Raw genomic sequence first — 112,677 nt, forward strand, 5'->3', positions numbered from 1 at the left:
TTCTTTCCTTCTCATTCTTCATAATTATATTCCTCCCTAACAAATAATGGTATTTAAATTTTACCTTATTTTATTTTATTATTTTCTCACCAAATTACAATTCATTTTCTCCCTAATTCATTTCTTCCCACCAAAAGCCCAGTAAATGTTCACCCGTTGGCGCCTAAATGGTTAATATGCTCTTGCTCTAACTATCAAACAAAAATATACTGAAAAACTTGTTTTAAAAGTTCAAACACCTTCGTGATGTGCTGTCTTTTTCCTAACTCTGTTAGGGTTTATTTATCGTGGATCAAAAGCACTGCATGTCTGCATCGTTGTTAATTAATTTGAAGATAAACAATGAATTTAGATTTTTATTGCGTTTGGTAAACCATAATTGTACGAGAAGAACAGTTTGCTGACCTTTTTAGTGTCCATGAAAACTCTGGACTATTCGACTGATCTGCTCTGGTTGAGTTCATAGGGTATGATTCTATACAAAGCTGTCGCTTACTAAGCTACCATTTCAGCGATTTGCTTACTATTATGATCAGTTTCACCAAGCAGACCTTCAAGCCCGCTATCGCAATCCCCAAACCCAATTCCGCGTCAGCTTTCTCTGGCCGGGTATTGAGTTTCAGGTCCGATTTCGGATCGGAGCCCCTGAAGATTCACACGGGAGGTAGAGATTTCTGTTACCGGCTGTTCCTGCTGGATCGGAGTGGTGGTGAAATGGAGCTGGTTAGGAAATTGAGCCGAGGGTGCTTCTCAGACCCGCCGAAGGATGATCAGGAGGTTGAATTAGAGCCGGTTGAAGGCGGCGAAGATGTTTTTGATGCTGCAGTTGCGGACTCCGAGGTCCAGCCCGAACACCTTGTGATCATGGTCAATGGACTTATTGGGAGGTGATTTTGTTGATTTAAGCTTTTCAGATATATGTATTTTGTCATAATGTTTCTATGCGTAGCAGCATATGTATTTGAATGTGGTCACTCTTGTGGGTAGTCTGCAAATGTATGAATTTTTCCTTTGGTACTCTGGCATAAAAATATGGAAATTATGTCTTTGCCTGAAGGTAATGGTGTTTCATCTAGTTAGGAAGAGGAAAAAGTATGCAAAATTTCTAAGCATGCAGCTAATCAAATGGATATGAGACCATAGAGATAGTTAGCAATATAATTGGGGAGTGGATCTGCTGCTAGAAAGCCTAGAATAGTAATTTATCATTTTAGCTTGTCAATATTATTGATCTTTTGCCATCAGGCTAGCACATATCAAGAATCAATTTGATATTCTCATATGCTTTTTGAGTGGGAAATTGATCAGAAGACTTATTTTTGCTTTTGTGTGTCTTTCTTCTTCTTCTTCTTATTCTTCTTTTTAAGGTTTTTTAATCTTTCTTCCTGCTTCTTTCTAGTGCTGATGATTGGAGATATACTGCCAAACAATTTGTAAGAAGGCTCCCTGATAGAGTTGTAGTTCATTGTAAGTAAGTTGACCTTTGCTCTTGACAAAACCAATTGTTATATGATATAATTTTATTTATTTAGAGTGGAGAGAGAATGATGTCATCACAAAATGGGTGGATTTTCTGGCTGAAAGAAGTAATGACTTGGAAGAAAGAATGGGACAGTTACAGAGGGAGACACTTGACCTTGAATTGTTAGGAGTGGATGTCTAGACGAGCCACACTTGAACCCATTAGGCATTGAGGATTGCCCTACACTGGTGGGAAAACTTCAAGAGCTCAAATATAAGTAGGATGCAATGGGTTCATTTGCAATTAAATGTTAACTACTATGATGGGTTGCATTTTTCACTTTTAATATACTTGTATTATCTTTTTTGTTTTTGGTCAAACAGTGAGCCCTAATGGCATGGTTTACTTAACTTTAGATCACTAAGTGAAAATTATGTAGCTGTAATTGAGCTGGAACCACACACTACTGGCTGTAGAAATGCTAAGACAAAATCCTTGAATTTGCAGACTAAATATAATTTTGTTGCTTTTTTGGTATTATTAGGTAGTGAATGCAATCATTCACGATTAACTTTTGACGGCGTTGATCGAATGGGTGAAAGATTGGCTGAAGAGGTATTTTGCTAATAACTTGTGGTCCTCATCTTTAAGTTACTCAATTATTTTATTTGAATTTCAATTTATTGGACAGTCTACTTTGCAATGCTTATTTGGGACATATATATACACCTCTGCCTCTTTGTAGTGCAGGTGGTGGAAGTGGTTAAACGCTGGCCTGGATTGCACAAAATCTCTTTTGTTGCTCACTCTTTGGGCGGACTTGTTGCACGATATGCTATTGGGAGGTTATATGGGTCTTCCACAAAAGTTGAAGTAAAAGATTTTAATGGTTTCTGTTCAAGTGTGGATACAGATGGCGGTGTGCGTGAGAAGTTTGATGATGAAAGGATTGCCGGATTAGAGCCCATTAATTTCATAACAGTTGCTACTCCACATTTGGGTTCCAGAGGACACAAACAGGTATAAATGTTAGTTTTTTGGGTTTTGTACATCTTTTTTTGGAAGTTCTTGCTGCATCTTGCTCAATAATTTTTTTTTCTCCTGCTTTAAGTGATTTGATTTGTCCTTAGATTTCTTATTGGGGAATGATAATCCCAGAGCAAATCTTTTAGTGCCAGAGAGCTAGGTGCAATCAGAGGAACATACAAAATTGATTGCTCCAGTAACATGAAATTACTCTAGCCGTATGCATAGTCATTTTGGTACTCTTCTGTCACATTCACAAGTGACTTTTTGAATACTCTAGGTGACCTTTCAAGTCACCTTTGTGATCCTTCAATTGGCACCCATCTCACCTATAAATATAGTCACTCCCATTTGTGTACCAAGTGTGCTTGAGTGAAGACTCTCTTGTGTGCAAGGTGCTTGAGAGCTTAGAGTGATATACACTGGTGTGAGATCCTGTGTTATAGTTTGGGAGTTCCCCCCTTTGAGTTGTACCTTTCCCACCCTAAAGAAATTGCCATCTTTCTCTCTTTAATATAATTTTCTCTTTTCTTGTTCTTATATTTTGTCAATATGTTACTGTTTTTGTGTGGTTACAAATAAACCTCTACCTGAACAATATTTGGGTCACGATCCTGTTGAATTCCTAACAATAGTTCATGTGTATGAATGTATGGTGGCTCAGGCATACGTGTGAGAGATAGAGAGAGAGAGTGTGTGTTTAGCTTGAAATACTGTAACTAAATCAGCAACTTATATCTCTGCTCCTTACACCTATTATGTAAGTTACTGAAGCCAGGTTGATGTGCCTTGCTGTCTTTAATATTTACCATACTTGTTCGTTTCTAAGCATAATTGATTGTTACTTTTGATGAAGAAAGCGTAAATTGCCATCTTTCTCCAACTGTGTTCTTTATGGATCTTCAGCTGCCTCTGCTCTGTGGTCTTCCTTTGTTGGAGAAAGGAGTATCTCAAACTGCACACTGGATTGTTGGGAGATCAGGGAAGCATCTCTTCCTCACTGATAATGATGATGGAAAGCCTCCTCTTCTTCTTAGGATGGCTTATGACTCAGATGATCTCAAGTTCATGTTAGTAATAATCTTTTCTTTCCACTTCTCATTTTGGGAATGAATCAGCTGATACAACTTCCTGTACTAAATTACATTACTGATTTACTAACTTTGTCATTATCTTTACATGTAGATCAGCTTTACGTTCTTTTAAACGGCGTGTGGCATATGCGAACGCGAACTATGACCGTATCCTTTTGCTTGATTCTAATTAATCATGGAGCTAACTTCAATATAATTACATAACATTTACATTTCATGGTATTAGCAAAATTTCTCCCTTTACCAATCTTTAAGATGTTGTTGGATGGAGTACATCTTCAATCCGCCGTCAAAATGAACTTCCAAAGGTTTGTATTGTCTCCCCCCCTCCCCTCTCTCCTAAAGCTCATTTAGTTAATATGTTTATCTCAATTGATTGTTCTTTTGAATTTTTTTCTTCCTCAGTCGAACTTTCTTGTCAATGATTTGAAGTACCCACATATTGTACATGTGGAGCAAGAAAGTGCTGAAGATGTCAAGCATAAAGCGTCTTCTATTCTTGGAACAGAAACAATTGACTTAGAAGGTTTTGTTAAATCATTTCATTTGCAACCGGAATCCCTAACCCTGTCTTTTCCCCAGTTTAGTTATCTAAAGGAATTAGTATACTGAAAAAAAAATTCATGTGCTCCATAAGTTAGATAAATATTAGCTTCCCTGATATAGGTTCCTATTGCTATATCTCTATCCTTCCTCCTTCCCCCCTCCTTTTTTCTCTTTTTTCCTGCTATAATAATAATAATTATTATTATTATTTTAAAGCTTAGTCCCCATGTCTCTTGTATACCGAGTATTTTTTATTTTTCAAAAAAGCAGTAGAAATCTCCAGCCCAACTGTCATTAAAGAAATCTTGTTTTGTTGAAAGAAGTGCTTCTTTGTGTTCTGATGAGAGTTTTTGTGCAGAGGAGATGATCAGAGGCCTGACTCAAGTACCATGGGAGCGTGTTGATGTTAGCTTTCATAAAAGCAAACAAAGATATGTTGCACATAATACCATACAGGTACTTATCAACCTATGTAAGGATGTGGTTCCTAAGAACCTAGGACTAAATTTACATCACAGATGACTAAGGGATTAAATCTAGAGCAGAAATCAGATATTTGGCATTTGATTAATTGCAACTTGTGTTCATTATTATGCTGCTATTTTCTGTTCATAAAAGCAAACAAAGATATGCTGCTTATATCATGTGCCCTCCTCCTCCTCTATAATATAGGTGAAGAGCTATTGGATGAATTCGGATGGTGCTGATGTGATTCAGCATCTTATTGATAATTTCCTTCTCTAGTTGTTGATGGGTTGGGTTACTCAGCACCTTTCAGAATCCTTTCCTGATGAGTAGACAGACAGACAGACATTAGGCATAATTGCCAAACTACTTGGTGTTGAAACTTAGTGATGGATGGATGGCGTTGTATACTTTTTTTATTTTTATTTTAGTACTGCAGTCTAACTTATATATAGTATATTTGTTCAACATGATAATGTCAACATCCTTGATTGAGATGGGACTCGAACCTGAGACTTTTCTTTTAAAATGGTAACGTGTCATCAGACCACAAGATACTTGGCATGGATGGCGTTGTATATGTGCTTGTTAAAAATGAATATGGTTGATGAACTTTCATATGTGGATTACCTCATATTTCGGAGGGGGTTGTACTTGTACTGGCCCATCATATTAGTACTTAGGAATTATAAAATCAGTATCTAATTGTCGTGTCATCATTATCATTATCTATATGTCTTAAAAAGTTGGTAAAGGGTCTGATATAAACGTGGATCAAAGACCTCCCCCGATTGATAAGCTACAAGACACTAGGGGTGTAACCGAATCGAATCGAGTCGTTTAATATTCAATTTGAATTTGACTATATATTTGTATTTGTATTCGTTTAATATTTGAATATTCGTATTTGTATTCGTTTAATATTCGAATATCAAATTTGATTCGTATTCGATTTGACCAGTTTATTTGAATATTTGGATTCCACTTGAATATTTGAATTCAAAATGCCTAACTTAATTTTTTACAAAATTTTTTAATAAATTAAGATAAAATATAATAACAATTTATATTTAAATAGCATAAAATATTCGAATATATTCGAACACTATTCGAATCTAATACACTCTAATTCGTATTCATATTCAAGAAATATTCGAATGGAAAAAAGTATTTGGATTCGTATTCGAAATATTCGAATTCGAATCAACATATTCGAATTTAAATATTTTTTATTTGATTTGTTTACATCCCTACAAGACACTAATGACGAAATCTCAAGCTTATGAATCAAACTCTTTCCATTAAAATAATAATTCATGATTATATGAATTCTACAACAATATTAATTTGTTACTTTTGTAATTGTTTTATTTAATATTAACATCTAGCAATCTTTTCAAAAAATTATCATAAACACTAAAATTTTTCAATAATTTCACTATAAACTTCTCATTTATTATTTATATCTAATATTTTATTTGAATATAATATTAATTTATAAATTAATAAATATATATTTTACAAACAGTAATGCTACTCATTTTTTTTAAAAAAAAATTCCACATAATTTTTCTTTGAGAAAAGTTTTCCTTTTACAAATTAAATAATAATTTACAAAAATAATATAGGGAAAATGACACTTTTTCCCCCTGAGTTATATACTTATAACACTTTTTTCCCCTCAATTATTTAGGTAAACACATTAGCCCCCTCAATTATTCTAAAAGTGGTGCTTTTTCCCCCCTGATATATTAAATTGACATTTCTATTCTTAAAGTAAACATTTTATTTATTTTACTTCTCAAACAAATTATTGCGTATACGTAGGGATGACCACGGTTCGATTTGAACTGAACCGGACACTAAAGCAATCGAATTAAAAGTATCCGGTTATGATTCAGATCTAAAACCCAATATTTAGATGTCAATTTATTAAAATTATGTATAAAAAATTTGAATCTTGAACCGTAAACCGGCGGTTCCGGATCCGATTCGCGATTTTGAACTGTCTTTATTTTAAAATTTTAGTTTTTATTTTAAAATAGTCAAAATTCAACAATAAATGTATTTTATTTTTTTCAGTTCGGAACATGAACAGTCCGCTCCGGTTCACATTTTAATAAACTCTAAATATCGGGTTTCGATTCAAAATTGTAATTGGAATATTTCGGTTTGGTTGCTATAGTGTTTGTTTGGTTTGAACCAAATTATGGTCATAATTTGTTGGAGAAAAAAAAATAAATGAATTATTTATTTTAAGGATAAATATGTCCATTTAACATTTCAGATGAAAAAATAGCCACTTCAATAATTCAGGAGGAAAAATACTATAAGTATATAACTCAGGGGGAAAAAGTGTCATTTTTCCAATAATATATTTATAAACTCTATAGCATTGTCGAGGTAAAAAAAAAATCGAAGATATTATAGGAAAATATGTTCGAAGGATATGATTTTATATTTAAGAGTTTTTTTATGGTGGTTGAAGTTAATAACAAAAGTAATAATTACAATTTTAGAAAGAAGTATTAATTATGATATCATCGATATTGCGTATTACTTGGGAATAATTAAGTTAAGATTAGTTTGAAATATAGTAGTGTACTAGAAAATCTGAAGTGCCACATCAGGTTTGAGTCACCTTATCACCTAGAGTCCTAGATGATTTCGAATTTCAGTCAACACTCAACACGTACGTACAACATAATCCGAAAGCGAAACCCAATTCCCAAACGTTTTACCTTTGTTTTCCAATCCTCCTATTATATATAGCTTCTGTTGAGATCGTTGTGGTGCTGAGCAGAGGTTGTGTTGAACTATTCTTCCTGAATAGCAGAGATACGTCTCTATCTGGAAGTGGACTGAATCTCTATCCGTAAGCGCCTCTCTCTGCATTCTGTTTATTATAATCGGATAAATTTGCGTTCTTTAGATGTAATAATAATCATTTGTGTCGGTATAATTTGTGTCGGTTTTATTTTTATTTGTGAATTTGTGAATTAAACTCAGACTGTTTTGCAAGTAGATCAGAGAAGAAGGGTATGGCTGCTGTTTTGTATGTGTGGTTATTTGGAGAAATCATGGGTTTTTTTTTAGTAGTTTCTGTTTTTGTTTTAATTAATTCAAATGCTCTACAAAGTAGAGTTGGAAGGAATTGAGGAATTGTACTGGGTAATAGTGATATTGAAAGTTTTGGTAGAATTAATAATCAATCATTGTTATTTTTTTGTTTTGTTGCAGCACTCTCGGTTGATGATAGACATGATGGCTGGGAAGGTCTTGTTTCTCCTTTTTTGCTTGAATGTGATCTCAAATATAGTGGTAAAGAATCTTCTGAGTCTTCAATTTCGTATCTATTGGAGCAAAACAAACAGACTTTTATGTTGAAAGCTTATTCATTCAATTATTGTTTTGATCCTTATTTTGGTTCTGCTATGTGTCTGTATAAGGAATTATGAATCTTAAGTGCTGGTTTTCTAGGTTGTTATTAGGGACTGAAGTGGTATCAGTGCATCACTAAGACATTCAGGTGTTGTTTATAGCCCTTTCATTAAGTTTATCTTTGATGCAGATGGCTGCTGGTCCACCAACATGCCCTGCAGATATTAATAGTGATTGTGCAAGTGGCTCAGGTGAATGGGAAGGTGAATTCTTCCCTGGAATTCCCAAGATTAAATATGAGGTGAAAAATATATAATATTTCTTGCCTTATTGTATCATGAAAAAAAAAGCTTTCTTTCCCCTTGTGAAAAATTTCAGGATTTCCACAAATGTCTATTTTGGCTGCTGCGAAATTGCAATTTTTATCGCTGATACTGTTACATGCTTCCTTAATTGTTTATATAGGGTCCTTCTAGTAAGAACCCACTGTCTTTTAAATGGTACAACGCTGAGGAGGAGATTCTTGGGAAAAAGATGAAGGTAGGTGATTGGAATTCCTTTTAACTTTTTGGTTCAATATTGTACTCTAATTGTACTCTAACTACATTTTTTCTTCTTATAAATAGGATTGGATGAGGTTTAGTGTTGCATTTTGGCATACATTCCGTGGCACAGGTTCTGATCCATTTGGTGCACCTACGAAATTATGGCCATGGGAAGATGGCACTAACTCCCTGGCGATGGCTAAGAGGAGGAGTAAGAAATGCCATTTAACTTAGTTTAGTTAGGTGAGCAACTCTAGTTGTTTAGTCTTTACTCATTGTCCTTGTGTTAATGGTTGGTTTCAGTGAGAGCAAACTTTGAGTTACTAGACAAGCTTGGAGTGTCTCTGTGGTGCTTTCACGACAGAGACATTGCTCCTGACGGCAAAACACTAGAGGTAAGCCCTGTAAATATCATTCTATTTGTCAAATTTCTTTTGTACTTTGTACTTTAAAGTTGTGTGCTTGAATAACTGGGTTAAGGTAATTGTTCCAATGTAAGGTGTGTATGTAATACTTTGTTCTTTTGTTTTTGATGCATCTTTGCTTGTATATATGTATTGCAGGAGGCCAATGCAAACTTGGACGAAGTGGTAGCACTTGCTAAAGAGCTTCAGGTAGTTAGGAACTCTCGAAAGAATTGTGTTTGAAGTGTTATGACTTTTTTTTTTTTTTTTTTTTTTTTTTTTTTTTGCTTGTTTGGTACACTGCATAATTGGTGCTAACCTTTCTTTTGAAATCCTCCAATGTTGAGGCTTATAAAATGACCCTCTTTTAAAAAAAATTCAATTTTGGCAAAACAAGCACTTATATGTAATCTCTTAAAATGGATCCTGTATATGCTTTTTTGCCTATTGCTATTAGTTCACTTATAATGTTTGTCTCGAAACATTTCAGGGTTCAAAGATCCGGCCTTTATGGGGTACAAGTCAGTTGTTTGTGCATCCACGATACATGCATGGTGGTGCAACTAGGTTTGTTGTGCCTTGTTTGAACTAGTGTGATTATCATATGTATTTTACAACCCTTTGCTCATTGTTTCTGGTTTGAGAATTTTCAGCTCTGAATTAGGAGTATATGTCTACGCTGCAGCACAAGTCAAGAAGGCTATGGAGGTTAGCACTCCAGCTCTTTTATATATATATACAAAATTTTATAAGTTGGATTTTTGTAATGTATATTATGCACTGTATTTATGCTACTTTATGTGAATTGCAGGTTACACATTACCTTGGTGGTGAGAATTATGTTTTCTGGGGTGGCCGAGAGGGTTATCAGAGTCTTTTGAACACAGACATGGAAAGGGAGCTGAACCATTTGGTAAGGCTACCAAATAAAACTTGAAGTTACAACCTAATGTTTTTCGTCTTTCAATAAATGCAGAACATATGCTAATGAGATTTGGCATGTCAAAATACTCAATACTCAATGATTTGCACATTATAAATAAACCATTTATCTAGGAGAAGTTGGTACAAAGTGTTTTATTGCTTGGGCATAAATGGCTTCGTAATGTGTTTTATCTATTGAAAATTTGTGGTTTTAACTCGTGACAGGCAAGATTCATGGAAGCTGCTGTTGCTTATAAGAAAAAGATTGGATTTAAAGGTATTTCCATGTCCTTAATTCTCCCCACTTAAATGAGTCATCTGCTCTCTCTCTCTCTCTATATATAAACCAATTGGGTTTCATTGAATGACCTTTTTTCCCAGGAACATTGTTCATTGAGCCTAAGCCTCAGGAACCTACCAAGCATCAGTATGACTGGGATGCTGCTACAACTGCTAATTTCTTGCGGAAAAATGGGCTTATAGGTTATTATTGCCTTTTATAAATTGAATGTTGTTATTGCCTTTTGAATTGGTGTTTATTCGGGTAGTTGAGTTACATGGCCTTCCTCTAATAGTGAAAGGGATTAAATATTGAATGCAGATGAGTTCAAATTGAATATTGAATGCAACCATGCCACTCTGTCTGGTCACAGGTTTGTGCCATTCTGTTCCTGACCATTTTTTAACGAGCTTATCAAAGTAGTCTGTGCTCGTATTCATACTTCCATTTGCATTGCAGTTGCCATCATGAAGTTGAGACAGCAAGGATTAATGGTTTGCTAGGAAATATTGATGCAAACAGCGGCGATCCCCAAACTGGTATATATAGGATCAGAACTAACTTTAAACTATGGTTTTACTTCTTACTGACTGTCATAAATTTATGCAATACTGCAGGCTGGGATACAGATCAGTTCCCAATGGATGTAGCAGAAGCAACTCTCGTTATGCTCTCTGTTATTAAAAATGTATGTATGTCTAAAGATGTGTTGTTTATATTGTTCTGGATTTCGTGGGGGAAGATAATGAATGTTGTTTTGCTGTGCTTCAACCTCAGGGTGGGCTCGCACCAGGAGGATTCAACTTTGATGCCAAATTGTTAGTTCCCTTTTGCTCTTCATAATTTAGTGTTTCAATCATCACTCGTGTAAAACCTTTTACTGAAACCAAACCAAACATATTATCATGTTAAAGCATTAGAAGGTGTGATTCATTGTAGTATGAGTGACCTATTGACGATGATGTTTTGTTGTAATATGATAGGCGGAGGGAGAGCACAGATGTTGAAGACATCTTTATCGCTCATATTGGTGGTATGGATACCCTGGCCCGTGGCCTCCGAAGCGCTGCAAAGCTGATCGAGGTCTGCTGATTTCCATTTAATTCCTTCCTTATTAGCAATGATCTCACTTACTCCTACCAATTGGATGGGTTTCTAAAATCTGCTATTATATGTATATTGGAAAACAGGATGGTTCTCTGAAGGAACTTGTTCGCAAGAGGTACCAAAGTTTTGACTCTGAGCTTGGTGCTGCCATTGAGGTATTGCATCTCCTCGACTTATTCATCTTTGTAGGAGAGCCTGCTGTTTTAACTTCTAATGCGCAATAAAACGTTACGGGTTTCCTTTGATTAATTTATTATAGGGTGGAAAGGCTGATTTTGAACTTCTGGAGAAGAAAGCTTTGGAATGGGGAGAACCCAAAGTCCCTTCTGCCAAACAGGTAAGGATGCCGGCGATAGATATATAAAGTTGTTGTCTTTTTTGCACAGTAAACTGAAGGGCTGTTGTTTTTGCGCATTACAGGAACTCGCTGAGATGATCCTGCAATCTGCACTGTAGAAGAGAAGAGAAGAGACCCATCGCCATGTTTAGCAATTAGTATTAGTATTAGCTTTCCTATTAGCCATAATGACAGACAAGACAGTGTTTTAGTGTCGCATTCGTAAATGGTTAATCAAATACTCTACTTTCTACTCTAATAAATTATACCCCTATATTATATTTTACGCCAAAATATATGTGCAGTATTGTGGAAGGAGCTGAGCCCCTCGTACTAATACTAATATTAATACAACACACTTTCATTTTAACTAAAAAGTATAAATTCGGGCAATGAGATTTGTGGAACGAACGAATCATGCCTGTGTAACATTATAGTATTACGATTCTATATTATTGATCATGAATTGATGAATAATAATATCATAAGATCCAATAATATCATAAAATTCATGGCCATCGCCAATAACTGTTTCTAATATCATAAAATTCATGGATCGCCAATAACTGTTTCTAATATCATAAAATTCATGGCCATCGCCAATAACTGTTTCTAGAAGGTGAAAATGAAAGAGTAAATAATGATTTCTAAAACATAAACGCTATATGTTAATAAAAAATTATTATGCGTGAATACAATAATTGAGTATGTTAATAAGAAATTATAATATGTAAATGAAATAATTGGGGGTTTTGTTCGCTTGCTTTATATTCAATATATTGGGTATGTTTTGTTTTAATTAAAAATAAAAAAAATTGTACTTTTTTATTTAGAATAATTGTCATTACAATTTTAATATAATTCAGAGATAAAATTACAACATCAATAATAATTTAAGATGAAAATTAAATATAACCCGTGCTTAGACAAATTTCACAAACTTAAGGACGAAAAATGTGTAGGGGCAAATGATAAATGTCAGACTGTAAAGGTTGCATGGTCGAGGAAGGTTAGGTTAGCAGGTAGCGAGCGGTGAAGTCAATTAATATGTTATGTCTGCAGCCACATGATAAAACTCAGACATCATTTACTCCATCCATTTTTTCTGACATTGTTTTATACTTTTGGCCCTATTTCTTACTTTGCATTTAATTTTCTTGTGTTTACAGTTAAAATTATTCATTATTAAACTTGGCAATGTTGCATTAAACTTTTACTTTCTGATAACGATTTCACTCTGCTTACTGTATCCGTATACACCAAAAAGTGTTTGTCAAACATCGTACACTCCACTAACCAACCGACAAAATCTTCACTTTTAACAACCTGTGACCTGTCCATACCCACACGTTAGTCGCTCAACAGTTGCTGTAAAGATTCAAAATTACAATCCTTTTTTTTTTTCTTTTTAAAATTATATTTCTTATAAATTCTACATCTCTATACTCATAAGAAGATAAATTGAGTATCTAAATTATACCCTAACTATTTTTTGAGCAAAATGTGCTCAAACGATCATATTCTTTGTGCACAAGAAGCTCAACCTCAATCTTAAATTAAACTAAAATTGTGGAGTCCATCTTTAGATTGTCTAAGGGGTTTAAACTTTAAACTCTGGTTCTAGGTTGAAAGTGTGTTTTTAATATTTTGTTTTAAGAAAATAGGGTTTACCTTAATTTTTGTTAGTTGGCCTTTATTCCAATCCATTTATGTTACTTTCTAGCTAGCCCTTCACCCTATATGTTCATGCTTTGAAAAGAGTGATTCAGGTGCAAGTTTGAGTTTTAGAGTCTTCAAAAATGATGGTGGCTAGTAGCACATGTTTTCTCATGATTTTACTGTCGTCTCTCATGTTCTCCACTGTTCTTTCACAAATCAATGGAGCATCCTCAAATTTTACGAGAAAGCAAACATTTATAGTTCTTGTTGACCCTCACTCCAAGCCCTATCCTTTTGTTTCTCATGAAAATTGGTATTCTTCCCTTATCTCCATATCCTCTGCACCTATCCATGTTTACAACAATCTGTTTCATGGGTTTTCTGCCCGGCTTACGTTGGAAAATGCCAAATATGTGGAAAACAGTGATGGAGTTTTGGGTGTGTTTCAAGATTCTGTTTTGCAGCTGCACACCACAAGATCACCATCTTTTCTTGGGCTTCATCACTTGGAATCTCTGTTTGTCAACTCCACGTCTTCTGATGTTGTGATTGGTTTGATCGATACCGGAATATGGCCGGAAAGCGAGAGCTTTTCCGACGAGGGATTCGGTGACATTCCGAGTCGTTGGAAGGGAGAGTGTGAAGAAGGCGTGGGATTCAACGCTTCAAATTGCAATAAGAAGTTGATAGGGGCCAGATACTTTGTGGGTGGCTATGAAGAAGGTGAATCATTTGCCGGTGAATACCGGTCGCCCAGAGATTCCGACGGTCACGGTACCCATGTTGCTTCCATTGCCGCCGGCGCTCCGGTGCCGGACGCCGGGTTTTTCGGGTTTGCCGGCGGGTTGGCGAGGGGAATGGCTCCGGGAGCCAGAATTTCGATTTATAAGGTTTGTTGGGCTTCCGGTTGTTTAATGTCCGACGTTGTTGCTGCATTTGATAAAGCCGTTTCCGACGGTGTTGATATTATTTCATACTCTCTAGGATTATCCCAACTGCCATTTTACCTTGATTTCTTAGCAATAGCAGCGTTCCGTGCGGTCCAACGAGGTGTACTCGTCGTGGCATCCGCCGGTAACGAAGGACCGTTAACCGGAAGCATCACGAACGCGCCGCCGTGGATTCTGACAGTCGGCGCCGGCACTCTTGACCGGAGATTCCCAGCTCTCGTTCATCTCGGAAATGGCCAAATATTGTCAGGCGAATCTGTCACCTTATCAACCCGATCCATATTGGGTCGTTATCCACTCCAACTCCATCTCTTACGTAACGTCACATCTTCTTCAAGTTTTGATTTCTCCCGCCAAGACATCGTCGGAAAAATCGTCCTCTGCATGCTCCATAAACATGTCCCACGGTTGTCCCTCGGCATGTTCCTTAAAAAGGCCGGAGCTTTAGCCATGTTAATCTCCCATGGTGAAATTGACCCGGAAGGCCTTATCTCGGAGCCCCATGAAATACCCACCATCACAATTGGTGTGGCAGAAGCCCAGATGGCAGCAGATTACATACTGGCCAATGAAAATCCGGTGGCCGCCATTTCTTCCGGTGGAACAGTTTCCAAGCATGCAAGATCTGCCCCTACAGTCGCCTCCTTCTCGTCAAGAGGACCCAATTCTATGGTCCCTGCAATTTTAAAGCCTGATATTATCGCCCCAGGGGTTAATATCTTAGCGGCTTGGACCGGCGCCGTAGGGCCATCCGGGATCGCGTCTGATGATCGGCGGTCGAGCTTCAATATTTTATCCGGCACGTCCATGGCGTGCCCTCATGTGGCCGGAATCGGGGCGTTGATTAAATCGGTGCACCCAAATTGGGGTCCGAGTGAAATCAAATCTGCCTTGATGGCTACCGCCTCAATTCAAGAATCATTTTATCACAAATCGATCCATTTTTCGCCAATTCAAGACGAGTCTACAAATAATACAAGTAACCCGTTTGTTATGGGAGTGGGACATATACATCCCAAACGTGCCATGGATCCACATTTGGTCTTCGACACTACACACCAAGACTATATACATTTTTTTTGCAAATTGAACTATACAAAAAAACAGATCAAAATCATAACGGGCAAATCAAATATATTTTGTTCAAATTCAGACAACGATGACTTGAATTATCCGGCCATCATCGTGGATGAAGAGGTAGCACGAGGCGGAGTTGCATTGGTACGGAGGTTGAAGAAGGTTTCTGAAGGAGTTGAAGAGTACGAGGGCAAAGTGGTTGGACCAAGAGGATATTATAGGATGAATGTGAGGCCTAAGAGGTTAAAATTTCATAGAATAGGGGAAAGATTGAAATTTACAGTAAATTTGAAGGGGCAAAGTAGGAATAGGAGGGATTTGTGGGTAGGGGCCATAATATGGAGGGAGAGAGTGCAAAGACATAAGGGGGTTAGGTGTCCCATAATTATCTACCCTACAAATGCATAGCATGTAATTAAATTTAATTAATTTGTTGAAAAATGCTAGCTTCTATTTAATTTCATTTTAATTAATGAGGACTAAACTATTCCAATCTTGCATGTTTTGAATTTTTCAAATAATATTTCATTATCTAGATTTTCCAATAAAATAAATGTGAAAGTCTAAAAATCAAGAAATCCTAACTTATAAATTTAAATCAAGAAATTTTGATCTAATAATCAGGTAACACCAAAATATACATACATACACAAATTTATACATAAGAAGATATAAACCATTCAATATAAATAAATCTAATATAAAAATATAACAAAAGAATTGAATATCATCCGAACTATATATATTAGTATGACAACAAAGAGTTTGTATATATGTTTTCCATAGTTGTCTCTCCACTAATAACTAAAAAAAAAAAAAAAAACTATTAGTAGTAGTTGGATCTATCATGGATGGAGGAGTACGTCTTGGTCTACCATCTAAGCTAAGCTAGGAACTGATTAGTATCGTATTCTTCTTCTTCATCATCATAATGAGCAGCAGTCTGAGCCTGAGCCTGTGTGGTGGTGGGTTGTGGCGCTTGCGAGTAGTTGTGGTGGTGATGATTATTAGTATTATTTCCATTGATGGTGGGGTGTGGTAGTGCTTCCATTAATTCCGAGTTGTGGTGCTGATAATAAGAATGATGATTTCCATTGAAGCTGGGGTGTAGTGCTTGAGCTTGCCAGTTGTGGTACTGATGATGATAAGGAAGACAATGAAGATTATTTGCTGCATTGATGCTGGGTTGAGCTGAGGTACTTGTGCAGCTTGAAAAGTAGTAGCTAGTAGTGTTTTCAATATGGCAATAATTCTCTATAAAATTATTATTATGATGATGAAACACATTATTATCCTCCTGCTGCTGCTTCTGATTATGATGGATAATATTGGTCGTCTGAGGAGGTGGAAGCAGTTGGTTCCACATTATATGTGAAGGAGAATGGTATGGAGGTGCAGTAGCAATAGCATCTGGAGGAGCTATGTGATGATGATAAGATGATGATAAGGCCGCCATTTCAAGGTGGTTTTGATGGCTAGTGTTAGAGCCGCCGCCGCACACATTCTCCGGGACATCATCATCATTTTCAACAACATCCTTATCCTTATCCTCGTCCTCCTCGAGCTTCTGTTTCCCCTTGCTGCTGGGATTATTATTCTTGCTGTTCAACTTATCATTCTTATTGTAAATCCTACACAGCACCCAGTCGTCCAACTATATAATGCACATCAAACAATTGTTAATTACCATTAAATTATAAATTAAAATAATTAAAGATGATGGGTTGAATTACTACATACTCTCATTTCATCCAGACTCCTATCACATTGTGGACCATTCTCCACTCTATACTCATGCATTATCCAAGGGGTTTTATCGCCATTGGGTGGCTTGCTCTCATAGAAAACCAAAGCCTTTCTACACCCAACTTTATTATTTGTCTCAGACTCTAATATATCCTTATCGGCGCCAGTAGCTTTCCAGTATCCGTTCCCCGCTGCCCGGTTCGGTCGCTGCCCATTCCTGTACTTGCGGTTTCTTGGAGTGAAGAAGTACCATTCTTTATTTACGCAAGAATCCTTAAACTTCGCCTCTGCCGCATGCATATATGTAATATAATTATATATATTACAATAAATATATACAAATTATTAAATTAAATGGTATATATATATATTATAAATATAAATTACTCACGACAAAGTGTTTCAGGATTGTATTCGTAAAGGTTGACATCATTGATCTTGTTACGAGGTAGGCGCAGATTATTGACCTTCTTGTAAAGGTATTCAAGAATGAGCTCCTGGTCGGTGGGGTTAAAGATATAACCAGGTGGCAGATGTCGGAAGAACACTTCATCGCTGATCTGTCCTAGAAAAAGTTCAATGTTGTCAATGGAGTATTGCTCAACATCGCCTGAAACGGAGCTTATGGGTTCAATAGCCATTACTAGCTATAGAGTTTTAGGCAGTGGATCGATCGGAAAAAGATAGATCACACAAACTACACGCTGCTGAAATTGTTTTGACCTCAACCCGATGATATATATAGTTAATATAAAGACTATGTAGCGACAAAACTCTAGTTCTTGTGTTTTACATGAGATAGAATTCGATAATTTCGAATCAAAGATTTTTGTTTCATTATCCATCTTTACTAGTTGAAAAATATTAATTAGAAATAAATATTTTATTTGAATTTAAAATATATATATATATATATATATATATATATATATATATATATATATATATATATATATATATATAGCTCTGAAATAGATAATTGAATTATGATTTATGTGTAAAGATTAAATAAACAAAAATTAAATTTGGGTTATACCCGATGCAAATTGACATAAGGTCAATCGGCACCTTATACATGTAATACCAAGTGGCTTGTGGTCCACTGGTATCGGATTGCTCCCCTATGTGGGAGGTTTAGGTTTTGAACCTTGTTATAGGCGTAGTTTGTATGGGTATCCCCTTTCCTTTGTAATAACCTTATACATGTAAAAAAAAAAAAAATTGATTGAATTATAATTTGTATGTGAAGATTATTAGTATTATTATTTTGCTAATGTAGTACATTATTAACAACAACAAAAAGTAAAAAAGTATATAAATTTTAAGGGACATTTGACACAATGAAAAGTGCATGCCCACAAAAAGTTTTAAACTTTTTATATTGTGTTGGATGCAAAAGACATTTAATTTATAATGATCATAACCCTTGACCAAAACAAAACATAAAGCAAAGGACAATGTATTTCATTATTTAGGCTAAATATACAAATATGGACAGAAATAAAAGGTATTATTTTAAAATAGCGTTTGGCTACACATAGGCGGCATAGCTATTTGTTAAATACTTAAATTAACAGTTGAATTGAAAATTAAACGATAATATTGACCAAACAAGAAAAATACAGGAGTCAATGGTCAGTGTATTATGGGTTGAATATCCATTACTAGTGTATTATGGCAAACTCTAGTTGTTGTATTTTACATGGGATATAATTCGATAATTTCGAATCAAAGATTTTAGTTTCATTATGGATCTATAGTAGTTGAAAAATATTAATTAGAGATAAATATTTTATTTGAATTTTTTTTAAAGTTAATATTATTTATATCTATTTTATATTATTAAATTTAAGTCTACAACTAATTATTTCATGTGTATTATATCAGTGGGCCTTTAGGGTTGGGGTTCAGCATTTTTTTTTGGAAGAATGTGTATTATATCTGTCAGTATATTATGCAAATGCGAATATAAATCTTTAAAAAAAAAAAAAAAAAAAAAAAACCCCTCATACAGAAGATAAATAATTGCAGACATGATCAATAATTAGAGATGATAGTTGATAGATAAATATAAATCAAACTAAATCACAGATAAGGAATAGCAAAGAGATTACAGGAAATAAAAATGAGATAAATCTAAGGTAATATTTGAGAGGACTAGTACCTAGTATAATATTACATAGTTATATTGATTGTAAAAAAGAAGTTTGAATTATAATTTTTGTATAATGATTAAATAAAAAAAATTGGTATATTAACAAAAAATAAATAAACTGCAAATATGGTAACATTTGACAATTGTACCAACTATTTCGTTATCAATTAAACATTTTATATATTTGTCAAGGACCTTGTGGTCTGGTAACAGTGTAACACTATTGGAAATTATGGAATTTTTGACTGTCGATCCTCGTTGTTGGATTTCATCGTATGTGTGCACCTCGTTATGGCCTAGTGTGCACTTTTTGTTCATGTGATATGTGTGTGCATTGTAAACTTGACGTGTTCGTGCTATAGTACATATCCGTGTGCATTTGTTTGTACTGGTGCATGATGTGTATGTGGGTACTTCAATATAATGTGAACGTGTGCACAAATAATGTAATTTTAGAGTGTGTTAAGTGGTGTCATTCTATAATGTACACGATGTTGTGCATGAATGCACACCGTCACATAGAGCACTTCACAACACCTCATTTTAATGTCTGTCTACTCCACGTGTTTGTCTCTCTAAATGATTAAAGCATCCAACATTAACAAAACAATTAAATTTTCTTATATTTAATAATAATAATAATAATAATAATAATAATAATTTATTACTTAAATGAAATTATTTAATAATTTAGAAACTCCTATTTTGTCGTTAACTTACCTATTTGGACGGGATTTTAGAATTTTTAATTTCTTGAATTGATTTGCCCCTTAATTAACATTTATAAGGATTTTGATTATATTGTTGATCATGCGCATCAATTTAAAGTGTTGACTTTTAATTATAGTAGTTGATCTCTTTTTTTTTTTCTTTTTTTCTTTTTTTATGACTAAGATTTGTCTATAATTTTTATAGTAGTTGAATTAAAAATTATGATAGGATAATTCTCAATTTGAAAGTAGAGTAAAAATGTCAAATGGGCTGGATTGTAATAGTCGAATAGGAACAAGCTTAAGTATTATTTCGAATGGGCCGGGGCTAGCTAGTATATATATATATATATATATATATATATCATTTCATAAATATTGAAACTATTACTTATAATCCTATCCTTATTACTCCATATATAACTTAAATTGGTAAGAGTCTTAAGATTGATAAGAATTTTAAATATAATTAAGAATAATTATAAATTCCGATCGGACAATTAATATATCATGAACACATTTGGAGTAATTGAGTAAATACCGGCAGAGGTCCTCCGACTTTGATGGCATTGTCACTTTTAGTCCTCAACTTTTAAATTAACCACTTTAGGTCCTCTTACTTTTTGTTTCTAGTCATCTATGGTCCTTTCGTTAAACTTGACCATCTAATGCCGTTTTCTAAAAGATAATTCAGTCCTTTCATAATTAATTTATTAATTATTATGTTTAATTTCCTCATCAAAATAGTCAAATAATGGTTTCTCCAGCTATGAACGTGTACAAAACCAGCTAATTAATCAAAATGGCGTACAAAAGCTGGTACGAAGGTTGTGCCAAAACGACGTCGGGATATCTCGGTATGACTCGGCAAACATAATAATTAATAAATTAATTATGAAAGGACTGAATTATCCTTGAAAAAACGGCATTAGATTGTCAAGTTTAACGGAAGGACCATAGATGGCTAGAAACAAAAAGTAAGAGGACTAAGAGTGGTTGATTTAAAAGTTGAGGACTAAAGGTGGCAGTGCCACCAAAGTCAGAGGACCTCCCCTAGTATTTACTCACACATTTGAATTGATCATGACATTCAATTAATTAAAAGGTAATTCAAATTAATATTCAATTCAATACAAACATTTACAGTATATATATTTAGCAATCATATAATATCTATAATTAATTGATAAATGAACACGAACTGTAAACTCAACGAACATAAAAAATTCAATCTAGTAGTATGCAAACTGATCTGAGGATAACCAAACATTAGGCCGTTTTCGATCGCTAATTAATTAATACTCTAATGAATACTACGTAAGATCGGAGCGCTAGTTGGTGCTAAGGTATTCCGGCAATATATCCGTCGTGATGTCCGTTAAGTTTATGCCTAGAGAAACGTAACGTACTAACGGAAGAAGCGCCGGCGAGGGAACAGTGTGCCGCCGTCCTGACGCTCTCTATCAACGCCTCGGTGCGACCCTCCTCCGACAGTATCTGCGACAGTTGCTCGGAACTGATGACCAGATTCACCTTCCACACTCCGCCGCTGTTGTATCTCGGAAAAACTTCGGCAGCTCCCACGTTATTGTTATTGTAATAATCGCACGGCTCCCTGTGATTGCGATATCCCCTGGGCCTGGTAGTAACGCCGTAAGTGCTATAATCATCGGGAAGCTCTAAACCTCTGCCCATCATTGTGTTACTCATCTCCTCCGTTTTCTCACCGTTATCACTCACGCCAAACCCTCTGGACATGCAGTTTCCCATTTTCACATTTAATTTGCTCGCTATAGCTTAAAGCTGATCGAGGCGGGCGTGATATGATGAACCGTACGTGATCGTCGGATATATATATTATTTGACTTTCCCCTTTCAAACAAAAATAATTTTGATTGATTGGTGGCTAATATATACGGAGTATATATTTACAATATTCGCATTCAATTTTTATCTATAGAATTTATATTAAATATGGTAGTGCCACCTCATAATATACCACAACTAGTCTCTGTGTACTCGTGATGTAACATTTTATGGGTGCATGAATGCACAAATTTTGACCTATTCTAAAGCACATTAACTTCTTTTTTTTTTTCTTTTTTTTTTTGGTCCGGGGGCGGGGGGGGGGGGGGGGGGGGGGGGGGTTGTAAAATCTTTACTTTTTGGAGGGACAAAAATAAGTATTCATTCTTTCCTTTCCTTCTACCAGGGTGAAGAATCAAAGAGAGCCTTAGCAATGAAGTTCTAAAAATACTTATAATGTATCAGTGTTCAAGGAATGTAACGTTATATATATTAAAAAACATAATAAGTAATTAGTTCAAGAAATGTTTCATTACATGCATGTTATTATCATGTCGATCTTTTTTTATTATAGTAAGATATATATATTTTTGAATGTTGATAGAGACCAACTAAATGACATAAGTTTGAGGCTTTATGATATGTATAAAAGAAAATAAATAATTGGTGCCTTGGTAATTTAATTAGTAGAATGTCTAAAAAAAAATGAATCATATGTAATTAGAGGATAATTGACTAAATATTAATATAAGGAAATTATGTATATTATAATATATCATTACCTTGTATAGTTAGAATAATTTTAGTAACTTAATTATTATATATGTGACAGTAATTTAATATAAATAAATCCATTGCATATGAATATCAGGAATCATTTTTGGAGTTTGCCGTGACTCGAATACGATTAAGAGTTAAAAATTTGCTAGAAAGGTTCCCTATCTAGGGTGGTAACACTCTATACATAAAATGTTGGAATTCTTTTTTTTAAAGTAAATTATTTGAAGCTTTAATGGTAAAGTTGTAAGATGGGGTATAGTGGTAGACCGAGTAGTGTAGGGTAGGAAAGAAAATAACAGGCACCGAAGGCCGTGCCGCAAGGGATAACAGCTAGCGAGTGGATCACTTTTGGGGAAAATGTAAGTACTTAGTCCAATGAGATAGACAAAAGTTAAAAAGGATGTGATAGCTATAATTGTCACGGCCGATTTACAATTTTACAAAGTCAAAAGTGGTATCATTTACTACATTAAATTGTCTTATTCAAACTTATCCCAAACTGCTTCCCCTCACTTGCAAAGTATACTGTGGATTACTGTTAAAAGTAAGGTTATTTTTAATGCATTATAAAACAACAATTCATTAAATAATGTATTTATAATATATTAAACATGAACATGTATTTTTAGTATAATAATTACACTCCCTACCCCTCAACGCAAATCCTTATTTCTGTGTCTTGAGTTATGAAATTTTGCACTTCATCATTTCGATTCAAGATCCATAATGCTATTGCAAGAACAAATAGAAAGGCTTGGAACAAAGCCCCCAACATGAAAGACCAATAAAAACTAGCCCATAATGTAATGTGGCCTGTTATTGAAATTGCCCTTCAACGCAAGAACAAATAAAAAGGCTTGGAACAAAGACCGCAACATGGAAGACCAATAAAAACTAGCCCATATTGTAATGTGGCCTGTTATTGAATTGAGGGCAAATTTGACTATGGACCATGGTCCATGTAGTAATGTGATAGATAAAGTAAATATCATTCTAATCACATTTTAGTTTCATTTGATATATTACTCTATTTTTTAATTTCATTTTCCATACTCACAGTTTTATTATAGCAATACCAAAGTATCATTTTAATTCTACGTACAATTTCATTTGACAATATACATTATTGTAGTTTCATTTTCCACACACTACTTTCTCAACCTACTGAAACACAAAGAGCCAATAACACCTCCGCTGAGGCTTAAACTCACAACCTTCCAAATGGAAGTCCAACCCGGATACCATTAGACCACATAGTCCTGGTTCCACACACTAGTTTAATTATAATAATGTTAAAATATTGTTTTAATTACATTCCACGTTCATTTGATAATATATGTTATTGTATCGTTCTGGATTTTATTAGTTTCATTTTTCACACACACTAGTTTGATTTTAAGAACATTAAAATATCATTTTAATTATACTACAGTTTCATTTGACAATATACGTTGTTGAATGCGCTCTATTTTTTTAGTTTCATTTTTCATACACACTAGTTTCATTTTAGTACCACTAAAGTATAATTTTAATTTCACTACAGTTTTATTTGACAAACATGGTCTACTGCACATAGCATTATGGACCATGGTCCACTGTATAACAACCGTGAATTGAGCTTACTTGGCGTGCCCATTTTTAAAGGGCAAAATTTTATATTGATTATTGTCTATACAGTTGTATGGACCATGAAAAAATGTACATTTTTAATATATTAGAAGTACTTTATTTGTGTACTTAATGTGCATTATTTGATAGTATACAAAAAAATATACTTTTTGAAAGGTTAAACTTAATTCATTGATTCAACGGACAAACAGTCAACAAGAATATATCTTAAGTAAAAAATGCACTTTTAGTATACAAATAATGTGCCTTAAATATATTAAAAATATATATTTTATTCATGGTCCATACAGTTGTGTTGATCATAGTCCATGAAATAATTATTGTTTTTAAAGCCTATCTAGTTCTGAAACTCAAATTATATCCTGAATCAATGTCCATTTTATATTGTAGATCCTGGTCCAAAACAATATTGTTTTGTTTAATTAATTAATGTACTCTTTTCTTTTTTTTGTTTATTTTCTTCCAATGGGTAAACATTCACCTTTACAATGTTAAACTATTAATATATTTTTTTGAAACAATATAATGTTAACTATTAATATATTATATCAAGTAATTCTAACATTGTTTTAAATTCATAGTGTGTAAACGGTAGCTAGGTAAATATACTTAAAGATAAAGATTCATAATTAAGTGTAAGATATGTAACTATGTGTTTGATATATAATCTTGATTATGATATATATATATATATAATTTGAAGATATATTTTATTATTTTGTTAAAAATTAGTGAGTTTTTATTATGGATTTAAAGTATTGATTTTATAAGTATGTGATTTCATATGCAAATTATATGGTATTGTCCCATTTACATTGTGAATTCCGATCCATGATACAATGATTGGTTCTCAAATGTGTCCTTCCGGCAAATTTCATGGATACATTAATATCCGGGGACACTTAATAACGTACAAAACCCGTGCATGCAAATCAGGACAAGAAATCTCACTGCGCTTGCTGTACAAATAAAGAGGACTACGTGTATGTTAGTTGCACATATATACCTGTACAAAGCGGACGGCGGCCTTGTCAGGGGCGCCATGTTTGATTGTTGGGAGGAAGAAATAATAATGAACAATTGTACAGCGGCAACGACAGGATAAGGTTAAATTTTCACCGCGAATATCGAGGATTTGGTTTAGAATGAATTTCTCATAAATAAAAATGTTGTATCTCAAAATTAGATTGAATCAATTTACTATTTTATAAATTTGGGGCGAGCTGAAAATTCATAAGTCCATGATATAGTTTAACGAAATGGAGAAACTTTATTAGTTTATGAAAAGAAATGAAAAATTGTATGTGTTTTAGAATAGTGTTACATAGTGCCTTGAGAGATACCCTAATCTATACTCATATATTTAATTAAGAAATATTTTTATTATTTTATCAAATATGTGAATTTTATGTAGGAGAATTATACTTTACAAATTGTCAAATTCAAGTGAAATGTAATATAATTATGTTATTTTTTGCTATTTATATTAATTTTTACGTTGCACAAACACTCGTTTCAATGTTTCTTACAATATTTGTCACAGTCAAACATTTATTATATAGCTACAACTATGTGTTCAACTTGAATTGTATTAGAAAACTTTATTGTAATATTTTATAATTAATTAATATACTTTTATCAAGTATTAGAAATTAGATATCTCATATCTGTCTTCTTTGACACATATATATGGTCATATGATATATTGATTATCACCTAGGCGGCTAGGCCTAAGGCCTAAGGCCTTCCTCATCGACCGACGACCCATAAATACATTTTAAATGTCAAATGTTATGGGGCGTCCTTGGCCCAAATTTAAAGCAGCTGGAGAGTGACTGTGATACTGCTATGCAGGAAGGTTGATCTGAGAGCATCCATCAATGATGCATGGAGAAGTTTTTACAGGTTTCAAAGCTGCTTGTGGATTAAAAAAAAAAAAAAAGAAAAAATAAGAGAGAGTGTTCAAAGTGCTCATGAAACTCTCTTGATTTTTGCCGGCATAATGAGATCCACCAAAAAACAAAGCAGCTCCTTTTTCTACACGTGAGACGTACAAGGAGCGCTCACTCGAGCGCATGCACACCGGTCACGTGTTTAGTGAGCGTGTTTTATGTTGCTGATTTTCATTATTTTTTTTCCCTTTCCATTCTCCCTCTCATGTTCTTTCTCCTAGTAGGCATCTAAAAGTTTGTGCTAAAAACTACACAGTTTAGGATGCTTCGAGAAAAATGAAAGTTCAAATCCCCAAATAGGGAAATGATTGAAATGATAATTATATAAGGTAGTGGCTACCCTAGTAGGCCTTTGGTAGTTATAATTGAGCGAGTACAATCATTTCATGTTTGAAGTGTTCATCTTAATTAATAACTTAATTAAAGAATCTGATTATTTTGCATTTTTACTAAAATATGATTCTAATTCTATATACACATTCAAAATGAATAATAAAATTAAATACAAGAATAATATTTCACTCATTTTAACATTAACATTTTTTTAATTATTCTTAAATTTTAAACATATGACCAATTGATGTGGCTATGTGCGCATTAATACCTTTTTCATATCATGAAATATGTTGTTAGAACCCCTGAGCAGAAGAAGTGGTGCAAATAATTTGCGACATGTCCGAAATTGGCAGCCCTGACGACCCCCAGGCCTCGGGATTTGTGCGCCATATATATTTCATAAAATTAAATATTTTCTTACAATTCCAACAACTCTACACTAATTTTTGCCCTACACCCAAACGTACCGTTCTAACCCTCATCTACCAAAACATCCACATGACCAAATGTTGAGGCGTGCGAAATAGACAATAACACAGGATCTCAATTTTTAAAGAGTTTAATATTTATATCGTTCATACTTATTTGAAATAAAAATTATATATTTTATAGGTATAAACTGTAATTTTTGCATTCAACTAGTATTATACTATTCATACCTATTTAAAATAAAATTATATATATTTACAGTGTTAGTTTTAAAGATTGCACTTATATTTTTAATAAGGTCTCATTTATTTATAAGTTCAGGGTCACAAAAATTAAATAACTAACCCTGGCTATCCATTATTGAATTGCAAAGCCCTACCGGATCCCACATTTTTTAGGCTATATCCTTCATCCAATAATAATAAAATAAAAATTTATTTCAAAATAATCTCAGCCATCGAAAACTCTTTTTTGTTTTTTAGCCCTTTTGTCCTTGCTGTTTAGTGTTTGCCCTTTATGTGTAATGTGCATTATTGTTGTGTTATTCTGAGGAAGCCATTGACACGTACGTACTACTTGACCATTAGGTTATAATGAAGTCAAAAATTAAAGACAACACATTCTATGTTTCCTTAAATACTAGTTGAATTAATTATAATATGATGTTACATCACATGCATATACTATATTATATTATTTTATATACAAACACCCACTCTCTCCTCCTCACTGCCAGCCAAGCTAACTCCCTTCTCCATCTCAAATCAAAAGTTGTCACCTTTTGAAACCTCCACCCTCCCCTTTATTCCAAAAATATTATTAATATATTTAAAGATTTTATTTTTATAATAATTCTTTTAAGCTATGAGTGTTTAGCATAAATATAAATGTGTATAGTAGTCCATTTTTTATTTACGGGAAACTATGTTTCCACCCCGGTATTTAAAGGTGGGTTCTAGACGTGAACATACACTATTTTGTCCTCCCAACTTGCAAAGGATCACAATGAGCTAAACTAAACTAGCATAGGCGCGTTGCTTATAGCTAGTCAACTCAAACCAAGAAGACCTATAAATGACTCTCATGCAAGAATCAAATTTAAACTTCATGGTTACCAAGTCAGATGTATCCGGTTAGACATTTGATTGAGACATAATATAATACAACCTTTTAATTTGGTATAGCGACATACCAATATTAAAGGTATATGTTGCTGGGAGTCCATTAAAAAGTAATATGTGCACATGTGTGAAGGGTATATGATGAGTACAAAAGTCCATCTATTAGTTTATATTTTTAGTAAAGATGAAAACACCTTTTTGTATTTTTTGACTTTATTGACACTTCAATTCCTACAAGTGTCAAACTCAAACTCGCATCATAATCATATTGGTTGGTGCGTTACCACATGCAACAATATATAAACATTATATTATATTATATTTAGGCCATCTTATTTATGTATGTATGAAAATGGTCATATATATGTATGTATTGATCTGCATGTATGTACAGATCGAGATATTTTACATTTATATTATATTGTTCAAAGCATAATCATTATTATATATGTACGTCTAACATGAAATTATTTGATTGGGAATATAATCCGATCCATCAATATAATCTCCCCGGCCTAGCCGGCCTCTATAAAAATCCATTCAACCTCTTCGCTTTAGAACCCCAAAGCTAGAACGCCATATATCCAGTTTAATTTGTTATAGAATTACAAGTATAATGGAGTTTTGGACGAGGTTGGCGTCTATTATGGGGGTGTGGGCTTTCTGCCAGAGCTTTCTGCAAATAGTTTTCCCGCCGGAGATCCGATGCGCCTCCGTCAAATTGCTCCATCGCCTCTGCAACTGTTTCTCATCCAACTGCTACTACGACATAACTGAGATTGACGGCGTGAACACCAACGAGCTGTACAACGCTGTCCAGCTCTACCTCAGCACCTCGGCCTCGCTGTCGGGGAATCGCCTCAGCCTCACCCGCGGCATAAACTCCACGGCCATCACCTTCGGCCTCTCCAACAACGACTCCCTGTCTGACACCTTCGCCGGCGTGAAGCTGGTGTGGGAGCACATCGTCACCCCGCGCCACGCCCAGAGCTTCACGTGGCGGCCGCTCCCGGAGGAGAAGCGCGGCTTCCTCCTCTGCGCCAGGAAGAAGGACAAAGCCACCGTGCTGGGGCCGTACCTGGAGCACATCATGGAAAAGGCCAACGAGATTCGGAGGCTCAGCCGTGACCGCCTCCTCTTCACCAACTCCCGCGGCGGCTCTCTCGACTCCAGGGGCCACCCCTGGGAGTCCGTCCCGTTTAAGCACCCCAGTACTTTTGATACGCTGGCCATGGACCCCGTGAAGAAGGAGGAGATAAAAGCGGACCTCAAAGATTTCGCCAACGGGGAAGCTTTTTACCAGCGGACGGGGAGAGCTTGGAAGAGGGGCTATCTTCTGTACGGCCCTCCGGGGACTGGGAAGTCCAGCATGATCGCCGCCATGGCTAATTTCTTGGGGTACGATATCTACGATATGGAGTTGACGGAAGTGCACACCAATTCTGAACTGAGGAAGCTGCTCATGAAAACTAGCTCCAAATCTATCATCGTCATCGAGGACATTGATTGCTCCGTCAACCTCACTAACAGGTGCGTTTGGTAATCATAAAGTTATAAAAGAAAGAAAAAAAAAGCTGGAACCCTTTTGACTTTTGTTGTTTTCTTAATTTTTTCAAGAAGTCATAGGTTAAAGTGGATATTGTTTCGTAACTTGACTTATATATCAGGGAGAGGATGAACGGCGGAGGCAGTACGAGGGAGTACAGTTCGGCGGCCACCCAGGGAGGCGAGGACGGCGGGAACAGGATAACGCTGTCGGGTTTACTCAACTTCACGGACGGATTATGGTCGTGCTGCGGAAGCGAGAGGATCTTCGTGTTCACGACCAACCATGTGGAGAAACTGGACCCCGCATTGCTAAGGAGCGGGAGAATGGACATGCACATCCATATGAGCTATTGCAACTTCCCAGCTCTCAAAATACTCCTCAAGAATTACCTAGGGCTCGAGGCTGCAGCAGAGCAGGAAGAGGAAGAGGGGGAGGCGCTCCGCCAGCTGGCGGAGGTGATAGACGCGGCGGAGATGACGCCGGCGGACGTAAGCGAGGTGTTGATCAGAAACCGGAGGAACAAGGAGAGGGCACTTTGGGAACTGGTGGAGATTTCAAGGATGAGGGCTGAGAGGAACACGGGGAAGAAAGGCGGAGAAAGGAACTCCGGCGGCGGCGAAGATGTGTTTGAAGAAGAAGATGAAGAGCAGGAGAAGAGGGCATTGGAGAGCCCAAAACGAAACGGTGAATTTCCAGAAGAAGAAGAAGAAAGCGTTGACGAAAAGTTGCATTCAAAGTAGTCCTTATTATTATTTTATTTTCGAATAACATTCAAACGTACTCTCATCTGCTACTTAATTTCAACTCTGATCCGATCCGATCTGATCCAATATCAAATGTCTGTTAATGGCTATTACTGTTGAGGAAGGGGTAGATAGCTAGTGGCAGTGGTAGGGGAATTGAACATGAATTGAAGAAGCTAAGGAAAGACAAGCTGAATGTTAATGATCATGTTTGAAAATTTTTTAAGGAGAAAACATATGACTATTATTAATTAATCAGAATTCTGAAATTAATTAAAAGTGGATAGGACTGAAAAGTGTGGCCAAGCGCATTATTTAATTTTGGGAAGTTAAAAAAAGAACAATTAGCGCGTCAGATCGATCAGACAAATTCGGATGGTGATCTTAATATATCACATATTGTATGTTTATATATTTTATAATTAAGATTAATAATATATAATTTGAGTCAGAAAACTAATATATCACCCAAACATTAATTCCTCACACCACTCCCCAAGTCATGTTGCATGATAATATTACGAATTTTGATTAATTGAGTTTGTTCGGTTCAAAATATTCATAGACAACTTAATCAATGTACAAATTGGATAACGTTCTACTTTAGGGAGAATCGATTGGGACTTCACTGCACGCTTCTAAAATGATGCTTGAGGGGTTAATGCGCGCACTTACTATGTGAGCATGTAATTAGCGTAGTCTTGTCACATTTTATATAAGTTGTTTTTTTCCAACGGTGTATTAAGAAAAGGTTGTGCACGGTAAAAAATTATTAACAGCTGCCATTTGTAAACTTATTCAAGAATGCAGTTAATGTGTATGCAATAAATCAATGATGTGATGGTGAGATGGTGTGAGTATCTTCCATCTTAACTTTGGGTCTCATATTTGTGCCCTAATAATGTAGTCATAGACTAATAAACATCTTAATATTGTGTAATTTGTGTGAACAACATTGTTCATAACAATAATATAATATCTTTAGAGACAAAAATGTTTTCTCAACCCCACTGTTTTTTTTTTTTTTTTCTCTTAAAACCCACTGTTTCATCCATATATTTGGGAATTGATCGAATGCACAAATATTCTTCAATATATGTAATTATTTGCAAGCATGCATGTGCTGTGTTGGATGTGTTAGTTGAAGCTAGCTTGTCCTCCTCCATTGGCCTCTTACACTCGGTTGCATATATTATGAACCAGCCTAAATTGCAAATATACACCACATATGTTTATATATAAACATTGTGCTTGGATCTATCTGTAATTTAATTTGGTCAACATTCATAGCGTCATTAGATCGATTTGACAAATGTTAAACTAAAACATAGTATGATAATACTTATGATGCATGAAAACTCCAAAAGGGTATATAGTGTTACTTGTTTTCAAAAGCATATCTATGTTGTTTAGTTGTATTAAAATGTTTAAATCGTTTTCAAATTAATCTAAAATTCATATAACTATATTTCCATCTCACCTCTTATGGCCGAGACCCTAGCATGTAAGGAAGCGTTATCATGGCTCAAACAACGTGGTGAACAATTGATTCAAATCTTTACGGACTGTCAGACGTTGCGAACCAACCTCGAGTCTTCTATCCAACCTCGATCTTATCTTGGCTATGCCCTTGATGAATGCAGACGCCTTATAGCTACTTTTAATTTCGTTTCAGTTATATTTATTCCTAGATCACAGAACGTTATGGCACACGACTTAGCATCAGATGCTTTTAATTATTCTACAGCTATGTACTGGGATGGGATCCCGCCTGACTCTATTTCAATTCATATATAAATGCAACCACATTGGTTTTTTCAAACAAAATATTTCCAGCTCAATTTTAAAATGAGTTAATACCCAAAATCGTCCTCGACTGTAGTGGTTTTTTTCAATTTCGTCCTAAACGACTTTTGGTAAACTAATATTGTCCCAGACTTTTGTCTTTCGATCAATTTAGTCCTCCATTTGTTATTTTGTCAAATTGGTGTTAAATAAATGGACAATTCAGTAATGTCAATATTGATCTCTCTTTACTGTCAACTTGTGAAGTGCGAAATTCCTCTTTCTTGTACGAATTACACCCAGAATTACTCCCGGACCTGCAAATCAAATTTTATATTCGCAGTTTTAGGAGTAATTCGAAAAATAGGATTTCGCAGTTCACATGTATATGAGTAAAGAGATGTCAATATTAAAATTACTAAATTGTCTATTTATTTAACACCAAATGGATAAAATAACAAATGAGGGACTAAATTGAGCAAAAACACAAAAGTCTGGGACTAAATTGAGTGAAACACAAAAGTCTGGGACGATATTAGGTCACCAAAGTCGTTTAGGACGAAATTGAGAAAAACCACTATAGTCGATTACGATTTTTGGTATTAACTCATTTTAAAATTAAAAATAACAATGAAAACCAAATGGAGCAAAATTTTAATATTAAAAAAATTAAATTAAAACCTAAACAATTTTCAAAAAAAAAAAATTAAAACCTAAACATATTCTTCACTTCTTCGCATAATAATAATAATAATAATAATAATAATAATAATAATAATAATAATAATAATAATAATATCTGCTCCACATGGTATTGTAATCCAATTATTATAAGATGCTATTGTGGGTGTCATGCACATGGAGTACTTCCTTCAATCCATGAATATAATTCAAGTTGGTAGTGAATTATATTGAATGTCTTCACTCTTCAATCACATGCCCATACTTTACGTTCCCAACTTAGGAGATCATAAGTTGCCTACACTATTTTTTTTTAACAATTATTTTGAAAACGACATTCTTCTTTCCACGTACTACTTTTAGCTTTCAATTTGCGGTCCGATTTGGATTATATTTTTGGAAAATCGATAAAGAAATTATATTATTGGATGACCACTCTAATTAAAGTACACAACAATTATTTTATCAAAAAAATTAATAATTCACAATGTTGTCTTAGTAACCACAAGAGTACAAATTCAAATTCTAACCAGAGCGGTCTTGATATGAGCTAGCAGTCTTCTATATGCAACCTAGACTAGTTTACTTTCTTGTGTCAACTATGATTATAAGGCGAGATTTAATTAGTGTCAGTGCATATCATTGAATAATGGTTGCGAGTTCTCCTCGTCACTCAATAATAATAATAATAATAAGCCCGCATGGGTAGCTCAACTGGTCATAGTGGTGAAACTTTGGAAGAATGACCAGGGATCGAGTCTCACAAGCGGCAATGTGGGAAGTAAGGGGGGCTCCTTGTGTGCACTGAACACCAGTCACACCAGTGAGCGGCAATGTGGGAAGTAAGGGGGGCTCCTTGTGTGCACTGAACACCAGTCACACCAGTGATTAATGTTCAGTTGAGTCACCATGATTTTTCAAATGCTCTATCGGACCGGAGTGTAGTGGGCCCTTAGGGTTGGGGTTCCAAAAAATTTATCACATAAAATTTGAATCTTAAAATCCTAATTATATAAATTACTCATATTTCTGACCACACAAATTAAAAGTGGTTGGACAGCTAGACTTTTTGGTCGAAAATAAGCTTTTCGACCACTTTTGAGAGCTGCAAAAACCCTTTTATGCTTTTATTAGAATTAAATGTTTATCATTACTTTAAAAGTTATAATTAGTAGTAAATGTGTAACTTTATTTCTTTATACTTATGTAATAATATAATAAGCGCTATGTTTTGATTGCAGTATATTGAACTTGGCCGGCCAATTAAGCTTACGCCCAACATATTTTGATTTTGACCACTGGTCCAAGTAGCCAAACTTTTTTGACCACTTTCTAATGACTTTTTTGATAGTTAGAAAGTTTGGTGGTGTAGAAGTTGGCATGAACCCTAATGTTTTGACCATCAACACGATGATTGAAAAAGTTTTTTTTTTTTTTAGAACAATTCAAAAAGTTTTTAAAAGCTTTAATTTTTTTGATCTTTTTTTGTGTGATTAAAAAGTGATGTTTTTCCAACAAGATACGTAGAATCTTCTAATATCAAACATAATTATTTGAAACTTTGAATTGTATATATATATTTTTTGTAAAAAAAAAAAAAAAAACTAATAATGAAATAGTATAATGCAATTGATTTGAGTAGAGGAATGGAATTATGTCTTAACACAGTAGAGATCGATTATAAAAAGATTTTGATGGAAAAGTAAGGTAGGGGGTCCAAGTGGAATGAACCCCAACTTAATTTTTTTTTCCCAAATTTCAAATGCAATATGATTTTTGAGCAAGGGAAAGAGCCAATACCTGTCATCAACCTCACCACATGCATACTGCTACTGTACCACTGTCCCATAACACTTCTTGTCCCATTACTTCTTTGCCTCATGTTTTAGGGAAATCTTTTTTAATAAATGATCGATACACCTAAAATATAATAATTCCATTTTACTTTTATGCTATCACTTTTAAATGATATAAAGACTTGAGTTTTGAACAGTATAAGTGAATCATTTTTAATTAAAAATTGTCGTGACAAATTTTGATTAATTAATTATTTAATTGAATCGAGCAAAAAATACACCTAGCTAGCTTTAGCTTAATTAGCATGCGACCCTAATTTAAATTTATCATGCTTCCAGTTGAATTTAAAATCTTATAATTATCAAATTAATCACTCCATCGACCTAGCTAAGTGTGCCCTACCTTTATCATTTTCCTTTAGATCCATAGTTGGTGTCTCTTATCGTATATGCACGGCATGGATGTAATTGATGTGATTGAGAATATGATGGATGGGACACGATATGATTCATTCTTGCTACGTATCATATTTAGTGAGACTAAAACCGGAGAAGTCATTTCTTTCATTGTGTGCATTGGATCATTCCTCAAAAATTAACATAGCCCAACATGTTCCATGCAATTCTAGTACATGTACAAAACTAGTCTATGTCAGTCCACGTCCTCTTTCCCCCTCCCTAGTCGCCTCATGTCTCTCATTTATTGTCTCTGTGTCTATAATAATTTTTTTAAAAAAAAATTATATGTAATGAAATATATGTCACCAGACTAGCTCAACTCAATAAATAAGAAGAGAAAAGTTCATCACCCCTCAAAACTAGACACTAATTAGATGGGGTATAGCGCAATCAAATATTAGGTCATGTTCTGATCACAAATATTATGCATTATGTTCACGATGGCACTTAAAGTTCATCTATTGTAATATATATTTACAGTAATATAAATATCACCCTTATTTAAGAAGAAAGGAAGATAATAACTAAATGTAACTCTCTAAGCAACCCGAGAGAACTACATCTTAGTGCAAATATAAAAAATATTTTTAGTTGGAAGTGACAATAAGACAATAATGCTTAAATTTAACACCTGCAACTAGTCACGTCTGACTTTATTCTCCCGTACACGTACATTTTGCTAACTCGTCTTGACCATCCACCTAATGTGCTATTAAGTCTATTTGGAGGTTGATTCCTCGACATTATCAATAATTATATTAATCATGTTAATATGATTTCACTTAATCTGTACTCTAGTAGTCTAGTATGAACATATATAGGTGTTTATATGGAAGAACTTTTCATTTCATTATGTAGCCAAAAAAAAAAAAAAAAAATAGACTAATGTTGTGAGTGATTAACATGTATTATTATGTTATTAATTGAAGTAATAGTCTACTAGAAATTATAAGGCCAGATGGCTATGAAATTTGAAACTAATCACGTACAATATAATTATAATTTGATTTGAAGGGTTAAGAGACAAATAATTGATTACAATTGTACAATTATATATATATATATATATATATATATATATATATATATATATATATATATATATATATAAGATTAAATAGTATGTTAAATCTTATCTTTTCTATAATTAATTTAAATGGGTGGCCAAGATAAAGCATGATTCTCGATCATACTGAAAGACAATGAGGATTTTTTTTTTTTTTTTTTTTTTTAAGTTGAAAGACAACGAGTTTGATTATATTCTTTCTAACATTTTTTAAGTCAAGTGTGTTATATTTAGTCTTTTTAGATTTACAAACTGATAGTTTCTTTACAGATAAAAAAAATGAAAGAAAGCTTCTCATATGAGCACCATACATTTCAAAAGTTAACAAAATATAACCAATGGAAGCTATTCCAATTCCAATGGTGTAAAAACAAAGAATATTTTAATCTCCTTGTCTGATTTGAATTGAATGAACTTCAATTTCTAGGTTTGAATGTTATCACGAATATATATATTAGATAATATTCCAAAAAAAAAAAAGTTTAAAATATTAGTCACTTGTGGTTATTTTTTTTATCAGAATTTTCAAACTTTATTATATATTTTTCTTAATTAGTTTTGCATCGAACTAACTCCAATTGCAAGATAGCTTGTTCATGAATAACCATATCAGTCAAAATTAAGAATCATTTACTTTTGAATCACGACAGAATAAATCTTTTAAAATTGAAAATTAATATTTGGAAGAATATTTTTGAATGGTGATAATTAATGTAGGAATTTTAATTTAATTAATGACATATCAGTATATGTTTGAAATAATAAATATATAATGTAATATATTACATAATTATTAAGTGTTACGGGATTATTACAACAAATAATCTTGCATGTCTTCACATTAGTAACTCTATAATTAAGGATATATAGAAATTATTATCGTCTTCGACAGGAATCCCCACCCCAATGCATGTGGACGGCGACAAGGTTGGGGAAATGAAGATGGAAAATTAAATATATTTTTCGTCTCGTTACCATCTCTATTTATAATGATATTTAAACTCATAACGGGAAAGCAAAGCTATCCTCAATATAGAAATAGACAGAGCATCAAACATGCGAATCGTATTTGGATTCGTTGTCAAACACGAAAAAAATCTGGTTTGACGCTAAAAAGGATGAGAACGATGTATAGCCAGCTTGACCCTTCGAATCAGATTAGAATCTCCCAATGGCTAAGATATGTATTTGTGATTTGCATGCAATTAAAAGTGGCCACTCAATAAGTGGATCTTGACCCATCTAATCCCATCACATATACATTTCATGCTGTCACAATCTGAAATAATTCCCTTTTCGCACGTACTACTCATCTTTTTTCAATTGTCAAATTCACGAACACAAACTCCAAAATGCATTGGGCAAAACAACACACCTAAGTTGATTTTAAAATTATAAAATTTTAAAGGAATCCTCTTCAAATTGGTTCTTTGTGTTTTAGTAGGTTGAGAAAGTATATGAACAGACACTACAATGTAATAGAGCCAGTAACTTTCAAAAAAAAAAAAAAAAAAGGTTCAAATTGGCCACTGAACGTAACCTGAAAATGCAATTAGGCCACTGAACGAAAAAAAAGATGCAATTAGACCACTGAACACCCAAAAACGTGCAATTAGGCCACTGAACACTCTAAATGTATGCAATTTCACCGGATAGCAGGTTACCATCAATTTTAGCAGGTTACCTGCTTACGTGGCGGCTGAGTTGGCATTTTTAATAATTTTTTAATAATTTTTAATAACTTTTAATAATAATTTTTTTATAAAAAAATTGAAAAAAATAAATAAATAAATTTTAAAAAAATAAAATTTGTTTTAAATAATTTTCAAAAAAAAAACTTTATTATTAAAATTTATAAAAAATTATTTAAAAATTATTAAAAATGCCAACTCAGCTGCCACGTAAGCATGTAACTTGCTAAAATTGATGGTAACCTGCTATCAGGTGAAATTGCATACATTTAGAGTGTTCAGTGGCCTAATTACACTTTTTTTTTTTCGTTCAGTGGCTTAATTGCATTTTCAGGTTACGTTCAGTGGCCAATTTGAACCTTATTCCAATTTTAAATTTGACTTCTGATTGAAACCGACTATTGACCTTCGTTGTTTAAACATGTTGATCAACTTTGGCCAACCTATTTGAGATTTACTCGGTGTACATTCTCACGTAGTGACTGTGATTTTTCTTGTTACACAAAAAATTCAGTATTCTATCATTTGGTGTGAATTTGAAACATGATTACCCCGACTATTAATACTAGAACAAGCGAAGTTATGAAAACACGTGTGATTTATAAATAATAATAAATTGTTTATATCAACATCATATTTAAAGTCATACTCTTTAATTATAATTGAAATCTTATTCTTCGTCTGCAAGTTGTATTAGTTAGCTACAAAATTAATGATTTACAATTGATTATAGTGAGACATTATATTTAGTTTGGTGCATGCTTACAAGGATGGGAAGTTTGAAAACTTGTTCCAATCATAAGCTTTTTCATAGGTTACATGCATTCATCTCTAGTTTTTCTTTTTTTTTTTTCTTTTTTAATATATTTTGTGACGAGAGTGTGTATCAGGTAAATAATTTACGAAATCACACCAGAAATATAAAGTGCACTAAAAAAACTTATAAAAAAGACTCAACTAAAATGATGTTAACAAAAATAAAACTCATAATAATTTTTATGTAGAAAAATCATATTTCACCACTTTATTATTTATTTCGAGCCACATGCAACCATCCTACCTACAAGATTTGATCAACATTTAGCAGTACACGTGTCCGGACTATAATGGTGATGTGATCAACTTTCTTGTCAAACACTTTCCCTATGAATATACCATAAATGAATGATAGCCCTTTAATCTAAATAAAGTTTTCCTACTTTATTTTATTACCAAATTTCAAGAATATTGGGTTATGGTATCTTATATTACTTAATATTATTGCATGTGGTAATTTATTTTCTAGTATCACAAACATTATTTACGTCGAATACACAAAACTCAAAACAAATTCAAATTGCAATAGAGCTAGACATCTATTTTGATGATGTATGTTAAGAATATCTCAGTTCTTACGTCAAGAAAATAGAGAGTGAATAATAGCTAGGTTTAATTTTTTTGGATCAAAGAGAAGGCTATGCCCGGTGCCTTATAGCAAACATCCTTTCGAGATACTTCTCACGCTCGATAAAACTCTTGAGTCACTCGACAACGCATCCTTGACACTGGGAGGTGGAGCCTGTTGGAAAACAAAGAAAAGTTCTCCAACAGAACCTCCCATTCTATCCACGTGGCTGTAGAAGTACAAACTTGTTTAGCCAGGATATCTGTCACCGCATTTTGTTCGCGGTAAATGTGTTGGAAAACGATCTCCAACCGTGATACGATCCCACATCGGCTCCACAAGAGATTGTGGAGTTTTACTTAAGTTGGGGCCAAACCTCCACTCATGAGCTAGCTTTTGTGGTGGAGTTAGAAGCTTGGCTTGATAAGGTTCAAAGGGAACCGAGAAAAGTCCAGAGTGAAAGTCGGCCTAGCCCGGGTGGGCAATGATACAATCCCACATCGACTCCACTTTAATATGATCACTTTCCTTGCACCCTTATTCCAAGTCCATTCAACTCCCTAGCCGTCCGGGGGCGACCTAGAAAGGGGTGTGCAATGATACGATCCCACATCGACTCTACTTTATATGATCCCCCAAGCTTCCCTAATAATGCAAGTCAAACTTGTTAACTAATTATATTCAATATTTTAATGTGATTTGACTCTTGTGTAATGTGTAATAGTTTGATTTAGACATATAACGGGCACTTATAATAGTCTTTTGTCAATAATACAAAATTCAAAATTATTGTATCACTCTTAAATAATTAGATCAAACAAAAACATGTAGATTGATTTTACATAACTACTTAACCCATTACCCACTATCAAACAAAATAATTCATTGTATTCTCTTTCAGCATATATACTTTCCTTCATCGATATATCACCCAAAAGTATAATAAAAAACAAACTCGATTGCAATGACTAATCACTTCAAGTCTTAAATGTTGTTTCAATTATCCTCTTTACACCAATACACCTTATCAAACAAAATAATTTTTTGTCTCTTTCAACATATATACTTTCCTTCGTCTATATATAATCCCAAAAGTATAGTTAAAAAAAAAAAAAAAAAAACTTGATTGAAATGATTAATCACTTCAAGACTAGCTTAAATGTTGTTTCAATTATCATTTTTGTTTTTTGTTTTTTGTTTTTTTTCTTTTGATGATTAAATAGGAAATTTGCAACCACTAATCAATAATATGTACATTCTAGGGAGATTTTTTGCAATAAGTTCAACCAAAATGGTATTGTTAAAAATATAATCTGTAACTTTTTTATTTAAAAGTCATGTTCTACCTACTCGATCATTCATTTTGAACCAATTATCCTATATTTTTACCATACATTAAAGATAAAAAATAAAAATAAGTCAGACAAAAACCATGTCGGATGTTTGTTTGTTTGTTTGTTTTGTTTTGTTTTTTTTTTTTTTTTTTTTTTTTTAAACATGTCGGATGTTTTTATTATTTTTTATTTTTGTTTTCTCACTGTACATTTTAGGCCCAAATTGGGTCATGGGCTTTCAACTGGACCATAGGCCGCTTATAAAATATAAAGTATTGAATAGTTATTATTTTTTTTTTAGGAGAAAGAATAGTTTTTTTTTTTTAACATTATTAAATTTAATTAGTTATATTTTGGATTTTATTAACATACCATTTCATTCTCTCTGCCAATCGGAAAATTTGTGTCATTAGAAATCTAATAATTATCTTTTAGTTACGCTATACTCTGTATATTATTATATTTTTTGTCCTATCTTTTTGTTAATAGAAAAAAAAAGTGATCATTAGTATCAAAAATTTCAACAATATATTATCAATTTTTTTACGTCAATGAGTATACAGAATATTTCTTATATTTATATCAAAATTTTCAACAATATATTATCATTATTGAATACATAATATTTCTTTATAATTATAACAATATTAAAATAAAACAAAAATAACAATTAAAATATAATTAATAATGACACAAAAATAACAATAAATAATAAAAATATTTCGGAGCTAAGTAAATAATACAATATACTTATGTCTTTATACGTCAATTTACATATAATCATCTAAAAATAAACTGCTAATTTACTAAACACCTTTCTGTAACCCGTTAATACTAACATCATCAACTATCAAGTATATATCAGTCAATATATTGACAATCACCCCATAAATTTGACCTATACATTTGGATGCTTGTCGGGCAAAATGAATTGTTTTATTGGTGAATTAATTAATAAAATTTGACAGCATTGAGTTTCCTTTACCTGCACGCATATTGTCACCATCCCCATAAATAAATATAATATGGTGATATTAAAACCCTATGAATGGCTCTAAGTACATGAAATTATGTATGTCATTAAATGAACACAAAAAGAGACAACTAACTTTTGCAGGCAGAAGCAAACATCCCCCAACTTCCTTTCACATTACTACACTCTACTCTACTCTACTCTCTTTAGTCTTTATGCAAGTACAAGCTATTAGTTGTTACTTACTGTGCATTTAATTTTTTTTCTTTTATACTTAGTCATCCAATATTTTTACTAGCTAATACGAGGCTAATCATATTTAATTTAATTCAAAATCCTAACAGGGTGTTTGGTTGGAGGGATTTTAAATTCCCTTCCCACATAATTCTCACCTAATTCCAAAGACCATTAAATTTCGTAGTTTGGTTGGAAGGAATTGCAATTCCATGGAATTGCAATTCCCCCATTTTCATGGAATTAAAATCCCATGTCCTCCCGGTATTTTAATTTCTGGGATTTTAAGAAGAAAAAAAGATAGTTATGAATCAAAATTACCCCTTCATTTTTTAACATAATATTAATGCCTAACAATAACAATGGACATTTTTTACTTTATATTACTTATTCCTTTTCAATTTCCATGTATACCAAACATTGAAATTGAAATTCCCAGTAATTCTATTCCTACAAACTAAACACTGGAATTTAAATTCTCACTTTATTCCCAGTAATTCATCTCCCATGAAATTACAATTCATTTCCCACGTAATTCCCTCACTCCAACCCCTGTAAGAGAAAACTGAACTCAAAAATTTTTAAACTCTGCATACTATTTACAACATCGAGCTAAACTTTCAACGTAACCTATTAATAATGTAATTACCTAATTTTAATTTCTTTTAATTTGTTAATGTCTTGTTAGGTTTTGTGACTCCATCACATTAAAATGCCTACATGGGACCAAACAAAAATTTAAAAAAAAAATAAAAAATTCATGAAAATCGTCAAACTTTCACCAATTTAAGAAGGGCAAATATAGATCATGTGGTAAAGTGGTGGAACATGATTCGCATAACAAAAGGTCACGAGTTTAATTCTTTACACCCTTTTAGTCAAGCCCGTTGTATAAGATCTTCCAAGCTAGTGTGATTTGCATCTCATGTATGATTATGGTTTCTCCCATCATTAAAAAAAAAAATGAAATGACAAGAAAGAATGGGCAATATAGGATTTCACCTAATCAATTTTAAAATACAAAACATTGTGATTCTTCTTCAACGTACCATAATAATTTTAGAAGAAATTTGTATCATTTATCTAGTCAAGATGACATGGACTTCCTATACTTATAAGTTATAACTCCCTTTCCTAACTAGAGAATCATGAAACTTAGAAGATGGGCTATAAAGAAGAAGAAAAAAAAGTTGTAAACGTTTTTCATGATCTTTGCAATAATATAATTTGAGATGAAATGTATTATTCAACTTTATAGTGATATATAATATATAATATGATACCATGATTTACATCATCCCAAATGCTCTTTCGGGTCGGGGTGTGGGGCCCTTAGAGTTGTGGTTCAGACTTTTTTTTTGGAAGAATAATATATAATATGAATTGAAGTTTGAATATATCATATCATTAATTAATATAAGGCATAATATTATATATAAATATTTGTGTAATGACGAACAGATCCATAATATATTTTAAGTCTTTGAGGTACACTTGACAGCCAATTAAACAATTAATGGCAGCTTCGAAATCTGAAAAGGATTGCTTCAGTTTAGGATTCCTGTCTCTTCCTCCTCTATATATCCACACTATTCTTCTACAAACCTAAACGTAACATCTTCTACTTTCTCATTTATATTTTCCATTTCTTTTTGTTTAATTTCTTCTTCTATAATTTGCGAATTACCCTCTCAAATGGAGTTTTGGAGGAGGAAAATCGCAACCTCGGCTCTGGAGAAATGCTACGACGACAACCGTACTACAGGCAGATCGGTGAATAACAATAAGTCGAAGGATTTCCTAAACGAGGATCTTGTCTCAAGTGTGGTGCCGCCGGTGACGGTGGTGCTGGAGGGGCGGTCCATCTGCCACAGAATTAGCCTCCACAAGCATGCGAGCTACGGAAGTCTGGCGAAGGCTCTCCGGCAGATGTTCGTCGACGGCGACGCGGATGACGCCGGACTTGACCTCTCCAATGCCATCCCCGGCCACCTCATTGCCTATGAAGATATGGAAAATGATCTCCTTCTTGTCGGCGACCTAAGCTGGAAGTAAGTACCATACATACTTTAAACTAAACATTAATATAATATATATATGGATTCTTATGTTGTCTGGCAATCTATTGAATGCTTTAATTTGCTGCAGAGATTTCGTAAGAGTTGCAAGAAGAATTCGCATTTTGCCAAGGAAGTCCAATTCCAGGAAGGGATCCATCTGATAATCACCATTTCATCATGTGCACACATCATAATATTAATTTAATTAGTGTTTCTTTGCTTTCCTTAATTTGGAATCAATGTTCAATCAGTTCCATTCATTATAATGTGTCTTTTCTTATCTCTATATGAAAGTTGGCAACCCTACATTTCAATTTTGTGATTACGTCAAGTAGGGGCTTCTTGTGCCATTAAGCAAAGTCTAGTCTCTGTGGTTAATGCTCAATTGAATTACCAAGCCTTGGTTCATGTTCAGTTGAATTACCATGATTTACATCTTCCCACATGCTCTGTCAGGCCGGGGTGTGAGGGTCTTAAGTTTGGGATTCCACCTTTTGAAAAATATGATACTTTTGTCCCAATTTCAATAGAAAATAAAATATCACCCCTCCAAAACACTTTTTTCTCGAAACTAAGAAAACATTTTTTTATGGAAAAAAAAAAAAGAGAAGAAAATTTTCTTTTATTCAATTTTAAAGAATTTTTTTTCCATCCAACTAAACATGCACTTAGAAAGTTGCCCCTCCAAATGAAATTCGATCAAAACTTGATTTAATTGGACTTGCCTGTTGAGATGTAAATACCATCGTAGTATGCAAACAAATATACACAATACAACAAAATATAGTATATACGATTATATTATAAAATCATTAATTTATTTTTTAAGTGATCAATATATAGTGGGCAATTGCTAAATCTTAAGATTTGGGCCTCCATGTAGATTAACAACTCAGAAGGGCCAAGCCCAATTTTAAGGTCCAGAGTTCAACATTGGCCGCACACCCAGTAGGCTCAAGATTTAATTAATTACATTTCATTGTCCATTGAGGCACTAAAAAGTCCAAGTTGGGCATAAAATGGACCTTGGAACAAGCCTTGGGCCTTATCCATAATAAAGAATGACTAATTATTTTAGGGTCCCGGTCAAACACATACGCAAATCTCATTTGCAATTTATTATTATTATTATTTTTTTAAATCTTGGTCTCCGGCGACCAAACTGCGCCTTCTCCTTCGCTGGAGAACCGATGACCAGATTAGTCGCTGAAGATCAAGACTTTAAGAAAAAAAAACATACGCAAGTGGGACTTGTGTATCTTGAGATACGCAAGTCGTACTTGCGTATGTGTTTGACCGGGACTGACAACAAACGCATTTTCTAAATGTCTTTTTTTATATTTTTGTCCAACTTTTTAAAATGTCATATTTTTGTCCACACTTAGGGTGTGTTTGGTTTAAGGGTTTTGTTCATAGGAATGAGTATGAAAGTGATTGTTATTGCTTGGTTGATAGGTTTTTAGAACACTACTATGGGTTTCGAATACCCCATCAATTGAAAAATTCATACCCAAATAAAATAAAGGTTTCATTCTCAAGCATTACTATTACTAATCATTTCCATTCCACCATACTACCAAATATGTTAAATACTTTAACCAAAACTCACTACCATTACCAAATATTTGATACTCATTCCGATTCTGATTTCCATGTGCGAACCAACACACGCTCCTAATCTTTTTGTCCTATTTGAGTCTTTGTACCCCCAAAATGTCAATATGTGATTTCAGGACATTGAATTGGTTGATGAGAATTCTAAAATAAAATTTGATTCAAGCGTATAAATAATAAATGTACAGTTTGGGAGTTTATATTTGGATTGAGCACCTTATACATATATTTGTGGATTCGTTCTCTGCCATTGTTCACGTGATGCTTGTAACTTTGTATTTTGTATATGCAAGATTGCACGGAAAAAGAAGTCACATGCACTCATAATCATTTATTAATTTTAATACTTATGTGCAAAACACTTCATCTTAATTTTAATAAATTAAACCCCACCGGTTGAATTAAAACCGGTGGGCGGTCACACCAAATTATGACCAAAAAATCAAAACCAATAATTGAAAATTTTGAAATGTGGTGAACATTTTTTAAAATTATTTTTATTTGTTGCGTATTCGTAGCAATGCACATTTGCACGTTTCACGTCTTCCCTCCAGGCTGGCAGCCGTCAGCATACTAGCATAGCATTGCTGGAAGGGAAATCCCAACCAACACTTGGGTCAGTTTTCTTCATCGTCGCTGCTTAATAACTATCGCCGTCACCCAAAGCTTTACTCTCTCAACTCGTCACTCATCTATGTATGTGAATATATTTATTTTTTTTCCGATTGCTTTTCTAAATTTTCATTCGCATTAGTTCATTTATGAAGATCAGTTTATGTGAAATTTACACATTTTTTTTGTTTATTTTTGTAAGTTATAGTGAAGAAGAATGTGGAAGCTGAAGATCGCGGAAGGAGGGAGCCCATGGCTGCGGACGCTGAACGGCCACGTCGGCCGTCAGGTTTGGGAGTTCGATCCGAGCCTCGGCAGTCCGGAAGAGCTGCAGGAGATCGAAAAGTTTCGGGAGAACTTTCGCAACAACCGATTCAAACAGAAGCACAGTTGTGATCTTCTAATGCGTTATCAGGTGAAGTGTTTGTGTGTGTATTTTTAGTAAATTTTCTCTGGTTTCGCGTTGTTTAGCTCTTACTTCTGATTCGAAAAGTTAAGTGTATATTCCTCTGAATTCAGTTGGTTGTCAAGTTGTTTAGCACACATTGAAACAATTTAACTTTCATTTTCCTGTCTGGCGGATAGTTGATTACTTCATTTCAGTTTTAATGATGTAAATTCCTCTGAATTCAGTTGGTTGTCAAGTTGTTTTGCACACATTGAAACAATTTAACTTTCATTTTCCTGTCTGGCGTATAGTTGATTACTTCATTTCAGTTTTAATGATGATTTGTCTAGCTTCTTTTCTTGGATTTTAGTTTGCCAAGGAGAACCCCATAAGCACACAGTTACCGCAAGTAACAGTCAAGGACAGTGAAGATGTTACACAAGATAAAGTAACTACCACACTGAAAAGGGCGCTGACTTTCTATTCGACTATACAAGCTCATGATGGTCACTGGCCAGGAGACTATGGAGGCCCCATGTTTCTTTTGCCTGGCTTGGTTAGTGCATACTTGGAGATTTTATAAAGACAATCTTATATACTTCATGTTTTGAGACTGGAATTTGTATCTTATTTTCAGCTTTTGTCTTTGGTGTTATACTGATTTGATCAATGAACAACATATACATTTATAAATAAACTCATATGTTTGGAAGCTTATTTTAGGGGCAGAAGTGAGATATGTTTTTAACACGTTTTTTTCTTCTCTTCCATCTAATGGGATAGGTAATTGCTCTTTCTGTTACTGGGGCATTGAATACAGTGTTATCAAAAGAACATAGACATGAGATGTGCCGTTATCTTTACAATCATCAGGCAAGTATCTTGTAATGATGTAATGTGAACTCTGTTTCTGTGTGGGTTTTTCTTTTGCTGATGGATATTCCTTTTATGATTCAATTTGTCATGTCACCTTATTTTTGGGTAACTAGATTAGTCAATATCTATGTCATAATAGTATTGAATTGCAGAATAGTGATGGTGGCTGGGGTTTGCATATTGAAAGCCATAGTACCATGTTTGGTTCGGTCTTGAGTTACGTTACGTTGAGGTTGCTTGGAGAAGGAGCTAATGATGGAGATGGAGCAATGGAGAAGGGTCGAAAATGGATTTTGGATCATGGTGGTGCTACTCATATAACATCATGGGGGAAAATGTGGCTTGCAGTTCAGTTCTTTTCAACTATTGTTTTCTACTCTAGTTTGTATTTACTCCTTGCTTTGTGTATATTTGCATTTATTGGCACTTCTATTCTCCTTTTATTATTAGTAATTTTTTAAAGTATACTTTGACTATATTCTACTAGGTGCTTGGAGTATTTGAATGGTCTGGAAATAACCCACTTCCTCCAGAGATATGGCTCCTTCCCTATATTCTTCCCGTCCATCCAGGTTACAAGTCAACTTTTTTTTTTTTGCTGGCTAGTTTATTTGTTTGTTTGTTGTTGTTGTTCTTTTTATTTCCCCCTTTTTAATAATCTTTTGTTTTGTTTTGTTTGCTTATTTTTTTTTGGTTTTCTTATGCTGAGAAAGAATATTTCATATTGTTTTTATAATTGGACATTGATTTTTGCATTATCATAAACTAACTGGTCTCATGATCTAGGGGACATGCTTGTTGGAAGCACTTGATACTTGACATATTGAAGGACAAATGTCAAAATGCGTAGAGTCATTTTTTTTCTTTTAAATAAACAACTTCTAGGTGCCTAGCCTATGTACAACCAGTGGAAGAGTGCAGTGATTCATTTCTCATTTGACCATTTATTACCATCTGTGTTGCTAGTTACTTCAACATATTGAAGGACAAGCAGATGTCAAAATTAGGAAATAAGAGGGATAATAGGAGAATCAATTTTTTTTTTCTTTCAATAAAAAACATCCTTTACACCTATCCTATGTACAACCAGTTGAAAAGTGCTGTGATTTACTTCTCATCGTGCCATCTATTACCATCTGTATTGCTAGTTACTTTTCTTGCAAATGCTGTATGTGATATACCCAGAATAGCTGTGCCACGTGCCTTCCAGTGAAAGTGATTGGTTTCTGATAAATGCATTGCATTGCATAAAATTCCAATTCTTGCCTCGTCTAAGGAAACTTTTACATCCACTAATTTCACAGGAAGAATGTGGTGCCACTGCAGGATGGTTTATCTGCCTATGTCCTACTTGTATGGCAAAAGGTTTGTTGGTCCTGTTACACCAACAGTTTTATCTCTAAGGAAGGAGTTGTTCCCAATTCCTTATCATGAAATTAACTGGAACCAGGCACGGAACCAATGTGCAAAGGTTGGTAAGGCTTGTACTTAATCTCTATAGAGTGCTAAGAATTCATTCAAGTTTACCTGACCATTTCTAAATTCTAATTCTGGGGCATTCTAGTGGCTACCAACCTTGATTGTACACTATTGGTTCTTGTCACATAGTTCCTTAGAGTCTATAATATCCTGTTGTAAATAGAGGTTTATTCACTCTGCTTATGAACAGAGCTCTTCCTTGTGTTCAGTGGACATCTGTCATTGACATGTTACAATTTGATTGATGGCAAAATTGCTAGGTTTAGTAATATTCAGAAGCTGTAGAATTGGTTAGAAATGTAGTCAAATCATGATTGCTAATTGGTAATAAGTTGAGTAAATATCACTCAATGTCAGATGTAAATATATGTTAAATCTTTATCTTAGTTATATCAGGTTATTAATCTAGTCTGCAAACTGCCTATTAGTAAGTGTAAGAAAGGCGCTTTTGTGTTGATAACATGGTGAGTGGAGTATTTGTTTCTTGCTTTTACTTTCATCCTAAGACAACTGAAATAGGTCTTATTATTATTATTTATTTATTTATTTATTTATTTATTTTAAGAAAAAGAGAAGGAAAAAAAAGAAGAAATGAAGTCAAGAGAAACATGATAAAAAGGTCACATTTATGCATCAAGCTAAATAATGTCCAACCTTCATAAACAGCTTTAGGTGAGCTGATTGTTATTTTTAACCTACACTTGTAAAATTAAATATCATTAGACCATGCGCTTTGCAAAACCAAAATCTTCTTGTAAATCCGTGGCATACTAAAGTTTGGTGTAATTTTCATCATATACATGCATAGAGTTTCATGTCTTGAACAAAAAGTCTAGTTGCTATGTTACAAGAGATTCAGCTGCCTATTTTAACTTCTATTTCAGTTGATATTTACAGCTATTTTCATACACATGAATTTTTTTGCAGGAAGATCTCTTTTACCCTCACCCTCTAGTACAGGACATACTGTGGGCTACACTTGATAAGGTTGTTGAACCTCTTTTGATGCGTTGGCCTGGGAAAAAATTAAGAGATAATGCTCTTCGCACTGTGATGGAACACATACATTATGAAGATGAAAATACTCGGTACATATGCATAGGTCCTGTAAACAAGGTTTGGCTCTTAAGCTTTACTAGTTTGAGTGACATTGGTTGAAGTTATTAGAATTCATGAGACGGTGGTTCAGTAGATGGAAAGGAGTCCCCACTTACGAGAAAGGCAAAGCAATAAGATAAAATAAACCCAGAGTACGATTGGAATGTTATACCTATATAACTCAACATATTGTGATTTGTGAGGCAAAAGCTACACTACACAATGGCACACCAAACATTGTGTGTACCCCAAGAATTGTAAACATTGAATAAACTAATCATTCCCTATAGTGGTGTGATATGATTCACGACTAATGACTGTTTGTTCTCTTTTTTATTTTAGAAAAACGTCCTCACTTTGAATATGTTGAATATTCGCTTTCGGATATTATTCACATTTAATGTATTAAATCTCTACATGTCATGCACCGGGGTGCTCCATGACACTTCATAGTTGAACTCTTGCTGTAATTAAAGATATCTATACTGATTAGAGGACACACAGTCGGGAAATTTTTATGAGAAGTGGTAAAACAAGAGGAAAATGAAAATGCTTAAAATAAGATTCGTATTCATTAGTCATTACTATTATCATTATTACTGCTCCACATTATTTTTGGTCACAGATAAGATAGTATGTTGGAGGAAAGTTTGCTTGTAATGAAAGTCATCTCTCATGTGCAGATATTAAATATGCTTTGCTGCTGGGTTGAGGATCCTAATTCAGAGGCCTTCAAATTGCATCTGCCAAGAATCTATGATTATATCTGGGTTGCTGAAGATGGCATGAAAATGCAGGTTGAACAATAGTGTAATTGATCATAATTTGTTCATATAAGACTAGTATATTTATTGCAATTTCTATCACTTTCCGTTTCCTTAAAACTCTTTCACGAACTTGTTACTTACAGGGATATAATGGCAGCCAATCATGGGACACTTCATTTGCTGTCCAAGCAATCATTTCCACGAACCTTACTAAAGAATATGGTAAAACTTTGAGAAAAGCGCATGAATTCATAAAGAACTCACAGGTAGAACATCTTCTTTTACAATCTGGTTTCTACGCTCGTGTTGTTAGTAGCTTGACCCTCTTATCTCTTATATTTATTATTTCTTAATATGTTATTTGCTTCAAAGGTCTTAGATGACTGCCCGGGAAATCTTGATAGTTGGTATCGTCATATCTCAAAAGGTGCTTGGCCTTTCTCAACTGCAGATCATGGATGGCCCATATCAGATTGTACTGCTGAGGGATTAAAAGTAATAATTGGGTTTCACTCTCTAAAGCTTTTTTGCTTTCACTCTTATTTCTATTAATGGTCTGGGGAAGGTTGGGCTTTGTGTATTAGTCCAGTGCTTATCTGTTGACCATTAGGTTGTTGGTTTAAGCCTTGGAAATGAGCTCTGTAAAAATAGGCTAGTTTTCAGCTTCCTTTCCCAGACCTGACATGATTTGAGAATTGTGAACTATATATATATATTTTTTTGCATTAATTTTTGGTGGATGAATTTTGCTTCTTTCTGAAAACAGGCATCACTGTCATTATTAAAATTACCACAAGAAATTGTTGGGGAGCCATTAGACACCAAGCGATTATATGATGCTGTAAATGTTATACTCTCATTACAGGTAATGTCAATTTCTTCCAGTTATTAAATTCTGAAGACCACTTAAATTCAAAAGGATGCCCATTTTGTTAAGAGTTACACTGAAATTCAGGTGGCCTTTGACACCTGGATAAGTCTTTGAGTTTTGATTGAATTTTGTGTTACTATTGCAAGCTACCACTCAAGTGTGTTTGCGTGCCCCATGTATGGTTTTTGCATAGCCCTATGTTCTTTAACCAGGCTTAGAGTTTACGATTCTTAGGTTATGAGAAAACTGATGTGGTTATATTACACTCCTATATATATTAATGTTACATAGAAGTTGATGAATCAGTTATTACATATAGAGATATATTAGTTTCCTTATGGAGCAATCTAATTGTTTTTGAATTTTGTAGTAACTTCTGCAAGAGTCATGAGACCCCGATTAATTTAGCATCAATCATATTATATTCCAACAAAGTAGAGAAAAATATGATCCTGTTATTGAACACTAGTTAGAAAGATTTTAGGTCTATCTTTCCAAAATTCTTGCTGTGAACATTCTAGTTAAATTGTTTATATATTAGCACCATAGTGAGATTTCTCAATTGTAAATCCTAAGTCCGTAGTCCAACTCAAGGAACCACCCCCTCTTTGTGAAACTTATGTTAAGACTTGCAGATTTGACCCTTCAGACCTGGCAATGTAGTTCTATTGCATTTTAGTTCTTTCTAATATTGTGGATATTTCATATTGTTCTTAAGCGTTGAAAGGTATGACTTTTCTATTTTCTGCAGAACCCTGAGGGTGGCTATGCAACCTATGAACTTACAAGATCATATCCATGGTTGGAGGTAATTTTCTTTGACATACAACTTGTCCATGTTCAGTTCTGCATTAACATAATTACACAAATTTGCTCTATGTAATTGGATTATACAAGCACTTGTGAATATGTGGCATATTCGCCTGCTTTAATGCCTAATTGCTCAAGATGGCCTTCAGTGTTGAATGAAGTAACATGCATTGAATGCAAAACTAAGTGTATTATTGGGATATTTTTATCAATCATAGCAAGTGTAGATGCTTTTTGTGTGTGTGTGTGTGTGTTGTTAATTGGCCAATAGAAAATGGATGAACCAAAAAACCAAATACAGATACTGTACACCAAATTTCAGCGAGGTCGATAAGTCTATAATATCTGCATGAGAGAGACTCCATTTAAATTTTAGAAATCTGAACTTTTGTGTAAGTTGATCTAAGCTGAAAATAACTAAAATAAACCTCAATAAAACATGTAAGAAGCACAAATTATCATGGCCAAAAAAGCAATTGGAATTTGGTATTTGTTACCATTGTTCAATATAGTTTTTATTTATTTATTTATTTATTTATTTATTTTTTTAATTTTATTTTCCAAACAATTCAGATCGGATGGTGTTAAGTTTAAAGTTATTCAAGTGTAAGGTGCTGGATTAATTTTACACTTTTTCTTTGGTGTGATATAATTTTTACATTTCTTCATAGTAAGAATGAATAATCTGTATTGTAATTATTTTATAGCAACTTCTTTCTTGTTCATTAAAAATGACTTTTGAAGACGGAGTTTAGTTCTAGAGTGGGTTAAAATGACACTTTTGTATGAAGTACTCTGTATTAGTTAGTGGCAAAATATAGCCTTGAGGTCGAGATGCGATCAGCTCTGTGCCTATTTTCTTCCCTTGTTCCTTTTTTTTTTTTTTTTTTTTTTTTTGGGTTCCAACTATATCTGATGTTAGGGGAAATAATATCTATCATGCTTTGTGGAAGTATTGAGTGATGCTACCTAACTAGCCAGAGACCAGGGCAGTGATCACTTGTTAGCTATTAATTGTAATTAAAAATAAAAATAAAAAGAAACTACTTAGAGATGTAATATATACTGCCTCTTATGATATGTGTGCTATACAACTCCTGCACTGATATGAAAAGTATTTATTCTATTTCAGCTAATCAACCCGGCTGAGACTTTTGGTGATATTGTGATTGATTACCCGTAAGACTTGCACATCTATATATTTCTGGTTAAATACCGTATGAGTTATATTGTCTTCGATCCATTCAGGTTTATGTTTCTGATCAGTTACAAACTTCTGGCTATGTAGGTATGTTGAGTGCACTTCAGCTTCTATTCAAGGGCTGACAGCATTTAAGAAATTATACCCTGGGCATAGAAGGGAAGAAGTGGAGAATTCAATTGAAAAAGCTGCTAAGTTCATTGAAAAGATACAAAAACCAGATGGCTCATGGTTAGTTCTTGTCTTTAGATTGTCGCCTGTTTCCAGTAATGTTTACACCACTATCTATCTCCAGTCATTTATAGTTTTCTTCTTACTATTTATCTTAATTCAATCAACAGTTATACTTTTCTTTTCGGTCATACTTTCCTCTTGAACTAAGGTAAACATTCTTTGTAATTATCCAATTGATCAGGTATGGCTCTTGGGGTGTTTGTTTCACGTATGGCACATGGTTTGGGGTAGGGGGCCTGGTGGCTGCTGGAAGGAACTTTAACAATTCTTCCAGCATTCGCAAGGCTTGTGAGTTTCTGTTGTCCAAGCAACTTCCTTCTGGTGGCTGGGGAGAGAGTTACCTATCTAGTAGTAAAGTGGTAAGTATTGTGTTGAATTTTTATTCTTGTTAATAAATAGGAACTTCAATAGAAAAACCAGTCTTGGGTTAATTTTAGCCTGTACACAGTATGTCCAGAAGACTCTTCTGTTCTATAGAAGCTTCTTTTCTATTTAAAGCCAATAGCTAAATTCTTTCTGCAGAAACTTGCATGTAGGACCCACATCAAAAGTTTCCATATGGACAAGATCCTCTGGGGACTAAGATTACTAAAGAAATAAATAAATCTTGCCTTCCCTATATACCAAGTAATTTGCATGTATTTGATGATGGGCTAACAAAATTTCAACAGTTTGTGTGCTTTTCATGCTAAATACGGAGTATTAAATTGTCTAGTGCAGAAATACTATTTGCTTCTAAACTTTCCTGCTAAGACTGCAGTTTTTGTTTTTATTTTTGTTCTTCACCCCCTGTTTTCCACTATTAGGTTTATACAAATATTGAAGGCAACAGATCTCATGTAGTACATACGGCATGGGCTATGCTGTCTCTCATTGTTGCTGGACAGGTGAGCATCAAGTTTGCTGCTTGAAATGCTTTACTGGTGTAATGAACTCTATTGGTTTCTTAATTAGGGATGTGAATTTCAATTTACATTTTAGATTCTCATATTGTTGATTGTTGCTTTTTATTCAGTTTTCTTCTTAGGTAGTAAATGTTGATAGCAATGAACTAATTCATCCTTAATCCCAATTATTCTGAATCTTGAATTTAAAATCACTGAATCTTTTCTCCTATGACAGTTAAGATTCTTTAGTTATTATTTAATCTACTTGTGTTTGAAGGCAGTTGAGATGTTACCAGTTCTGCCTAGGATGCAACCCCAGTTTTCACCTTGAATTGATCAAAATTTGCAGAATTTTCTTACTTATTCTTCTCCAGATAGCAAATCACAACTTCCCATTAGTCTTATGTATCATAGTTATGAAGGTGAATTGCACATGGTTACATTTCTTAGTGAAAATTGCATAGGAGACAGGATGGCCATAATACAAATATTTACCCATAACATAGCAGAGCACTACACCCTTAAGGCCTTAAGTTATAGGTGATAGGTGGAGCAGCAGGTGCATCTTGCCATCTTTACAGTTCTCCTTTGGAAGGCCCAACTATGATTTATGTAGCTTGTCTCCTATTAGGTTTCATCATTTGCATTTCTTTTAATTTCACAACTTTAAGGGTCATGTCCCCAAGCAAATTTTTAGTTCTGTGAGATTGGAAATTACCTTTTCCATTCCCTAAACAATAATTTTTATGCTTAAAAAATCACAGGCTGCGAGGGATCCAACTCCATTACATCGTGCAGCAAAGTTATTAATAAATTCTCAGTTGGAAAATGGAGATTTCCCTCAACAGGTATATTTTCTTGTGACTGGTATATCTAGCTTGAAATTTCTTTACATGTTTGGAACATAGAAGCTTTGTAACAACCTTATGCAAGTTTAAATTGAACAGCCACCGCCTAACTAGATAATGAAGTATGCAAGCTTTTGGTATGGTTAGAATTTTAGGTATACATTATACAGTGTTGGAGATATGCACATACCTTCATGCTATATTCTAAGTTCAAGTTGTTTGCCAGCCAGGGAGCCCAAACTAAAGTGTGGTAACTGGTACTGAATTATACTCTGGAATTGTTAGGAAAATAATATGGTGGTTGTCAGTCACGAAAGAAAATCAGGGCAGAACACTAACTTTATAAAGCTTATGGGATGAGTTACAAGAGCTTAGGTGACGTAGTAATCATAGTCTAGAATCATGGATCTTCAATTTTAGTACATGATAATTATGGAACTATTACTCTTCAACTCTATGGTCCTTGTGATCACCACATATGATAGAAACATCATGTTCTTAAGTTTTCTGACAATCATTTTACAAATTTGGAACTTGGTTGAGTTATTTCTGAGTTTGTTTCTTGGATTCAATTAACCTCTTTGTTTTTGTGTATTTGTGGATTAAGACTTTCAGCAATAAATATCATGTCTAGTAATTTTGCTAACCAAGTATGTTGAGAGCAGAATATAATATAAATTATAAAGAGATGATTGATCCATGCTCTCTTCAATGGCTTGCATGGGATAAATATGAGCCTTTATAATTTGTTTTCCTTTTTTATTGTCATTAATTCTCAGGAAATAGTAGGGGTCTTCAACAAGAACTGCATGATATCATATTCTGCATATAGGAATATTTTCCCAATTTGGGCCTTGGGAGAATACTGCCATCGGGTACTGAATGCCAGTGAGTAGAAGTTGCTGCCGCAATTAACTATGGTAGATTGGTACCATCTGTTAATCCCTTATTTTGTTCCCTCCGGAATATTTGCTTTCAAATTTTTAGTTTTTGTTAGGTTTCTCTGTATTCAGAAGCCAGAGATTATTCCAACAACTTTAGTGTAAATCATTAGAGTTTTATTTTATTACTCTCTCATTTTAAATGTCAGATTTATTGTTTTGTTTATTTGTTTCTAAGTTAAGATTAAATTTTAACTTTGGATTCAATGCAAAATGAGTAGCTTTCAACTTTGGGTTGATGTTTACTGAAGCTGTCTGCTGTGTAATAATGTAAAGACACCATACCCACACCCAACTTTTCTTTGAAGGGAGGGAGGCTTGCACTGATCTTTCTTCCTCCAAGTTGAGGAAACATTATAATGAAAACGCAATCGGTTTGCGGTATTAAATGGTTGGATTGCGATGGTGTTCCCTCTTTTAGCCGAAAGCATTTTGTGAGCTTCGGCTGCTTGCCAGATCATCATGTCTTTCATCTTAAAAGCATCCACAATAGGTGATCTCCGTTGCGATTTTTGAGGGGTAACAAAATATATAATTGCAGTACGCGCCACCGGGCGTGTGCGTGGCGAAGCTGTGCGCGAAATGCGCACATCGTTTCCTTTTCTTTCTTCTGTTTTACTCATAACACTGTTCCAATATGCAGCCCTTTGCAGATGAACCCTCCCATTCTCTCTCCAACACTCTCTCTTCTAATTGTCATCACTTTTGCTGACATTCTCTTCAAAATAATCTCTGATAATGTTGTTCTAACACACAAAAGGTTCTTCCTTAATCCCCTTGAACTTTTCCCAAGCATCATGGAACCCTTCATTTCACTAACACGAATCATTGTTTTATAAGATGATGATATTTAAATTATAATGTTTATTTATTAATTTGTGAAATAATTATACACTATCAACTCGCAAAGGGATTCTTGAGATTAGTAGAGTAACAAGTTAGGCACATGTGATGGCATTAAAGGTCCGTCCAAGTTTTCTACAATTATAAGACCTCACATGTCACATGTCATGTGAAATTAGAGGACAGGCTATATTGCCATAATGTCACGTTATTCAGCAAAGGACAATGCAAAACCAAACAAATTCTGACTCTCCACAAACAATACACCATTTTTTAAAACAAGTACAAATTATTCCTTTCGTATTTTCGTTGACATATGTCAGTTGGTTGTACTAGAGGATTTAGTTTTTATTTAAATGGAATTTTTGTATCTGCTGTATCTAATTTTAAATGTACTGTATATGACATGGTAAAATTTTTACCTTCTATGCACATAAAGACAGCGTATATACGTATTGAAAGGCCATTTATATACTCGTAGTTGAAGACGTGAGTAGTGGGTGTTTCTACTTTCTACATTTGTGAGTGTCACTGTTCACCGTTCAATTTCAAAAAAATCAGATCTGCTTTTGATACTCTTGGAGTTGCGGTCGCTCATCCACTCTTTCACTCAACCAAGATCAGCTTTGAGTGTGACAATGCCGTCTACCGAAAGCGATCTCGATCTCCGAGTACCGTTTCTCTCTCTCTTCTCTCTACTGAAATTCTACCAATGCGCAATGCTCTACGAATTTGACGTTTTTCTGAGATTTTTTCTTTGTTTTGTTGTTGTTGTTGTTATTGTAGCGTTCATCTCTACAGCCAAGTAATCTTGGCGGAGCAATCAGGTAGAATGCACACACGACGCTTGCTTGCATTGTGTTTCTTCTCTGCGAATGCTAGGGTTTTAATCTTTAAAAACTTTTTGGAATGATTCGGAACAATGCGAGGACCGAGGAAATGTGCTTACTCAGTTCATTCATCATTGTTGTTTCTTTCAATTTTTTTCCCCAGCAATGAGTACAGTTTTGCTGATATCAATAATTTGGAGCACTGCGCTAAGTACCTCAATCAAACGCTAGTTACCTTTGGATTCCCTGCTTCGCTTGATCTCTTCGCCAATGACCCAGTAAGCTATTGTTTTCTTTGTAATATATATGTATCTACAATTTATCCCTGCTCTGTGTGTGTGTTGAGATGAACCCCAGTGGATGTGGTTAACTATTGTAGGGAAATGAGAAATGAGAAATGAGTTCAGTGTATCCCTACATTGGATGAAGACAAGGCTTATCACTTAATACCTTTAGTACTAAACAGTGTGAAATCATAGTGTCGGAGCTGAGGTTGATTGGTGAGCTTAAGGGCTCATCTTCTATGTTTTCCTGTTCTTACTGATGTACAACTGATGGTGTCTGTAAAGATGACTGAGAACTAAAGAGTAATTTAATTTTGGAAAAAATATGTTCCTACTATTTATTTATTTGTTTTTTCAAGTAAATGGTTTATGGACAACAGAATTATATTACCCTCTATCTGTTGTTCAAACTGAGTATTCATGTTTAGCTTTCTTAGTCAAATTTCCATTTGTTGAATCAATATATTTATCTTTATATACATTCATTAATTGTGAAAACATTTCTACTTGCTGAAATTAAGAGTTCAAAACTAATAGGTTTCAATCGCAAGGACTTGCAATTGTGTATATGCTCTGTTGCAGCAGAGGCAGAGGGATATAGCATTTAGGGAGTCCGCAAATGAGCAGCGACAGCGGTAATCTTCACGCTTTTTTTATTTTCTGATGTTAAGTGTGGTATAATGGTGCCAATCACTTTCTCTTTGTAGTTTAGGCATTGTTCACGAGGTTGTTAGGATTTACTTGTTCACATTCTTAGCTTGTAGCTAAAGTGTTGGATTACATATTCTTAACCTTTGTAATTAGTGCTTTGTTTCCTTCACTTGAAATTAGCATTCTTGTGATTACTCTTTCATTGATCTGAGGTCTATAATTGTTTTAGCTGTTTGTTTTTCAATCTTGTTGAATTGATTAATATTTCTTTTTTGGAACTTTGGGCTTACAAACATGAAATAAGACCTTTTTAGTGCTGCAAGTTTATTCCATTACATGAGTTTATATTCAAATTGGGCTAAACCCATTCCAAATTTATTCCATTACATGAGTTTACACTTGTATGGACACAAATACCAGATCTGGGCAATATTTTCTATTATCTGTGAATTATAACTTCTGCATAATTAATTTGCATGTATGTGATTATCTTTCTCTCTCGTCAGACTTCTATCAGACATATCAAGGCTAGAGTCTAAAGTCGAGAGGCTGGACTTAGAGTTACAAGGTAAAGATAGGGAGATAGCGACACTTACAAGAGAGGTAAGGATATAGTTCCCTTTCACATATTAGTTGCTTCTATGTCATTGTTATTGTTGTGTTGACTGCATACAAGATTATGTACAGAATGCTAAAGCTGTTGCAGCATTTAAGGCCCAGATTGATAAGTTGCAGAAGGAAAGAGATGAATTCCAAAAAATGGTTCTTGGTAATCAGGTTAGGACAGTACATTATTCATCTTAATTGCAATTTGGAATTTGTGCTGATATGTGCAATTAACTTTGAGGAATTTTTGTTCCGTTAATAGCAAGTAAGAACTCAGCAAATATATGAGATGAAGAAAAAAGAAAAGGAGTACGTAAAGTTGCAGGTAGGATACTTGTCATCTGTTTTATCTGTCCTACTTATGTAGAACTTTGAAACTCAATCTTATCTGCAAATCTTGTTGAATTAATAGATCAGTATCATTCTTATGTTTGCAGGAGAGGTTAAATCAAGTAGTAATGGAGAAAAAGAAGGAATCTAGATCAGGCATGGAAATAATGAACTTACTTCAGGTGTGAGAGTGTCGCAATCATTGTGAATTTACAGTCTACTTTCAGTATTCTGACAGTTCATTCATTGATTGGGGTTTATGGTATGTGCTCAATAGAAAGAAGGAAGACAGCGGGGGACATGGAATGCGAAGAAGGCTGATAATGACTTCTATAAGAAAATTGTAAGTGGTAGAGTTAACATGTTGTAACAATTGTTTGATAGTTTCTATGTTTTTAACTTTCCTTGAAAGCTTCCTCGTTTTCTCTTCTTTTCTTATTTTCCTTTTTTTTTGGTTTCTAACTTGTGTAAGTCTAGTTCATAGCATTAAAAATGCCTTAGATGTAGTTGTATAAGAATGACTTACTAGCTCTGTGCTCTAGAATATCACAGTTATTATTAGGCCTCTTAAATTGTGTTCCATTTTATAGGTGGATGCTTATGAAGTAAAAAATCAAGAACTTGCAGCAGAAAATGCTGATTTGAGGGCATTGCTACGATCAATGCAGGTAAATGATTCACTTATCTCTTACGGAGTATATATTCATCCGTTGGTAGTCTAATGGTCTATATGGTAGACTTGAGGTGGATTAGTCAAATATCTCACCTGGAAGGGATGAATTGTGATTATTTTTGTTAATTATTTCATGGATAAAACATTGTACACTTACGATAATGATTCGAAGTGTATGATTGAAGAGCACTAGAAAATTGAAACTAAGATTTTCAATGTGATTTCCAAAAGGTTTCAATTATCAGGCAAAAGGGATGTTTCCTTAATCAAGTTTCTTTGGATTTTTAGAGAGTAGTTCTACTAGGGTCTCAGTCAAGTGCTTAATGAATATAAGGTTTCAATTATCTGCTGGCTGTTTTTGCAAGGAATCTATGTGAGAATACAGTTTGTGAGTATACTTTGGACCTAAGTCGGGTCAGGATACTCTGCAAATTTTCTCTGCAACTAGGATTGAGGCATTGGGCCCAGTGAACCTGTCCAATTTTGAATGGCAGTAGGCAATAATATTTATAGCAAAGAATGTGTTTCATTTGGTAGGCATTTATATTTAATTCTCTGACATGGGACAAGATTTTGAAGAACATTTCTTTTGTTACAGACAGACATGCGTAAGTTCCTGAATGCTCCGAATGGCTCTTCTAAACAGTCTCCAGTCAATGAAAGGCTAGAATCAGATCCCTCTCAGTCTCCCTTGGGTGGCAGAACAGTATGTATAAACATTCATAACGGGAATAAATTAATGGCATGCATGCCACAAAATAAGATCTGTTGTTTGTAACTTCAGGATGTATTTGATCTGCCTCTGCACATGGCTAGAGATCAAATTGAAGAAAGTCTCCGTAACAAGATGGCTTCCATTAAGGTAGTGATATTTGCCTATCTGGTATCATAAATTTTTTCTTTATGAGCTATTCTGAGGTGTTATATTTAGTTAACAGGCTTTTTCTTTATTTTTAAAATTGAAGGACCGCGTGATTCAGCTCCAAGAAGCACAAAAGGGGGCAGAAGTTACTACAGAAGTGTCAGAAAGAGAACTTGAGCTGGAAGCGCAGCTTGTTGAGGCTAGGAGCATTATCCAAGAGCAGGTATGTACTATGCTCTTCCTAGTAATTCTATTCTGTTACATAGTATTTACCATCAAGGCGTCAAAAGAAGAAAAAATGGTATGTGGTACTTTTTCATAAATAGATGCATATGAATATATTGGCTCTGTATAACCCCAGTATAGCTTGCAAAGCATTATACTTACATGCATCATCTTTTTGTGAAAAGTCAACTAGTTGTAGCCATGAAAGTTTTATTGCTTGATATTGTATTCCTTTTGGAGTTCGTCTACTAATCCTTTAATGATTTTGTGTCCTCTTGTTTTTAGAACATAAAATCAGCTTGAAATGTAATTGATTTGCACATGGAGAATCATGAAGGACCAGTACAACATGGATAATTCCTTTGTGGTGAATTTGTAAAATATCCACCCTGTTTGTCTTAGAATAGTTGGTCAGGTTTTTTTGTGTACCTGAATGCTAGGGTTCATCTGTTCTTTTACCTTTAAATTTGTCTTTCAAACCCTAGAGATAGTAGACACCGTGACAATTATTTTATTTGGGAAATTATCTTTTGAAGCAGCCTGAATTTTGAATTTGAAAGAGCATCAGCTTCGAGTGCATTTTATTCTAATTTCTTGGACCCCATCTCTTTACTCCTAAGATAGATTAACATGATAATTCTGCCCTACTGCAGGCATCAATAATGTCTAAGCATATTGCAAATTCTGAGAGGCCAAGGTATTTTTTTTTTCTTTTTTTAATGCTGAGAAACCTTCCCCATCCCCATGCTGTATAGTTAAGGGAAAAAAAAAACTCGATAATAAAGAATAATTAAAATGATACTAAATCACTTGTGTGATGAGAATACCTATTTCATAATTTTTGGGGAACTGTACAGGAGATTAAGTGGACATTTGAATTCTGAGAGGGAACCACTTATTTCTTCACCATCTGAGGTATGATCAGTTTACATTGAATTGTTTTGTTCATGTCGGTTACATGTAGACTGTAGTATTGAAGTTTGTAGTGTTATTTTGTTGGTACAGGGGCTGTGAAGTAAAATCTGTCTTGATATGACATGGCGGCAGCACATTGAATTTAAGGAGGTGTAGCTTAGATGGTAAAATATGTAAGATACAAAACAAATTTAGTATGTTGTGTATGGGTTCTTTGGAGAGAGCCATTAAAGTATGTATTGACTGACTGTATATTCAGCAGCCAAGTACTGAACGATGAAAGTGACCTTATCAGCTAATTTCATTTTTAACTTATATATTTGTATCTTCTCTTCTTGTAGTTGATATGATATGATTAATCCCTGTTTCTTTAGTTCTTTCTGATCCGGCTATAAATGATGCTCATAAATTGTTCTAGTGTGAAATTAGGGTGAGTGGTTGAATAAGTTGTGAACGGGTAATATAGTACACAAGATTACAAGTACCTTACATGTGTTATGCTTCTTCATCGTCCAATATCACGTAACATTATATACATGTAATTAATAGGCAATTGTATGTTTAATAAAAGAATATAGATGCAAATAATAGCCAATTGTATGTATATTTAAAAGAATTTAATGAGGTTGATTTGGTTTGATTAAATATACACCTATCTTGTTTTATATTCAAATGTATATATTACAATTTAAACATTTGATCGCATTAGGACCAAGACTCCAAGAGTATTACTTTTGTTTTTTTTTTTAATAAAAAATTTGGTCCATTAACCTCAATAATAATAATAATAATTGGCTTACACGTAAAAGTAGGCTAAGCTACTAATAAGTCAAAAGTAAGGCACATGAAGATAGGATAACAGTGCACCTTGAATTCAAAAGTCAATGCAGATGGTTTGCATAGATGAAATTCATTGAACGAATTAACATAATTAATGTATACTTCATGATGAGGTTCCTTCAAATGAAAGTAGCAATTAAATTAGAGTTTTTGATACATAAAATTGAAGTCAATTATGTGAATAGGGCGGGGAAATTAAAGCACCAAATTGAAGTAAACAACACTGCACTTACCATTTGGTGTATATTAGCCTTTATTTAATTTGGGTAGGGTGATGGCACATGCGGGCATGCATGAGTAACCTTAAAATGCGGGGGGGCGGGCGGGGTTGTTTGCTTGGGTATGACATAAAGAGGCTGCGCTAGCTACCAATAATACGAATGTCTTCAATTCGGTCCGCCCATCATCATGTGCACAAACAAACTCGATCTCAGCTTTAATTTCGCCTTTGAATGAGCTTACAATAATATATAATATAATTAATACCCATCCATCCCCCAAACCCCCTCTATCTCTCTTTCTCTCTCTCTATATATATATATATCTATGTTATATCGATCTGCAGCATGCATGATACAGTAACGTACTCATCTATAATCCATCTTTGAAAAAACAAAAGCGCGTACGTAGGAGGGTACATATATATAATCTTTGAAAGGAAGGGCGAGCGGGCGGGAAATTGAAAAATATATATATATATATATATATAATATAATGGATGTGAAAAATGGTCCGTGTGGTGATGATTATGAAAATAAAGGTGCAGTGGAAGTGGAAGGAGAGGAATTGCAGTACTTGAGGTGGCAGAGGATTAATGATGTTTGTGGGGAGGAGTCTGCAAGTAGAGGGCGGTCGTCCAGCGTTTACTGCAGGAAAGCCGAAGGAGTTCCATTCAAATGGGAGAAGAAGCCAGGCACACCCCAACTAATACCCAACGATAAAGACGAAGAAAGTATTATTCCTCCGGTACCCCTTAGCCCTCCCCCTTGTTTGCAAAGCTTGGAGCTCTCTTTGCCTTGCTTTCATCACCACACACCTGACACGCAACAACAATCCACGCCCCATTATTATTATGTGTTTAATTCTTGGAGGAGGAAAATCAAGAAAATGTTGCAGCAGCAGCAGCAGCATGCTAAGATTATTATTGCTCAAAAATCATCATCATCATCATCAAGAAGAGGAAGAGGAGGTTTGCAGCATAAGAGTAGTAGTCATCATCAACGCCAAAATGTTGGGGTTGGGGTTGGAGATTCTGACACAGACGACTTCCAATTCATTGCCTCACTCAACAACTCCTCCTCCTCCTCCTCCTCATCTTCCTTCTCTTCTTGCTCCAATGCCCCTTTCTGTTATGCCAGTCCGTGGAACATCAAAGCTGCTTTAATGGTTAGTTCTGATCATCATCTTTAATTAATATTCTATCTATCTCATCTTTTTTTTTTTTTTTTATATATATCTCAAGCCCTTGTAGATCGAGTACGTGTGTATATATATATATATATATATATATATATATATATATATATATATATATATATATATATATATATATATATATATTCAATTATTCAAATGAGAACATAGTCCAAATGAGGAATTATCTCAACCATGCATTATATTCATAGGCTTAGTCAATGTTTGAAGTTTTTAATAAAAATAGAAAAAAAAAAACATGGGTAAGTTTTTAAATCATTAAAATCTTTTAAGAGCAAGTATGGTTCATTTTATAATTATTACAAATTTTAAAATTTAATAACAATAAGATTCTAACCTTTGATTTTTCAAGATAGATATGTTCATATTTTTTTTTTTAGTATAGAAAAGGGTGTTCTTACTTGAATCTTCTCTTATATATATACATGATATGATGTTTTGTTTTAGACTTTTAGTTAAAGTATCTTGTTTTAATTTTTTAGTATCTGTTCATATACTTCCAAATGGAAGTCCAACCCGGGTACCATTAGACCACATAGTCCTGGTACGTTGGAATTAATTAATGTGATAGAATAGTTACAATTAATTAAGTGGCAGGATTGATATTTTTAGCATTTTGTTAATTTTAGGCCGGAGGCCGGGTTTATAAACGAGCTGAGAGAGTTGAAAGTTGAAATATATATATTATTCATGCAATATATGGCCGGGGGTTTGAAAGTTAGTTGTTATTTGATAACAATTAATAATAAATTGATGTGATATGCAAGATGCAGGATGAAGAGGGTGGGAAGAAGAATAATAATAGCAGCAGCAGCAGCAGATACTACAGCAAAGTTCATCACAAAGCATCATCTGAAGATGGAGATGGTTTTAGGTCCCTCCTCTCAAGATCAAGACTATCAGAATCCTCCCGGCGTTTGTATTATTGCATGTCTACTGCTAAAGGAATAATTCCGTTCCAATGGGAGATAGAGGCTGGAGCCCCCAAAACTCCACGCCCACGCCCGGGAAATGACCTACTACTCATTCCACCTCCTCCCACTCCTCCGCCGTTGGCCCAGAGCTTAGCTCTCCCCAGACCTCCCCAGTCTCAAAACTCGCCCAGCTGGACCAAACTTTGGAAAGCCAATAAGAGATTGATGGCAGCAGCAGCAGCTAGGATTAGGAACAAGCTAAGCTAAGCTCCTCAGCTCGCTTAAGGATAATAAATTAGATCCAGATGAACAGAGGATCCGATCGGATCTCACACAAGAATCATCATCATATCGCTCTAATCAGCTGATCGAGCTGGATATAATATATGGATCGGAACACATCAGTCAATTCTACCTCTTCCATTGCCTGCTTCTTCTTCTTCTTCAAACACTAAAAAAATGCTTTTGAAATTCAGAAAACAGTAGTTAGTTTCTGAGTAAGCGGTAGGTGGTCTTGTATTGGCCCATGGATCATGGATGTATGGATCGGAGGAACAACAAATTAAAGCTTCAATACAATTCACAACTTGTTCAACGTATCTAATAATTAATTACACCTTTCATTTTACTAACTATTATTGCAAACTGTTATATATATATATATATATATGTAAGCTGCAAGGGTGCAGCATCATATCCACCTATAACACAAGCTAAGTATATATGGTTTTAATTATAATATATATGGTGACTAGAATTGAAGAATATTAAAAACGAACCAACAGTGAACATTAACAAATAACAATAATATTTTTTGGGGTTTTTTTTTTTTTTTTTCCAAAGAATTAATGCAGAGCAATTAACCTAGATGAGATGAGGTTTGCAATTGAATTGTATCCTCCTCATCGATCAGCTCCTAATAAGAGAAGAGAAGAGAATAGAAAGCTAGGGGGTCTAGGGATGATGGAGTTGAATTCAGTGCCAAAGCTTAAGGCAAAAGCCTGCAGGCACCATAGAAGACTTCTTGTTTGAGATGACATCTGAGAAGCTGTGAACCAACTGCCCAGCCAATGATTCTGGATCTTCAATAAGTGTATCTACAAATGCCTTCACTACCCTAACCTCTTGACCACTTGCTCTCAAACTGTACCACGTCAAGAACTTCTGCCTAAATTCCATCTCAATATGCCCACTGCATTCTAACCATCTGATTACTTTCACATAGTATTCAAAATCATCCTTGTCCCCACCACATTGTTTATCAAACCTTTCGCTGCTTCTCTTCTTCGACGAGCTCCCACCTCGCGGATGATCCTCCTTTCCACACCCATTCTCCACATCCTTTCCACTGCCTTGGAGGAATCTACCTTTTCGTCCAAGGAAGTCCATGCTCTCTGTCTTGTAAGGCGTGATGGGCAAGCCCCCCGCTTCCAAGTTACCTCCAGAATGCTCCAGGATGGTTTCAGGAGGAGTGTTTGATCCATTGCCGGTGCTAGTCTCTTCTGCTATTTGTGCATCTGGAGAATCCTTGTTCTCAACATCTATCACATCTGTTGTATGCCGTGTGGAGCTACTAAAATTTCGCATGCTGGGCTCCTCCCCTCCCAAACATGGCTTTACTGTCATCATCGTTGCTGCTGCTTTAGGGCTTTTACCCTCGCAGCATAATAGATTCGTAGAGGTGATATTATCAGTGTAACAAGAAAGAGAATTGTCCCCTCTGTCCTCATCCTCATTACTGTAGGATGGCATGTCATCATTAATTTCTTCATCTTCTTCTTCTTCCACACAAGGATGGTTAGAGGAGGGGCTGCTACAGTTTGTTCGCACACTCTGACTTCTTTCGCCATCCAAATTCTCTGAGTTCAGATGTGACGCTTCATTACTTTTACTTGTCTCAAATCGAAGTTCACAAACTCCCCACTTGCTTTGACTATCAAGAGACACAACTTTCAGAAGATACTCTGTACCTGGAACCAAACCAGAGAGTACAAACCTGGTATTTGGCGCAAACAATGTACATGTATGGTTCACAGGATATTCCAAATCATCAGCTTTTCGATGCCATAAGGTGTACCCCACAAAATTCCCCACTGTTGACTCTTCAGGACTAAGGATGATAGTAACAGATGAGGCACAAACATCTTCAAATCTGATTAGCTTTGAAGCTATCACATTACAATCTGCAAAGTTAGACAACCATTCAAACCCTGAATGCTTTTCATTTGCCTCAAATGGATACCAAATATAAACTGACAAACAGATTGTTGGTAAGGTAATTTAGGAAAGAATGGTGTGTACTTCTTATCCGAGGAACTGCAATTTCAGATACAGGCAAAACTAGAACAAACACATGTAATGCACATTCTACCAAATCCCCAACCCCAAAGAGAAGAAAAGGAAAACCAGAAATTGCCTTCTAATACTACAGCGGCAGGAAATCAATTATAACTAACTACTAACAATTTGGAAGCCCATCTTGGTCTTCCAAGGGTCTCATTAGCATTAATTTACTGTTTTCATCAAAGCTTTTTGAAAAATCAACCTTGAAACATTGCTTTTAAATCATGTCTTAAATAATCGAGAACAGGAAAAAAAAAAAAAAAACACACTACTTCAGGCAGCATATAATCAATGCATCAAATCAGTATTCAGATTCTTCCCAATCCTGCACAAGTTACAGAATACAGTCGAGCTTTCTGTATTTTCATCTTTTATGTATTATTTACTATGCATAAAAGGGCACCTTTTTGTAACCAGTGAAAGCCTTCCAACATTAAGTTTGCTCCTTATCTATTACAGAGTATCTTCTAAATTTAGTTTACCGTTTCATTTCAACAGAAATTGAAACATTCATCAAGGAGTAATAAACAAGTGTTTCAAGCATATTTGAGAGCTTTAAACAAAATTACCTTGCAATTTAGGGTCAGATGGCACTTCAAGTACTCTCTCTGAAAGCATAGAGTCTAAATACTCAACTGCCAAACCACAGAGCTTCTGAACCTCTGGACCAGAAGAAAGCCTGTTCACAATGCCCCTTGCCGTCTTCACTGGTGAACCGGTTAAAGGGCCCACTTCTTCCTCAAGCTTTTTAACTGCTTCATCCATAACGGTGTACAGCTTACAACTTTTGGCCTCACCAAGGATCTTTTGGCTTAGAGAAATCCTATAACATAATATGTCTACCCGCCTAGTATCTCTTGCTGTCACTAGTTGTTTTCTCAAAGAACTGCAAGAATTAGATCAATTAAAAACCTCTCAGTTTTTACGTTGAACCACAGAAATGAACTACAAAAGCAGCATTAACAATCAAACAAGGGAGCCTTCTTAGATTTTAGTGATTATAAGAAATACCTGAGCAGATCATTAGCCTTTCCACAAGATACACAATAAAAGCTTCCATTGATTCCCTCATCTTGTCGATCCTTCACAATTCCAGATCTTTCATGTCTAATGGCACACTCAAGGTGGCATGACATGCCACAAGAATCACGTTGGAAAGGAGGCTCTGAATTGCAAACTAGCCACAGGCTAGGATCCTTGTTATCATCATAGTTGCGACAAATACAGCATGAACACCTCTTACAAAATACATCTTCACTATTTAACCTAGCTCTGCAAGCCAGATTTTTGCAGTATATAACATTCCCCAAGTCACTGTTAGGATTGGTAGTTGAAACATTACTTGTGGCAGCAGGGAAATGATTGGGGTGATCAACTTTTCTCTGCCTTTTGAAACTTCTTTGGCCCTTTTCTGATGAAGGCAATTCAAGATTACTAGAACTTCCATTCTCTAGTGATTTCTTCTCAGCTACAATTTTTAGAAGGTTCTCTATAATTTTTAACTTTGTTAGGCCTGTATATTTCCTTTCTTTTCCCATCTCTGCACAGAGTATCTCCAAGATCTCCTGGCGACTCCAAGCTTGTAGCATTTCAGGAGAAAAATTTGACATCTTTGATAATTCATAAACAAGATCCCGTTTTTCCTCCATTCGCAACTTGCTGCACTTTGATGGATCCAAGCGACCTGCAGACAAGAAATCAGAAGGGTATCTATCTCAGATAAACAAATTTGTTGTAGATATGTTAGAGTACCCATTTTCCAATAATGCACCCTTCTCAAAACAAAAAAATTGACTTCTCTTTATATTTGTTGCACACTTTTGGGTTTGTGCTAAGGTTCTTTACATTTCTTTTTAGTTTTTTCAATTGCAGTCAATCACTTCTATCAGCAAGTGTATTTAACTCAATGTTACTAAAATGAATCATGAATGTCTTCTAGTTGCATCTTGGAGGAGATGATAGTACGCCATGCAAAACAAGCAGACAATACTTGCATTTAGATCGACAAATCAGATATTTTATTGTGGCCAAATATGGTCCATCACTGTATAAAGTTAGCCACCTCTATTTAGGGCCATTATGTTTGGAAGGAACCCATGACAAAGGACTAATGGTGTCTAACATTAGCCATTGTTAGTCCATCAATCAAGTTATTAATGGTGTCAATAAGGAAGGTATATGGTGGTTAAGTTTGTATAGTTGAAGGAGACCTGGGGTGGCCATATTTATAATTAAGCTCAAAGTATCAATCAAAGAAGATAAAGACTTTTCAATCAAGTCCACACCCTGGGGTAGTTCATGGGACTTGAGAGTTCAGAGAGAAATAACAAGGCTGCCAAACTACTGATATGACTGAACAAAAAAAATTCTGATTTGCAGCAAAGTGACAGATTAGCATGATGAAACAATTACTGCTCCTTCCTAACAACCCTCACCAACTCAAAGAAAAAGCATATTTTATTGTGAAAACCAAGAAGACAGCTTGCCACATGATATTCCAACTCCCACAGTATCATTGAAAATAATGTTTGACAGTCAAAACACATAATGAAGGGCACATAGTGGAAGCAGTCAAACACATGAGGAAGTGCACATAATATACAGAGAAAGTTTAACAAGTGGAATCACGGAGTTGAACAAACTTCCAGTTGACGCTACAGTTATCATAAGGATACAATTTCTAGATGTTTATTGACTGATAATTCAATATGGATGCTTCTTTATGTATAGCTATTCAACTTTCATTGGTAAAAACTCTTTTCATGTCAGAGAGGTATGAAAACACTATAGATACTAAGATAGAGGAAGACACTGCCATCATTTTGTTGACATTTAATACAAGTAAGATAAATACTACTGAAATTAATTAATTAATTAATAGATCCCAATAAGTGTAGGTTCCACTAATAATCCAACACACCCAATAATGAATAACCCAAAAGAAAAAAAAGTAAGAAATAAATAAGATACCAAAATAGAGAAAACCCAGAAATTACTACTTCCATATAAACCAACAGATCAGAAACAGAGCTAACAGTTGAGTGTGAATCAAGAATTTGGAAGGTCTTCGTGATTCATTAGTAGTTGAAAGAGTGGAATCTTTTCACGGATCAGCCGTGACAAGAAAGCTAATTTGTCATTTACGAACCACAAACACAAAGAAGAAAACATAAGAGTGACCAAGAAAAGAGAATTACCCTCCAAGGAAGAAGCATCCATAGCTGCTGTTGCTGCTTCAGCTGCTACCCAATTCCACTCACATTACCACCACAGAAACAATTATTCTGAACACAGATAGAGATAAATCTCTCAGAACAGACAAAAATCGATAAATCGGATAAACATAGAGAGAGAGAGATAGAGAGACCCACACAGACAATTACATCTGTGCCGACGTTAGCTTTTATTATATATATATGGTTTACGTATGAGTAGATATAATTGAGAGTGGTTGAGATGGGATTGCAAATACCAAGAAGAGAAGGGGCGTTGAGATAGGCGTGCAAGTTGCAGGGAGGAATCCATGAAGATTGATGAAGAGAGAGAGAGAGAGAGAGAAAGAGCGAAGCGTACCCAAATAATCAATAAATAGTGAAACGGCAGAGGGCAGAGGCCGCAAGCAGAGGAGAACAAAACTAAAAAAGCGGCCGCATGTCATCGCCCTTTTCTTTTATTTTCTTTCCTTTTTCCTATCTAATATTTCCCTATTCTACTATTATCCTCATTTTCTCTCTCTCTTTTTTTTTTTTTTTGCTATTTGTTTCTTTATTTTATTGTGAAAATACAAATATGACCCCAATCATGCTTCTATTTTTTTTTTTTTTAATATTTAGGTGCTCTCGAGCCCCAGCTTTGACGTATCGGACTAATCATAAGTCTACAAGGTCCAGCCCCTGGAGTCACTACAAAGCATAATAAATCATAAGTGCGCAATCAACTCATCGAAGAGACCCTACCATGTTTCTAGTGAGATTAGAATTCCCTCCATCTATCATCTTCAGTCATGACATAAAGTCAGATGACGAATCAATACGCTATGCTTCTATTTTCTTCTTAATAAACGGTTTTAATTACATGCATGAATATATATAGTGTATGTTTATACATGCATGAAAATATCAAAATATACGAGGTGTGTTGGATCATGGATGCATATTCCAACGCCTAAACTCTTGGTCTCCTTTTACTCTATACTTCATCTTCTCAATCTTTACACGTACTTTAATATGGTAAACTCTACTATACGTCTCTTCTATCTAGACCACACAAACTGTTTACATTGTCACACTTTGCACTCCAACCATCCAACTTCTTATACCCTATAATTGTCTTCTTTTTGTAGTTCAATATGAGTCGTTCGTATGCTCCTTAGGTCTGTCTTACATTCTTTATTGATTTTTTAAGTCCAACCTACATTCCTCTTTGATCCTTTAAGTCTAACACTTGTAGACTCCTTATAAGACTTAACATGTGTCTTTTTTTTACTCTATGAACTCAAACTCGATTCTTCTATCGATCAATTAGTCTTGCATAAATAAACATGCTAGTTATAATATTAATTGAATTTAGTGCTCTAATTCACTTTGTATACTCTAATCAATTGTAATTAAAGTGGTTATTAGAAAAATAAAAGTGAAAGATTCTACAATGAAAATGCGGTTAAATGGGTAGATAATATTAATTTCATATTAAAAAAAAAAAAAAAACAAACAAACTCTCATCCATAGAAAAAGAGTGCGAAAACGAACGACCAGTCCGTCCAAACCTAATTAGTCTGACCAAAGATTGAAAACTAAACTAAACTAACAGCTGGATCGGATCAGATCAGATCTGCGGTGCCCGATAACCAATCAATCAGTCTACTCCGATCTGATTAGACCAGACCAAAAAACTAAACTATCCTCAACGAACGCCTGCAGCGAATTGAAGTCTCCGTCGTGGAGTCACCAGCAAAGCTGCCAGGCCAGCATATATGAAGAAGATCACACTAGCTAGCTACTACGAATGGCAACAAATATCTATCATATCATTGGCGTTTGATTTGCAGCTTACAACCCTAAGCTAGTTAGTACGTCGTCGTATAATGTGCAGCAAACTGCGCGCATACGATTGTTGCCTGCAATCAACGACAAGATATATATATATATATATATATGATGGCGATCGAGCTGAGGTATCGTGGATGGAAGGCGATCATATATATCGACGATGTGAGCTGATGATGAGACATGCATATATTTGATCGCCGCGCCGTCTCCTCCTCCGACCAAATCAGGTGAACACTGTACTATATAAAGAAAGAGGGAAAGAGATTATCTATCTAGCTTAGCTTGCATGCACCAATAGCTGATGAGCTATCCACAAATGGAGGCCGGACTTTTGCATTTTGGCATTTTAGTTTTTCCATTGGCCCGATCCTTTAATAGTGATATATGCATATATGGTTAATTAATAATTGATTATACGTGTAAAAATTTCACTATTAATATAATATTAAAAAAGTCATAAAGGAAATTGTGTCGAAGCAATATGGTTCGAATCTCTAACCTCTCATAATCTAGCAACTAATCTAATTCATCTCCTGTTTACATTTATCTATTTTCTTATAATTATACTCTAAAACATGTAAAATATATACATATATATTTACAAGAACTATATATAGGTCACACTTGTCCCCACTATAACTCCGTCCCTAATTCATATATATGTATATTACTAGAAATGTGGTGTTCCTTTTTGTAGTTTCAGATAAGATATAATAAGCATGATTGATTCTACACCCTTAAAGAAACTTTGATAGCATAAATTGTAGTGATAGACTGATAGTGAACACTGAAAGCTACATATGCCTAACTGATAACAAGATTTGTGATTTGTGATGATGTGATAAAATTGATTGGACCAATCACTCAAATTAAATTTTCTATGTATATATCAAGACCTGTGATGTATGTAATATTTTATAATAATTATTAATTGTTTATAAATTAGCCGAGTCTATTACAAGATATACAATCAAATATGAATTTATTACGAAATTGTTTGTATGTATTACTTCAACTAATTTTGTTGGAAAGGAATCGGAAGTAGACAACTTGCATTGGGTGGAATCTTCACATCATATGGCCTCATCCATCACCCAATTGCACCGCACCGCTCTATTCAATTCTTAAATGTACGGATAATTAATTAATTAATTTTATATTTCATATATAGCAAACACATATGATGTTTTCTGCCATCATACCGTATTATATACTCTATATTCAATTCAATTATTGGTGTTTGCAACGTAACCTTTACTTCCTTAGCCATCTTTAATTACATATAAATAGCTTCTTTTAAAAAAGAAAAAAAAAATTTATTGATGTCAATCTCATAATAATAAAATCATGTTGTCATTTTCTTTTTAATTTTTGATATCTCAACTCTTGATAGTCTTGATTCCTTTCCTCCATTATATTCTTGTACATAACTTTATGCAAGGATATTTATGTATATATTATTCGATCTCCCCTAAGTTTTGGCTAGAAATATGAGAGGTTGGTGTATATTTCATCACACTGCACATCCTTTCTGGAGATTTGGTTCAACTTGAATATATTATTTATTATTTTTTTCAAAGGACAAAATATGTTTTTAAAAAATGGGAACTAATGCAATATGTTACTACGGCATAATCAACAGCGGCACCAGACGTTGAGTATATTAAGCATTTCATTTGTTTTCTACCTTGGCTGCCAACTAAGAGTATCAAGTTTTGTTTCATTTCATAAAAACTTTGAGGTTGTCGACCAAACAAATTATTTTCTGCATATATACTATACTATACGTCCGGAGCATCAGTTGAGTTGCTTAGAATAAGATAAGTCAAAAACTGAAAAGCCAGACACACAAGGCAAATGCTAACAATGTGGTTGCGTAGGGAAGAACAAGTCAAGTCTAATCCATTGCAGAGTATTTTAAGGAGAACAAGTCAAGTCTAATCCATTGCAGAGTATTTTAAGGAGCACATTATATAAAGCAAACGACAATCCAGATGATATAAGAATATGGGCTGGGCAGAATGGAATGCAATATCTGCTCATGATTGACCAAAGTAAGCAGTGGATGGTGTTGAAGGAAAATATAGTACAAATACAACCACCTCCACCAACTAAATTCATCAAATCTTACACTTCTCTCAAAGGTGTCTGTCCAAAGCTCAATTGACTGACCCTAGCTGCCAAAAATGGAGACCGATCTGTAAAAAACAGTTCTATTTCATGCTTTTGTGGATGCAAGTAGTAGGTTGTATCTAATAATAATTTTGTTGCAAGTCCAACCAGCTACACACCATAAAGGATTGAGATCCATACAAAAGATGCAGTTTCATTGTGGAAACCATAAAGAATGCAAAAATAAAAGCAGAATATTGAAGACCAATGATATTAATAAAGATCACACAGGTGGAGAAAAATGGAAAAAATAAAGGAGACGGAGAAGGGAATGACAAAGTGTGCAACATAGTTAATTAATTGATTAGAGATAGTAATGGCATAAGCTAGAGGGGTAGAAATTTTAGCCAAAATTTTCAAGTGTTTGGGTGGGTGGTTCACTTTTAAGCAACAGGTGGCATACAATGTTACTCCATATTAACATTAATTAATTAATTAATTTTCTTAAAATCTTAATTTTCAAGCAGCTCAAACATGGGTTAACCAACCCCACAACACAGTCTAGGCCTGCACTCTGTCACCTTCTTACCCACCCAACTCAAAATATATCTAATTTGGATGGGTTGAAAACCTGCCTGTTATATCACTTCCACTCTTCCACACAACACTCCATTCTTTAGAGAAAGAAATATAGATAAGAGAAACTAAGAGAGAGAGTGAAAAAGAAAACGAGGCAAGAGAAGACTAAGGAGGAATAACCTCAAGTTTTGGTGGATATTCAAACTAGATAAGCACTGTATATAAAGTTTTTAAAGGCAACAAAGGGATGAAAGAGTGAACTGTTTTGCCGATGTACTGAAACCAAGCACCCTTGAAGCTCTAAGGGGGCGTTTGGTTCAGGTTATATTATATAACCAAGGGAATGTGACATTCCCGAGCATACATTCCTATGTTTGGTTCATTTTCTCTGAGGGAATATAACATTCCCAGGGAATGCAACATTCCCTCCACATAGGATTTTGAAGGAAATGTGATTCCCTCCATTTTGTTAGGTAATGTAGGATAACCTTGCATATTTATGAATTTTGTCATTTTAATTCTAATTATTTAAAGATATATATTTTATGTTAGCTTATATTATTATTATTATTATTATTATTATTATTATTATTATTATTGTTATTGTTATTGTTGTTGTAATTATATATATATATATATATATATATATATATATATATATATATATATATAGAAGATAACCCTAAACCAAACATAATTATATTACATACCTCAATTTTAACCAAACAAATCTAACATTCCCAGTAATTTAACATTCCCAGCAATCTAACATTCCCAAGGTAATCTAACATTCCTTAAGGTAATCTAACATTCCGTGAACCAAACGGCCCCTAAAAGCAATTGTGACATAAGCATTGACACTATTTTTATACACACTCAAGTATAAGTTGAATAGTATGTACTAAAGCCTTGTGAGAACTGAATCTATGAAAGAACCAAAATTATAATGGAAATTTGAAGGTCCTAGTCCCCATATGTTAATCTTTATTTGATCTCATGCTATGTATGCTACTGGTTTTGTGTGTTTATGCTAGGATACCATGTGAATATGCTTAGTTCTTGATTTGAGAGAAATAAAATGTGTGAGCACTTGAGCATATTGCCTAAGAGAAATTCTCTGACTATCTGCTTGTTTTTACTTAGAAGAACCCATAAGTGAATTTAAGAGAGCCTTTAAGAAGACATTCCTATTACAACTTACAAGCAGACCAGAAACCCCAAAAACAAAAGAATCAATAATGCATGAATCAACACTCGATAGAGGTGGGGATTTTAAGTCACATTTTAAAATTCAAATGAATTATACTCTTGCGTATTTGGTATTCTCCCAGAGTAATTCAACTTCACAATTTAACTGAGACACAATTCATAGTCAATGTGACTGCTAAGACAGACCAACTAATTTAAATACAAATTTGGGGCAGAACTCAGAACTCGTGAATGGTTTGATAAGTTTCCTATCAATTGGAGTGCTAAATTGGCATCTAGAGATCTAGTTGTTGAGATATCCTCAAACTGATAATTCCTACATAGGGTTCAAACTTCAAATCCAAAGTCTGCAATTAGAAACAGTAATTAAGGAGCAATAGACAAAACTTCCACATCATGCAATGCCTAATGAAAGAAAATGCGCACAAAGATAAGATCAACTAAACTAAGCCTATAACTAATGGCTAACATTAAGTATAGAAAGGCATAAAAACAAGCAACTGAAGCAAGTAACAGCATTCCATAGAGCAGAATGCTAACCTGAGTATTAGCGATTGACTTCAGCAGGCAAGGGTCGATTGAACCCTCCACGCCGGTTCATGTACTGTCGAGGCTGCCTTTTGGTCACTTTCCTCACAGCGCCCACATCGTTCCCAGAAACAGGCTTTCCCTTAGTCGAATCAAACCCTACAGGAATACCCAATTTCTTCATCATCTCAAGCTCGTCCTCATCAATCATCTCTGCACCCCCTTCCGCAGCTGCGCCGCCCTCTCCATCCTGCTTCTGCTTCTGCTCCTTGGCAATTCCATCAACGAAATCCGAAACAGCCCTCTGCCTGTCCCGCTGCCTATCCCTATCCTTTTCACCCTCCTCCTTGTGGCGTTTTCTGGGAGGGCTTTCGGGGGAAGGAGTGCGGTGGCGGTGGTGATTCCGGTTTCGGTGGTGACGGTCAGGAGAGCGCGAACGAGACGGTGAACGATGGCGGTGACGGTGGCGGTCGGTTGACGGGGAGCCAGTGCGGGAACGGGCTCTCCGGGATCTGACACGGTCGGGTGTATACGAACGCGAACGGGAAGGAGAAGGAGACCGCTTGCTGCGCTCCCCTTCTTTCCGGTCTCGGTCGCGGTCGCGGTCGCGTTCATCACGGTCTCTTTTTCGATCTCTATCTCGCTCCCTGTCTCTATTGTATCTATCCTTGTCTCTTTCTCTTTCGCGGTCCCTATCTCGGTCTCGATCGCGAACTCGGTCACGGTCGGTCATGGCGTCGGCGGTGAGAGGCAGATCGAGCCGCAGGAGATTGAGCTCAGCTTACTAGTATTTCAACTTGAGGTTTACCAAGGTATCCTATCGACTATCGAGGATAGTGGCGTCATTTTAACCGTTAAATAGTTTTAGGCGGATAATCTCACTTCAACCCACCCGTACTCACACAAATATGTTATATGTGTGTGAATCGATTTTTACCTTTTAAATAACTTCTTCTTTTTTTCCGCTAAAAGAATTAGTATTTTTTCTTTTTATTTGAATGATGCTATATTTTCTTTTTTAAATTTATTTGTTAATAATCTTTCGGCGGTTCAAAATATATTACTTCAAAGTCTCTTAACCCTTCATATTCACATAATTTATAAAGTTAAAACTTATACACGTCCCAACGTAACTTGATCCCTCACCTTGGCCTAACACTATTTTGGGGACACAAATGTACAAGCATCACTGGGACATGCCCTAGGAAAATAACAAACCACAGTAGTGATTACGGCCCAAAGGCACAAATGAGTATATACTAAAGTACTAATCATTTGAGATCTCCTTAAATTTAAACATCATTCTATTGGCCCCTTTTAGAATTGGCCAAACAAATGAACTTCATATTTTGCTTTAAGACATTATGTAAGACACTTTTTTGCAGAAGCCACTAGAAGAAGTAATATATTGATGCGGTTATACAAAATGAATTAATGAAAGAATTGCTTAATGATTCTTTAAATAATTTGGTATTCAAACTCAACTCTCCTCAGAATATAATTTGTTTCAAATGCAACAAACAACCAACCAAAGGATGTTCAAAATGAACTTCTGATCCAGGAAAGTGTATCTTAAATGACACGGACAAAACAATTAACTCTTGAAAGGTGGGTGAATACAACATAGTGCCTAAACCCGTGATTTTCCAACCACCTCAATTTCACCTATGGTGATGAAGCTTTGAGTTTTTTCACTCTCTTCACTGCAGGAGAGATAGTCCTCAGTATCTTGCGGCCTTTCTTTTTCTGTTTCATCCTCTTTGTCGCAGGAGGCATCTCTCTTATTGGACCTGGAGGCACACCCTTCTTGAGAGCACTGCCCCGGGGAGTAAGAGAGGGTGGCAATCGCAAGCTTTGTGGAGGCATTGGACTGTGCGGTTTCCACACCAAGTTATTCTTCATTGCAAACCTAACTTTCTTAGAGCTCTTATCTGCACTCTTTGTAGCACTAACTGCAGAATCTCCTGCATTATCTATGTCAGGAATACATGAGGCACTTTTAGCTCTCTTCCTTTTCTTTTTCATGGAAATGACAGGAGTGTCATCCCCATCATCATCGCTACCTGAATCGACTTCAGCAGCAACTTTCTCAAACTGCATCTGAAGATTCGAAATAACAGACTCATTGAAAGTCACATTGCTCTCACTGTCTGGACCAGTCATATTCTCAACCTCATCTTTTAGGATGTTCTCAACTGCAGATCCATTTTCAGAAGGCTCACTCTTCTTTTTCTTCTTCCCTCGTTTTGAATTTTCCAACTCTTTAGGTGCAACTTCCCCATTTGGCACACAATTCTCATTTGCAGAATCATCTTGAGAGACCCCTTTTTTCTTCTCCTTCTTTTTACCCTTTTTATTGCTTCCATCCTGCATTGTCTTAGCCTTCTTGCACTTTCTCAAAGCCTCATCAGTATGTCCCTCATCATCCTGAATATCATCATAGCTTTCTGCTGCATCCTCTTCAGTCTTGCCATTCTCAATTGGTACCAATTCAGGCATCTCCTCATCTTCAACAGTAACCTCAGGAAGCACAATGTCAACACCCGATGTTTCAAAATCCTTCTCCAATTTCAAAAACTCATCGTGCAACTTGAAAAGCACTTTCCTATTTCCCTGAACACATTCCACAGATGATCCAACCTCAAAAAGCAATTTTGAAAACCCCATTTTCATTGCAATCAACCCAAGAGCCACCTCTGCATAGCTCTCCTTGCCTTCAATCCCTTTCCTCTTCCTCTCCAATAAACTCTTCCCCATATTCAACAACTCATCAAACACACAGCTCTTCACTTTCCCCACCATCACCCTGTCCTCGCATTTCCCCATTACTTCAAACAATGGCTTAAACAATAGTCCAACCACCTCCTGTTCAACAGGAACAGAACAACCATTCAACTCATCCAACCAAACCGAAGCAATGTGATAACACACTCCATTCCCCAGCAACTTATCCTCAGCTAAAAACGCATTATTAATAAAGGTGTCAACAACTCTACCTAGAAGCTCTAAATCCCAGCTATATTTATTGCACAAATCGAAAATCGCGCGAATAAAATTCCTAACAAGCAAGTAGAACTTATCAAGCCTCAAGCGGTCAATCCCATTCCACTCGCGTTTCAATGTAACGAGAAAGACAGAAAAATAATGTAAAGCGAGAGAGAGTTGGAGATTGAGTACGAGCGAAGCTGCGCGGGAGATGAGATGGCCTTGAGCGGGGGCCTTGTCGGAATGCCAGAGGCAATAGAAGAGTCCCTTCCAGAACTTCTTCATGTCGTCGTCGGAGACATCGGATTGCGTCAGCAGCCATCCCTCGAGCAACCGCAGAGCTTTGGAACGGACGGGGGCGCTGCAGGAAGCCAAGTGCTTGATGAGGGCGGGGCCGGGAGCGACGGCGTCGAGGATCAGAGTTTCGGGTTTAGGTTTCAGCTCTCTGGATCGCTTCTTCATTGCGAAACCCAAACACAAAAATAAAATTATCGATCGGGGAAGATGGAAGATTCAAGTGTGTCTTCTCTCTTCTGCGGAAGAGAAGAAACGGCAATTTGATGCGGAGAGCGGAGAAACCCTAGGGCAGGTATAAATTACTCTAATTAATAATATACCCTTTTGCTTAAGTTTTCTCTTCCGGTCGTATTATAGTCGATTAGGTGCAACCATTGGCCCACACTCCCTCACTCTATTAACCTTAAACTTATACCAACAAATAATACGTATTTATTTTAAATTAATTTGGGATAAGCTCAAATTAAGTATCCGATTTTTATCAAAATAGTAATTACCTTATTAAATTGGGAAAAGCTTTAATTGCACATCCAATTACTTCACGAGGTTTAGTTTCGTCTCACCGTTGAGTTGTTATATCATAGACCATGGTCCATCTTGTAACATGCATCCAAATTTAAAATACGCAATTTATATATTGAATGTTTATAATTTACCTACTTAATATTCATAATTTATCTTTTACAAAATTATGAACATTCAGTATATAAATTGTGTATTCTAGACGCGAGTCCACCTTACAAGGTGAATTCGGATCCCAAAAAATAAGGTGAATTAGAAATAAAATGAATATAGTTATAAATAAAGGAGAATTTGGTTTTCAAAAAGAAAATAAAGGAGAATTTCATCTTCACCTCTATAGTTATTGGTAGTAGCATTTAGATCATATATATATATATATATATATATATATATATATATATATATATATTGCTTAATTTGCTTAATAAATTACCATCGGACCCCTAAACATTTATTTTAAAGAATAGTGGTGCATTATATCCTCTAATAATTCAAAAATGTTAGAGGTCATGAGTTTGATTATTATCAATATATTCTCAATCATGTTTATTATAGATTATTTTTCTAGAAAGGTTTAATTGTACATTTGTACTGTGATTTACGACGAGTTATATTACAATTTACATATAAGTGTGATTTATCCTATGTAATACCTCTCGAATAGTGGCTGGAGATTTTATTGTGACCCGATTGTGTGTGTGTATAAGTATAAATATACATAAAACGTTTACGATCAAGTGACATCGGCATGTGATTTATCTTGCAAACCTTCAATGAGTTAATATATCAATAATTCTTTTTTGAAATATACAAAACAATTCAGTTGCGAGTACTTGTTTTTAGTATGAATTGAGTTTGGGATAAGAATGACATGTCAAAGACGGGAATGAAAGCATTTCATATGAATTAACAAAAAAAAAAGGATGATTTTGAAAGCGGAACAGGAAAAGAGTATTTGGGACATGCGTTTGAGGTCAGACATACATGTCCCACATTCGCGTGTTCATTTTATTTTTTTTCGAAAGTTGACCACGACGCAAGTCCCACTTGCGTTTTATGAACGTATATACATTATTTTAGTGCCATACACAAGTAAAAAATGTGTTTCTCGTAAAATACGAGAAACTAACACATTTTCCACCTGTGTCTCTCACCATCGGACACCGGCGAGAAGAGAGGCATGTGGGAATTGCATCTCTCTAGAGACGCATGCATGTGGGATTTGTGTCTCTTGAGTCTCTCAAGAGACGCAAGTCTCACTTGCATCTCACTTGAGACTTGAGACTTAGTGCACTTGTGAGACATAATTTGTATGCTAGGTTCATGTACACTACAAGCAAACAATCAAACACTTAGTTCCAACCTCGTAGGAATATGAAGCTTTTGAAGGAGTCAACAAATAAATATTTGAGAAGTTGCCAAGTGTCGAATTCCAGATGGAAATGTTACTCAATCTATGAATTTTGTTGGTGAGTTAGATAGGCATAGAGCAAAGTGTATATGAACTAAGCACTTTAAGAACAAGACATATATGTGTAATTAATCGGCTCAATCTGAAGTTGCTTTTGAGTACAAACCAACATCATAATGTCTCAAAATTTGTAATTAAATTAGCTTTGCTTGAGATATGTTAGTTGTTTTATTTTTAGATTTACATGGGCTTCGTTTGAGTGTAGCTTGATCAAGCTTTTTGTAGAGCATTAATTTGTAAAACATATTAATTACTCTATATCATATCATAATGTTTTACAAAAAACTTGATCAAGCCCAAGTCAAGCCCATGTATAACTAGCTAAGGTTTGCAATAGTAGCAACAAGGACCGCTAGCAAGAAAAGGTCAAAACACGATCATGATCATGATGATATATAGTACTTGGTTGTCATTATTAATATATATAAAATATAAATTAAAATAAAGATGAAGATAGAATCCGGCCTTAGCTTTGAATCAAACCAGAACAATATATAATAATCTTCTTTTATTCAAAAAATGAATGATACAACGTACCCGCAGATCGAAATGAAAGCCACGATGGAAAGAAGTAAAAACACGTACTACATTATGAAAAACAATTTAAATTAATTATTATGTCCTAATTAAGCTAACTAGCTACAAAATAGAGCTCTGATATGATCTGGCCGGCCATATATATATATATATATATATATATATATATATATATATATATATATATATATATATATATATATATATATATATATATATATATATATATATATATATATATATATATATATATGTAGCTAGATAGGTTAATTAGTTGGGTCTGGTGCAATCACGCCTGATTTCACCAAGATTTCCGGTCAAAACTCCGATGCGGCCAAGCTTGGTCATGGCGGCGGCGAAGGCTTGCTGGAATGCGGCGTTGTTGGAGGCGAAAAAGTTGACGGTGTTCCTGGAACGAGGGTCGGTGAAGAGCACTTGGTCCGACACAAACAGGCCCTTACCTTGCTGCAGGTTCTTGAAGTAGGCATTGTCGAAGGTGTTGGGCGTTGTGGGGTCCATGTTGATAGCGATCCTGGGGTCCACCCTCAGAGGACACATTTGCCTCAGCTGAAAGGCGTATCTCAAGTTCAGGGTGGGGTCAATCCAGCTTCGCGGTTGGAACCTGTAAATACGCTTCGCCACCTGCTTGCAGTGCGAGAACCCAATCGTATGCGCCCCTGCATACATACATACATACATTATAATAATTTTCAAACTTAAAAAATAAATTAATGTATATATATACCTACCTGATAGGGCAATCATATCTGTTTGGGTGAGGCCGTGACGACCAAACATGGAATTGAGTTGATCCAGCTTAAATCCTGCTCCTGGTAGATTGCGTTGGACACTGTTTAGTGTCGAAATTCTTCCATCACGCCGTCCCAATTCCACAGGGTAAAATGCTCCCCCAGCCTACGTATTATATATTTATATATAAAACCATTTCGATATGATTACATGCAGATCAGAACATACATTATTATATATATACACACACACACACACGTACCAAAGAGACGACATCTCTAGTGGCTAAGGCCAAAATATCGGCACAGGAAACTTTGTTTCTGCATTGAGGATTGCTGTCGACAGCAGCCTTAGCTTTGATGACGGTATCGAAACCATCTCCAGCCAGTGAAAGGTTATCCGGGTGGTCTTTCTCTGCTTTCCCGTTTGGCGATGCCAGAAGTACCGATGCATCGCAGCCCTGATAGATACATACATACATATATATCGATCAAGTTACCTAGCTAGCTAGCTAGCTACTATATATATATATAATAAATAAATAAATGAAGGTAGAAACTAAGTATATAACGAACCCGAACAAAGCAATCATGGAAGAAGAGGCGGAGAGTTGCGGGGGCGGTTACGAAAGTCTGCCGGAATTTCTGTTGGACAGCGGATCGAACCAGTGATTCAACGTTAGGGCAAGTGTTCTTGTAGAAGTTAGTTCTTAGCTGTGCATGGGCACTGCTAACTAATAACACCAAACAAACCAAGATACCTGCAGAAACAACCATACTATTCTTTCTTTGATGTTCCATTGTAATTTCTAATAATAAATCTAATGTATGGTTTTCGTTTTTCATATCCACCAAGCTAGCTAGCTAAGATCTATTTATACATGCTCAACTGAACTCATAAAAATATGATTAAAACTTTGTCAATTCCAACTGGCCTATATTATACGGCGCACTTTCATTTAGATATGAATTCAATAATATAATGGTACAAAGGGGAAAGGAAGTGCATGAATGTGGTTGTATTAATCTAATGCTAATCTCATAGGATTGAATTTGTGGAACCATAGAGGCCACGTGATGAACTTCTACTCCTAACTAGCTAATCTCTTTGATCTGCATGCATGTGCAACTTTAGATAAAGTCAAACAATAATACACTATAGACTATAACATACATATTCTAAAACATACTAGTGTAGAGTTAATTCTTGAAATGATTCCAAGACTGACAAGCAAAAATATAATGTATTAGTTAATTGATGTTGTTGCAAGGGCAAATATGTTGTATTAGTTTTTCAACATTTCTTGTAGGTCGGGTTTTAATTTAGAAGTTGATTAAGTAATTGCGTCAATATAATGATGAAGTTTTTAACGATGCATGATTATGTCAAAATAATATTCAAGGGAGAGTGTTATAAAATATTATTTATGAACATTATTATGGTGCTTAATGATACAATTTGTAACAACTAGTAATCATTACTTGATTTGTAACAGCTATACATTGCAGCTTGTATATATTGTAAAGTAAGTAATTAATGAGAATGTGCACTAATTCCTTCTTCTGATCACTCTTATTTATACTCTACTATTTTACTGTTTCCTGCTTCATCAGTTTATACTCTAAATTGCTTGTAATACCGGTTTGGAGCTAACGGGCATACACCTTACAACATTAACAATTGAATTTTTCTTTTTTGATTTGATAATTGACACATCACAAATAGCTTTCTTAATCAAGGATACTAAATTTAAAATAAAATCAATAGCCTAGGAATTAATAGTTATGACACGTAAGATTGAAAAGTGAAGATAAAAATTTAAAAACAACAACTTTTATTATTATTATTATTATTATTTGAAAGTCAAAGGAAGAATGAGCAGTTACAGCAAATCTCTCCAATCATCATCATGTGAAGCAAGCTAGCGAGGGATAATAATTTGTGCAGAAAGAGGCGACATTAGCGTGCATTAAGGCAGTTCCATCTACGGCACGTTACCCATGAAAAAAAAAATGTAAACTATATATTTAGTCAAACAAAAATGTTATGCATGTAATTACGTATGTATGTGTTACAGTACGTTTGTAGAAATACGTACTGTAACACATACAATTATGGAATACGGATGCATGTCTTGAGCATGTCTGCACATACCCATGAAATTTCTTGAATTTGGTAACCCATGGTCAAATTATATCATGGACCAGGGTCCACAGTGCACTGTAGACTCTGATCCAATACAAATATTTTTTTTTCATAATACACAGAATTTATGTTCATAACGCACATAATTCATGTTCATAATACTTTTTTTGAAAAGAGCCTGGGCGGCATTCATTGGAAATATGCTGAAATAGAGTGTGGCGGACCACTGTCCGAGTACATAGGTGCTGAATAATTAAAGGCCGAAGTGGCTAAAATATGTGCTAAACAATTATCTGATCTAGGAACATAATTAACTGAAACATAATCAAAGGAAACCATCCGGTTTCTGCAGGTGTCAATGGCATAGCCGAGGTACGAACGTGGTGTTTCCTTCGGTTGCGATAAATACTGTTGTAGTGACAAACAGTCCGTTAGTATGTCTACTGATCTCTCTCCACGATCCCATAGCCAGGATAATACTTCTTTACATGCAATTGCTTCTGCCATAAGCGGGGAAAAACAGTCTATCAATGGCGCCTGTAGAGCTGTGATATACGATCCCTGTTCGTCTAGGAAAATTGTCCCAACAGCGGCCTTACTTGTGGCCTGGAAAAAGGCCGCGTCAAAGTAACATCTCTTCCGTACGGAGGCAGCCGCAAGGAGTGTGGGCAGAACGGTAGCAGGCTGCAATGCCGCACTTTGGTGCTGCTCGGGGATTGCCGTGGCCAGTCCACGCGGAGCACGTTGCTGCATCGGGCGGTCCGGGTGTGCTATTTGCCATGTCCGGATCGCTGCGGTTACAGTTGCAATTATCTTTTGTGGTCTGGGCAAGTATGCATCCCACACAGCTCCATTCCTCGCTCGCCATATATAGTATAGTAGGCCTACTGCATAAATAATTCCATCATCATCTAGAATATTTAATATGTCATTAAACCAAACATGGAAAATATCTGTGATAGTACTGGGGATTGGAAGGCGAGATTGTGCCCAAATGTTCCTTGTATAATCACATTCAACCAAAGAGTGCATAACATTCTCATGCATAATCCCACACATAGCACATGCTGGGTAATCTCCACTCTCTTTATAATGAGGTTCGTTGTTGTGGGCAATATATTATTCAAGGCTCTCCATAAAAATGTTTTCCATCTCGGGGGTACTCTGAGCTTCCATAATTTGGGCCATTTATCAAACATCCCTGTCGTCTGTACATAATTTCCCACTATTTGCCTGTAACCGCTTTTAACTGAATATTCACCTGTTATATCACCATGCCAATACCACATATCCTCATAATCTGGTGCCACTGGTATTTTCAATATCCGTGTCACATCCTCCGGAATGAAAATATCAGTCAAAATATCCTGGTCCCAAGCCGCCGTTTCTTGATTTATTAATCCCATTACAGTTGCCTGTGCCAAATATGGTGGTTTGTCAGTGATTATTTTCGCATTATTCTCATCCTGAAGCCATGGATGATCCCAGATAAGAGTTCCTTTCCCATTCCCAATCCTGCGCCTGACTCCGCCACAAATTAATTCCTGTGCAGCCATAATACTACGCCAGCAGTAACTTGGGTTATTTCCTATACAAGCATCAAAGAATGTCCCTTTAGGATAGTACTTGGCTTTATATATTCTGGAAACCAGTGATTCAGGTTTGGTGAGTAAACGCCAGGCCTGTTTCCCCAGCATAGCTAAATTAAAGGCATGCAATTCTTTAAAGCACAATCCCCCATACTTCTTAGGGATGCATAATTTATCCCATGCCTTCCAATGGATGCCCTGATCATCCTTAGATCTCCACCAGTAACGATTCATAACTCTCTCAATGGCTGTGCAAGTATTCATAGGTAGTAAAAAGACACTCATAGAAAAGGTGGGCATAGGCTGTGCCACACTTTTCAACAATACTTCCTTACCCGCCTGTGAAAGCAATTTCTTATTCCAGACCCAATCCGCTGTCTTACCTTATCATCAATATATGAGAACACTGCTCTCCTATTCCTGCCCACAAACGATGGGAGTCCTAAATACCTCCCAAAATTCGGAGCCTGAACCACTCCCAATATACTGGCAACCTCCTCTCTATGCTCATCCCGCGTATTCTTACTATAGCAAATACTTGACTTATAGTAATTCACTACTTGCCCAGACATTTCCTCATACACCGATAAACACTGTTTCACCACATTGGCTTCCTGCGCAGTTGCTCTAAAAAAGAGCAAGCTATCATCTGCAAAAAATAAGTGAGATATAGGGGGGGCTCCCCTAGCTACTCTGCACCCGTGTAGATCTCCTCTCAATTGTGCCTGCTGTAGTAACAATGAAAGTCCCTCAGCACAAATAATAAAGAGATAAGGTGACAGTGGGTCACCCTGCCTTAATCCACGAGTCGGGACGATCTGGTCACTTCGTGTTCCACTAACCAGTATACTATATGAAACTGAGGTCACACACAGCATTATCAAATCCACCCACCTTTCATCAAAGCCCAACGCTAACATCATACCACGCAGGAAGGGCCACTCCACTCGGTCATAGGCTTTAGCCATATCCAGTTTCAAAGCCCCCCACCCTGTGACTCCACATTGTTTTCTATTCAAAAAATGTCCTACCTCAGCAGCAATCAAAATATTATCCGTTATTAGCCTGTCAGAAATAAAAGCACTTTGGGTGTCAGATATAATATCCCCCATAAACGGTTTCATCCTGGCAGTTATAACCTTAGCCATAATCCTGTACACCACGTTACTCAGAGCTATCGGTCTATAATCCGAGACCATCTCAGGGGTTTTTTTCTTTGGGATCAATATTATATTTGTATCATTCAGGCAAGTTGGAAACGAGCGAGTATTAAGACAATTCATAATATAGGCCGATACATCACCACCCACTATATCCCAAAAATGCTGGTAGAAGCCCGGATTCATTCCATCTGGTCCTGGTGCTTTGTCAGGAAACATTGAAAATAAAGCACTCTTTACCTCACTAGCATCAAAAGGCCGCAAGAGCAACTCATTCTGTACTTGTGATACCCGAGAGGCTATATTTCCAAAGAATTCCCCACTATCTCTTGGGGAGTCGGAGGTAAAGATAGTCTTATAATAGTCGTAGATAACGTTCCTCATGGCTTCACCCTCCACCCAATCCCCACTACCATTCATAATTTTTAAAATAGTATTCTTTTTCTTGCGATGAGATGCATACCTGTGGTAGTATTTCGTGTTAGCATCCGCGTTCTTTAGCCAATGCTGCTTGGCTCTCTGCCTCCAGTATGTGTCCTCCTGGGCCTCAATACGACATAGGCACTCCTCCAAACGTTGGAACTCAGCCAATGAGACCGGATCATTACACCCCCTCAGACGCAATTGTTCATTCCGCAGATTTCTGATCCGCTCACCAAACTTATGAAAATGATCTCCTCCCCAACGCGATAAACGATGTCCACAAATAGAGATACATTCCTGCAACCCTCTTCCTGCGCCATCGTTCCATGCCTTCTCCACCACATCCCTACATCCTTCATCATGCAGCCATGCCATCTCAAAACGAAACCCTCTTCTCAGACCACCCATCCTTTTCCGAAGATTCAGAATCCCAAGGAAAAGAGCAGAATGATCGGACTTTCGGGTTAATATATTTTGCACACTAGCATCCGGCACAATCTCCCGCCATCTTTGGCTAGTCAAGACCTTGTCTAGCCTTTCCTCTATCCAATTCGGTGTGCCTTTTCCTTTTTCCCAGGTAAACGGATATCCCATCATTGGCATCTGCGCTAATCCACATTCCTCTATAGTCTCACCGAATCCATGCAATAAACTCAGAGGATGAGGGTTTCCCCCCCGCTTCTCAGATTGATAAAGTAAATCATTAAAGTCTCCAATCATCACCCATGGTAGATTTGATCTGCCAGCTAAGGTACGAATAAGATTCCACGAGTCTCTCCTCTGACCCCTCTGCGAAAAGCCATAAAATCCAGTCATTCTCCACTTCTCAAACCCCGGCATAGTCACCTCAACATCCACATAGTTTGCGGAATAACTAATCAATGTCGCTGTATTATTTTCTCTCCACAACAAAGCCAATCCACCACTCAAACCAGAACTGTCAATACAAAAAAGTCCATCAAAACCAAGTTTAACCCGAAGATGCTCTGCATGATCACGGTCAACCTTGGTTTCTATGAGAAATACAAAGTCGGGTTTCTTGGAGGACACCATGTCCTCAATCACGCGAACTGTCTGTGGATTACCCAAGCCACGACAGTTCCAACTTAAGGTACTCATTGGGACCGGCGGACCTGATCCACAGGTCCCGCCATCAAAGAATCAGAATCAACAACCATGTCCCCATTCAAAGCACTCACCTCCCCAATTTCCGTCCTCCTTCTTTTCGGATCAACCCGAACCCCCACCCCCTCATCGCCAACGCCCTCACTGCCCAACCCACCCACACCGCCGATATCCGAACCCACCCGAGCCGTAGGTTGAGACACCTCCACCCGAGTTTGTTCACTCCTTCCAACCCCAACTCCCACCGCCATTCCCCCTCTCCCACTCCCATAGCCAATCTCACGCCTCCTCTCTTGGCCTAGTTGAAACCATTTTTCCCCCAACACCTTGGCCGAATTTGTACCCCCGCCCTCATCGACGCCCCAAACGGATATTGTTCCGCTCTCAACAACGAACGGCGAGCTTGTAAGCAAAATTTGTCCGTATGGCCCATTCGTCCGCAAAAAAAGCAAAACATGTGGAGGCGTTCATATTTGAAATTAATCCATGTCCAGGACCCATCTCTCAGAATCATCTTCATCCGCCGCTTCAAGGGGTTTGAGACATCATGGGTGACTCTAACTCTATAGAAGGAAGTCCATTGTCTCTCAAAATTTCGTTCATCATAGCGCAAGAACACCCCAACATAGTCTCCAATTCTTTCCAACACTTTAACCGTACGGTATCCCTGGGGGATGTCCGAAACCTGTACCCATAAGTCCACAGTATTAAGACTAACCTGTAAGGGATCCTCACCATCATTCAAGACCTGGCATAGCAGCGTCGCATTCTCAAACGCCCAAGGACCCTCATCCATAACCCGCTTCATGTCCGGCTCATCAAAGAAGGTGAACAAGAACAAATTGGGCTGCACATCCGTTATCTCAATACCCATCAGAGGCTTCTAAGCCGAAGCCATAACACGCTTCATCACCTCGGTCTTGAGGATCTGATCTGTCAAAAACCGGCCAACAATGGTCCAGGTTTCCTTCGCCGCCGGTAGGGTTTGGATGCCGAGTTCTTCATCTTCGAACCGGACACCTTGTTCTTCATCGTCCAGCGTGATCTCTGTCGTGTGTGTTATTATCTCTTGCACGTCATTCGGAGGTGAGCAGGCTGCTTCAATGGTGCTGTTCGCATGTACGTACGCCATAACCCTAGATCGCAGGGGGGAAATTAGGGAAACCCTAGGACACAGGGAGAGAAAATTTTACGGCGTATTATTTATATAATCCACCACAGTCCACAGCCTCCAATAATCACGGTTATAATAATGTTCATTCATGTTCATAATACACATACACATAAATACGATATAATGAACATCAATTATGTGTATTATATTAAGTGTCTATGTGTCACCAGCTATATAATATACAGAATTCATGTTCATAATGCACAAAATTCATATTTTTAATGCACATAATTCATGATCATTATATACATACACACACACACACACACACACACACACATGTGTGTGTGTGTGTGTGTGTGTGTGTGTGTGTGTGTGTGTGAATTTTATGTATTGAACCAAAATACACAATACACTGTAGACCATGGTCCACGATATAACGATTGTAACCAATGCTTCTTGTCATAGTCCACATAAAATGGGTGGTCTTTTTCTTTAGAGTTAATTACTGAAATGGTCCCTTGACTATAGCGAAATTACCAATTTGGTCCTTGACTATTTTTTTTGACCAATTAAGTCCCTCAACTTTAAAACTCTTAATCAATTTGGTCCTCCGTTTGTTTGACCGTTCGTCAACCGTTAACTTGGGACCAAATTGGTAATTTGCTATAGTCAAGGGACCATTTTGGTAATTAACTTTAAGGGTCGGCAATTCGCTTCAGTTTTCTCGAACCGAACCGTACCAAACTAGTTAGATTTGGTAATATACCGAACAACTGAACGGTAATAGATTCTTGTATACCAAACGGTTCGGTAAAAACTCGAACCGAACTGAATTGTTCGGTAAAAACCGAACCGAACCGAATACCGTTTGAACATTGGATTGCTATTTTGTTATATATTAGACTTTGGATATGGACTATGTAAACATCATAACACATAAAGAAATCAAATAAAATATTTACGAGAGATACTCGTGAGAATATGAGCTGAATGGCAGAGCAAGCAACAAGGGACTTGGATTTACTTTTTATTTATTTATTTATTTATTATTATTATTATTATTATTATTATTATTATATTTTTTTTAAAAAAATCAAAACGGTATTCGGTTCAGTTCAATTTTTTACCGAACAATTCAGATCGGATCGGATCGGATTTTTTATCGAACCGTTCGGTATACAAGAATCCAATATCGTTCGGTTGTTCTGTATATTACTTCGGTACGGTTCGATTCGAGAAAATTAAACCGAATTGCCCACCCATAAAGTTAATTACCAAAATGGTCCCTCGACTATAGCGAAATTACCAATTTGGTCTCAAGTTAACGGTTGACTAACGGTCAAACTAACAGAGGACCAAATTAGTTAAAATTTTTAAAGTTGAGGGACTTAATTGGTTAAAAAAATAGTCAATGATCAAATTGGTAATTTCGCTATAGTCAAGGAACCATTTTGGTAATTAACTCTTTTCTTTATTATATTGAACCTTTGATCCTATTATATGGCCATTATGGAATAACGCATTAAATGCAATTAATAAGACAATAATTTTGTGGTAAAATAATATACGAAATATATATAGTGGATCATTGTTTATATTGTATTGCGAATTTTAGTCATTTATATTATATAGGGATGAAAATAGACCGAACCCTTTAATTGGGATTTATGACTTGACCTATTTAATTATGGGTTGGTTAGGAGTCGTTATGCTGTGGACTCATGCCCAGCGTGCATTATGGGCACGGTAACGGTGCCGTCAGGCACCTTTATCTTCCTTGTTTTTTTTCTTTTTTTTTTTTAATTTAATTTCAGACCACCTCGTTATAGGAGCATATATTCACAGCTTTGTGTTCATAATTTCATAACTGTACATTCATAATTCTATAACTGTACATTCATAATTCCATAACTGTACATTCATAATTCAATAACTGTAAATTCATAATTTTCGAAGCTCTATGTTCATAATTGTAAGTTCATAATGTCAGAGTTCTATGTTCATAATTTCATAACTGTACATTCATAATTCCATAACTGTACATTCATAATTTCATAACTGTACATTCATAATTCCATAACTGTACATTCATAATTCCATACTGTATATTCATAATTCCATACCGAACATTCATAATTTTTGAAGCTCTATATTCATAATTGTAAGTTCATAATTCCATAACTGTACATTCATAATTCTACAACTGTACATTCATAATGTCATAACTGTATATTCATAATTTCATAACGAATATGCCGTTAACGCCGTTAACGGCGTTTCGAACAATTTTTTTTTATAGTTAAAACAGCGTCGTTTTCAGTAAAAACGACGCCGTTTTAGGGCCAGTGCGCACGTGCGCATAGCATAATGTGATGTTGGTTAGGCTTGACCTATCTAATAAATAGGACATGCTTAGGCCTGATTTAAAGCCTATTTACTAAATAGGCCTAGGCCTATATGTATAAGGTCTAAGTCTATAAGTCTGCAGGTTAGGGCGTCAGGCCTGTATATATATAAAATTTTGTATATAATATTTGTTTATATTTAAAATATAACCCTAAGTATATATGTACACTCTAATTCCAAAATTTCCTATTCTAATTTATAGTTTTCCTTTTGTGAAAATTTCACTTGAAGGATCGGATTATTTCGTGTTAAGAAATTGATACTCGTGGATCAATTATGCATGTTTTGAAAGTTGTGGATCAACATTATTAGTGTCACAATATTCGTGTGATCAAAAGTGTGAAAAACTCTAATGAGAAACCATTGTGGTAAAAGGAAAAATCATTATACCCATACTATAAAGGATCAGGAATAATTTTTTCTTTGAAAAGTTAGTGAAGATTTCACTTATAAAAGATCATTTGTGATAAGAAATTGATACTCATAAATTAATTAGGTAAGTTTTGAAAGTTATGAATTAACATTATTAATGTCATAATACTCGTTGGACCAAAAATACAACAAACTCTTTTATGTTATTAGTGTAGCCTAGTAGGCGTGTAGCGGTAAATTATGCCCTGGAAACGTGTTCACCATGAATGGTGAGCACGGGTCCAAACACCCTTTTTACGTTAAAAAAAAAAATATTCGAGAATGTGGTGTTAACAGCGCGCGTTTGGTCAGATTATGAATTTTCTGTTATGAGATTATGAATGTACTATAAATTCATAATCTCATAACAGAAAATTCATAATCTCATAACAGAAAATTCATAATTTCATAACAAAAAATTTATGAATGTTGAAGAAGCTTGCGCTACAGAGGAGTAGCCATGGTTTCGGACGGGAATGTGTAGGCATGGTTCCAATGTGAATGTGCAGGCATGGATTCATAATTTATGAACGTCCGAAATTATTGCTCACCTCAAATTAAAGTGGAACCGCGAAATGTGAAAATGAAAAAGAAAAATCACACGATTAATTAAAGAAAAAAAATAAAAAAGAGATAACGGTGCATCAACACTGTTGGGACCGTGTTCACTGTGAACACGGTTCCATGACATAAAGATTGGCGTGTAGCACCAAAAATTTCCAAAAAAAAAAAAAAAAAAGGTTCTGGAGTCCGCGAAAATAAAATGTGGAAAACATTTATTTACATTTACCAAAAAAAATGGAAAACATTTTAGAACAAAATTCAGCCAGTATTACGTTGTGACGTGGCCAATCCACAACCATTAAATGGATAATATCAACACAGTCATAGTTGACTACACATACAATCGGTGTTTTCTCACTCACTCTGTTGTCGCCGGAAACAAGATTTCAGCTGAGCTCCTCATCACCATTGCAACACCAACATGTCTTTAGCTCTTCTCCAGCAAAGCTTTCTAACTAATCCTCTCGCTTCATCTTTTAAACCCACCCGGAATTTCAGATGCAGTTTCGTAAATACCACTAAAATCTCCTGCTCTTGCAACCCAGACGCTGAAAATCAGCCCTTGAGGTACTGCTTTTCTGATTCCCCACTCTTTGCGTCTTTTTCTTGGAAATTTTCTCCAACTTATTTGTTATATTCTTTTATCTCTGTCTGTAAGGAAAAATGAGAATAAAATGGCGAAATTGGCGTTGGTTGCGTTGGCAGCTGGGGTGCTCACACTGGGCTCAGTAGACCCTGCGTCTGCTGCTAAGACCGGCGGCCGAGTTGGCGGTCAGGCCTTCCGTTCATCGGCGCCGCGCGCTTCGGGTCCAAGGATTAATAATTCCAGGTTAAGTAACTAGCTTATCCTTTCACTTTCCGTGTATGTATTTCTCCATATTGATATGAAAAAAATTAGCTAGTTTTATATCATAATATCAGATATAAATAAGACAAAAAAACATCATGGAATTGTGCATTCATGTGGTCTGTAACATTATGATCAATGAACATTTACTGTTTCTGTTGTTAGCAAGGCACAGAGGGTTGGAGAGTAGTTATTATTGCGGTCAACAAGGAAAAAATATGTCGTCAACAAGGAAAAATTCCCAAAATGTGTCGTATTTTTTTTTTGGACAAAAATATGCAAAACTCCGTTAGTAGTTGCGTTTTTGATGTATTTCGTATTTTTCTTGTATTCGTGGAAAACGCAAGAGACAGTTGCGTTTACGGTTTTGTATACGTAAAACGCAATAGGCTCTTGCGTTTTTGCGGCCATACCGTATCCCAGAAAACGCAACTACGTTTTGCGTTTTACGTATTATACGTAAAACGGTAAACCAAGTTGCGTTTTTGTGAAGTATTTGTACTCGTCATCGCCGGCGAAGTCGAAGGCCGGCGAGATATACAAAACGCAATTCGCAAGTGAGGTTTTGCTTCGAATCGGTTAAACGCAAGCTGTAAATGCGTTTTTGAAACGTTAAATGGGTTTTTGAGACGTTAAATTTTTCCGGCGACTGCCCGGCGAAACAACCTAAAACGCAATTGAGAGTTGCGTTGTGTATTGTTCATTTAATACGTAAAACTCAACTCCCAATTGCGTTTTAGCGTATTCCCTACGTATTTTGAAAACGCAACTGGTGGTTGCGTTTTCTGTATTTAACAAAAAAAAAATACGGATGAAATACGTTAAAAAACGCAACTCTCAATAGAGTTTTGCATATTTCTGTCAAAAAAAAAGTCAATACATATTTTGGCTAATTCTCAAGCTTTTCTACACATTCTTGTCTTTTTCCCTATTATTGCCTGATGTGCTACTTTTATCTTGTCCAAACATAACAGTAATTTTGAAGATCACCTTGAGATTTAACTAGGTTTAGCTAGGATGAATGTCTTTTTATCTACTGTAGCAACCTTAGCATTAGACGAAAATGCTAAACTTTAAGGTGCCTTGAATCCTCATACTAGTAGGGAAAGGAGTTGGTCATATGTAGGCCGATGTTTAACTTTATACCAAAGTCCTCCTGTTGTTTCTAGTTCTTCGTTTTAATCAACTAGAATTTAAGTCTAGTTTATGGTGTACAAAAGATGGAGTTTTTTGCTTTATATTGATTTCATTTGGTAAGAAGGCAATCAAGCAGGTGTTTCATAATATACAGTGTGTAGTTGTCTCAAGTCTCTTTCATCATTAGATATTCAAACAACTTTCGGATATTTGACTTAACATTCATTACTTCTGCTGCAGGACCAATGTTTACATTAACCCACGAGTTGCCCCTCCTCTAGTTGGTGGATATGGCTATGGTATCGGTGTGCCATACTATGGCGGATGGGGCTGGACGCCCTTCTCATTCTTTGCTCCTGGACCGGGTGTTGCCGTAGGTGTTGGAGGTGGATTTGACACCCTCGTTCTCTTTATGCTCTTTGGTGCAGCCGCTGCTGTTGTTAGGAGATTCCTCGGGTCAAGAGATGAAGAAGACGATGATTACTCCTAGGGTGCATCATGGCTCAGCAATCTCGGGTACCTATGCAGTATATACCTATTTATATGTTGTACTAGACTGCATTATTCTGTTGTGGTTTTAAGAAGGAAGGAAAATCTTGTATAGGCTTCTTACTGACTTTCACTCACATTACTTGGATATATCATCATGAAACTTACCTGTTACATGGAATGCCTCTTTTGAGGTAAAATGATAGATACATCTGATAAAACGGAAGTCTGATTCAACTTTAATATTCCTTTACCAATAATAAAATCATAACATGTGACATGTAGCCGCACATATAAGTACAGATAAAAAGAAATTTGGTTATAAGGGCCACCCCGAAAAAAGATGGAGATGAAGTTGGCATTGAATATTGGAAAGAAATTCATTAGAAATCCAAGTAAAATACATAGGATGAGAGCTCACAGCTCTTAGCTTGCCGCATTTTATATGTAGACAAATTACACATTTGTTAACTACTAGAAAAAGGCCATATGTTTGTGATGTGGTCTGGAGTTAACAATAATAATCTGATTCCATGTTGCTATAATGCAAGCGGGTGTGGCCAATTAAGTAATAACTAAAAGCTGGCTTAAAGAGTATAATGCTGCTGGATAGTTTCAATGTCCAACCCTTTCAGCTTCACCACTGACTCCACATGACCCTTCAGTGTATGCAGCTCACGCAGCCTGCAACAAACAAACAAACAAACAGTGTCAACGTTGTTCAAACAAATGAAGGCGAGAGAAAAAGAATGCAAGATAAAAGACGACAGTGTCAAATGTTGTTCTCATACCTAGCCACCTCGGCTCTCCTCTTTGCCTGTTCTGCGATTTCTGAAAGCTCCCTGTAGCTATTCTTTTCGCTGAAGAGATTAGAAGCTTCTGGGGGTTGAAGTCCGTGTAGAGTCCTCTGAGCGTGTGCCCATTGCGCTTCCCTCTCCTCTTTTCCATAGTCTTTCTTTGTGGTGAAGGCAGTCTGTTGTGAAACAAAACCGAATCAGAAGAAATACATCCTAGTAGTTGTGTTGTTCAGATGATGTCGGAGAGAGGATAGGATAGGATAGGATGTTTGTTTACCTTGTTCTCCAGCAAGTTAAGCCAAGCCTTTCCGCTTAAGATGTAACGAATGGCAAACTTCATGATATCAAGCGGAATGTAGAAAACTATGCTGTAAAGCCATACCACACCGGCCCACCCCCAACCACATCCCTGAATCCTAGCAAAACCCCAGTTCGCATAAACAGCTATCAAGGTTGCAACCTGCGAGACATCATATCATAGTACTGTCAGATCCATTGAACTCATGTATGTAATGTTTCATTATATTGTTCCACAGTGTGAAACCAAAGTCGTCTTACCAGTTGTGCAATCAAAAATGCAGTAACCAGAAGAAGTCCAGGGCGTTCAAGGAAAGACCAGCTGCGAGATCTGGTGACAAAGATAAGAGCCTGACTCACAATACTGACTTGGAGGTATAGCGCAGCCATCATTTCGTCATCACTGTTCCTCAGTGATCTCACCCCAAATTTATCCTGTAAGTTAAATTGGGCAAATGAAAACCAACAATAATATAATATTACCGCCGCAGATCAAGACAACAGAGTATTAGTTATTCCATACAGAGAAGAAGTCGGTATCGTGCATAGCCCAGAAGAAGATGACTGTCATCAATGCCAAATAACCTCCAAGAACAACACCGGTGGCAAAAATCTCTTTCAGTTTCCAGCTATCTGGCATTGGCGATGGTTTTACTCTATCCTTTGAGATAGTCATGATGGTTCCTGAAAAAGAAATGATAATCCCTCGTCAGTAAAAAACAATTACATATGACCAACAAGTAGAGTAGTTAAGACACAGAACAGAATGTGGATTTACCATCGTTCAGGATGGCTATGATCAGGACCATAAAAGCAGAGAAGTCGTATTTCCATATCAAAGCAATAAGCATAAAACCAAACTGCAAAAGAGACAGTAAGCAACACAAGACATCAAAAAGAGAATAAAAAAAATTTAAAAAAAAAAAAAAAAAAAAAAAAAAAAGAGTAAGAATTCTTGAAATGCAACATTGAGCTTACCACAATACGAATTGTGATGGAAACAGCATAGATCTGTTGAAGCGAATGGTGCATGGAGTTAGTAGAGTACTAAAAACAAGAGAATTATGTATTTCAGATAGAGTTGTAGAAATTAAAACTTACAGTGTAGTTCTTCATCCTCTGGAAAATTGCTCTGCTAGTTAAGACAGCACTGATAATAACGCTTAACCCGGGTTCAGTGAGCACAATATCAGAAGCACCTCTTGCAGCGTCGGTAGCATCAGCAACCGCAATTCCAATATCTGCCTTCTTTAGAGCAGGAGCATCATTCACACCATCTCCAGTCATTCCAACAATGTGCTTCCTCTCCTGCAATTTCTTCACTATTTCATATTTGTGCTCTGTAGATCACAGAAGAAACATCATTAGTTATTCACATCTATTGAACAGAAAGAAGATATGGGAATCTTAAATACAGTCACTACAAGGAACCAACCTGGAAAAACTCCAGCAAAACCATCAGCCTTTTCAATCAATTCCTCTACTGGAAGGGCGGCAATAGATGCATCTTTGTCTTGGCCAAGTAAAGTAGCAGAAGGGTACATGTTTGTTCCCATTCCAAGTCTACGGCCAGTCTCCTTACCAATTGCAAGTTGATCACCTGCACACAATCAACAATAATAATTTGCATAAAGTTGAAAGAAGATATCCAGGCAATGATGATTGCACTTAAAAAAGGAAGAAAAACACAATTCTGTAAGTTGATTACCAGTAATCATTTTAACATTCACACCAAGGTTCAAGGCCCTGCGAATAGTTTCAGCACTATCATGTCTGGGAGGATCGAAGAGGGGCAACAGTCCAACGAATTGCCATGGGCTACCAGGACTCTCTTTTGTTTTCTCAGGCACTTCCTGTCTAGCCACAGCCAATGATCTAAGTCCACGTTCAGCATACTTATCGATCACAGAATGAACCTTTCTCTTGAGGTCTTCACGGGCATTGCAGAGTTCCAAAATCTAAAGAAAGGAAAGAAAACTTCAATTAGTTATTTGGTCTTAAAGATCTGTTAGAGGTGTCAAAAAGATCTTAAACAAGGGGGAACATGAAAACTAACCTGTTCTGGAGCACCTTTACTCACACGATGCCAATTGCCTTGAGCATCAATATAAGTGAGGGCAGTCCTCTTGTCCACAGGATTGAAGGGGAGGAAATGGACCTCCCTAATACCAGCCCGTGCCTGACAAAAAAATTATCTTGATCATGATAACAAATTTCTATTGTGTTTAATCTTTAGAGCCTATGAAGGTAAGAAAAGAAAAATACCTCCTTAGGATCAGCAAGCATCCCAACCATGGCAGCATCAATAGCATCCTGATTTTCAGTTCTTGAAGCCCTTGCGGCAAAAAGGAGCACCTGGTCTTTGTCTACGCCTTTAGCAAATACTTCAATCAAGTTTTTATCTACACTCAACTTGTTAAGAGTCAAGGTCCCGGTTTTATCACTGCAGAGGACATCCATGCCAGCCATCTCCTCAATAGCAGTCATTCTCTTGGTGATGGCACCCTGTTGAGATAGCCTGTGCGATCCAATAGCCATTGTGACAGACAAGACAGTGGGCATAGCAATGGGAATGCCACCAATTAAGAGAACAAGGAGATTGTCAATTCCATCCCTGTACTTTCTGTGCTGAATGGGATACATGACAATTAACTCAGCCAGCATACCAACTGCAATTGAACAGATACAGAAGTTTCCAATGGCAGTGAGTACTTTCTGGAAGTGGCCAACTTGATTGGTGCTGTCAACAAGATGTGCTGCCTTTCCAAAGAAAGTATGAACCCCAGTGGCAATAACTACAGCTTCAATCTCTCCTTGTTTGCATGTTGAACCAGAGAAAACTTCATCCCCAGGACTCTTGGTCACAGGGAGAGACTCTCCGGTAAGAGCAGACTGATCAACCTTTAAAGGATCACCTTCAAGAAGACGAGCATCAGCTGGAATGATATCTCCCAACTTGATACTAACAATATCTCCCGGAACAAGAATTGCAGCCTCCTGTTCACTCCAACGACCATCCCTAAGCACCTGTAGTCAATTAAAATATTAGTACATGTAATGGAACATGTTTAAAGCTAATCTCAAATTGCAAAAACTCTGAAGTTGAATGTTTGCAACAAGGTGTGATATTATACCTTTGTCTTAGGTGCAAGTCCAGCCATAAGAGCTGCAGCAGCATTTCCGGCATTGTTTTCTTCAATGAAACTGATAGTGGAGTTGATGACAAGCAAGCAAACAATACCAACAAAGTCCTGCCAATCTGGGGGCTTCCCATCTCCATTAGCCAGTGCAATTGCCATAATGGCAGCAGCTTCCATAACCCATGACAGAGGATTCCACATAAACCCAAGGAACTTCAGTAACTTGCTTTCCTGTAATTATATTCCACAACAAATTGAACATGTGTTCTAGTCTCAAACCAGGGCATTCCAACATTGAAACAATAACTACATACCTTTTTCTCTTCTAACTTGTTGGGACCAAATATCTGAAGCCTGTTGGCTCCCTCATCTGATGTCAGTCCCTCCCGACTACATTTCAGCTGTTCAAACACTTCCTCAATCGGGATTTTTTCCTGTCATTCACAATATTCAATCAGCAGTTGATTACCAAACCCATTCCAATATTGCTTATTGTGATTATGGCTTAAAACATTCCTTCTAATCAGCTTCATCCTACTTAACAAAACAATACATTTTCAAATCAAGAAAATGTCCATATCACAGTATGGTGTGATGGTACACAACAAAAATGAAAACTGGAAAATAGTTAAAGAAAGAATTGATTATTTACTTAAATTGAATTTAGTAGTTTATGTAATTTTATATAAACACCAAAAACGTTTATGAATCTCTATAAGAAATATTATTTTGCGTGCAATAATAATCTTATATTATTTGTCTTGCGTCTCATAATAATCGGGGGAATGTGGGGGTGTGGGGTCACACGTGTATTATATTTTTTCATATAAGTAATAAATATAGAATAAGAATCCACGAGACAGACACTGAGATAATCTTACTCAAGTTTTTATAAGTATATGGAATAAATCTTGAATTATAGTATAGTGACGTGTAAAAAATTATTTTGAATAGTTAGGTTTCCCACGTTATTGAACTACTAAAACATTTATGCACATCTATCTGTATTCATATGCAAAGTTGACTTTCAGGTGCTGTAATCAGACCCCACAACGCCTAAACAACAGCCTCGGATCGCCACCCAATCCCAAACGCCTTATCCGATGGGTGATGGGGACGCACTTTCAACGGCGTAGACTAGACGCCGTAATCCATGCACTCTAACAAGGGTACTTTTGGAAAGGACAACTAGTTTCGCTCTACCTACTCCGTAAATTTTTGCCCAATACCAGGGCAAATATGTCAAAGAAAGGGGACATTAATTTTTTTCAACTGCACATTAGTCAGACCGTTAGCTAAAGTTTACTTCCATGGAACAACTATCCACGCATGTGAATAGTACCACGGAATATGTTCCAACTCTTTTACCAAAAAGAGACAAAAAAAAAACTAATTAAATTACACATCTAGTGAATAGTATGCCAATATACACCTACCAAACCCAGTCTCAAATTCTCCGTACATTCATACAAATGTAAAAAAAAATCTTAATTCTACATTTGGTATATCTATACATTTCAGTGTATTAATTTATGCCAAAAGATCAATTTTGAGATTAAATTAAAGTAAGTGATAACATTATTATTCGTAACTGACTTTGATTCAATGTGTTAGGAATTGACCGCTATTACAAAATTAATATATAATTAGTTAAAAAATGAGATTGTCAAAGATTCTATTTAAAAATTAATTATATAACAAGAGATTTCACAATCAACAATTACCATAGAAGAAAGGAGTTATGACAAAGATATGGACCAACCTCACACCCAATATCAAAAGGGGTAGGATTGGATACTATGATATTTTCTACTTTTAATTTTTTTGACACACAACATAAAGATAAAACAAAAATAAATATGGAAAGAATATTAGTTAGAAGATAATTTTCCTGAATATAAATTAATTAGTTTTGGTAAATAATTAAATAATTGGAAGCACGTGAAAAGATTACAAGGAATAAAAACGCTTTCCCGTGAAGTCATTTGATTAATGTGGGAAAGGGAGCTTTGACAGATACATACAACTACTCATACGTATTCACACATGAATACATACACATACAAACATACAGGCATGTGACCACTCTATATACATTTACCTAATTTTATAATGGAAATATCATAAATATTTATTTTTAATTACTTATTTAGATTTCTATATATAATAATTTCCTCTTTATTTCTTACCAGTCATGAATTTGTAGATCTGGTACGGTCTCATTACAAAGTTTGTTTTACACCCTACCTTTTTTTCTGTCCCTCTCTATATATATATATATATATATATATATATATATATATATATATATATATATATATATATATATATATCATTTTAACTTTGAGTAAATTTCTTAAATTACACGGATCGAGTATATTTTTTACAGTTCAAAAATTATGATTCAAAACCTATATGTAGCAGTATTTTTCTTTATGATAACAAGAGAAAATCAATAAAAATAAACAAAAATTTGTATATAAAAGAGATAGATTCGCAGTATTAGGTGTATATATTGAAAATTGTGTGTGTGATAGTTACATAAATGATGTGGATGTTTTATATGTATTGGTGCGATGTTAACTGGTTGATTATTTGCTACGGAGTAATATTATTTTATTATAAAAAGAAAAAGAAGAAGAAAAGTTGCAATTTAATTTTATGAGAAGGGTAAAGTGAAAAGGATGGGTAGGAAAATGATACATAGAAGTATGAGAGACGGATAACAATTGTGGCTCATATATTTTTTAAATAGATGAGAATATATTACTAAAGTTATGAATAAAAAGTAAAATAAAAACGGGAATATATTTTTTACGAATAAATTTGTGAAAAAATAGAGTAAAAATTACAGCAGATATATTATTAAACCACTGTAGACTGTACTTATGAAGGAAAAGTGTTTGGCCAAAAGAAAGCAGAACATCAAATTTTTATGCAGCCAGAAAGACACCAACATCTATATGCAGGTTGCAGAAAGCAAAACATGTAATCAATCTTCTTCATGCCAAAACGAAAAAAAAAAAAAAAAAATTGGAGAAATTCAATCATGACTAACAGCAAAAACAATAAATCGCGAAAAAAAGGAGGAGATCAGAGGAAGAGATATATACCAAGTCAACAGTCTCATTCTTGATCTGTTCGAGAGTGATGGATTTGTCGCCCATTTTTGGTGACGGCAGGGATAAGGGTTTAGGAATGAATGGTTTAAATTGCGGAAAAGCTGAGAACCCTGAAAGACGATGAAGGAGCGATGGATAGCATGAAGCAACTTATAAGCAGCAGCCGCCCCAGGAATCTCTGTTTCTCTCTCAATAAATCACGTACAGAGAGATATAGGGAGATGGAGATGCTAGTGATTCATTGAATGGAGAGATATTGCAGTTCCCAAGAGAAAAAACCGCAATAATGGCCAAATGAAAAGGAGGAGAAAATCGAAAGAAGAGATGGCCGGAGAATGGAGTTCTAAGAGCATTTAAGCCTCTCCTTTTATACTCAATTAGCAATCGCTTCTCTCAAGGAATTACCCCTAGAAATTTAAACCCTACCGTACCCTACCCCCACCCCCAGGTGGGCCCCTATCCCAATTTCCAGCCCTAGTATTTAGAAAAATATTTATGAGCATAAATATTACGGAGTACATAATAATATAGACCAAAATCTTTTAATATTTAGTATAGTTTATTATTTATTTATTTATTTTATTTTATTATTGAATTTATGCAATTGATGAATATTTAATAAATATAACACGCCACATTATATCATTGTTAACTTTGTCAAAATAAAGGCAATTTCAATCAAATTGATTGAATAATTAATTTGGTAATTTTAAGGGTTCAAATACTCTGGTAGAATTATGGAAATTATCTATTGTCTTTCTTAATTTGAGCCGATCAATTATCGACACACATTTATTAATTTACTTTCTTGTAAGCTCACAAAATGAGTTTCACCCAAAAATATACATTTAGATAGTGATTTTCTCGTAAGTCATAATTCAAAATTCGTTTAAATACTCTTTTTAAAAAAGCACTTGGTATTATTGTTCTCATACTAACAGGGCGTTTGGTTGGAGAGGGAGAATTACGTGGGAAAGAAATTGCGGGAGATGAATTACTGGGAATAAAGTGGAATTTAAATTCCAGTGTTTGGTTTACAAGAATAGAATTATTGGGTATTTCAATTCCAATGTTTGGTATACATGGGAATTGAAAGGGAATAAGTAGTATAAACTCTAAAATGTTCATTGTTATTGTCAGGCATTAATTAGGTTAAAAAAGGAAGGGGTAATTTGATTCATCACTGTCTTTTTTTCTTCCTAAAATCCCAAGAATTAAAATCTCATGGGGGGACATGGGATTTTAATTCTATGACAGGGCGTTTTGTTGGAGGGATTTTAAATTCCCTTCCCACTTCATTCCCATCTAATTCTAAAGGCCATTAAATTCCGTAGTTTGGTTGGGGGGAATTGCAATTCCCCCATTTTAATGGAATTAAAATCACATGTCCCCCCTGGTATTTTAATTCCTGGGAAAAAAGATAGTGATGAGTCAAAATTACCCCTTCCTTTTTAACCTAAAATTAATGTCTAACAACAATAATGAACATTTTTGACTTTATACTACTCATTCCCTTTCAATTCCCATGTATACCAAACATTGGAATTGAAATTTCCAGTAATTCTATTCCTGTCAACCAAACACTGGAATTTAAATTCCCACTTTATTCCCAGTAATTCAACTCTCATGGAATTACAATTCTTTTCCTACATAATTCCCCGCTCCAACCAAACGCCCTGTGAAAATAGGGGAATTGCAATTCCTTTCAACCAAACAAGGAAGTTTTGTGTCATTTGAAATTAGGTGGGAATTAAGTGGGAAGAGAATTTAAATTTCCTTCAACCAAACGCCCTGTAAAAGTCTAAGATCACTACATAATATGATTTATTAAAAAAAAGCTTTATTCTTATGGATTACTCTTTAATTGACGGTTTCTACCGTGCGTTAATAGAAGTATGACTTGACATTACGACTTAAGGCGGAAAAAGGCCCATGATAATTGAAGGTGTACGTGAATTAGATCTCTTGTGCGTATAGGATGACTATGTCTGACCGATGGATCGATTGTGTGACTCGCGATTTATTATGCATTGTTTTACGGACTAGGGATGAAATTAGATTAGTTCCGCAAAGTTGGGATCGCATAATTATTAAAAAAATCAAATAAAAAAATCAGACGTAATTAATAGGGAGTCAGTCACATATATACGGGTGTTTGGTATTACTGAAAGCTACGTATTTTTTTCATGTATGTCGTAACAATGTCCTTAGACGGTTTACTTAATTACGCAATTAACAAAACGGTAATTTTGACAATCCGATAATGTATTCAAAGCCGGAAGATGTGAATCCGGAGAACGTTTTGGTCAAATAAAGCAAAAATGGAGTCGTGTCCAAAGTTGAATGCTACAGCACAATAGTCCATAGTGTATAATTATATATTGCATAATAAATACTTCTGGTTTATGTCGTTTGGTCCATGAAATTGAATTGATTTTTTTTTAATTAAAGATTTTGTATCTTTTCACCAAGTAGTTTAATTAATCACGTTTTGTGTTTGTATTTTTCACCAAGTAGTGTAATTAATCACATTTTGTGTAAAGAAATTCTAATATTTTATACCTTAATATCAAATTATTACCTTGTAAATAATTTCGGCCCCTTTTATTAGTCATAACTTTTTTGTTATGGAATCTTTTAGCCTGAAATTTGTATTAAAATCGTATCTTTTTTACTTAGTCAAATTTCCCCGAATCTTAACAATCCATATAAATTTAGATAGAGTTTTTAGTAGTTAATTGTTGTCGTTTTATTATTAGCTTTTTAAAGCAATTTGGGGAAATTAGTATTTGTTATATATATGCGCTATGCTGGGGCCGAGCAAAGCTAGTTGTTTCTCACACGCCGTTCAAAATGGAGTATGTGCTTTTCCGGGTCCCATAATTTAATATGAAATAAATAAATAAATAAATAAATAAATAAAAGTTGATACACACTATTGTCCGTGCTCCACTGTGCCCTCTTTACTCAACCTGCCAATGCGGCAAACATTGCATTATTCCTAACTTCCAACTTTAATTTCCTTTTAAAAAAAATTAGGAATAAGGGTCAAATAGGCCATCGAACTGCACACAATAAAACAATTAGGCCACTGAACTTAAAAAACCAACAATTGGGTCCCTAAACTAATCAATTTCAAACAATTCTTTTAATTAGAAGGTTTCCAACAGGTCAACAGGTCATCCTTCCAAATTAATTATATTTTAAAATTTAAATTTTAAAAATTAATTATTTAAATTAAAAAAAAAAAAAAAAAAAAAAAAAAACTGGTTCCAGCCGGAGACGGTCGTTTCCGGCTGGATTCCAGTTTTTTTTTTTTTTTTTTTTTTAATTTAATTTAATTTAAAAATAATTAAGTTTTAAAATTTATATTTTAAAAAAATAATTAATTTGGGAGATGACCTGTTGACCTGTTGGAAACCTTCAAATTGGAAGAATTGAATTGTTTAAAATTGATTAGTTTAGGGACCTAATTGTTGATTTTTTAAGTTCAATGGCCTAATTGTTTTATCGTGTGCAGTTCGATGGCCTATTTGACCCTTATTCCAAAAAATTATAATTCAAATTTCCCAACTTCGGTTAACTATATATGGAACATCATAAATTTACTTGCCACAAATTTCAAATTTTTCGGAACACAAATATATAAATATTTCTATATACTATATATATGCACTAGGAAAGAAAATCCGTTGCATATCAAGTATGATTTATTTATTATTTCTTTGCTACATCTTAATGATGGTAAGGATATGGGTGTGCAATTTGGTTCGATTTTCTCTAACCGAATTGAACCGAATTAGTTCAGTTTGGTAATATATACCGAACAATTGAACGGTAATAAGTTATTATATACCGAATGGTTCGATAAAAATTAAAATGTTCGGTAAAAAATCAAACCGAATGTTTACATATGTTATATGTATATGAGCCTTTTCCTCTAAGTTAAATTTAGGCGTTCAACATAATTAATATATTCCAAAAACATTAGAATTCAGTTTTTGCTGTATGTCTGTGAAATATAACTTTATGCCACTCAAGGTGAAAATATTACATATGGGAGTGGAACATTGTTGTTCATGGTTATAGTCATGTGCTATTCATTTAGGTGATTTTCTTTTCCCTTCTATTTCAGTTATTTCTAATTTTGCTGGCTGGTTTGGATATGAACAAAAACGTACGTTTTCTACACTATATAAATAACTTATAAATTAAATGTCTCATTAGATGAGCTTGATTGAACTCAATGGATGCATAATATATTTTTAATCCTAAACTAGTATTTTCACCCGTGCGATCCACGGAATGGATTTAATATATTAAAAATATTTGAATAGATATATAATTATTTAAATTAGAACATCAAATATTATATAGTGTAATTAAAGATATGGTTTGAATCGTTTATGTATTTTTTATGTTATCATTGCTTGAATTTGTGCAAATAATTGCTCAAATTAATAACTAATGTCTAGATGTACATATGCGGTGCTATAACTTTAAAGATTTTATTTATCATTGTTTAGTATTTATCATTGTCTATAAAATGTTTTCTTAAAACAACAACTAAAATAAGAAGCCATTAAGGTAAAACTTCTTAAATAAGAGTCTTTTGGTTTCTCAATACTTGTCGACGTTGATGGGCAAGCAATTATGTTTGGAAGAAGAGCATTGCTCAAAGCTCCTCTTTCCAAACATTTTTAATATGGGATCAAAATGATCCCACATCATTTACAAAGATAAGCTCGTGGTTTCGCTTTGTCTTTTTTTTTTTTTTTAATTTTATTTTGCATATAGTTTTGTTTTGATTATTATTATATTATTTATATTAATATTATTATTATTATTGTAATTTTATTTTATTATTACATAATAATAACAATAATAATATAAATTTTCTTTTAGACAATTTTCTGCTGTGCAGCCAAAAATTAAAAAGAAAAATATTTTATGAAAAATAACTCATTTTTCAGACATTATTTTCTTATTTTCCAAACGAACTTTTATATCTATACAATTAATTCAGTAACATTCAAAAAAATCTATACAATTAATTTGTTAAATTGCATAAATAATTATTAGATAATGGCCTTGTTTGATTATTGACAAATTTGTCAATATTTTAACAAATTCGTCATTTTAACATTTTGTCTTTAATCAAAACACCATAAATATTATCAAAACATCAAAAATATTATTTATTATTTAATAAAATAACTCAGCAATTTTACTCCAAACTGTTAAAAACAAAAACAACACAGAGACATTGTTGGGTTAATCTTTCCCAAACACCCCTAATAATAAATAATAATTAAAAAAATAACTAAAATAAAAAGTAATTAAGGTAACACTTCTTAAATAAGAATTTTTTGGCTTCTTAATACTTGCCCACATTAATGGGCAAACAATTATGTTTGTAAGAGGAGCATTGCTCCCCTTATATAGAGGACCTCAAGAGCTCATCTTTCCTAACATTTTGAGATAAAAATGATCTCACATCATTTATAAAGGTGAGCCCTTTGTCTTCTTATTCTTCTTCTCTCTTTTTTTTTTTTTTTTTTTTTTTTTTTTTTTTTTTTTAATTTTAATTTTATTTTGTATGTAGTGTTGTTTGGATTATTATTATTATTGTAATTTTATTTTATTATTACGTTATTACATATGGTTTTTATTATACTTGAACAATATATATATATATATATATATATATATATATATATATATATATATATATATATATTATTAAGTTTTGTTTTATGTTATAATTCTTATTATTATTATTAACATTTGATTACTTTTAGATATTATTATTACCACTAATACTATTATTATATTATTATTATTTTCCAGTTAAGTCCTGTTAGTATATAATGACCGTGAGGCATAATAATAATATAATCATAATTAAATATTCTTGTATTATATTACATGAGGCACAATAATAATATAACCATAATTGAATATTATTGTATTCTATATTCTTTTAGAATTTATATTACTATCATTAATTATTCCCTAGTTTATATATATATATATATATATATATATATATATATATATATATATATATATATATATATAGTCATATTGTATTACGAATAAGAATTTTAATGTAGAATTATAGTACGAATATGAAAGTAAGAAACAATATATTCTATTAGGAATTGTATTACACTATTTTATAATATTAGAATAGAAATTTAACTCTCATGACAACTCAAATAGTCATAGAGGTGAAACTTTGGAAGAATGACCAGGGATCAAGTCTCACCAGCAATAGTGTGGGAAGAAGAATAGAAATTTTAACGTAGAATTATAGTACGAATAGGAAAGTAGAAAACAATATATTTTTATTATAAATAGAAATTTTTTAGGATTTGGGCAGGAAGTTATAGAAGTATAGATTAGAATTGGAATTGTATTACACTGTTTTATAATATTATAATAGAATTTTAACCTAGAATTATAGTACAAATATGAAAGTAGAAAACAATATATGGTTCAAACCTTGGTCTCTTCTCCCAAATACTGCGCACTAAAGCATTGAGCTAAGCCCGTGCGGGTTAAATAGGTAATTCTAAGTTTACAAATGCAAGATAATATAGTCAAGATTGATTATAATTGTCAATAAAATAATTGTATAGGTATGGTTGAAACCAAATACGGGACATAAGGGAGAACAAATAAAAATTAGGGCATAAAATATTAAATATATACTAATATTGTTTGAGGAGATTTCGACATTAGGATTTGTGGTTAAGTTTTATTAAGACTTTAATATTAGAATTAGATTAATGGTGTAATTATAATTCTGTATTAGACGTTAATATTAGAATTAGACTAACGCTGAATTAACGGTATTTAACGGAAAAGTTAAATGGATAATCATATAATTAAGGATAAATTAGAAAAACATTTAAAAAAAAAATTAAAACCTGAACAATTTGAACCATTCATTTGAATTAATAATTTGACGGTCATTTTTTCTACCCAATGTTAATAATTAAATAAATTCGTTGGTCAAATCCGCTAACTACTGATTGTCAAACAAGGACATTGCAAGGTAGTTCTCACTTCAATTTGTTGTGTGATTTGAATACTCTCTTTGTCACAAAATCTCTCAAGTAGTTAATATGATTGGCTTTATTAATTATATTTTTTTTAATTTTTTCATAGTATTAATAAAATACTTGGTAAATAAATATATAGCATTCTTTTGTATTATAACTTTGATATTTAATTAGAAAAATAGTGCACAAAATAGATAAAATCAATTGATGAATTTGAATGTAAAAATTTTTACATTTGAGAAAAATAAAGACAATATAACTAATGAAAATATTTCTCTCAATTAATTTATTGATAATGAATAATTTTTTTTCACTGAATTAAGACATTGTAAGGACAATGTAGCGAATATAATCAATTAATAAATTTGAATATAAAGAATTTTTATATTGTAGAAAAATAAAGACAATATAACTAATACAATTATTTCTCTTATTTTTTTTTTTGACAAATTATTTCTCTTATTTAATTTATTGATAATGAATAATTTTTTTTTGAATAAAGGCATTGTAGACACATAATTCTAAATTAAAGAAATGCATATCTATAATTTTTTGTTGTAGCTACTAAATTATTATTTATATAATTTAATAAGAGTAAAATAGAGTACTAATTATGCCAACTTTGATTGGGATGAGGTTCAAACCTAAGACCTTTTTTTTTTTTTTATTGAAATCAATGAGTAAGTTAACAGTGAATTAACGGCAATTCTTAAAATTTTAACGGAATTAGTAACGGTGTGTGGGTATT

At 34.9% G+C, this 112,677-nt stretch overlaps 13 protein-coding genes across 16 annotated transcripts; 7 read left to right on the forward strand and 6 right to left on the reverse strand.

The window, feature by feature from the left end:
* Positions 1-344: 344 nt before the first annotated feature.
* On the forward strand, positions 345-11,865 carry LOC109191713 (xylose isomerase). Its single transcript, XM_019342360.1, has 23 exons — positions 345-887; positions 1,400-1,467; positions 2,007-2,077; positions 2,213-2,482; positions 7,834-7,914; positions 8,165-8,275; positions 8,440-8,514; positions 8,601-8,730; positions 8,823-8,914; positions 9,083-9,133; positions 9,414-9,490; positions 9,577-9,631; positions 9,735-9,836; positions 10,073-10,124; positions 10,229-10,330; positions 10,449-10,500; positions 10,587-10,666; positions 10,745-10,815; positions 10,905-10,945; positions 11,111-11,210; positions 11,318-11,389; positions 11,494-11,571; positions 11,655-11,865. Exons 1-23 carry the CDS (start codon positions 529-531, stop codon positions 11,688-11,690), a joined length of 2,226 nt encoding a protein of 741 aa, XP_019197905.1. The 5' UTR covers positions 345-528; the 3' UTR covers positions 11,691-11,865.
* Positions 11,866-13,278: 1,413 nt separating this feature from the next.
* On the forward strand, positions 13,279-15,665 carry LOC109191675 (subtilisin-like protease SBT1.5). The gene has a single exon (XM_019342310.1). The coding sequence runs from the start codon at positions 13,371-13,373 to the stop codon at positions 15,663-15,665; it is 2,295 nt and encodes a 764-aa protein (XP_019197855.1). The 5' UTR covers positions 13,279-13,370.
* A 475-nt stretch (positions 15,666-16,140) lies between these two features.
* On the reverse strand, positions 16,141-17,644 carry LOC109191676 (NAC domain-containing protein 18-like). Its single transcript, XM_019342311.1, has 3 exons — positions 17,395-17,644; positions 16,998-17,290; positions 16,141-16,911 (listed from the first exon to the last, which is right to left on the reverse strand). Exons 1-3 carry the CDS (start codon positions 17,642-17,644, stop codon positions 16,141-16,143), a joined length of 1,314 nt encoding a protein of 437 aa, XP_019197856.1.
* Positions 17,645-28,383: 10,739 nt separating this feature from the next.
* On the forward strand, positions 28,384-30,421 carry LOC109191671 (AAA-ATPase At5g57480-like). Its single transcript, XM_019342306.1, has 2 exons — positions 28,384-29,451; positions 29,589-30,421. The coding sequence occupies exons 1-2, from the start codon at positions 28,538-28,540 to the stop codon at positions 30,208-30,210; spliced, it is 1,536 nt and encodes a 511-aa protein (XP_019197851.1). The 5' UTR covers positions 28,384-28,537; the 3' UTR covers positions 30,211-30,421.
* Positions 30,422-42,691: 12,270 nt separating this feature from the next.
* LOC109191683 (cycloartenol Synthase-like) lies at positions 42,692-56,470 on the forward strand. 3 transcript variants are annotated; one of them, XM_019342319.1, is made up of 19 exons: positions 42,692-42,702; positions 46,105-46,317; positions 46,661-46,846; positions 47,074-47,163; positions 47,319-47,513; positions 47,654-47,738; positions 48,471-48,637; positions 49,573-49,761; positions 50,427-50,540; positions 50,654-50,776; positions 50,883-51,005; positions 51,277-51,375; positions 52,133-52,189; positions 53,324-53,370; positions 53,480-53,623; positions 53,808-53,985; positions 54,433-54,513; positions 55,278-55,361; positions 56,141-56,470. In XM_019342319.1, exons 2-19 carry the CDS (start codon positions 46,120-46,122, stop codon positions 56,255-56,257), a joined length of 2,277 nt encoding a protein of 758 aa, XP_019197864.1. In that variant the 5' UTR covers positions 42,692-42,702; positions 46,105-46,119; the 3' UTR covers positions 56,258-56,470. The 3 variants fall into 3 exon arrangements, with proteins under 3 accessions (XP_019197864.1, XP_019197863.1, XP_019197862.1); XM_019342318.1 differs by lacking the exon at positions 42,692-42,702 and adding an exon at positions 45,820-45,986 and having other exon boundaries at positions 46,111-46,317; XM_019342317.1 differs by lacking the exon at positions 42,692-42,702 and adding an exon at positions 45,828-45,986.
* LOC109191690 (auxin-responsive protein IAA33) lies at positions 43,241-43,939 on the forward strand. The gene is made up of 2 exons (XM_019342327.1): positions 43,241-43,667; positions 43,765-43,939. Exons 1-2 carry the CDS (start codon positions 43,312-43,314, stop codon positions 43,835-43,837), a joined length of 429 nt encoding a protein of 142 aa, XP_019197872.1. The 5' UTR covers positions 43,241-43,311; the 3' UTR covers positions 43,838-43,939.
* A 1,147-nt stretch (positions 56,471-57,617) lies between the features above and the next one.
* LOC109191687 (afadin- and alpha-actinin-binding protein) lies at positions 57,618-62,846 on the forward strand. Its single transcript, XM_019342322.1, has 16 exons — positions 57,618-57,816; positions 57,932-57,972; positions 58,139-58,253; positions 58,797-58,894; positions 59,417-59,513; positions 59,598-59,687; positions 59,779-59,841; positions 59,954-60,028; positions 60,124-60,189; positions 60,437-60,514; positions 61,118-61,225; positions 61,304-61,381; positions 61,485-61,604; positions 62,260-62,303; positions 62,464-62,521; positions 62,612-62,846. Exons 1-16 carry the CDS (start codon positions 57,784-57,786, stop codon positions 62,618-62,620), a joined length of 1,173 nt encoding a protein of 390 aa, XP_019197867.1. The 5' UTR covers positions 57,618-57,783; the 3' UTR covers positions 62,621-62,846.
* Positions 62,847-66,476: 3,630 nt separating this feature from the next.
* LOC109191684 (VIN3-like protein 2) lies at positions 66,477-71,636 on the reverse strand. The gene is made up of 5 exons (XM_019342320.1): positions 71,525-71,636; positions 71,250-71,336; positions 69,064-69,736; positions 68,622-68,938; positions 66,477-67,892 (listed from the first exon to the last, which is right to left on the reverse strand). The coding sequence occupies exons 2-5, from the start codon at positions 71,269-71,271 to the stop codon at positions 66,685-66,687; spliced, it is 2,220 nt and encodes a 739-aa protein (XP_019197865.1). The 5' UTR covers positions 71,272-71,336; positions 71,525-71,636; the 3' UTR covers positions 66,477-66,684.
* Positions 71,637-74,958: 3,322 nt separating this feature from the next.
* LOC109191689 (U4/U6.U5 small nuclear ribonucleoprotein 27 kDa protein) lies at positions 74,959-78,384 on the reverse strand. Of its 2 annotated transcripts, none has more exons than XM_019342326.1 (2): positions 77,541-78,384; positions 74,959-75,277 (listed from the first exon to the last, which is right to left on the reverse strand). In XM_019342326.1, exon 1 carries the CDS (start codon positions 78,259-78,261, stop codon positions 77,548-77,550), a length of 714 nt encoding a protein of 237 aa, XP_019197871.1. In that variant the 5' UTR covers positions 78,262-78,384; the 3' UTR covers positions 74,959-75,277; positions 77,541-77,547. The 2 variants fall into 2 exon arrangements, with proteins under 2 accessions (XP_019197871.1, XP_019197870.1); XM_019342325.1 differs by having other exon boundaries at positions 75,024-75,298; positions 77,541-78,375.
* Positions 78,385-78,959: 575 nt separating this feature from the next.
* On the reverse strand, positions 78,960-81,127 carry LOC109191686 (ribosomal RNA processing protein 1 homolog). The gene has a single exon (XM_019342321.1). It carries the CDS (start codon positions 80,973-80,975, stop codon positions 79,194-79,196), a length of 1,782 nt encoding a protein of 593 aa, XP_019197866.1. The 5' UTR covers positions 80,976-81,127; the 3' UTR covers positions 78,960-79,193.
* A 2,465-nt stretch (positions 81,128-83,592) lies between these two features.
* Positions 83,593-84,942, reverse strand: LOC109191688 (peroxidase 16-like). Its single transcript, XM_019342323.1, has 4 exons — positions 84,666-84,942; positions 84,353-84,550; positions 84,090-84,255; positions 83,593-84,017 (listed from the first exon to the last, which is right to left on the reverse strand). Exons 1-4 carry the CDS (start codon positions 84,933-84,935, stop codon positions 83,611-83,613), a joined length of 1,041 nt encoding a protein of 346 aa, XP_019197868.1. The 5' UTR covers positions 84,936-84,942; the 3' UTR covers positions 83,593-83,610.
* Positions 84,943-95,340: 10,398 nt separating this feature from the next.
* LOC109191705 lies at positions 95,341-97,653 on the forward strand. The gene is made up of 3 exons (XM_019342350.1): positions 95,341-95,597; positions 95,689-95,859; positions 97,255-97,653. Exons 1-3 carry the CDS (start codon positions 95,452-95,454, stop codon positions 97,502-97,504), a joined length of 567 nt encoding a protein of 188 aa, XP_019197895.1. The 5' UTR covers positions 95,341-95,451; the 3' UTR covers positions 97,505-97,653.
* Positions 97,654-97,820: 167 nt separating this feature from the next.
* On the reverse strand, positions 97,821-105,243 carry LOC109191704 (plasma membrane ATPase 4). The gene is made up of 15 exons (XM_019342349.1): positions 104,851-105,243; positions 102,052-102,171; positions 101,732-101,968; positions 100,863-101,624; positions 100,654-100,776; positions 100,306-100,555; positions 100,033-100,197; positions 99,699-99,937; positions 99,576-99,608; positions 99,376-99,457; positions 99,121-99,281; positions 98,859-99,032; positions 98,578-98,760; positions 98,295-98,476; positions 97,821-98,187 (listed from the first exon to the last, which is right to left on the reverse strand). Exons 1-15 carry the CDS (start codon positions 104,902-104,904, stop codon positions 98,091-98,093), a joined length of 2,862 nt encoding a protein of 953 aa, XP_019197894.1. The 5' UTR covers positions 104,905-105,243; the 3' UTR covers positions 97,821-98,090.
* Between the last annotated feature and the right edge of the window lie 7,434 nt (positions 105,244-112,677).

This window comes from Ipomoea nil, unplaced genomic scaffold (assembly GCF_001879475.1).
Source record: "Ipomoea nil cultivar Tokyo-kokei standard unplaced genomic scaffold, Asagao_1.1 scaffold1719, whole genome shotgun sequence".
In the NCBI taxonomy this organism is placed as follows: domain Eukaryota; kingdom Viridiplantae; phylum Streptophyta; class Magnoliopsida; order Solanales; family Convolvulaceae; genus Ipomoea; species Ipomoea nil.

Coding starts and splice junctions, on each gene's coding strand:
- LOC109191713 (XM_019342360.1), top strand. CDS start 529: ATGATCAGTTTCACCAAGCAGACCTTCAAGCCCGCTATCGCAATCCCC. Junction 8,731..8,822: donor GGCGATGGCTAAGAGGAGGA/GTAAGAAATGCC, acceptor GGTTGGTTTCAG/TGAGAGCAAACTTTGAGTTA. Junction 10,816..10,904: donor TGCTCTCTGTTATTAAAAAT/GTATGTATGTCT, acceptor CTTCAACCTCAG/GGTGGGCTCGCACCAGGAGG.
- LOC109191675 (XM_019342310.1), top strand. CDS start 13,371: ATGATGGTGGCTAGTAGCACATGTTTTCTCATGATTTTACTGTCGTCT.
- LOC109191676 (XM_019342311.1), bottom strand. CDS start 17,644: ATGGCTATTGAACCCATAAGCTCCGTTTCAGGCGATGTTGAGCAATAC. Junction 17,291..17,394: donor CAATCCTGAAACACTTTGTC/GTGAGTAATTTA, acceptor TGCATGCGGCAG/AGGCGAAGTTTAAGGATTCT. Junction 16,912..16,997: donor GGAGTCTGGATGAAATGAGA/GTATGTAGTAAT, acceptor TGCATTATATAG/TTGGACGACTGGGTGCTGTG.
- LOC109191671 (XM_019342306.1), top strand. CDS start 28,538: ATGGAGTTTTGGACGAGGTTGGCGTCTATTATGGGGGTGTGGGCTTTC. Junction 29,452..29,588: donor TCCGTCAACCTCACTAACAG/GTGCGTTTGGTA, acceptor CTTATATATCAG/GGAGAGGATGAACGGCGGAG.
- LOC109191690 (XM_019342327.1), top strand. CDS start 43,312: ATGGAGTTTTGGAGGAGGAAAATCGCAACCTCGGCTCTGGAGAAATGC. Junction 43,668..43,764: donor GTCGGCGACCTAAGCTGGAA/GTAAGTACCATA, acceptor AATTTGCTGCAG/AGATTTCGTAAGAGTTGCAA.
- LOC109191683 (XM_019342319.1), top strand. CDS start 46,120: ATGTGGAAGCTGAAGATCGCGGAAGGAGGGAGCCCATGGCTGCGGACG. Junction 47,739..48,470: donor TATTCTTCCCGTCCATCCAG/GTTACAAGTCAA, acceptor CTAATTTCACAG/GAAGAATGTGGTGCCACTGC. Junction 54,514..55,277: donor CTCTCATTGTTGCTGGACAG/GTGAGCATCAAG, acceptor AAAAAATCACAG/GCTGCGAGGGATCCAACTCC.
- LOC109191687 (XM_019342322.1), top strand. CDS start 57,784: ATGCCGTCTACCGAAAGCGATCTCGATCTCCGA. Junction 57,973..58,138: donor AATCTTGGCGGAGCAATCAG/GTAGAATGCACA, acceptor TTTTTTCCCCAG/CAATGAGTACAGTTTTGCTG. Junction 59,514..59,597: donor TAGCGACACTTACAAGAGAG/GTAAGGATATAG, acceptor GATTATGTACAG/AATGCTAAAGCTGTTGCAGC.
- LOC109191684 (XM_019342320.1), bottom strand. CDS start 71,271: ATGGATGCTTCTTCCTTGGAGG. Junction 69,737..71,249: donor GGATGCTTCTTCCTTGGAGG/GTAATTCTCTTT, acceptor TCTTGTCTGCAG/GTCGCTTGGATCCATCAAAG. Junction 67,893..68,621: donor ATCTGACCCTAAATTGCAAG/GTAATTTTGTTT, acceptor CTAACTTTGCAG/ATTGTAATGTGATAGCTTCA.
- LOC109191689 (XM_019342326.1), bottom strand. CDS start 78,261: ATGACCGACCGTGACCGAGTTCGCGATCGAGACCGAGATAGGGACCGC.
- LOC109191686 (XM_019342321.1), bottom strand. CDS start 80,975: ATGAAGAAGCGATCCAGAGAGCTGAAACCTAAACCCGAAACTCTGATC.
- LOC109191688 (XM_019342323.1), bottom strand. CDS start 84,935: ATGAAAAACGAAAACCATACATTAGATTTATTATTAGAAATTACAATG. Junction 84,551..84,665: donor TCCATGATTGCTTTGTTCGG/GTTCGTTATATA, acceptor TGTATCTATCAG/GGCTGCGATGCATCGGTACT. Junction 84,256..84,352: donor CTAGAGATGTCGTCTCTTTG/GTACGTGTGTGT, acceptor TATAATACGTAG/GCTGGGGGAGCATTTTACCC.
- LOC109191705 (XM_019342350.1), top strand. CDS start 95,452: ATGTCTTTAGCTCTTCTCCAGCAAAGCTTTCTAACTAATCCTCTCGCT. Junction 95,598..95,688: donor GCTGAAAATCAGCCCTTGAG/GTACTGCTTTTC, acceptor TCTGTCTGTAAG/GAAAAATGAGAATAAAATGG. Junction 95,860..97,254: donor CCAAGGATTAATAATTCCAG/GTTAAGTAACTA, acceptor CTTCTGCTGCAG/GACCAATGTTTACATTAACC.
- LOC109191704 (XM_019342349.1), bottom strand. CDS start 104,904: ATGGGCGACAAATCCATCACTCTCGAACAGATCAAGAATGAGACTGTT. Junction 101,625..101,731: donor GACTTGCACCTAAGACAAAG/GTATAATATCAC, acceptor AATTGACTACAG/GTGCTTAGGGATGGTCGTTG. Junction 98,761..98,858: donor CATTTTTGATTGCACAACTG/GTAAGACGACTT, acceptor GATGTCTCGCAG/GTTGCAACCTTGATAGCTGT.